Source organism: Phascolarctos cinereus, unplaced genomic scaffold (assembly GCF_003287225.1).
Source record: "Phascolarctos cinereus isolate Bilbo 61053 unplaced genomic scaffold, phaCin_HiC Scaffold_726;HRSCAF=1367, whole genome shotgun sequence".
NCBI lineage: Eukaryota > Metazoa > Chordata > Mammalia > Diprotodontia > Phascolarctidae > Phascolarctos > Phascolarctos cinereus.
In genome coordinates this window covers 43233273-43355168 of record NW_027556098.1, presented here as the reverse complement: position 1 = coordinate 43355168, position 121896 = coordinate 43233273, and the positions used below count along the sequence as shown (strand labels likewise).

General features: G+C 38.7%; 1 protein-coding gene and 1 pseudogene across 2 annotated transcripts; one reads left to right on the top strand and one right to left on the bottom strand.

Moving 5' to 3' along the window:
• The first annotated feature begins 3660 nt into the window (after positions 1–3660).
• Positions 3661–50910, top strand: CRYAA (crystallin alpha A). 2 transcript variants are annotated; one of them, XM_020973829.2, is made up of 4 exons: positions 3661–3726; positions 44013–44203; positions 45784–45906; positions 49936–50910. In XM_020973829.2, the coding sequence occupies exons 2-4, from the start codon at positions 44015–44017 to the stop codon at positions 50143–50145; spliced, it is 522 nt and encodes a 173-aa protein (XP_020829488.2). In that variant the 5' UTR covers positions 3661–3726; positions 44013–44014; the 3' UTR covers positions 50146–50910. The 2 variants fall into 2 exon arrangements, with proteins under 2 accessions (XP_020829488.2, XP_078002626.1); XM_078146500.1 differs by lacking the exon at positions 3661–3726 and adding an exon at positions 44655–44723 and having other exon boundaries at positions 43093–44203.
• A 1796-nt stretch (positions 50911–52706) lies between these two features.
• LOC110199126 (large ribosomal subunit protein eL21 pseudogene) lies at positions 52707–53189 on the bottom strand (annotated as a pseudogene).
• Positions 53190–121896: the final 68707 nt, after the last annotated feature.

The window sequence follows — 121896 nt, the reverse complement described above, 5'->3', positions numbered from 1 at the left end:
GCAGGTACACACTCAGGTATTTTATACTGTCTAGGTATTTTAAATGGTCTCTAAAACCATATTGAATAATATTGCTGACAGTGTAGTTTCTCCATTTTTCCTTTTGATTAAATCTATTTTAACTTTAACTGTGTCTGAGATCATGATTACTTATCCCTGCTTTTTTTTTACATACTAAATTCTACCTCTGCTTTTTATTTTATCTTTGTATCTCTCATTTTTACTTTTCCTGAAAGTGAATTCAAATTTTTAATCTGCTATCCATTTATATTTTATGGATTAATTCATCCCATTCACATTCTAAGCTATAATTAATTGCTTGTGTATTTTCCTCCTTCCTGTTTTACTTTGCTGTCCTTCACACCCTATTTACCCTATCCCTCCTCACTCACTCCTCTGCTTTACTTCTACCCTCTACCTTGCCCTCCTATTCCGTAACCACCAATTCCTCTATGAGTCCCTCCTTTATCCTTTCCCTCATCTTATCCCTTTGCCTTCTCACTTCTTTCTGATTTTAGAAGACTATTATACATGCCTACATATACATATACATACATACATTCACATACACACATACGTACACTTGTTCCCTCTTTAGCTCATTCCCAATGAGAGAAGGTTCCAGTACTATTTGCCTTCCCCCCATTAGCTTCTTCTGTATCATCTACCCAACAAAACTGAGCATAGTCCTTCAGGGGAAAAAAAATGGATATTCAGTGAAATAGGATTTTCAAGCATTCTTAATGAAAAGACCAGAGCTGAATAGAAAATTTGACTTTCAAATACAAGACTCAAGAGAAGCATGAAGAGGTGAACAGGAAAGAGAAATCATAAAGGACTTCTTAACATTGAACTGTTTACATTCCTACATGGAAAGTTAATATTTGTAACTCATGAGACCTTTCTCAGTATTAGGATAGTTGAAGGGAATACATATAGAGATAGAGGGCACAGGGTGAGTTAAATATGCAGGTATGATATCTAAAGTATAAAATTAAGGAGTAAGAGAGAGGATTGTACTGGGAGAAGAAAGGGAGAGGTAGCATGGGGTAAATTATCTTACACAAAAGAGGGAAGAAAAAGCTTTTAGTGTGGAGGTGAAGAGTGGGGAGGTAGGAGGAAATGAATGAATCTTACTCTCATTGGATTTGGCTAATGGAAGGAATAACATACACACTCAATTGGGTATGGAAATCCATCTTACCCTACAGGGAAATAGGGAGGAAGGGGATAAGAGAGATGGGGGGGGATGATAGAAGGGAGGGCAGATTGGGGAAGGGGGTAATCAGAAGCAAACACTTTTGAGGAGGAACAGGGTCAAAGGAAAGAATAGAACAAATTTGGGGTGGGATAGGAAGAAGGAAAATGTAGTTAGTTTTTCACAACATGACTACTATGGAAGTGTTTTGAATGACTACATATGTATAACCTGTATCAAGCTGCTTGCCTTCTCAATGAGGGTGGGTGAGGAGGGAGGAAGGGAGAGAATTTAGAACCCAAAGTTTTAAAAACAAATGTTAAAAATTGGTTTTTACATGCAAATGGGAAATAAGATATTCAGGCAATGCGTATAGAAATCTATCCTGCCCTACAAGAAAATAGAAGGGGAAAAGGATAAGAGAAGGAGAGGTCATAAAAGGGAGTGCAGATCAAGGGAAGGGGTATTCAGAATGTATGCTGTCTTGGGGTGGGGGGAGGGGAGAGATGGGAAAAAATTTGGAACTCAAAATCTTGTGAAAGTGAATGTTGAAAACTAAAAATAAATTAATTAATTAAAAATAAAAAATAAGAATAGTTAATTCCAATACTACATAAACTGAAAGAGTAGGAAAAGAAGAGGTTCTACTAAATTTCTTTTATAAGTATGATATTGATACCAAAACTAGGGAAAGTCAAATCACAGAATGAAAACTATTGACAAATATCCCTAATGAATATTGATAAAATAAATCTTAAAATATTAAAAGGAGACTATAGCAACATATCACAAAACTTGGACACTAGGACCAGACTAGATTTATAGCAAGAATACAGAGCTGGTTCAACATTAAGAAAATGATAAATGTAATTCCCCATATTAATAACAGAAATCATATAATTATGTCAATAAGTACAGAAAAAATACTTTGACAAAATGTAACAACCATTTCTGTTTAAAAAAGAAACACTAGGAGGCATAGGAATTAATGTATTTTTCTTTAATATGATATATAATATTTATCTAAAACCAAGAATCACTCTATCTGTAATGGTGATAGATTGGAGACATTTCCAATTAGATCAGGATATTGCTGCTTTTCTCCTGATTACAGAACACAAAATGCCCAATTTTGATCACGTAAAATTGAAAAGGTTTTGTACGAACAAAAGTAATGCAGCTAAAATTAAAAGAAAAGCAGGAAGCTAGGGAGAACAATCTTTGCTGCAAAGTTTTTTGATAAAGCCCTCATTTCTCAGTTATATAGAGAACTAATTAATATTTATAATAAGAAGAAAAACTCCCTAATTAATAAATAGTCAAAGGGCCAGTTAGGCAGTTTTTAGAGGATGAAATCCAAGCCATCAATAGTTATATGAAAAAATGCTCTAAACCACTAATAATTAGTGAAAAGCAAGTTAAAATAACTCTGAAGTTGCATCTCACATTTGTCAGATTGACAAAGTTTACAGCAAAGGGAAACAACATATGCTAGAGGGGCTGTGGGAAAGCAGCATATTAATGCACTGTTGGCAGAGCTATAACTAGTTCAGTTCGTGGCCCAAAAGCTACTAAACTGTGCACACTCTTTGACCCGATGATTACACTACTAGATCTGTACTCCAAAAAGAACAAATAAACAGGAAAAGAACAACAAAATTTGTTTTATACTTGCAAAACAATTGTAGCAGCTCTTTTTGTGATGGCAAATAATTGGAAATTCTGTGGGTGGGGTGCCCATAAATTTGAGAATGCCTGAAAAAGTTATGGCATATGTATGTGGTAGAATACTGTTGTGCTTTAAGAAATCATGAAGGTGATGGTTTCCAAGAAACCTTGTAAGACTTGTATGAACTGATGCAGATCAAAATGAGTAGTGTGAGGAGAACAATTTATATAATAATAAAAATGATTATAAAGACAATTTTTGAAGGACTTAGCAACTCTGATCAGAGAAATAACCAACCATAATTCCAGAGGACTCATGATGAAATGTGTTCCCCAGTCTTAGAGTTCAAGTTGATATCTATCTATCTACACAGGTGTGCATACACATACACATATATACATGCATATGTGTATGTTATACTTTTTGTGCATGCACATGTGTATATATGTATACATGCTAATGCATGAATTTACTTTGCTTTGATTTTACATGTGTGTAACAGGGGTTTTGCTTTGCTTTCTCAGTTAGTAGCTCTGTGTGTGTGTGTGTGTGTGTGTGTGTGTGTGTGTGTGTGTGTGTGTGTAGGGGATGTGGGAAAGAGAGAATGTGGATTTGAAAAGAAAATAAAATCCAAATAAAAAAATAAAATAAATAAGAATAGAAATTCTTCCAGCATGCCTCTTGGAGAAAGAAGATCATGCATGTGGTTCTTGGTCCTTGAAAAAGAACTGGTAGTGGCTAAAGCCACAATATGGATCAGTAAGGATGTGATCTTTTCTACTACCCTAGGTTCTTTGGTGTAGGTCCAATGGGAAGAAAAATTGCCTGTCCAGCACCCACAAATGTGTTTCCCATCTAGGTGAGTTAAATCCCTCTGAGGACCTCTACAGCATGATAAGACTCCCAGAATATTGTCTACTATCTGCAAGTACAGTTAGTTCTCTTTTGAAAGGAATTTAAACTATGGGTTAGCACTGAGTTTAGAGGACTTTAGGACCCTAGAGACAAGTGGGAATCATTGGAGGAGTAGAATGATATTAACTGTTTAAGGGCTATTCTAAGTTCATTATGTGTTTTCTGAATTGTTTGTGCACACTCGTTAGTCCTTTGACTTGTCTACTTCCTGTGGGGTGATCTTGTCCCTTCTACCTTCGCAGTATCTGTCACACCTGACCTCATCCCTCCACATGAACAGCATCACCTCAGTTTAGGTCCTAAGAGACTCTTGTCTAGATTATTGCAACAGCATTTAATTGATCTCTTTGACTCAAATCTCATCACTCCAGTCTACCCTACATGCTCTTGTCAATTTTCTGTAACTGAATATCTGATCATGTTACTCCCATGCTTAACTCCAAAGGCTTCTTACTGTGTTTAGGATAAATATAAACTTGGTTCTGATTTTAGAGGTCTGTACAACTTATTTTTCCCGCCTTATTGGACTAATTGGCTTTCTTTCTATTACTTACCTGTGATACTCCATCCCCCTTTTTGGGGGGAGAAGGGTCATCTTTGCTAATCTTATGAGTGATCTGCAATACCAGAATTGTTTTAATTTCTATATATCTCATTTTTAGTGGTTTAGAACATTTTTTGACATAACTATTGATAATTTTAATTTCTTCCACTGAGACCTGCCCATTTACATTCCTTTATAATTTAGATAGTAGAACTTTATTAAAAAAAATTGCTGCAAACTTTTTTCCCTTCTCCATTGAAAACACTAGAGGGAGTGTTTTACCTCTTTTTCAGATGATGAGAACTTGAACAACTTGTTTCAAACACACGATAAAACTAGTCCAAGGCTATATCTTCTCTGCGCACCTGCACACCTTTATGAGGGTTCTGTATGGTGGGAAACACTGAACTAAAGGATGTGACAAGCCCATGTGCCCCATGACACATGATGTATGAAGCAGAGGTTCTTCTTCAAAATTGATGGACATGAATGCTTTTGTAGTTCTTATGCTGCCCTATCCCCCAAAAGAAACCGAACGGAGACTAAGTCTACCTCTGTTTGTGAAAAAAGTATTACCCCCTCCTAATATACTGATTGGTAGAGCACCATTCAGACCATACTTTTAGACGTAGTCAATCATTAATTTTTTAAAATTTTTCATTAATTTATTTTGATTTATCAACAATCACTTTTATAAGCTTTTGAGTTTTAAATTTTTCTCCCCTCTATTCCGTCCTCCCTTCCCAAGATGGTGCACAATCTTATATAGGCTATGCATATATATATATATATATTCACATTAGTCATGTTATAAGGAAGAATTAGAACCAATAGAAGGAACTACAAGAAAGAGGAAACAAAACAAAACAGAAAAAACAATAGCAAATAGTATGTTTTGATCTGCATTCAAACTCTACAATTCTTTCTTTGGATGTGGATAACATTTTCCATCATGAGACTTTTGGAGATAGTCAATCATATGATTTGAGAAGCCCTGGTATGGATTCTGTGCCTTCTCACCTCAAATAATGTATGTCTTCTCATATCTCTTACTTTAAGCTATATATTATATTTCAATTGATTATTTATTTATTTTAAACTTTTTTTTATTTTTAAAGTTTTGAGTTCCAGATTCTCTTCCTTTCTCCAATTCCTCCCCCACCCATGAAGGCAAGCAATATGATATCAATTTTACATGCTAATATTTCCATATTAGCCATGTTGCAAAAAAAGCAAGAAAAATTAAGAAAGTAGAAAAAATTATATTCAATTTACACTCAGTGTTTATCAGCTCTTTCTCTGAAGGTAGATAGCATTTTTCATCATGGGTCCTTTGGAACTGCCTTGGGTCATTGTCTTGATGAAAGTAGCTAAGTCTTCCACAGTTATCATTGTTAAAATATTGCTGTAACAGTATACAATGTTCTCCTGGTTCTGCTCATTTCATTTGCATCAATTCATATAGGTCTTCCCAGGTTTATCTGAAACCATCTCCTTTATCATTTCTTACAGCACAATAGTATTCCATCACAAACATTTATCACAACTTGTTTTGCCATTCCCTAATTAATGGGTGTCTCCTCTTCCATTTTTTTTTTTTGCCACAACAGAAAGAGCTCTTCTAGATTTTTTTTTGTACATATAGATCCTTTTCCTTTTTCTTTGATCTCTTTGGGATACAGATCTAGTAGTGGTATTGCTGGCTCAAAGGGTATACACAGTTTTATATCCCTTTGGGCATAGTTGCAAATTGTTCTCTGGAATGGTTGACTAGTTCACAACTCCATCAATAGTACATTAGTGTCCCTATTTTTCCACATTCCACCTAGCATTTTTCATTTTCTTTTTCTGTCATATTAGCCAATCTGATAGGTGTGAGATGGTACCTCAGAGTTGTCTTAATTTGCATTTCTCTAATTAATTGTGATTTAGAACATTTTTTATATGACTATAGATAACTTTGATTTCTTTGTCTGAAAACTGCCTGTTCATATCTTTTGACCATTTACTAATTGAGGAATGGTTCTTATTTTTATAAATTTGACTTAGTTCTCTATATATTTGAGAAATGAGCTCTTTCTCAGAGAAACTTGCTGTAAAAAAGTTTTTCCCAATTCCCTGCCTTCCTTCTAATTTTGGCTGCATTGTTTTTGTTTGTGAAAAACCTTTTTAATTTCATGTAATCAAAATTATACTTCCAGTGATTTTCCCTATCTCTTGTTTGGTCATAGAATCTTCCTTTATACATAGTTCTGACAGGTAAAATTTTCCATGATTCTCTAATTTGCTATGATATCATACTTTATCTCTAAATCATGTACCCATTTTGACCTTATCTTGGTATACAGTGTGAGATGTTGGACTATGCCTAGTTTCTGCCAAACTTTTGTTTAGTTTTCTCAGAAAATTTTGTCAAATAGTGAGTTCTTATCCCCAAAGTTTGGATCTTTGGGTTTATCAAATTCTAGATTACTAAGGTCATTTACTATTGTGTACATGTTTAGTCGTTTTTCAGTCATGTCCAACTCTTTATGACTCCTTTGGGGTTTTCTTGGCATTTCCTTCTTCAGCTCATTTTATAGATGAGGTAACTGAGGCAAACAGGGTTAAGCGACTTGCCCAGAGTTGCACAGCTAGTAAATGTCTGAGACCAGATTTGAACTCAATTCTTCCTGAACCCAGGCACAGCACTCAATCCACTGTGCCACCCAACTGACCAAGAAAACCCTGCAGAGGGTGGTGAAAAGTCAAGCATGATTAAATGACTGCACAAATAGCTGTGTACCTAATCTATTCCAATGATCCACCATTCTATTTCTTATCCAGTTCCAGATTATTATGATGATTACTCCTTTGTAATTTAGTTTGAAATCTAGTACTATACCGCCTTCCTTTTTTTTTATTGATTCCCCTGATATTCTTGACCTTTTGTTCTTTCAGTTGAATTGTTATTATTTTTTCCTAGCTCTATAAAATAATTTTTGGCATTTTAATTGGCATGGCACTAAGTGAGTAAATTAATTTAGGTAGAATTGTCGTTTTTATTATACTGGCTAGGCCTACCCATAAGCAATTAATACTTCTCTAGTTGTTTAGATCTGCATTTGTGTGAAAAGCATTTTATAATCGTGTTAATATAGTTTCTGGGTTTGTCTTAGCAGCTAGACTCCCAAGTATTTTATATCATCTGCAGTTATTTTAAATGGAATTTCTCTTTCTATCTCTTCCTGCTGTGTTTTGTTGGGAGTATACAGACATGCTGATGATTTGTGTGGGTTCATTTTATATCCTGACACTTTGCTAAGTTGATTCTCTAGGATTTTTTAAGTATGCCATCACATCTTCTGCAAAGAGTGATAGTTTTATTTCCTCATTGCTATGCCTATCACTTCCATTTCTTTTTCTTGTTGTATTCCTATAGCTAGTATTTCTAGTATAATATTGAATAATAATGGTGATAATGGATATCCTTGCTTTACTTTTAATCTTATTGAGCTGGCTTCTAGTTAATTCCCATTGCAGATAATGCTTATTCTTTGTTTTACATAGATACTACTTAGCATTTTAAGAAAAGCTCCATTTACTCCTATACTTTCTGCTGTTTTTAATAGGAATGGGTGTTGTATTTTGTCAAATGGTTTTTCTGCATCTATTGTGATAATCATATGGTTTTTGTTGTTTTTTTTACTAACATGGTCAATTATCCCAATAGTTTTTCTAATATTGAACCAGCCCTGCGTTCCTGGTTTAAATCTGACCTGGTCATAATATATGATCATTATGATATGTTACTGTAATCTCTTGGCTAGTAATTTATTTAAAATTTTTGCATCAATATTCATTAGAGAATTTTGCTTACAGTTTTCTTTCTCTGTTGTTGCTCTCTCTGATTTAGGTATTGAAACCATATTTGTGTCATAGAAGGAATTTGGTAGTACTCCTTTACCTATTCTTTCAAATAGTTTACATAGTATTGGAACTAATTGTTCTTTAAATGTTTAGTAGAATTCACTTGTTAATCCATCTGGTCCTGGGGATTTTTTCCTAGGGAGTCCATATTTGATGTTTCCAATTTCCTTTTCCAAGATAGGGTTTTACTTAGGGCATATATCCATTTGCAACTAATTAAAGGTATAAGATATTGGAATAAACCTAATTTATGTCGTGCTGCTTTCCAGTTATTGTAAGTTTGTGTCAAATGGGAATACTTACCTTAGTAGTTGGTAGCCTTGTGTTATTTTATTTTTTTTATCACTAGTTACTTCTGGGTCTTGTTTGCCTATTGGTATAGCATTAAATCTATAAATTAATTTGGAGAGTATTTTTTTTTATTATATTGGTAGCTTAACCAGTTATTCATCTAAATTTTTTTGTCTTTCTTTTTGAAAAGAGAGTCTTGTAGTTGTATTCCTTCCTTCCTTCCTGTTTCACTCTTTTTCCATCTCTTTTGCTGGATCATAATCCATCTTGTGTGGCACAGTGCTGTATTTATAGCCAAAGTACCTAGGTTTGAACTGCAGTTCTCCCACTTACTATCGATGTGACTTTGCACGTCACAACCTTTCTGTGTCTTAGTTTCCTCATCTATAAAATGCAGAAGTTTGACTAGCTGACCTTTAAGGTCCCTTCCAGCTCTAAATCTGTGATTCTTTGGCATGTGTACGCTCCAGAGTTCTGTTAGGTGGCATCTGAATTGAGTCTTCTCTTTTTCTGCACTCTTTCTATTAGTTATCTCATCTCCCATGAGTTCAATTATCATCTTTACTCAGACGTCTCTCAAATTAATATATCTAGCCTCTAGTCTTCTTTCTGAACTCTAGTACTGCATTATCAGCTGCCTGCTTCTCATCTTTTCCTGGCTGTCCCAGACGCATCTCAAACTGAATGTATTCAAAATAGAATCCCTTCCTAATCCTGCCCCTCCTCCAAGCATCTCTCTCTGACCAGGCTTTGCAACCTAGAAGTAGTCATCTTTGACTCTTCTGTCTCCTTCTCTCACCCTGTATAGTGAGTTGCCAAAATCTGCCTATACCTCTAACATATCTTTCATCTTTCTCTTTTTCTTTCTAGTCTCCACCTATGGTTGGTTGCCATCCTAGTACATCAGAGTGCCTTGTGGCTTCAGCTAGGCTGGCTTGCCTGCTTTGTGTTTAGCAGGTGGGGAAGATGATCCTCTTCTCACAAGTTGTTTCCCCTGATGATGATTCTGAGAGCTGGACTGGAAATAGGTCTGGTGTTCAGAGGGCACTGTTATTCCCACGGCTCTTGAGCTCAGGGGCCAAGGTGGTGGTAGTATTTCCTGCCTCCTGTAACTCCTTCAGGGTACCTTGCTGCTTCAATTAGGTTGGTTCGCCTGCCCTTTGTATGATAGTTGGTTGACAATTGGTGGGGATAGCTGGCCTTTTCTCTGCAGGAGTTGTATCTCAGATGGTATCTGTGAGGTCTGGGCTAGAAGCAGGACTGATGGTGTGAGGGATGCTACCACTTGCAGGGTTCCTGTGCCTATCTGTTATGTTATTATGGAAATTATGATAATAGTCTCCTTATTAATCTGCCTACTTCCTCTCTTTCCCTTCTCTAACCTGTACTTCCCATAGCTGTCAAGAGAATTTTTCTAAAGTACAGGCCTCCCCATGACACCTTCCTCTCACAGTCATTCAAGTTCTCTTTATTATGTATAGGATGAAATATAAATTCTTTAGCCTAGCACTTAAGGCTTTCTACACTCAGTCTCCAATCTACCTTTCTAGTATTATTTTATACTATCCTTTCTCAAGAATAGCCAAACTTACTACCCAAATTTGACAGACACTCTATATCTTCATTCCATGAATTCACCCAAGCTGTCCCTCACGCCTAGAATGTACTCTCACCACAATGCTACTTCTGAGAATCTTTGTCTTCTTTTAAATCCCAGATCAGGTGCCATCTCTTCCATGAAATCTTCGCTAATCCATGCTGTTGTTAGTGATCTTTCCCTCATCAAATTTCTGTTGTACCATTCCTATAAAGGAATATGGAAGTGCACTCTCTATATTCCTCCCCTACTCTGGACCCTCACCCCCAGTACCTCTTTTAGAAACATTAAGAAAGATTTTTTTGCTCAGAATCTTAGTCTAAAGCCTTTAGACTACTCTGGTTTTGAAACCTTATCAATCATTAACTATCAGTTCTGAAACAATGTCCTCTATTGAAATCGTTTAGCTTCATTCTTTTCAAAAGACCAATTTCTAACCCACCCTAGGCCCCTCTTTCCCGATCATTCCCAATGAGGACTTCTCCTTGAAGTAATTAGGTTAATAGTAACTGAAAGAGAAAGAAGAAGCCTTTGATAACTTTAGTTAAATTTAGTTGATCTTTTGAGTTTTCTTTTGGCCAGGTAGAAACGAGTATCCTTACAGGTTGTTGCCAAAGAGGGATTGAATGGTTTTAGGGAAATGATTCAACAGGGTGTGCTGACCTTTTAAGCTGAGTCTGTTACCTAATGGCCGAATTTTTCTTAGTTTTAACTAGAATTTTCACTATTGTTTTAAAATGTTATAAATTGTAACTCCAAATTCTCTTAGTGAGATTTTCAGTCATAAATTAATTCTTTCTATCTTTTGTCCTCTCTATATTTCTAAGCAGAAATGTTTAGAATCAGTTTAATTTAATTTAATAAAAATTGTTTCTGGTAGGCTTGGGCCCAAAAGAACAGAGAACAGAATACTGTTTTATACTTAATCCGTATACATACTGTAATCACCAAGTAGAATTCAGGTTAGTGATTGTTTCGTCTTTATATTCCAGCACCTAGTACACAGAATTCAACTGAACATCAAAGACTATTTTCAATTTTTCAGTTTCTTTAAGAGATAATCTATTTCCAATTCCAACTTGTTACAGGAATCCCTTCTACAACATTCCTGAGAAGATTATACACTCTCTGAACACTTCTAGTGATCATAGCTCATCATTCGTTCCAACATCTTGTTCTAGTCTCAACTAAACATTTTCATTGCACCATTTTATCCCTATTCATATTGGATAACTGTAACTAGGTAACTGCAGAAAACAGACCAATTGGGGTTACACTGTCAGCCCTCTATAAGCTAACTGGACAGAATTTTATAATATGCTGACATAAAATCCTGACATCAGCAGTGTCAACCTACTCTTGCTTTCACAATGTTCAATTCACTTAAATTTGACAAGCATTCATTAAACATATATGCTTGGACCTGGGGATAGAAAAATAAAATGTCAACAAAAAAAAAGGGGTATATCATGGCCTTCCTATTTAGGGAAAACAACACATCCACAGATAAATATAAGATAATTTGAGGAAGAGAACACTTGAATCTAGAAGCCTGAGGTAAGACTTTGCACAGGAGGTAGCAGTAGCCTTGAAGGAAGCTAAGCTACTATGAGATGGACCATTCCAGGCAAGGGCAAAGTAAGGCTACAGAAGGTAGAATGCTGAGTTCAGGGAACAGCTTTCCCAGTGAGACAGCTGGGGCAACTGTAAGTGAGAGAAGCAAAAACTTCTCAATATTATATTTATCACCTTCTACAATCCAGCAATCTACAACCTAATTTTCTAACCGTATTTCCCTTTACTGCCCTATACAAGCTCAGTCTTATCACTGTCCTTTAAATGCCATTTCTTTCCCACCTCTGTACCTTTGTTTACACCATTTCCATCACCTGAAATGCCCTCTTTTCCCCTCCCTCCTATTTGTCCTCCAAAGACCAGCTTAAGTCTCATCTTATCCATGAAACCTTTTCACACTAACCATACCCATGAGATCTCTCCTTCCTTTGAATTCTGTCATGCTTATTATCTATACCGCTCACTTGGTGCTATAATTTACAGTCTGGCATTATCAGTTATATGATTATATTTGTGTGCCTTGTCTCCCTAACCAGACTGTAAACTTTTTTTAAAAAAAATTAATTTGTTTTAATTTATCAACAATCACTTCCATAAGATTTTGAGTTTTAATTTTTTCTCCCCTCTCTCTCTGCTTCCCTCCCCAAGACAGCATGCACTCTGATTTATGCTATATCTATATATACGATTCTTATTAAACATATTTTTGGGACAGCAAAGTGGCACAATGGATAGAGCATTGGCCCTGGAATCAGGAGGACCTGAGTTCAAATGCGACCTCAAACACATGATACTCACTAGCTGTGTGACCCTGGGCAAGTCACTTAATACTGATTGCCTCTCCCTGCCCCTCAAAAAATTAAACATATTTTCACATTAGTCCTGTTATAAGGAAGAAGTAGAACCAATAGGAGGAAACATCAGAAAGAGGAAACAAAATGAAACAGAAGAAAAAAAATAGCAAATAGTATGCTTCAATCTGCATTCAAACTCTATAGTTCTTTCTTTGAATGTGGATAGCATTTTCCATCATGAGACCTTTGGAGACATAGATTGTAAACTTCTTGGGGAATCTGTCCTTCATACCACCAGACATTTCAATTCAATTCAGCTACAAGGAAATCACTGTGTTAAATGCTAGAGATAAAACATAAAAGAAGATGCAGTTCTTAACTTTTGATTAGCTTATAATCCAGTGAGAACATAACACACATACATAATGTTTTCCATTAATTCTAACAGCTGCTTTCTTGTTCTTCATAAATTGTCTTGATTAGAATCACATCTTTGGGGGCAGCTAGGTGGTACAGTGGATAGAGCAGTGGCCCTGGGGTCAGGAAGACCTGTTCAAATCTGGCCTCAGACTAGACACTTGACATTTACTAGCTGTGTGACCCTGGGCAAGTCACTTAACCCCAATTGCCTCACAAAAAAAAAAGGCTGTAGAATCACATCTATGACAGAGAAGTATTAAATTGGGGCATTCTTTTCTGAAAGATTTCTGGCTTTGCCTTTGCAAGCTGGAGTGTTGAAAGAGACAGATGCCTTCTTCACCTGCGCATTGAGAAGAATGGGTTGATTTCCAAATATCTAAGCTTTTTGGCAGGCTGCTCTCTTTAATGGGTTATCACAAGTCAGACTGTGATCAGTGCATAACAGAGATTAGATAAAGTGAGTTCAGATAGGGTGGGGAGAAATAATTTCTAGCTGAAAGTATCAGGGTAAGTTTCCTATGTGAATTGTTAAAGAAAGAGAAGGAACGTGATTAGTTGCTAATACATTTGTTCTTTTCCCCTATTGATTTTTCCTTTGGTAAAATTTTCTGCTCACTCTGAAATTCACCTGGCTTAGGATTCAGTTTTTGGAGATATTTTCAATTATATAATTTACCTCAGTTGATATATTTCATGTCTTGGCTCGCTGTACCCATCCAGTTCTATTGGAAAATTCTAAAATTAACTAAGTGAACTTTTCTCCATGCTAACAGACCAGGAAAGGAATGTGCATTGGAATAGTAATACATTTAACTGAAACTGAAACACATAGTAAAATAATAGAGAAACAACTTATGCTCATTTCTAAGTGATTTTTTTCCTCCTCCTTTCCTCTCTAAAGTATTTGGAAAACTATTTTCCAAAAATCATGCTCCAGTGGAGTGAGAAGACTTTTGTCCTTCAATACAGAGAGCTTTACCATTGAGGCTTGAAAATTTCAACTCTTTGTCTTTTCCTATTCTTAAGTTCCACATTTCCACAAAGTTTTTTAACTTAGATGGTTCCAAGCATTTCTGGGTCTACTCACAGTCATTGTGGCCATTTCTAGTTATCTCAATCTGTATCTGGCCACTGGACCCACATGGCTTCAGAGGAGAGAGTGAGGCTGGTGACTTTGCAAAAGGCCTCCTTCACTTAAATCCAATTCACTTGCAAGTCATGGTACCATCTTCCTGATGTCATGGTCCTCTTTGAGAACGCAGGACAAACCAAAACCACACATACACAGTCATCACAGGGCTATCCAGATCAATGACTTTCCCTTGTAGTGATGGACCCTAGTAACAGTTACCATGCTTTCTCATCTCCAGCTGTTGCATGTTCAGTGACAAAATCATGCTGTACCTAGGTATAGAGAATAAAAAAAAATTGAAGACTTGAGAATTTTTCAAAAAATCAGTCATATTCTAGGCCTAGATGTTCTGAGAAATATAGGCTTTTTTCCTATATATTTCCTTTTAAATGTACCTGTTTTAATACACAAATTGGTTGTAATAAAATATTGCTATTTCATTTGGTTTGTTAAATCCCAGGTAGACTGCATTGCAGCTTAGGTGGAGAGACACCTAAGTATGAGTAATTTTTTTTGAGCCAAAACTACTTCTGGGTGGGTTAAAATATGAAATGGAAGACCAGAATGTTCCTATCTCAACTCATGAACAACAGATTGGCAATTGAGTTTCTGGATAAGAAAAGAGTTAAGATTCAAATGACACTCTATGCTTATTGTCAAATGGACTTAAAAGCCATTTTACACTGTTATCAAACAGAACAATTGGACAGTCGAATGATGAATTTATTGCATTGCTAGCATTTGGTTTGTACTACAATGGGAACTTTAGACATTATTATAATGTATTTTCTCAATGATGAGAAGCAATGTGGTATAGTGGATAAAAAGCTATCCTTGGTGTCAGGAAGACAAATTCAAGTTCTGCTTCTAGCACATATTGGCTATGTGACCCTGGGCAAGTGAATTAACCTCTCAGTGGCCTAGGCAGCTAAGACTATGAGTTGCAGGGAAGGTGCTGAACTGTGCTGGTAAAGGAAATTCCTTACCTGAAAGTTTCCCATGCCAATAAAATCGAAGATCTAGATGTTTGCAAAAGAATGTAGTTCTAGAAAACTATATAAACAGAAAGTTTTATGTGGAATTAGTGACTTCAGTAAAGATTTAATAATGTCACTTTATAATTAGAAAACTGTTATCTTAGAGGGAAAGCATTAAAATAAAGTTGACTCTATAGTCAGGCTTCAGCTTGGGTGTAGATTGTATTTCTAAATCATCTGTTTATACTTGGAACATTTTTTCCCATATTTACAGTACTGCATAGGCCAACACATGACACTATGAAAACCACAATGTAATTGAAATGTATACTAATAGATTATAGAACCAAACCACCATGTATGACAGTGGTTCAAGGGGAAAATAAATTGGCGTTTTAGTCTGAGATTCCAGGAAGATACTTTATGTTAGTTGTACTCCCTGCCAAAAATACTGCAGGCCAGGGCTGACCTGGCCAGTTTCCTGATAGTTTAGATCTAAGATTGGAATGAAACGGCATATTCATAGTCCATCCAACAATTAACAAAGGGAGATTTAATTAACCAGAGAAGGGGAAGGATATTCAGCCATTTTATGCCCTTAAGTGAACAGAAAGGCATAATAATATGGTCTGCGGGCACAAGGAACTGTAATCAACACGTAGATAATTTGAGCGTTAGCCCACTGGGCCAATTCTGGGGACAGTTTCATTGGTTTTTAGGATTAGTAGCCTGATCTACATGGTAGAGGATAGAGAGAGATGATAGAAGGGAGGAAAGCTAGCCAGTCACATTCTTAAAAGAAATCTTTGTTAGGCCTCACCCCGGCACACCAAAGAATTGTGGTGAGAGTATTCTAGGCATGAGGGACAGGTTGGATGAATTCATAGAGTCAAGATATAGAGTGTTTGCCAAATTTGGGTAGTAAATTTTGGCTATTCTTAAGAGAGGATACCATGAAATAATAGTAGAAAAATAGATTAGAGTCTGATTGTGGAGAACCTTAAATGCTAGGCTAAAGAATTTATATTTATTCTATATATAGTAAGAACCTGAAGGTTTGTGAGAGGAAGGTGGCACAGGAAGGCTTGTGCTTTAGAAAAATTCTTTTGACAGCTATGGGAAGTACAGGTTAGAGAAGGGAGGGAGAGGAAACAGAAAGACTAATAAGGAGGCTATTATCATAATTACCATAATAGCATAACAGATAGGCGCAGGAGGCTTGGGAGTAGTAGCATCCTTCATACCATCAGTCCTGCTTCTAGCCCAGACCTCACAGACAACTCCTGTGGAGAAAGGGCCAGCAACCTGCACTACTTTTTATAGACAAGAGTAAGCAACTTCTATATAAGGGCAAAAGCATTTTTTTTAATTATATATATACTTATGAGAAGATAGGATTAGTACAGTCTCAGCTCTCCCCCTATTATAGCATCATAGAGAGATGAGATTAGTGCTAAGGACCTACCCTCTCCTGCATGCTGGCTGCAGGTAGCCAAAGTCAAGCAAGGTTAAAACATGGGGTCACTACCAAATGGCTCTGCATTAGTGACTGATTTTGTACAACATCCTACTCCTTGAAGGCAAAGTCCTACAGGTCTTCTAGAGAACTTTTTGTAATGGTTTACAGTTGTTCATATAAACCCCTAATTTTGGAAAGAGGCAGCTAGGTGGCTCAGTGGATAGAGCACTGAGCCTGAAGTCAGGAAGACTTGAGTTCAAATATGGCCTCAGACACTTACTATCTATGTGACCTTGGGCAAGTCACTTGACCTCTATTTGCCTTAATCCACTGGAGAAGAATGACAAACTACTTCAATATCCTTGCCAAGAAAATCTCACGGACAGTATAGGTTAGCTATTATCCATACGGTCACAAAGAGTTGGATACAACTGAATAACAACAAAAATTCTGGAGATGTGAGAAGCCTGACATGGCCTGTTCAGGAAGAAAAAGAAGAGAAAGAGAAAAAAAAATAAATTTGAAAACAAGTGACCAAATGTAGAAGAGAACAAAGACCAGACATCCCTGATTTAGCTTCTGCACTCCATGTCCTGGTCTGAATGATCTGTGGTGGGTAATAGGTGATGACAAATCTTTGCAGTTCATAGTCAGTCTCCTGATATAAAGCAGTCCATTAACAGCATAAATAACACCAGATCTGCAGCACAGATGGTGACACTTCTCACACAATCAATTCTTCACCGTGGGTCAGGGCCATATGAAGTAAAATAGCTAACTGGTTACTTACCCTCTTGCATGCAGCCTGTCCTGGTGTCAATGTTGCTACCAACACTTGCCTTGCTCCTTATTAGCAGTATTCTTGGCCTACCAGACAGAATATCTTCTTCCCTAGAAGCCCCACTGGGAATGTAACAGAAAATTCTGCACCGTCAGAGGCCTCTGCAGGGGGCTGCCCCTTCTTTCACAGTTATTGGATAAAGATTCTTCGTTACTTTCATCAAGGAACTAAGGCTTACCACCCAGTTAGGTAGGGGATCTGCTTTCTTCTAGGTAAATATACATTCACCATAGTTTTATAGTGACAGTTTCATCTTTATCATGCCGTTAGAAAGGAAGTCAGCTCCCAACAATATTACTCTGTGGCCCCTGGTGCCCTTTCTGTAAAGTTGTCCAAACCGTCCAAGAGAAAAAGAGACCTGGCATTTGAGCTGTTTCCCAAGGATGTATGGACCTCTCTGAGGGGGCAGGGACCTCAAGGCTCAGCCAACTCCGTGCTGAGGTCAGCCAGAACTATTCTCAAAAGTGGGCCTTATTGGTAAGTCTTTCTGGACATTAGATGCAAGAAACTGCTAGACCAGAGAGCCTTCCTGCTTCCTAGGGTGCCATTGGTTCATCATAGATATAGCTACTGGGAAGTAGGATGCCCAACCTTGGCAGTTAGGGAAATGAGGATGAAATTGTTGATTATCAGAGGCAGTTCTCTTGCCCTAAGATATAGCAAGAGGGTCATTTTGCTAGTTAGGGACAGATTGAGAGCCACAGGGGGTTGGTAAGTGTGCTAATTGTCATAAGAAGCTCCGGTAGGCAGGATTAGCTTGTCCTTAGTTAGGGAGACCACATGGTTCTATGTTTTTGTTTGTTTGTTTGTTTTTTGGTTTGGCTAGGCACTGGGGTTAAGTGACCTGCCCAGGGTCACACAGCTAGTAAGAGTTATGTGTCTGAGGTCGGATTTGAACTCAGGTCCTCCTGAATCCAGGGCTGGTGCTCTGTCCACTGCGCCACCTAGCTTCCCCATGGTTCTGTGTTTTGAACAACAATGCTTCATGACCCCCATGCTGGCAATAGGCAGGTCGACCACTGTCCAACCCGTGTCATTTTTGTAATGGCTTCATCCTGAAAGCATAGAACCCATTTTTCATCTTTCTTTGTATCTCCAGTGCTTAGTTCAGGGCCTGGCAAGCAGTAAGTATTTGATAAATGCTTATTTACTGACTGACTAGGTCACTGGATCCTTGCTGAGTATTCTTTTTATGTACTGCTTAAGCACAAGTCTGACAATGTCACTCACCTACTTAATAAACTCCAGTGGCTCGCTATTGCCTGTAAGATAAAACATCAACTTTGTCTCTTTATGCCCTTCACAACCTAGTTTCTACCTACCTCTCTAGTCATATTAAATATTACTACTTTCTTTCCTGTATTCTACAGTTAAAACAAGTTGATGTTTTGTTGGGTTTTTTTCTATTTCTCATACATGGCACTCTCTCTCTCTCTCTCTCTCTCTGTCTCTGGTCTCTGTTCCTTTGCATGGTTTATTCCCCATTTTTGGAATGGATTTATTCCTCACCCTTGCTTTATAGAATCCCTTACTTCCTTTGACTCTGGTCAAGCACTGCCTTCTCTTCACAAAGACTTCCTGTCTCATCAGTTTTAAGCGCCCTCTCTCAACCAACCAACCAAACAACTAACCATCCAGCCCAGTATTTCCCTAGACTGCCTTAAATCTAATGCTAGTGGCAGGCTGATCTGCTGGTTGTGTGTGTTGGGGGCTGGGGAGGGCTGGGGAATGGAGGGTAGGGGAACCCCTTCCTTAATTTAGGTATAACTTTCTTTAATTTCTTTTCTCTTATGGGAGAGGGATCTTTCTTTTGAACCCAGCCTCACAACATGGTGGCCACCGGTTTGAAAATGAAAGTAAACTTTCCTACCCTTTATACCTTATAAGGTTTCTGGGCAAATGCAGCTTTTATGAGTAGGCAGCAGGTTCTACACGGAATAGAGAATGATCTGCCAGATTCTCTCTAAGAGAGGAAATAAACTCTTTCCTAAGTGTAGGTAGGACTTTCTTTGAGCTCTCTTCTCTCACAGGGAAAGGAACTTTCCTTCTGAATCTGGCGCATCAACAATGGCAACTTCCAGTTTGAATATAAAAGTACTTTTTTCCATGCTTCCCTGCCCTCAGCCTGCCACGCTCACTAATTTGTGATTTATTTTGGGGGATATCAGAATCTTGAGTTCATATCCTAGACCCTTATGGTCTAGAAACATCTTCCTCCTTTGTTCTAATAATTCCAAGTCACCAGATCAGCTCCGGTTGACCAAACCTTTCATGTCTGTAGAGTAAAATGCTTTCTTCCTTATCCTATCCTTAATTTGTAAGTTTTCAGTAGCACACACACACCTCAACATTTCTTCTGTCCAAGGAGATTTCACAGTAGGGAAATATGATATTAATTGAAAGTAATAGACTTAGAACAAAAGCTAACACAGCGGGACAACTGGAAGAGGGAAAAGTGACTTTGCTAGGTAGTAGGTCTGGTCCGCTGGAGCAACTCTCACTGCCTTGTATCTCACTGCCTTCAAATCCCAGGTGATACCATTCTTCATTCCACCTTATCATAGCACAAGGTTTAAGTCCTTATTTTTGGATAGACTCACTCATAGTTTATTTCTCAGTATTTCCTTGGGAGTCAAAGTCATTCTTTCCCCAGATGTTCTACCCGCAATGGCAGCATGCATTTATTTCACATTATTTATTCTATATATGCCCATATACATTGTCTTCACCAATAGAACATAAGCTACTTGAGAGCAGAGACTGTCTCATTTTTGCCTTTATATTCCCAATACCTAGAACATTGCCTGAAATGTAAAAGGCACTTAATAAATACATATTGATTGATCAATTAGTATGAACTACTATACAGGCATACCTTGGAGATATTGTGGGTTTAGTTCTAGGCCACTGCAATAAAGCAAATATCACAGTAAAGCAAGTCACACACATTTTATGGTTTCCTAGTACGTATAAAAGTTATATTTATACTATATTGTAGTCTATTAAGTATTATGTCTAAAAATGTACATACCTTAATTTAAAAATATTTATTGATAATAATGTTTTTTTTAAAAAATGCATCTGAGCCTCCAGAAAGTGGTAATATTTTTGCTGGTGGAAGATCTTGCCTTGATATTAATGGTTGCTGACCTATCAGGGTGGTAGTTACTGAAGGTTGGGATGGCTGGAGCAATTTCTTAAAATAAGACAAGAATGAAGTTTGCCATATGGATTGACTCTTCTTTTTACTTGAATATTTAGAGGCCATTGTAGTGTTGTTAATGGGCCTAATTTCAATATTGTTGTGTCTCAGAGAATAGGGAAGCCTGAGGAGAGGGAGAGAGAGTTGAAGGAACACACAACATTTATTGATTAAGTTCATTGTCTTATACGGGTGCAGTTTATGATGCCCCCAAACAATTACAACAGTAGCATCAAAGATCACTGATCACAGATCACCATAACAGATGTAATGATAATGAAAAAGTTTAAAATATTATGAGCATTACCAAAATGAGACAGAGACAAAATATGAACACACGCTGTTGGAAAAATGGAGCAGATATGCTTGCTCAAAACAGGGTTGCCACAAACCTTCCATTTGTAAGAAGCACAGTATCTGTGAAGCACAAAAAAAATGAGGTATGCCTGTACATATGAAGATCTTCTTTGAGTATCCAGAGAGAGAGATTCAATATTGGCTGGTTCCCTTTTGTTCTTCCCTATTGTGTGGCCTGCTTCTTTATAGAAAACACACATAATGCAGTAAATATTTTATCTTTATCTGGAGATAAAATTTATTGTAAAAGCATACATGAACCAAATTCCTACAGGTCACAATTTGTATTTAGTTTGTGTTAGCAAAGTCATTTGTGTAGGATGTGTGGTAGGCTGGGTGCTGTTTTGTCCACGTAGGTTATGTGTGTCCACATGTGTCTATCTAGATGTGTCTGGAAGGGAGGGAAGAATAGATATCCATAGTATCTCCTCCCCCTCAGCCCATTTTCCAAGTATTCCTGCTAGGAGGGGAAGCAGTTTGGGGCCAGAGCTTTCCTGCTGTGCTCTTCAGAGAGAGAGAGTACCAGACTGGAATTATATTTCTATTGCCTTAGATGTTGTTAGTCAGGAAATACTTTTTACATTCAAGCTGTGTTCCTGACCACTATCTTTAATAGAGGAGTGTCCCAAGGCTTGACTCCCTTCCACCAAATGCCACAATGAACACTCATAATGAATGAAGAATAAACTCATTTATCCAAGTGGTTGATAGCAAAACAAAAATCAAAGAAGGTATACACATGAGAATATGCCAGACAATATGGAATAAATGAGCTCTCCCAGAGCAAGACAATTCAGCTCAACCAAGAAAGAGAATCTCAGATCTCATCAAAGGGATGAATTATAGCAAGGCGGGGATAGGGACATGACTAAGGGGCTGGCTCTCTATATTCTTCCCAGTCTTTCTCTCCCTGCAGGGATCTGAAGAAAGCATGTAAACTCATTTTTTCTTTTTGGAAGTAGAATCCAAAAACCCGGCATCTCTCTTCTGTCAAGCTTTCACCAACTCTGCCCCTCACTTAGGAGGGGAGCACTGAGTAATCAATCTCTACCAATGAGGAGAGTCTTATGCAAATGGACCACTGACTGGTCACCGGCTCCACAATGCTCCAAATGTCCTGGGCTTCTCTGTACCATGCAGCTTTCACTTCCTGTGATCTTTCAGTACCTCTCTCTAGCTAGGAAAAATTATACTTCTCGTAAGCCCTATTGCTGGCAAGAAGTTATTATACATATGTAACTTGGGGAGGGGGATGCTTTCATCTGCCAGAGAACCTGCTTTACTTTGTCACAAAGAAGGATAAAGGAAACTATATAAAGGGCAGAGAAACCACGTGTACCCACATACGGGGGCAACAAATGCATGGTATGCTTCCTAGGTGAGGGGGGAGCTGAAATAACTTCTCAGGGTAGTAGGTAAGACATCAGATGATGCCCTAAGGTTAACATCTTCTGGTTTCCTCCCATGCAAAGATATGAGCAGGACCTCTGTTCAGTGTTCAAGGCCATTCCTAAAATGTTCCACCCACCTCTCTAGTCTTCTTACACTTTATACCACTCCCACCCCCATACGCTTTGATTCAGTGACATTGGATCTTCCTCAGTCAAGACATTCATCTCTCAGCTCTAGGCATTTTCATTGGCTGTCCTCCATGCATGTAACATTCTCCCTCCTCCATCCTGGCTTCCTTAAAGTTCCAGCTAAAATCTTACTTTCTACAGGAAGCCTTTCCCATTCCTCCTTAATTCTAGTGCCTTCACTCTGTTGATTATTTCTTATTTATCTTATACGTGGGGTATAGGGTATGTTTAGGAAAGGCTAGTACCAGGGCAGGTAGATGGTGCTAGATAGAGCACTGTCCTTGAAGTCAGGAGGACCTGAGTTCAGATCTGGCCTCAGACCAAACGCTTGACACTTATTAGCTGTGTGACCCTGGGCAAGTCACTTAACCCCAATTGCTTTAAAAAAAACCCCAAAAAACAAACTAGTACCTCTGGTGTGAGCAAAAATTTAGAGAACCCACCCCAAATTTTCACGTGGACTATTTGTGCCTGACTTATGGTAGAACATTCTGAGCTCGTATTGGTCTGATCAGCCACACTGTAACTTGACTCTAGCATAGTGATGTCATTTTGGCCCTCTTCAAGAACAAAGGACAACAACCTATCAATTGATCTTATTTATCTAGTTATCTCCTGGGAGTCCAGGAAATTTTTCTTAAAACTTAGGTTAGGTTCATGTCTAGGGTCTGCCCACAAAGGGAGCAGGGAGTAGAAAGGTGCTCAATGTACAATGTAGATCAGGTGTAGGACAGCTATTTTATTTCCTCTAGATAAGGAGGTGTTAATTTGTTTGGCAGTTTGGTGAATCCTATATAGCCCTTCTGTAAAAGGACCAGGATTTCTTATTTCTCTGAAATAGGACAGAAATTAGTTTTCCCTAAAAGGCAACAAAGCTATACCAGAGATTTGCTTGGCCCTGGTCTCCTTTGATGAAGTTTCCTGGTCACCTAAGGGACTAAAAAGGTCCACCAATGTGGAGTTAGAAGGCTTCTCTGAATTGGCAGATTTTTGAAGCCCATGAGTCACTATATACTGCTGTGCTGACCAGAAGGATTTCTACATGGAAGAGAAAGGGAGCATATCCAGAGAATCTATGTGTCATTATATCCTTGCTGTATAAGAGCAAAGTAAATTTCTTTTTTTTTAAGTGTTGAATTTATTTATTGACTTCTTAGTGCCTTATTTTATTCCAACATTGAATCTGAACTGAGTGTTGGTTTAGGCCTGCCTTTAACATTTGTTTGGGATAAGATGAGATGGCCTTGTAGCTCACAACATAGATGAGAAACGTTGTAAGAACACTGTAAATATCAAGGATGGAGTGATTGGATGGTGGGACGTTACATGGCTCCCAGTCTTAAGAGTCTTCCAGATGGTGTATAGGGAGTCCTCTCTATCGGACCAGGAGCAGGCTTCTGCTCAGGCTGTGACTTGTTGGACCTAACCTAGCAGCAGATTTATGCCTGCAGCTGAGATATCGTGTCCTGCAAGAAACCAGTTTAGCTAAGCAGTTTCACCAACTCCATGCCCCATTGTGAATGTTTGTAAGGTCCCAAGAAGAATGAACACTGAGGTTCAGCTGCATTTTCAGAGTAGTGAGTTGCTTTGATCATATGTAGTCCTCACAAGTGTTCCTCATTATCATTGTGTTTATCTTTGTAGACTCTCTGTGACTGGAGTAGACTCAGACAGTAGTTCTCCCTGTGTCCGGGGGGACAAATGCTTTATAACTATGGTTCTTACTATGCCACTTCAGTAAATCTCTTTGCTAAGAACTGGGTCTACTGGCTGATCAAGGGGAAGCACATTCGTGGGGAGCTCCTGAGCTCCTGAGCATAGTACCAGCCTCAGCACCCCCAGGTCGTAGAAGCCAGCATGAGTGCGGGCTGGGAAGTGAACTCAGAAAAGGTGCAGTGTTTTGCTTGAAAAAGAAAAGAGATGGGGCAGCTAGGTGGCACAGTAGATAGAGCTCTGGCCTTGGAGTCAGGAGGACCTGAATTCAAATCTGGCTGTGGACAGATGACACTAGCTGTGTGACCCTGGGCAAGTCACTTAACCTCCATTGCCTTACCAAAAAAAAAAAGAGAAAAAGAAAAGAGTTACAGGATTGGTAGCCTTGTGAAACCTGAGAGCTGGAGAATTGCCACCCAAACTTAACTGTTGTAAGATCTCAGACTGACTGCCTGCAAAATGCTTCTCTTCTGTCACATCTTGCCTCTTCTTACTTGTGCTGGGGCAGCAGAGATGTGAAGAGCATGGTATTCTCTTTGGCAGGACAGTGATGAAAATACAGCGAGTAGAGACAGACTTGCTGACTGTCTGAGAACAGGTCCCAGAGCTTGACCCCAGGGACATTTCACCACTGATTCCATTACAATGATTCTGTCCATAGAAAGTACAGACAGGGTTTGTTCAGTGAACAGTGAAGTGGAAAAAGAGAATTGTTATTCATTCTTAAGCCTTCCTGGCTGTACCAGGGCAGACAGCTGACATTATATAATTCTTTAGACAACACAAATATCTGTCTTTGTGTGAAAAGAGTTGGGGTTTAGTTGGTATACAACTGAATTGTAAATCTATGAAAGTAGGCTTATGATGAGCAGTGGGAGAGAAAATCGAGCAAGGGCTGATTAGGTCCACATAAGCTAAGATACTGTTTCCCATTAGCCACGGTGATTTTCAGCTCACTTCCTTCAGGCCCTAATTGGTTCAAAGGATGGAGGAATAACAAATACAGGGAATCTTCTTCTCCACACTTCACATTTAATTCCTTTCCAAGCCACAGGAACCATGCATATTTTTTATTTCTGTGATTTTTCCTGACTTGTACTGCCATGTTTCTGCCTCACTGTGATGAGCCTTCCTGGGCTGGAGAACTATTTTCTCTATTTTCTGTTTTTAGTCTCATAAGAATCCACAGACAGATTCTTGCCCATATTCAGGTGTATTCTGTTGGGGAAGAGGAGAGTTTAATTCCAAACAAGTGCTGTAGGTACTTAACCCAAAGGAGTCAATAGATTAAATTTGTCTTCCTCTGTATATGTATGTGCCTTATGTATTTGAGTAGTGTAGATAGTGGACTTGGAATCACGAAAACCTGGGTTTAAATCGTGCTCCCAAACACTATTAGCTGTGCGACCCTGGCCAATGCATATGACCTTTCTCTGCCTCAGTTTCCTCATTTGTAAATGTATGTAAATAACTTATTGTTGTTATCCAGTCATTTTTAGTTCTGTCTGACTCTTCATGCCACATTTGGGGTTTTCCTGGGAAAGAAACTATAGTGGTTTGCAATTTCCTTCTCCAGCTTACTTTGTAGATTAAGAAACTGAGGCAAACAGGGTTAAGTGACTTGTCCAGGGTCACACATGTAGTAAGTATCTGAGGCCAGATTTTAACTCAGGAAGCTGAGTCTTCCAGACTCCACCTAGCTGCCCATACAAATACTAGTACCTGCTATCATAAATGGGTGGCTAGGTGGCAGATAACAATGCAAAATTCCATAAAGGGAATTTGAAGAGAGCATGCAAATTTAATGGGGACTAAATACTTTAGCCATAAAGAATTAGTATGTAAAAAAAAATGCCCCAAACAGTACAGTTATCTCTTCCACATCATGGGGGGCCAGGGGTGCAGTAACCCACTCTCCTCCCGTGCCCCATGATCTGGAAAATTCCTGTAATATTTTTTGGCTCTCTCTTTGTACCAGAGAAGAAGTCTGAATTATTACAGTATTAAAATATAAAATATGTTGATATTATATAATACTATACATATATTTTAAGCATTTCTGAGTTTCTAAACTTCTTCTTTGTCATCTGCTGGCCTTTCCTGTTGTCTGCAGCTACTGCAAAACTCCCAAAAAATTCCCATTTAATGTCTTATGCCAACCAGTGATATATGGAAATCATGATGGAGAAACCCATGATGCAAAAGGGACAACTGTACTTTCACTATAGAAAATTGCAACAAACAAGTCAACATACCAAACTTTTGGGGATGAAATTAAAGCAGTCCTTAGGGGATTTTTTTTTTTGGCAAGGCAATTGGGGTTAAGTGACTTGCCCAGGATTACACAGCTAGTGAGTGTTAAGTGTCTGAGGCCAGATCTGAGCTCAAGTCCTTCTGACTCCAGGGCTGGTTCTCTATTCACTGTGCCATCTAACTGCCCAAAGAGTGACTTTTTTTGGGGGGGGAGCAATCAGGGTTAAGTGACTTGCCTACAGTCACACAGCTAGCAAGTGTCTGAGACCAGATTTGAACTTCCTCACTCCAGGGCTGGTGTTCAATCTACTTCACCACCTAGCTGCCATTAGGGAAAATTTTTATATCTCTGAATACTTTCATCAACAAAGGAGAGGAAGAATCAATCAATGAATCTGACATGCCATTAAAAAGAAAACAACAGAGAAACAATAAATAAAAAATGCCAATCACATACAAAAATACATACTCTAAAAAATATATACTCTGAAAATATATATTAAAAATATATATCCTGAAAATTCTAGGATAAATAATATTGAAAGTAAAAATGAAATTTTTAAAAATACTAGTCTACTGATAAATAGGAGCTGTATTTTGGGGAGACTAAAAAACCAATTGGTAATTAGTAACACAAAACAAAGGAAGACCAACGTGCCAATATAAAAAATGTAAGATATGAATTCACAACAAATGAAGAAGAACTGTAGGAAATTACTAGAAACTATTTCAATCAATTACATGCCAATAAAACTGATAACCTAAATGAAATATATGAATATTTGTAAAAACAAAAAATACTCAGATGAACAGAACAAGAAATAGAGAATTTACATAATCTAATCTCAGAAAAATTAATTGAACAAGCCTTAAGAAACTCCTCAAAGTGGGGGAGGGACACCTCAGAACTAGATAGATTTACAAGTGAATTTTATTAAATATTCACAAAATGATAATTTTAACTTACAAATTTTTTTTAAATGGAGAAAAGGATACCTGCCAAATTCCTATAAAACAACTATAACTCTGAAGGCTAAACTAAGGAAAGAAAAGGCAGAGAAAGAAAACTATATACCAATATCAATGCAAGCAGATTGAATAAAATATTAGCAAGAGGATCACAGAAATATATTAAAAAGACTACATTGTAATCGAGTTAAATTTGTATCAGTAATGCAGAGTTGGTTCAATACTAGGAAAACTGTAAACATAATAGAACATTTTAGTAACAAGCAATAAAAATCATGTTGCATGACATATGTAGAAAAAGCTTTTGATTTAAAAAATTTTAAAGCATAAGAATAAATGGATCATTCCTTAATATGAAAAAATAGTATCAATCTAAAACCAAGAGTCAGCATAATCTGCAAAGGAGAAGTTAGAGTCCTTTCCAATAAGATGAGTGGCAAAGACAGCTAGGTAGCCCAGTGGATAGAGTGCTAGGTTTAGAGTCAAGGGGACCTGAGTTCAGATTTGGGTCTCAGATATTTATTAGTGAGCAGGTCACTTACCTATGTCTGCCTCAGTTTCTTCATCTATAGATGGGGATAATAATAATAATAATAATAATATATATATGATTATATATAAATATAACAATATAAATGGGGATAATAATAGCACCTACCCTTCAGGGTGGTTTTGAGGATCAAATGAAATAATATTTTAGCATAGTGCCTGGCACCTAACAGGTGCTTGATAAATGCTTCTCTCCTTCCCTTCCCCCTGGTAAAACAAAAGTGTCCATTTTCACCACTACTTCTTGACAGTATTCTAGATATGCTATCCATAGCAATAAGGCAAGTAAAAGAAATTGGAGCAATAATCATAGGCAAACAGGAAACAAAATTATAATTGTTTTTTTCCAGATGATATGATGGCTTACTTGGAGAAGCCTATAGAATCAAATAAAAACAATTAGTGGAAATAACCAGTACAACATGATATAAAATAAACCCACAAAAATCATCAACCCTTCTGTATATCAAGCCCCCCAAAATAACAAGAAAAGATATGAAAGGAAATTCCATTCAATATAATTTAATGAACATATAAAAATATATGGAAATCCATCTAGTAAGACATGCATAAGAATTATGTGAATGTAACTAGAAAACACTTTCTAGAAATAGACAATGAATTGAAGATCTATTATTTTTTCATGGTTTTTTATGGTTAGACTGTGCCAATATAATAAAAAAATGAAACCATCTAAATTAGTCTACAGATAAAATGTCATACAAAACTACAGTTAGAAAAAAATAAAAGGTAAGGAATCTTAAGGGAAATCATGAAAAAAAGTTGGAAGGGAGGGGGCAAAACAAGCAATATTAGTTCTCAAACTATGTAACAAAGCAATAATCATCAAAAAAATATCTATTACTGGTTAAAAAGTAGAAAAGTTAATCAGTGGGACAAATTAGGTAGGCAACCCAGAGGCAAATGAGCATAATAGCATAGAGCTCAATAAACCCCAAACCCCAAGCTACTGGGGTAAGTACTCATGATTCAACAAAAACTTTTGGGATACACCCAACAAATTGTCAAAGATGACAAAATATGGTAATCGTCATTGTTGGAAGAGTTGTGGGAAGATAGGCATGCTCATTCATTGTTGGAGCTATGAATCAGTACAATCATTTTGGACTTTAGAATTATGCAAATAAAATTCATACTCTTTGAGAGATTTCACTACTAGGCTTGTACCCCAAAAAAGACATTGATGAGGAGGAATTCCCCATATACCTCTCTCCCTCTCTCTCTATATATGTATATATGTATATATACACACATATATATGTATACACACATACATACAAGCACTTTTTTGTGATAGCAAAAACTTAGAAACAAAGTAGATGCCCATCAAGTGGGGAACTATTCAACTAAGTGGTACATGAATATAATAGAATATTATTAAGTTGTAAGAAATGACAAATGTGATGAATATAGAAAAGCACAGAAGGTTCTTCATGAATAAATGCAGAATGAAGTAAGCAAAGCCAAGAAAACAATATGTTCAATAACTATAATATAAATGGAAACAACCACCACCAAAAAATATCAAAAGTGAATACTGCAAAATTATGAAGATCAAGCATGGATTGAAGGGACACATCCTAACCAATCTCTTGGCAGGGGTGGGAGGTCCGCAAGTTTTGTACGTCACAAAATATTTTCAGACTTTTTCAATGTATTGATCGATTATACTGATTTTTCCTTTTCTTTATCTTTCTTTTTATCTTTAAAAAGATACTATTTATAGAGCACCCGGCTCTGAAGTCAGGGGGACCTGAGTTCAAACCAGCCTTAGACCAAACACTTGACACTAGCTGTGTGACCCTGGGCAAATCACTTAACCCCAACTGCCTAAAAAAAAATTAATTAATTAAAAGATACTATTATAATATATAATAGCTCTCTGAGAGAGAGAGGGAGGAATTTTGTGGGAAATTATGATGATATAAAAAAGAGATATTAATAAAAACATGTTTTTAAAAACAAACTTCTGGGAAAGCTAGACAGAAGTCTGACAAAATAGGTTTAGCCCTCATAGCACAGGGCGTTAAATCTAAATGGATACATGATTTTAATATTAAAAAGTCACATCATAAATAAATTAGAAGAGCTTCCGTTCAGGACTATGGATAGAAAAAGAATTTTTGATTAAAGGGATCAAGAGGATTATGAGAGATTAAATGGGCAATATCAATTACATAAAAATTTAAGTTTTTGCACAAACAAAATTCATGTAGTTAGAATTAAGATGAAACTGTTTACTAGGGAAAATCTCTGCAGCTAGTTTCTCTGCTAAAAGTACCCATATATCCATAATTATGTATATAGCCCAAACCTGTGAGGTGTTCGAGCTGCCCCAGTGAGGACCCAGCTGGCCAGTGCCAGTTAGCCAACTCAGCCTGATCCCTCCCATCCCCTCTTCTCCCCTCCCTCTCCTCTTCCATCCCCACATGGGGTATCATGCCCTTAGCTGAGGGTCTTCTGCCCAAAGGAAGGTAAATGGCTGAAACCCACCTAACTTATCTTGGTTATCTTGAGGTGTACTGGCTAGATTTCTTTCTTAAAGATCTTGCCTTAAACCCAATTCACTTGAGCTCTCATTGATTAATAGGTGATGGACAGGAATAGGTCCCTGCCCAAGCACCACTTAATGATTACTTTTGGGGCCCTCCTGGCTCAGAATAAGTGTCAATAGAAATTATTTCTCTTTTGGCCAGGAACCCTGAGGGTCTTCCCCACCCAATTTGATTTTTTTTTTAATTACAGGGGCCACCCCTTGAATCAATTCTTAAACAGGCCTGTTCATTGAGTGGGTGTTGCCTCACTTAAAGTGAGACCTCAGAAAGATCTTAGCTTAAAAAGGCCAAGTTCTCTTAATGCACCCTGGGCTAACTCCAGTTGTCCTGATCTATATATGGCCACTGGACCCAGATGGCTCTGGAAGAGAAAGTGAGGCTGGTGACTTTGTGCAGCCCTCCCTCACTTAAATCCAATTCATTTGCAAGTCATGTCATCATCTTTCCAATGTCATGGTCCTCTTTGAGAAGGAAAGACAAACCACATAGCCCAAATATATGTACGTCTATGTATACATATAGGCACACAATATACATATATGATGTATGTACACATGTGTATGTTATATATGTGTACAATATGACCTATATATTTATACATATGTAGCCCCCAAATACAATTAGTCAAGCAGGTAGCTTTATTACAGTCCAGGACCACTTAGCCTGAACAATTTTCTCAACCCAGAAATAAGCCACAAATTTGCTGGATCTAAATAAGATAGAATATTTGAGGATACATGAGGATACATGATTAAGCTCAGCAAAAAAGTTTCCATATTAACCAAACGAGGGACTATCCTTATGTACATAGAGTATAGTAAAACGTACAATCTATCTGATTAATAGGTCAGTGAAGAAGCCCAGCCTCACTTAATCAAGGAGGAAGCTTGTGGTTGCATATAAAACCAGACCTGAGCTTGCCAGTGAGTCCAGAGACCTATTAAACTTCTCTGGGAGGCTGAACAGACACAAAAAACTTGCAGCAAACTTGTATCCATCCTAAATCTTTTTCCTTTCCCACCCCCTCCATCTTCTGGCTGTCACTGAGAAAAGCTCCCTCCTAATGGCACAGCCTTCCTGACCACCTTTTGAAGCACTGGCAATACTTTCATTCCTCTCAGTTCACTGGTCAAGGAAATAGGAATACTCCTTTCTCCCCATCGCCACTTCCAGGCTGTCCCCCTACCACTATCACTCAGTAACTTCTCCTCCTTTACCATTCAATCTCGGTGGCTGTTGTGTACAGACCTCTAGGATATTCCCTTTCTTTCCTCAATGGGTTTAAAACCTGACTCACAATCTTTATTTCCTCCCCAACTCCTCCCTCACATTAGGGGACTTCAACATGCACGTGAATAATACCTCAAACACCTCTCAGTTCCTCAATTTTTACTAATTTCTCATGGCCTACCATTCTATCCCACCTCAGCCACATACAAAGACGGTCGTACCTTTGATCTTGCCATTACCTACAAATGTACCACCTCCATGTTCAGAAACTCTGAAATTTCCTTAACTGATCACAATTTTTTGACTTACCACCTTTCCTTCTGCCTTCTAGTATCAAACCATGATCTTTTTCTACACTATGATCTCCAGTCCCTCAACCCCTCAATTCTCTCCCAAGCCATCACCCCTGCACTATCTACACTCTCCTTCTTTCTCTGTCTTGACTCCTTGGCAAACCAGTTTGAATCTACATTGTCTTCTTTTTAGCTGTCTGGCTCTCTTATCATATCATCACACAGTCTGCCGCCTTCACTGCTACATACTTGCTGCTGAATGAAGATGGAAAAGATCACCCAACTGTTCCGACTGGGTCCACTACAAATTTATGTTACATAACCTAAACCAGTCCCTCTCTTCTGCTAAGCAATCTGTCTACACCACCCTAATTAACTCACTGTCTCACTCACCATAGCTGCTCTTCCAAACCTTTTTCATCCCTCTTCAAATCCCCCTTCTCCTACCCTCACATTTTGGTGAACCTTTCCTGACATTTTACTAAAAAAATTGAGAACATTTGCTGTGAGGTCCCTCTTTTCCCTTCTTCCTCCTCTTATATCACTTGGATGCCTATCTCCTCCTTTACTCCTGTCTCACATGAAGAAGTAGCCTTGCTCCTTAACAAAGCAAACCCCTCTACCTGCACGAGTGATCCCATTCCATCCTGTCTCCTCTCACAGATTATTCCCTGTCATCCCCATTCTCACTTATCTTTAATCTCTCCCTATCTACTGGCTCCTTCCCTACAGCCTACAAACATGCCCCTGTCTCCCCCATTATCAAAAACTCTTGATTCTTAAATCCCCACTATCTTCCTATATCTCTTCTGCTTTTTGTGGTTGAACTCCTTGAGAAGGCTATATACAATAGATGCTTCCATTTTCTCTCTTCTCAAAATCTTCTTAACTCCTTAAAATCAGACTTCTGACCTCATCATTCTACCAAAACTGTTCTCTCCAAAGTTACCAGTGATATCTTAATTGCCAAATCTAATGATCCCTTCTCAATCCTCATTTTTCTTGACCTCTCTGCAGTCTTTGACATTGTTGATAACCCTTTTCTCCTTAGTACACTCTTCTCCCTAGGTTTTCAGTACACCACTCCCTCCTGTTTCTTCTCCTATCTATTAGACTGCTCCCTCTGAGTCTCTTTTTGCTGGATTCTCATCCAGCAAAGAGATAATTCTCATCTTCATGCCTTTGAACCACAGGCATCCCTCAGTGTTCTGTCCTGTGCCCCCTCTTCTCCCTCTATACTATTTTACTTGGTGATCTCGTCTGTTTCTTTGCATTTAATTGTCATCTCTATGCTGATGATTCTCAAATCTACTTAACCAGGCCTAACCTCTGCTGACCTCCAGTCTCATATATCCAACTGCCTTTCAGATATCTCAAACTGAATATCCAGGAGAAATCTTAAACTCAATATGACCAAAACCCAACTCATCATCTTTTCCCCTAAATCCTCTCCTCTTCCAAATTCCCTGTTATTATTGTCTAGGGTGCCACTATCCTTTCAGTCTCTCAGGTTTACACCTAGATGTCATCCTCAATTTCCCACTATCTCTCAATCCCCATATCCAATCTGTTGTCAAGGTCTATTGATTTCACCTTTGAAGCATCTCTCAGCTATGTCCCCTTCTCTTCTCTGATACTGTCATCGCCCTGGTAAAGGCTCTCATCCCCTCATGATGGAACTATTGCAATAGCCTGCTGGTGAGTCTGCCTGCCTCAAGTTTCTCCCCAATCCTGTCCATCCTCCATTCATCTGCCAAAGTGATTTTCCCAAAGCATAGGTTTGATGATGTCAGCTTTTTAACTCAATAAACTCCAGTGGCTCCTTATCATCTCCAGGATCAAATACAGATCCTCTGCTTGATGTTCAAATCTCCTCACATCTTATTCTCCACACCACCTCTCACCCTCCTCCTTCCATATCCCTTGTTCCCATCCTGCACATAGTCTTTGATTTAGAGACACTGACCTCTTCGCTGTTCCACAAACATCTATCTCTTGTCTCTGGGCATTTTCACTGGTGGTTGAGTCCTGGAAAAGAGGGCAATGTTTGGTCTAGAAGGGATAACATTCAGGCTGTAGAAGAAGGTAGCAGTGGTAGTGCTCAGGCCTGGCAAAAGGGGCAGTATCTGGGCCTCAGAATAAAGAACAATAGCTAAGGCACCAGGATGGGCAGGTCTATTGTAACTCTTTGTTTATTCTAATCTGAAACTAATAGGACTCTGCCATACTGCTGCCAGTATGACACCCAGTGATCAGTGAACAACTTCTCCTCAAGAAGGCGTTAGTGGACCAAGTAATGCAATTGTTGTCTAAAGACAAGGGAGAGGTGAAACTGTCTCTGTGTCTGCCCAGGCTTCATGGAAGAAGGGAGAAATCCTTCAATAGAAGTTTAAAGGGGTAAAGATTTGGTGTTTCCCAACCTTCTTCTCCATGGAGTTCCCAGAGAAGGGAAGTTCACTGAATAGTGATAATATGATTACGGGGAAATTCTCATCATCATCTCTGGCACTAGGAAAGGCTGAAGACAAGATGTTATTAACCTCTTAACTAGCTTACTAAAGATGATGCTGATCCATGATAAGGATTGCTGACTACGCTAGGTAGCACAGTAGATAGAACACTGGTCTTGGAGTCAGGAAGACCTGAGTTCAAATCTGGCCTCAGACACTTGATACTTACTAGCTGTGGGACCCTGGGCAGGTCACTTAATCTCATTGCCACACCAAAAAGCAAAAAAAAAAAAAAAAGAAGAAGAAGAAAAAAAAAAGAAAATAGAATGATGGATTGGATTGGTTTAATTAGTAAGTAAAACTGAATGTATATAAGATAAAATATAAAATATAGGGGGCAGCTAGGTGGTGCAGTGGATAGAACACTGGTCTTGGAGTTAGGAGGACCTGAGTTCAAATCTGGCCTCAGACACTTGATGCTTACTAGCTGTGTGACTATGGGCAAGTCACTTAACCCTGATTACTTCACCACAAAAAAAAAAGTGTCGTAATCTGTGATATGACCCCTAGTGTTCCTGGTGTCGTTCTTGCCGTTCATCACTTTATATTGTTTTATCTACTTTGTAGTAGTAGTAGTAGTAGTAGTAGTAGTAGTAGTAGTAGTAGTAGTAGTATTAATAATAGTAGTAGCAGCAGCAGCAGTAGTAGTAAATGACTTGCCCAGGGTCACTCAGCTATTGTCTGAGGCTAGATTTGAACTCAGGTCTTCCTGACTCCAGGATGGTACTCTTCTCACTTCACTCACGTTTTCTGAAACCATCCCTTTCACTATTTCTTGCAGCACATTATTCTATCACTTTTATATACCATAACTTTTTCAGCCATTCCCTGTTTGATTGTCATCCCCTCTGTTTCCAATTCTTTGCCACCAGAAAAAGAACTGCTATAAATATTATTTTTCATATGGGTCCTTTTCCTTTCTTTGAACTCTTTAGGGGTATAAACTTAGCAGTGGCATTGCTGGGCCAATGTGTATGTACAATTTAAGATTATTTGGGCATAGTTCCAAATTGCTTTCCAGAATGGTTAGACTACTTTACAGGTCCACCACTAGTATATTAGTACAGCAGTGTACCTACTTTTCCACATCCACTCCAGTATTTGTCATTTTCCTGATGGATATGAGGTGGTATCTCAGATTTGTTTTAATTTCTGTTTCTCTAATTAGGGGTTTAGAACCTCATTTTCTATTTCTGTTTCTATATCCTGTTTATTGATAGCTTTGATGTTTATTGATATTCTGTTTATTGATAGCTTCTTCTTCTGAAAACTGACTCTTTATATCTTTTGTCTATTTGTCAATTGGGGAAATTTGACTTCATTCCCTATATATTTTTAAAATGAGATTTTTAATCAGAGAAACTTGCTGCAAAGATTTTTCCCCCAGTTTCCTGCTTTTCTAATTTTAGCTGCTTTGATTTTGTTTATGAAAAAAATTAACTTTATGCAATCGAAATTGTATATTTCATCTCCCATGAACATCTCAGTCTCTTGTTTGGTCATGAACTCTTCCCTACCAATAGATATGAGATATAATTTCTTTCGTGCTCCACTAATTTGCTTATATCAGCTTTGCAATATTGTTTGAAACCTGGTATTGCTAGGTCCTTTCCTTCACATTTTTCCCCATTGATTCCCTTGCTTTTCTTGCCCTTTTCTTCCTCCAGATGAGTTTTGTTATTATTTTTTCTAATTATGGGCAAAGCACTGAATAAGTACATTAATTTAGGTAGTATTGCCATTTTTGTTATATTGACTTAGCCTACCCATTTCTCCAGTTATTTAGATCTGTCTTTATTTGTGTGAAGAGTGTTTTGTAACTGTGTTCATGTAGTTCCTGTGTGGGTCTTGACAGGTAGACTCCCAAGTATTTTATATTATCTGTATATTTTAAATGGAATTCCTCTTTCTATCTCTTCCTGATGGGTTTTGTTGGTAATATACAGAAATGCTGATGGTTTGATTTTATGTACTGCAACTTTTCTGAAGTTGTTAATTGTTTGATTAGTTTGGGTTTTTTTAAGTTTAGTTTGGGGTTTTCTAAGTAAACCCTCATATCTTCAAAAAGTGATAGTTTTGTTTCTTCTTTGACCATGCTTATTCCTTCAATTTCTTTTTCTTTTCTTATGCTATTGCTAGCATTTCTAGTGCAATACTGAATAATAGAGGTAATAATGGGAATCTTTGCTTCACCCCTGAGCTTCATGAAAAGGCTTCTAGTTTATCTTTATTACAAATAATGTTCACTGTTTGTTTTAGATTGATATTACTTATGATTTTAAGGAAAGTTCTGTTTATTCCTGTGCTTTATAGTATTGTCAGTAGGAATAGGTATTGTACTTTGATTATTAAAATAATTTTTTTCTCTTTTTTTGTATCTTTCTTTAGCTCTTCTATGAATTTTTGTTGGGTTTATGTCCAATCTGCTTTTTCCTTTGAGGCTTTGCTTGTGGATGTTTTCATGTCAATGTCTTCTCCTGAGTTTGTGTCTTGAGCTTCTCTGTCACCAAGGAAGCTTTTTATGGTCAGGTTCTTTCTTTGTTTTTTACTCATTTTTCCAGCCTATTTCTTGACTTTGGACTTTATTTTAGTTGGACTCTGCTCACTTCTGTGGGAGATGGCTAGCCTGAGGTTCTATGACTAGATCTGGCAGCCTGTAGGGTTTCAATGTGGTGTGATCCCAGAAAAGTTCTAGTCACTATGGGTTATGGTCTGTTAGTGGTTACAGTGTGTGCTCACAAGGGAGGAGAGGCCATACCTGGGTAAGGAGCAGAGCTGCTCCTCATTGCCTTGGAACTATGACTTGGACTGGGTAAGGGACAGTGGAATTGCCAGGTTGTGTGTGGTCCTGTGCCTAGTGCTAGAACAGGGGTAATATCTGTAATGTCTTTCTGACAAGATGTTTAGTCTCCTTACCACCCTAAGGCCCCAAGTGCCTCTGGTGCCACCACTACTGCCACTGCTGCTGTTGCCACTGTCTCCAGGCCCCACATGATGCTGCTTCCACTGTGCTGTACTCCTGGCCAGCCCACACTCCAGCATCCACAGACCTTAGGGTGGTAAGGAGACCTCTCTTTCTATTCTCTTAAACTGTCCTGGGCTGGAAAAACAAGTCACTATGTTTTTTTTTTTTGTTATCCTACTCAGAATTTGATTTGACACATTTTTAAAAAGTTTTTTAGAGGGTTGGTTTAGGAGAGCTTAGAATACATGCTCAATTCATTCTCCCATCTTTGTTCTCTACCTGTTATAGTAATTTTTTTTTTGATGTCTCATGGAATCATTGACTTCTATTTGGTCCATTCTAATTTTCAGGGAGTTTATTGCTTGGCAAGGTTTTGTAACTTTTGAGCCAACTTGTCAATTTGTTTTCCAATTTTTTTCTTTCATAACTCTCATTTCTCTCCATTTTTTCCCTCAAACTCTCTCATTTCACTTGTTAAAACATTTTAAGCTCTTTAAAAAAAAACCTTTAACATCATTTTGTGTTTGAGTTTATGCCCAAAGCTGTTATTTTCCTGTGATGCATTGCTTGTAGATATTTTGTAGTCATTCTGTTTTGCATTTTGTGTTTTAAATTTCCCTGCCACCATAATACGGTAGTGCTCATTGTAGCAGTGTTTGGTTGTTCATTTGTTTTTTTTTTATTTGCCCATTCTTCTAGCCTACTTTTTTTTACTTCAGGCTTGATATTATGGCTGGCTTCTGTGGCACTTCAGGAAGGAAGGTCTGGGCTAATCCTGTTGCTGCTTTCTTGGGGTACTGAATGTTGTGTTATTCCAGGTCTCAGGACAGGCTGAGGACTTCAAAGATTGCAGTGCTCTCAAAGTGGTCTGATTCAGGGTAAAGTCTGTTGCTCCCTGGCCTGAGCTGATCTTGGTTTCGGTCTGAGTTACAGTAGAATGCTATTGAACTCAGTCCCTATCAGCCAGCTGGAAAATTCTGTTGTTTCAGAGTGACAGCATTTTACTGTCCTCTTTGGTCTGAGATTCTTTCCCTAGTTGTTCTTCTAAGGACTGAGCCAAGTGCGGGTAGTGAAACCTTGCTCTTAGCTTCAGGTCTGAGCCACATTGCAGTTGCTTGATTATGAACTTTCTCCTTTTTAGGTACACTGCCTAGTCAGATTCATTCTCAGAATGCCCCCCCAAATGGGGATTGGGCAATAAACCTGCTAGTTGGCATCTGTGGCCATCACAGTGCCTTTGTATGAATCTGGGTATACCCCAGATCCAGTATGGGTCTGAGACTATCCTCTGTCCCTGGTGCACAACCTCTCCCTGGGCACTGAAGGGCTCAGAATGCTCCTGACCTGACTCCCCAGGGTCCACAGATCTTCCTATCTGTTTCCTGATGATAAGCTAGGCGGACAAATGGTTCTGTTACTTGTATTTTCTATATCTGTTTGGAAAAGTGTTATGAATAGGGACTTGACTGTACTGCTTCCTACTGTTCCACTATCTTGACTCCGTCTTCTCCTTTAGACATCTTAAACTCAACATGAACAAAACTAAACTAGTTATCTTTTTCCCTAAATGCTTCCCCCTTCCAAACTTCTCTATTACAAGCAAAGATACCACCGTCCCCCCAGTCCCCCGGGATCATACCTAGGTGTCATCCTCACCTCCTCATTATCTCTCACCCCTCACCCCAATATTCAAGCTGTTGCCAAGGTCTACTGATTTCACCTTTGCAACATCTCTCAGATATACCCCTTCTCTTCTCTGATACTGTCACTACCCTGGTACAGGCCCTCATCACCTCATGCTGGGACTATTGCAATAACCTACTGGTGAATCTACCTGCCTCAAGTCTCTTCCCATTCCAATCCATCCTCCATTTAGCTGCCAAAATAATTTTTCTAAGGCACAGGTCTCACCATGGCACTCTCCTACTCAATAAATACTATTCTATTACCTTCAGGATCAAATATAAAATTCCTTCATATCTTTCCCCACACAAACATACATTTCTAGCTTCTTCTACTCTATGTCCCTTCCACCATCACCATGTACTATTCGATCCATTGACACAGGCCCTCCTTGGCGTTCCTTGAATAAGACATTCCCAACTCCTGACTCTGGATATTTTCTCTGGCTGTCCACCATGCTTGGAATGCTCTCCCTCCTTATCTCTGTCTCCTGACTTCCTGATTTCCATTCAAGTCCCAATTAAAATCCCACCTTCTACAGGAAGCCTCTCTCAATCTTTCTTAATTCCAGTGCCTTCTCTCTGTTGATTATTTCCTATTTATCCTTTCTATAGCTAGTTTGTACATATTTGTTTGCATGGTGTCTCCCCATTAAGTGTCAGCTTCTCAAGGTCAGTGACTCTTTTTTGCTTTTCTTTGTATCTCAAGCATTTTAGTACAGTATAGTGTATAGTAGGTGCTTAATAAATGTTAATTGACTAACTGACAAAATCAGTGTCAGAGTTGTAGGGCACTAAAGGAGTGGAAAGTTTAATAAGACAAGAAACCACAGGACTGAAGACCTGAGAAGAGGCTAGAAAAGTTTTTGTACAAATAAAACAGACATAGCCAAGATCAGAGGGAAAGTGGAAAACAGGAGTGGAGGTAGGGGCATGAATTTTATAGACAGCTTCTCAGATAAAGGTCTCATATCTCAAATAAATAAAGAACTTTGTCAAATACATAAGAATATGAGTAATTTCCCAATTGATAAATGGTTAAAGGATACAAACAGGCAGCTTTTAGATAAATCAAAACAATTTATAGTCATATGGAAAAATGCTCTAAATCAGGTGTGGCCTTTTGACTGAGTCCAAGGGTTTTTGGGGTTTGTTTGTTTGTTTGTTTTTGTGAGGCAATTGGGGTTAAGTGACTTGCCTAGAGTCACACAGCTAGTGAGTGTTATGTAGCTGAGGTGTAATTTGAACTCAGGTCAAGGTGACTCCAAGGCCAGTGCTCTATCCACTGTACCACCTAGCTGCCCCTGAGTCCAAGTTTTACAAAACAAATCCTTTTATTAAGGGGATTTGTTCTGTGAAGTTTGGATTCAGTCAAAGTGCTGCACTTGAGGACCTAGAGGGCCACATGTGGCTCAAACCTGCAGGTTCCCCACGCCAGCAATATGGATTAGAGAAATTCAAATGAAAACAACCTTGAGATATCACTTTATACCTGTCAAAATGGCTAAAATGATTGAAGGGGGAAAGCGACAAGTGTTGGAAGGGATGTGGAAAAATTAGGACACTGATTCATTGTTGGTGGAATTGTGAACTGATCCAACCATTTTGGAGAGCAATTTGGAATTATACCCAAAGAGTTATTAAACTACCTATTCTCTTTGACCCAGTAATACCACTACAAGGTCTATTTCCAAAGATGAATAGAGAAAAAGGAAAAGAATCTATATGTTCTATATTTATAGCAGCTCTTTTTGTGGTGATATAGAACTGGAAATTGCAGGGATGCCCATCAATTGGGGAATGGTTGGGCTAGTTGTGGTATATAATTGTGAGGAAATACTACTGTGCTATAAGAAATGATGAGCTCAATAATCTAAGAAAAGCATGGACAGATGCATGAAATTATGAAGCATGAAATTATGAAGCATGAAATTATGAAGAATGAAATGAGCAGAGCAAGAGAATGTTGTATACAGTAACAGCAATAGTGTTTTAAGAACAACTTTGAGCAAACAAGTAATATGAAGGAAGACACTATCTGCATTCAGAAAAAGAACTGATGAATAGAAATATGTATAGAATAATTTTACATACATACTTATTTGTGTCTAATGGTAGTCATTGCTAGGGTGAAGGGTGAGGGGAAATAAAGGAAAAAAGAAGTTTACATGATAATATTTGCAAAGAATAGCAAGTTGTGCCTAGTAGACTTGCAGTTTCATGTGCAATCATCTTTTTGATTTTACTATATTATGGAAATGCTTGTTTTATTCCATAAATTAAAAATAAAATAAAGAAAAATTTAAAAAGGAAAAAAAAGAAAGAAAGAAAGAAAGGGCAATAAGGTAGAGAGATTCATACTGAAGAAGATGATAATCTGGACTTTGGCCTTTATTGGTGCAATGAGTCATATGGCCCATGCTGGTCTAATAGTAGGTAAAGTTTGACTGTCTAGTGAAAACAAGCCACATATTACTATAAGTTAAGTGGAAGATTAAGTAGGTTCTTTTTTGGGGGGGGCAATTGGGGTTAAGTGACTTGCTCGGGGCCACACAGCTAGTAAGATGTGTAGGTCTGAGGCAGGATTTGAACTCAGGTCCTCCTGACTTCAGGGCCAGCACTCTATCCACTGTGCCACCTAGCTGCCCCAGATTAAGTAAGTTCTTGTGGAAAGAAAAGGGAATCTTAATGATTGTTTATGGGTTCAGGTATATGTCCTTACATTTTTTCCTTTATACAAATGAAACATTTGTAATGTTTGAAGCTATTCATTTAAGTGCTTGCAGGTTAGGTGAGAATCATTCTTGGAAAACAAAATGAGCCTGACATTGAAATTCTCTGGATTCCTCTGGGTGAGTAGTTGAGCCAAGGAGATTTGAAAGTGAGAATTATATCTGAGTCCTTGCATCTGGAGGAAATACTTCAATGACTCCCTATTACTTCTAGGATATGATTCTTTGTCATTTTAAAGACCTTCAAAATCTAGTTACAATTTATCTTTCCTGACAGATCACATAACTGTTCTCTCTAACAGTGTTTGCTCCAGCCAAAGTGGTCTCCTTGTGTTTCCTCCTTCCATCTCCTTTTTTATGACTTTGGTTTTTTTTGGGGGGGTTTTGTTGTATTTTTTTTTTGGTGAGGCAGTTGGGGTTAAGTGACTTGCCCAGAGTCACACAGCTAGTAAGTGTTATGTGTCTGAGACCGGATTTGAACTCAGGTCCTCCTGACTCCAGGGCCAGTGCTCTATCCACTGTGTCACCTAGCTGTCCCTATGACTTTGAACCTACAATGCTCTTCTTCGCCTCTTTGAACCCCTTGAAGTTTCCTTGAATATGTAGTTCGAAAGTCATCTCCGACAAGAAGGCTTTCTTGATTCTTCCGGTTGTCAGCTCTACCAATTACTTTGTATCCCTTTTTATATAGTTTATATTTGCTTATCTGTACATAAATTGTTATTATTATTATTCTTAATAGATTATTAACTTGAGGACAGGAACTCTTTTCTCCCCCTCTTCGTATCCCTAGCACCTAATGACATTCATTAAGGTTTGAGTAAATGCTTGTTGAAGTGAATGATTCAAAGCCAAGATCTCCTACAGAAGCACCGAAAGAGAGCAGAAATACCTGGGAGAGCAGGTGTGAATTATGGAAAGCCGCACAGAAGAGCTGACACCTGTGCTAAGCCTGGAACGAAATGAAGAATTCTGAAAGATGAAGATAAGGAGAAGAGTAAATTGGAGTTGCTGGGGACAGATTGGGAAGGCAGGAGGTTGAATGTTGAGGTTAGAGACTTCCCAGCAGCCCAGTTTGCCTGCAATGTGAAGTTCTTAAAAACGAATAATTTGAAATAAAGCTATAAAGGTAGACTGAAGTCAAATGGGGGAGGTGGGGGGGGGGAGAGCACTGCAATTGCCAGGCTGAGAAGTTGGCATTTTATTCTAGAAATAAAAGGAAATCAATAAAGATTTTTTGATTAGGGAAGGGACATGGTCAGGCCAGTAACTTAAGATTATTTTGGCAGCTGGGTGAAGAAGGGATTGAAGAGGGCAGAGACTGGAGGCAGGGAGAATATTAGAATGCTAATATTTTCTCAGAGAAGTTGATAATGTACTAACCCCTATATTAGTGGCCTTGATATAAAGGGAATGGATATGAGAGATTTTGTGAAGATAGAATTGTTAAGTCTTGGCAACTAAGTGGGTATAGGGGTAACGGTATGAAAAAGAAGAAAAGTCAAGGAAGACTCCAAGGTTAGATACCTGAATGACTGAGAGAATGGTGGTATTCTTAACAGAACTAGAGTTAGATGGATGAGGTAATTTCTTGAGTCGCCTCCATCATATGATTCTATGAAGAATTTATAAATATCAATGAGATCTTATGAGCATGCACTAAAAATGTTACCCTGAAAAACATGAATATGGTACATGAAAAGATACTCAAGTAGTAATTCCTCTCAGGTGAGTTTCTTGGGGGGAAAAAACTGAAAAGAAAGCAAGACTATGACTTATAAAACTGATTTCCTGGCTGGAAAGAGGCAAACCAAGAAAATAAAAAGCAGCCACCATTCAGGGCAACCTGAATCCTGCCCAGCTTGTCACTCTCAGGTTTTCCTGTGCATTTCTGCTGACTGGAATGCCTTCACTATGAGCTCATGTCTTTCCAGAAAAAATCCCACTTAATGCCTTCATTCAGTCAAAGGGGTATATATAGGGGAGTTTTGCAGCTCAGTGCTATGCAGCCCAGGGAACACCACCACTCTCCCTAAAGTGCTTGCATTGTCTTCTCAACTCTCCACCTTTTTGCCAACAGACATGGACATAACTATCCAGCACCCCTGGTTCAAACGGGCTCTTGGATCCTTATATCCAAGCCGCTTGTTTGACCAGTTTTTTGGAGAAGGCCTTTTTGAATATGACCTCCTGCCTTTCCTCTCCTCCACCATCAGCCCTTATTACCGGCAGTCACTCTTCCGAACTGTATTGGAATCAGGCATTTCTGAGGTAAGAATTTGTTTATTCCCCACGGTAGCCACCCTTTTTCTTTGTCAGTTTTCTTATAGATAGTCAGAGGTGATGATGACCCAGAGACCTTTTATAGGAGGAAACTGTGATTTGACTATGTGTCTGCTCCAGCAGCTTAACTGTATTTAGGCTGATGTCCTCAGGCTCTGTTATTTGTGTTGCATGTGGCAGGGGCATGAGGTTCACTGACCAGCCTTATTCCTGTCTCCCAAATCCCCACCTGAATTCTCAGATGTCTCCATTTGGTCAAGCAAAAACAGAACTGGTGCTTGGTGCTTGCCAGTTGTTACTTCTAGCTGCATGATTGCACCTCTAATGGAGAAATAGTGCAGCGGCAGAACTGTACTATAGTCTACTCCATGTCCCTGGGAAGGGGGGAGCTGAAGATAAATCCAAACTGAGCACGACCGTTCTCTTTTCCTCCCATCAGCTCATGACCCATGTGTGGTTTGAAATGCACAAACCACATGCTGGAAACCCCAAGAACAACCCTACCAAGGCAAGTTGTTTGTGTTCAGCTGCTTCCCCAACCGTCTGCTCTGGGCTGTGAAAGCCAGGCTGGGGGTGGGTGCTTCCTTGTACCCTGCAAGTCAGTCTATCTAGGGTTTCCTCTCCAGCAGATTGCAGAAAAGTTAGAATCTCTTCCCTGTTGGGTTAGTGGAATCTCCCAGTGCCTGCTCTAAAAAAAAAAAAATGCACCAAAAGTAACCCTACAAAAATCTAGGAAACTGATAAAAGTGCTGGTTAAGTAGAGGATGCATGATAATAAAACTGATATTTATAGAGCATTTATTTGAAAGCTGGTGAGGTGCTGACACAGGTTATATATTATTTGATCCTCACAAAAACCCTGTGAGGTAAGTACTCTAAAGATTATTATCCTCCTTTTACAAATGAGAAAAGTGACGCTCAGAGAGGGTAAATGACTTGTCCATGGTCACTCAGCTAGTAAGGCTCAAAAGGATGATTTGAACTCAGGTCTTCTTGACTCTAATCTCTAAATGTGCAATCCAGTATGCCACAATGATTCTGTTAGTGTGAGTGCTTAATAAGTAATATCCAAATGCTCAAAGGAAAGATGGGTTATGTGAAAATATGCCACAACAATAATCTTATTCACCCATCACTTGAAGCAGAAAGCTTCTTAAGAGTGTTAAAATGAATCAGGGATACAGTTATTTAACACTCCAGACAAGATAGAGATGGTAGCACTGCCTATACATGCAAACTGAATTGCAGAGTGGAGACAATTATGCCAAACCCTTAGGCAAAATAAACAAAGAAATTAAAAACCTATCATTGAAAAAACAGAATTTTTTTTTTGGAACTTAAAGCCTGAGTTTGTCTATGGATTCACCAAATAACTCAACCCACCTCATTTTGCTTTTAGAGACTTACTCTACATCCCCTATCTTAAAAATGGAAGGAGCCACAGATCTACTCTAATTCCTTTAGCTTTCTACAATCCATCTCAGGGAACATGGAAGGAATTGTTTCCTTGTCCACCAACAGGCTCTGCCAGGTGGTTGGTAAATCTGCATGTGACGTTTTAATTTCAGGTGAGATCTGACCGAGACAAGTTTGTTATCTTCCTGGATGTCAAACACTTCTCTCCTGAAGACTTGACTGTGAAGGTATTGGATGACTTTGTGGAAATTCACGGGAAGCACAGTGAAAGACAGGTAAGACAAAAAGTCATTAGCATCCATCATTAGCAAACCATTTGTGGTTTATTTTGTTATCTTTTTGAAGTTCTTTAGCTGGATGGAGAAAGAAGAAGAATTCAGTCAGGGAGAATAGGACAGTGAATGAATTATTTAAATTAAATCAGTTTCTTCTGAGGGTCACGATGCATCCTCAATAACCTTTTAGAAGATAAAACAAAGGAATGTGATTATCAGCAGGACAGTCTGATGGAACACCAACCTACAAGTGGCAGTATTGGACTTCAAATATGCCTCCACTGCCAATTTTGCTTTGTGAAAACTGCCCAACTTTATTTTAGTTGCTCCATCAGCCTCTTTCGACTGCCAGGAAAATACTTCAAATATATAAAGGACCTATGATTTCCTCATGTGGAAACTCCTTCTACCTAAAGGCAGATAACAACCTGTTCATAATTTATAGTCTTAGAAAGGTATCTGAGATTTATGCAGATTGTGATGTGACTGAGTCATACATAAATATGAGTATCAGAGAGGGGATCTATACTCACGTCTTTAGATCTCCGAGTCTTATGCTCTATCAAAGGTGTCTCTTTTGCTAGGAGAATGGTTTAATTAAATGAGCTAAGATTTGTGCTAAGCTCCTTAAGTAGAGATGGCTTTGTTTTGGTCTGTATATTCCCAGAACCTAGATCGTTTCCTTGCTTAATAAATAGGTGCTTAAGAAATATTTGAATTGAACAGAGTTGCCTTTAAGGTATATGATTGAAAGGTCATGAGCAAATACTGAGAGTCATTATTAAAACTAGTGTTCCAAAGTGTATCATCTGTATGACTTTACCATGTCATCCACAGGATTCAGTCTTAAATTAAACTTAAACAGGAATACCATGGCATTATTCAGCCACATCTTGGTTCATCACAATCAAACACTGAACTGTGTTTTGATTCAGGGAAAGCTAAAGCAAGTATGCTGTCTAAAGCAGACACAGGACTTCTGACTTTTCACACAGCAGGATGCCTAGCATAAATGAGAAGAACAAATAAAACAGTCTTAGGTTTGGAAATTTTCCACACATGAGATGCAAAATTGGAATAAGACCATGTAGTATATAAATGTTCATTGAGTCGAATTGAAATGAAATAGAATGTTAGCAGAAGTCTTAATGTCCTTCTCAAAGTTATAGCCTTTCCTGAAATATAAGGAACTTAAGAACAAACCCCTAGCTTTCCTACCTGTAGTAAAATCATGCCACCTTGTTTCTTATTTCTGCTACCTCTCTGTATTCTTGGGATATTTTAATTTAATTTAATTCCTGGGACCACTTTAATTTCATCTAGCCAATGAGATGTTTCTCCATCTTATCTTATTTAATTGACATCTTTAGCTTACAGAAAAGAGAATGTTGTTGGATCTACAAAATTTGAGGCTATCTAAGAGATTTGAAACTAATTTTCCCTTAGATGGGACTTTTTGTTCCCATGTTACTTTATTGCTATAACTCCTAACCATGTGTGTTCACATATATATACATATACATATATATACATATACATATACATATATATACATATACATATATATACACATACATATGTTGTTGTTCAAGTTGTTTCAGTCACGTCTGACTTGTGACCCCACTTGGGGTTTTCTGAGCAAAGATGTTGGTGTGGTTTGCCATTTCCTTCTCTAGCTGAGGAAACTGAGGCAAACAGAATTAAGTGACTTGCCCAGGGTCATGCAACACCTGTCTGAGGTCAGATTTGAACTCATGAAGATAGTCTTCCTAATTCCAAATCCAGTGTTCTGTGCACTGTGTTATCCACCCAATTGCCCCATGTGTGTGTACAAAAATGTTTAAAAATACAGTGGGACTATTTTTTAATGAAGCATTACTTTAATTCAAGAATTAAATTGATGTAATTAGAAGAACCAATATCCTGGTCATCGAATGACCATATGAAAAAGACCTAGGAAACCTACTGTAAAGATTCCATTTTTACAATTCCTTGTTTTGAAATAGAGGTGTGGCTGGCAACAGTTTTTAAAGAAAGAAACTAATGTAATCCACGGCCCCAAACTCTGAGCTCTGGTTTGCTTGAACTGGGTTCAATATCAGGAGACTTCTAAAGAATTCTCTCTCTGACTCATGTTGTTCCTTCTCAAACATATCTCTGGGAAATTTTGGAATATATCTTGTTTCTAGGTCTCCAGAGTTATAGATAAAGCTCTTTTCCAAGGACTCTTCCAAGCTATGAATATAACAACAAACATTATCTAGAGTAGTCTTTTACCTCTACAAAAATTTAGAAAACACATTAAGAAATCACAGTATTCCATAAACAATGGAAATTCTCTCCACATTTTTGGTGACTATGATCTTCACCAACCTTTTACCCTTACCCTGGTACCTATAAAGGTCCCCAGGGACATAATACCATAATCAGTAGTTTGTATCAGTGGTATTAAACTCAAAAAGAAATAGATACCCATATATAATACAAGTTATATATAGAATATATATATTATAATACCACAAGTTAACATTGTCTATATTGTATTATATTTTTATTTATTTTGTTAAACATTTCCCAATTACATTGTGATCTGATTCTGGTGGCACTCAAGAGTTTTATAGGCCGGCATACACCTACATCATGAGTTTGATATTTCTTGATTGAATTATGCTTGGAAGGGAAATGTATTTGAGGTTGCTAAACATGCAACAATCTCTTCTGTTCAACACTCTAGTGAGTCCCACTTTCACTCTGGGGCACTCTGACCTAATGGTACTACTTTAAGTATATAGTAGGAAAGTTCCCTTAGCTCAGGAAGGGAAATACATTTGGACTTTGTGGAGAGGAAACCCGTTTTCCATTGGCCCTGCATTTTTTCAGATAATTTTTGGTAGTAGTAGAGAGCCAATTTTAAGTCTTTTGCTCTCCCATTTTGTGGCTCAATCCCTTAATCGTCATCCAGCTATAGAGCCATGCACACAATCTTTTTTTCTGCTTAAATGGCTGGCAGCGTCCAATAACTCTCTCTTCTCTTTAGAATTCTAGATTTCAAAATTTCCAGGAAATATCCCCTCCTCTATTCAGGAAGCTAGAACTCAAGATTTTTTGCTGCTCCTTCAAAAGGTTGAGGTTCAGGAACTCCCACTACTGAGCCACAAGGTTCCCCTCTCTCCACAACTGTCATCTCTGGGGCTGAGGTTACACTTTTCATATTTAGGGGCAGGAATCTAGGGTCCAGGACCATTCCTGGGGCCACATAGTTAACAGGATTCACCCCTGCCCCTCAAAGACCTCTTTCAGGCTGTATGGATAAGAGTATATGTAGTTACATTGTACTTCTGCCCTAAGGCTGCCATTAACAGCTCCCAACTGAGGAAGTCTGTATGCATTTGTTCTAGCTCTGCTGCTCTCTAGTCTCATTTGTGAGTGCTTTAGAAATTGTATCTCCTTTGATCCTCACAACAACCCTGAGAGGTAGGTGCTAACCTACTGTTTTACAATCAAGGAAACTGAGGCTGAAGTCAAGTGATTTTTTCCAGAGTCACACAAGTAGTAAATGTCTGAGGCCAAATTTGAACTCAGCTCTTCCTGACGCCAGGCCCAGTGTTCTATCCACTGCATCACCTAGCCCAGCCCAATCAACTTATTTCAATCAATGAAACTTAAGAAGAATCTCTAATTCTCAATGAGGTGTAGTTGTATCCCAGTTGATCAATGATACCATCTTCATGGTAAGATACAAAGTCCTGAAGAAAGGTTTAGTACCCTGTAAGCTCATCGTGTTTATCCCTTCATCTAAAGCTACATAATAGCTTTTTGTTTAGGATGTGTGAATTCTTTGCACATTAGAGAACTGTGGTAGTTTCATGCCTACTCCACATATTAGTATGTGTTACATATAGCCAGAAGGACTTCCAAATTCATTATAGAATGAGAATTCTGAGGCACGAAATACCTACAATCACAGGAGACAGTGGGTAGCTCTCTGCCTTTAAATAATCATTCTTTCCTACCTTTGCCTTCTACCAGGATGACCACGGCTATATCTCCCGTGAATTCCATCGTCGCTACCGCCTGCCTTCCAATGTGGATCAGGCCTCCATTTCCTGCTCCCTGTCTGCTGATGGCATGCTGACCTTCTCTGGTCCCAAGATCCACACTAACATGGATTCAAGCCACAGTGATCGATCCATCCCTGTATCTCGTGAGGAGAAGCCCACCTTGGCTCCCTCTTCCTAAGCTGAGGCAATGTGAGTCACATAGGCTGCTACAACCTGCAGTCTTTACTCACAAAGCCATTGCATAGATACCAGGGGAAAATGTAGAAAAGTCAGAGTTGTTTTTTTCCTCTGCTCTATCCCCTCTTTTTTTGTTGTTATTTTCATTTTCTTAGATGGGATAAAGGTCTGAGAGAGTCTGAGACATTGGGCCTTGAGGCCTAAAACCTAAAGAGCTGTGATGTTAGTGATGACCTAAAATCTAAATGTTAAAAACCCAAATCCCATCACCTGGCTGATTTGCAGAAATGGCCATTGTCCTAAGCTGTTTTTAATAACATCTTCAAGTGACTGAGAGCTTCCTGGTGTTAACCTCCAATAAACCAAATGAAGAAGAATCAACAACTGAGCTGATCAATGTGAAGATAAATTGAAGTGGAGGGAGTAGGGAGTAATAGATATTTAATAAAGAACCTCCATGTAATTCAAAAGTTCCTCGCATATGACACATCCTAATATATGCAGGTCACAGCTGGATTTTTAGACAGGTGTATCCCAATAGCAAGGATGTTAGTTTCTGTTAGCGATGCTTCCTATGACAGCAAGGAGTAGGTGTTTCACAGCTTTGGAGATTCTGTGAGAGAGTTACATCATAATATTAAGGCTTCAAATCCCCGCTGGGATCTCATAGGGCTGTATGTCTCAGACGATCTTTCTCAAAATTTCTAACATAGGTTCACCACAATGTAAGAATACCACCACTGGCCACCAATAAAGTAAATGTGACATGAGCAAACCATGGCTTTGTGTCAGTTTCTTTCTTTTGGTGAGGCGATTGGGATTAAGTGACTTGCCTAGGGTCACGCAGCTAGTGTCAAGTGTCTGAGGCCAGATTTGAACTCAGGTCCTCCTGACTCCAGGGCTGGTGCTCTATCTATTGTGCCACCTAGCTTTCTTTTCTTGGGGTTTGGAATGGAAAAGATAAATGTGTCGACTTGGTTCGAAAGAAGGTTCAAACATGAATATTATATTATTATATATTATAAAAGGTTGAGGTTTGGGGACAAAGAATTGAAATTCTTCCCCTTCTTTGCCAAGGTGTTAGTTTTCTGTGTCCTACAATAATCAGACCACATCTGGAGAATTGTATTCAATTTAGTACATTGAAATTTGAGGATGACATTGATAAGTTGGAGTGCATGCAAAGAAAAGTGACCAAGATAATGAAAGGATTCAAAGTCATGCCACATGAGGATGGGAAAAAGGAACTAGGAATGTTTAACTAGGAGAAGAGGCACATTTAAGGAGACATCTATGGGATAATAGAGGGCTAAAGGGTAGAAGTAAAGCAGCTAGGTGGTATAATGGTTAGAGTGCTGGCCCTGAAATCAGGAAGACCTGAGTTCAAATGTGACTTCAGACACTTACTAGCTGTGTGACCCTGGGTCAGTCACTGTTTGCCTCAGTTTCTTCACTGTAAAATGGGATAATAATAGCACCTCTCAGGGTTTTTATGAGACCAAAAAAGATAGTATCTTAAAGCATTTAGCACAATAGGTGCTATATAAATACTTATTCCCTTCTCAAGTAACCATGAAAGAAATTGTAAAATTTGAAATTCAATAAAAAGAATTTAACAATTAGAGATGTCCAAAAATGGAAGATTAGGGTGATGAAGTTATGGTCAGGAGCTTATGGTGATGATAACAATAATAACAATTGCATTTATACGGTGCTATAAAATTTGCAAAGAGCTTCACAAATATGACCTCATTTTCTCCTCACAACAATCCTGGGAGGTAGGTGCTATTATTACTTCCATTTTGCAGGTGAGAAAACAGATAGATAAAGGTGAAATGACTTGTCCAAGGTAATGCAGCTAAGTGTCTGAGAACAAATTTTAACCTAGGTCTTCCTGATTCCAGGCTCAGGGCTCTCAGTGCTCTAGCCACCATCTACTTTGATTCCTTCTCCCAGCAGCCCCTGAATGGGCATTGCCTTAGGCAAAGTAAGAATTTGGAAAGACCTTCGCTTAAAAAGCCCAAAGTCCCTCACTGCTACCTGGGCCATCTCCAGTTGTCCTGATCCATATCTGGCCACTGGACCCAGATGGCTCTAGAAAAGATAGTGAGGCTGGTGACTTTGCACAGCTCTCTCTCACTTAAAATCCAATTCAATTGCAAGTCACAGCATCATCTTCCTGATGTCAACTCTTCAAGAATGAAGGACAAAAACCACAGCTTTCTCATAACTGAGAGTTTTGAAGCAGTGATGAGATGACTACCTGTTGAGAATATTGTAGAGGGAATTCATGTGTTAAGTAATGGTTGGACTGGATGACTTTACTTGGATGTCTTAGAAATTTAATTTCAAAATGTTCGGAACCCAACTCTTATTTTTCAGTAAGCCAGCTCTTCCTTCTAACTTTTCTGTTCATATTAATACTACCACTATTCTTTCAGTCACCCTGGCTTGGAGTCATCTTTGATTCTTCCTCATACCCGTATTCAATTAGGTGCCAGGTCCTATTGATTCTTTTTTTTTAAACCCAAGAATATTTTATTGTTTTTATTTTACAGCCATTTATGCCATGGATACATAGGGGATCGGTTCCGGCAGCTCAGGTTCCTTGCCATTGGTTCTCACAAAGTGTTCTTCTCTGAATGGAGCAGGCTGGCATTTTGGTTGAACCCCAGTGTCTTTTTCTTTGGCTTCCTCCTTCTTCTGATCATTTTCCTTTACCCACTTCAGGAAGCTATCTCTGCTCTTGGAATGCTTAATATGCTCAATACGCACATTAATTCTCTTGGGTAGAATCTTGCCTTTAACCTCTTTGTTTACAACAATGCCTACAGCATGTTGAGTAACATTATAGACCCATCCAGTCTTGCCATGGTAACATTTGAGGGGCATTCCTTGCTGAACTGTGCCCATACCCTTGATATCTACAATATCACCTTTCTTGTATACTTGCATATATGTAGCCAGAGGGACAACACCATGATTTCGAAAGGGCCTAGAAAACATCTGTCGTGTCCCTCTCCTTTTTCCTTTTGTGTTTGTCATTTTGGCGACTCACTGGAATATGGTGGAGCTGGCAGAAAGGCCCTATTGATTCTTCTTCACGATGTTACTCACATCTACCTTTTTTCTCCTCCTCTCCATTACTACCACCCTACTTCCAGGCATTATAACCTATATTCATGACCACAACTTCTTTTTGCCTCCTTCCAGTCAATTTTACAAATCGCTTCCAGATATAGCTTCCCAGAGCTCAGTGTTGATCCAATAACCCCCTTACTGTTTCATTAAGACCATGATTTTTATCAATATGAGTATTCTCTTCATTGGTGAAACATGCAACCTATCTGTGCCTCCTTATCCTATGAAGTCTTCATCCATGTTTTCTCACGTGTCCTCCATGGGGGATCTATCCAGCAGCTTACTTGCTGACATTCATGTAGTGTTTTAAGGTTTGCAAATTCTTTTAAGTATATTACCTCTTTTGAGTCTCACAACCATCTGATGAGGTAGATACTATAATTATTATTATCCCCATTTCATAGATAAACAAATGGAGGCTCAGAGCAAGATATTAAATGATTTGCCTGTGTCCACACAACTATAAACAGGTGGATTTAAACCTAGGTCTTCATGACTCTAGGTTCAACCTTCTATCCATGACAGTGTGCTATCTCAATGTTACACTTAAACTGTCCACCTCTTATCTTTCCTTCCTGTTATACAAGTGGCTTACCTCCATTTAAAAATATTTCTTGGATTACACTCTTTTTGCTACTTTTTTGCTGAGTAGCTCATCATTAGAAATACATTGCTGTCTACTTATCAACCATTCATTTCTTCGTTGCATTTTTGGGACACACAACTTTTAATCTTCGAAGATTGCAACCATATGGCTTCAACGAGAGAATATTTATGAGTTTTTATGACAGGGAGCAACTTGGAATAGTTGGAAGCATTGTGCATCTTCCCAAATATAATATATAGCCCAATCTCCTCTTTTCACTTACTTCATGCCCAGCCAATTTTCCATCAATAGTGCTTCTCCAAGACATATGTTATCAATGGACATCTCATCAACTAAATACTATATACTAGATATGCTAACCATATGCTTTTTCCTGCATGGATTGTTGGGCCAATCCCTTTTGCAGCCTCTTATACCTATCTCATTGAGGAGGCTCTGTAATATTCTGTGATTTATAGAGTGGGCACAATGTCATCCACAAAAAGGAGTGCTTTAAAGGCAGACTTCATTATCAGTGGAGAGTTTCTCTTCCATTAGGACTCTGTACTGTCCATATGACAGAAGTAAACAAACCTCTTTGGTGAATCTACAGCTACTTCTTTTATGCACTGATCAACAATAACCAAAGGATGATTTAACACAATTATCTCTGTGGTTGCATTTGTCAAGGAATCTTATTTGATTTTTACATATACGTGAGAGACTGCTTCTTCAGAGAAGGGCCTTTTGCATGTTACTTTGATCTATTGTGTCAAATATGTCTTTATAACCAATAAACAATATGTGCAATAAGATAATATAGTCTATGCACCTTTCAGGCAATTGTGTGACTTTAAAGACGTGGTCTGTGGTAGAAAACAGTATGTGAGAGTTTGTCTATTCCTTTCTGATATTTTCATCAAGTATACCCTTGATCATTCTCATAAAGATTTTATAAAGAAGTAGGCATATAAAAAAGTAGGCATGAATGCCTTTTTTGGAATAGTAATATCATCTATGAATATTTTCATTCTTTTGATATCTTCACCTCCAAGAGATATCTTGTAAAATGAAGCCTAAATATGTTCAAAAGTATTTTGCTTCCAATACAGCACTCTGCTAGCCTGGCAAGACATTAAGGACAGATGCTTATCGTCAGTAGGTTGACCACAAGGTAATAATTTTTTGTGGTTGTTATTGTAGCCCATGATGCAAACAAACAAACAAAATACTCCAACTATTTTTAAATGACCTGAAGTCCTCTGTAGCTTTCCTCTGTTATGATGAACAGTAAGATTCATCTAGTTCTTAGACCTTTTGTTAATTTAATTGTAGTTTAAATGGGAGATCTTTGTCCTGAGATCAATTAGTGTAATCCATCAGCAACCATTTACAAGCCAGATGTATGCTAGACACTAAGGATGCAAACACAAAGAAAATAATAATAATAAAAAAAAACTCTTTTAGGAGTTTATATTCCAACAGGGAAGACAAACTACTATATGATTAGATATAGAATAAATGGTAAAAAAATATATAAGTTAATGCAAGATGGTAAGAAAGGAAGGGCAGGAGCATTTGTAGGGATTAGGAAAGGCTTTGAATAATCGACACTTCTGCTGGGCTTGAAGTAAGTAAGGGATTCTAGGCAGGTGGTGATGCAGTACATAGAGCACTGAGACTGGAGTTGGAAGGCCTGAGTTCAAATCCAACCTCAGGTGCTTACTAGCTGTGTGATCCTTTTAACCTGTCTGCCTCAGCTTCCTCAGTTGTAAAATGGGGATAGTACCTACCTCCCAGTATTGTTGTAAGGATCAAATGAGACATCTGTAAAGTGCTGGCACACTGTCTGGCACATAGTAGGCACTTCATAAATGCTTGTACCCATCCCCAACCTCCTCCCCTTCTTTAAGGCGGGAGTGAAGAGGGAGTGCATTCAAGGCTTTAGGGCTGTCCAGCATAAATGCTCAAAGATGAGAAATGTTGTGATGTGTATGAGAAAGAGAGAGAAGATCAAATTGACTAGATGATAGAGTAGGAATAATGTATAATGAGGCTGGAAAGATAGTTTGGGCTTTAATTGCTAAATAAATATATTTTATATAAATATATTTTAATATATAAAATGAATACATTTTATCCTGGTGTCAATTGGGAGCCACTGAAGTTAACTGAGTAGGGGGTTGAAATTGTCAGATCTACACTTAAGGAAAATAACTGAAAGCTGTAGGGATGATAGACTAGAACGGGGAGAGACTTTAGGAAACAGTTAGGAAGCCATTGCAATAATCTAGGGGAGAAGTGATGAGAGCTTGAATTAAGGTGGTGGAAGAAAAGGATTGAATGTAAGAGACGTGAGAAAGTAGAAATGGCAATATTTGACAATGGACATGCAGATTGTCATGATGTGGGCCTCACCCTAATAGTGCTAGAGTGGAAATGGAACAAAATGAGACACTTGTAGCTAACAAATCCAGTATGTAGACGTCAACAAAAGGAAGGGATAACATAGCAGGGAAAGGTCACTCAGAACAAGGAAGGGACATTCCTCTATGACATACCCTTCATTTTCAGCTGAGCTCTCTCCTATGGGACTCCTTAGTCAGACCTGTGGGAGGAGCTTCAGCCCCTCTTATCCTGGCTGCTTTGTACCAAAGTGATCAGGAAATGACGTCAGCTGCTGCTGAGCCTTAGTCTTCTGAGCTAGTTAAATCTTAAGGAAAGAACTAGCCTAATTTTCATTGAGGGAAGAGGTGGTGAGGAAGCTTAGGTTATTGCTCCCATACTTTTTAAATATTCCTACTGTTAGCTTTACCATGAATTCCACAAAGCCATTGTTTGAACCAGGAAGAAACTTTATTGACGACCTGGAAAGGCCAGGCATCCCACATGTGAGAGCACATGTGTCGACAGATACACACCTTTTTTATTCCCTATTCCCGATTCGTATTTCCCTCCCCTATTTCCCCATTGGCTGGGTACTATAGAGGTTACAGCCTACCCGAAGAGCCTAACTTCCCCATGTAAATCTCCGCCCCTAATTACATCTCCCATTCTCCACAGTTTGGGGATTTAGGCTCTTATTTGGGAATACCCATTTTGATGTTAATCTATATCTAACCTCAAAACTAGTTTTTCACTGGTTAGTCTATTCACCAACGACAGTGTTTTCTTATTCTAATTTATGGCTTCCTTTGTTCAACTTCCACCTAGCCCCTAGATTGCATTTTTGTGGAAATGAAAACTAGCTATTTCTCACATTCCCTCACAGTTTAAACTGACTCCAATGCTCTCACATAGGCGTCCACCCCCAAATGAGTGATGTGCAGAAGCAACATTCCCAATCACATTTTCCACACCTACATCCTGGGTAATTCTCTCCTGTTTCCGTAGGAGTTGGGAGGGATGGAGTGGCAGAAAAGGGCATAGCTAGGAGTCAAGGATAACATCTACAAATCTGAGAGACTGGAAGAAAAAAAGGTAGTGACTTTGACAGGAATAAGGGGATGTGTTTATGGTGAAAGATTTAGTTTTGGACATGTTGAATCTGAGATGCCTTCAGGAAATGTCTGTAACCTGGGTTGCACCCGAGCTTGGGGTGCTTTATGTGCTTCTGTCTCTGTGGAGGGAGATGTGACTAAATCATTGAAGAGGAGGATGGATGTAGTTCTGTGTATCTGTGTAAGGGATTTGCTGAGTTGGTGTAAGACTCTTGGGGAGAGACATATGGACAGAGGACTCCCCAGGGTTGAGAGAGAGAAAGGTTTTGGAATGACAGATATGCATGGAAAGCTGACTTCATCATGTCTCTGGGATTGCTTGAAATTCTAGAGAATGCTAAAACAGATTTATTTTGCATGAGCGTGGTCTTGGTTTGAGCTGGGTTCTTATCTTGCTCTCAGGTGAAGAGCTTATTCACTCTTTTATGTTATTTAGTATGGTCTAATCTGTATAACTTCTCCAACTTCTGTGTGCTTGGTTAAATGGTTAACTCCCTATTCACTATTTGTAATGGGATTGGGTTTTTTGGGGGGCATGGTGTGGGTAACTACAGTTTGGTGAGAAGGAACTAAATTGGCAAGTTGTAAGAAAAAGGGGCACACCATTCCTTAAAAGCAACCAGGGATAGTATGTATGCCTTTTGTCCTGAACTGGCCTGTGCTTTCATATCCCTTGTCTTTCCACTGCTCATCTTTTGCCAAACCTTAGCCCTAGATTATTGGTACCATCTGTCTCCTCTGCTCTCTGTTCATGAGCTGCTAAAGTCCCACAATTGTGCTGACTGCATTAGCTATTTAAATTCTGCATTATCCTCTGGTCTCTGAGGATATCTGCTCTCAAATCCCTTGTCTTCTTATCCTATCGCAGCTCATCTCTGCTAGATGGGTCGATATGTTGCTAGACTAGCTCCTCATAGAACCTGGCATTTCTGCTGGATACTTCAATCCATGAAACATCCGTGGGCTCTGCTCTTAGATGGCCCACTGCAGCCTCTATCACCTTCAGCATCAAGTGTGCCAGCTGAGAGCTCTTTTAGCTAGGTCACTACTGTGTTTTGAGAAAGGACACAAAACTTTAGCCTAGGTTTGGTAGAGAAGCATTCCTGATAACTCTCCCTCAGATTCTTAGGTATGAAGTTTGTCACCTTGCAGGAAGGATGTGAGAGAAGTTGAGCCTCTATCTTTAACTACCCTTTCTGCTTCAGAGTGAGGTACCTCACTGTAACTTATGGTGACTATTCAGAGCACTTACAAAACCTTTCTCTCTGCTATGAAAATGAGCAGCTGGGGACAAGGTAATGTGATCATTAAAAAGTGTTGAGAGACAGTTTCTGGATAATTTAATCATTTTGTTAACAAGGCCAGCACATCATTCATAAAAGGATAGTTATTTGGCCATCTCTCTTACACCAAAAAACCCATCATGGCAGCAGGCTCAGAGCTTATATGTTTGACAATCAACTCGGACTGGTTAACACAACAGGAGATGGGCTATATCAAAATAAGTGAGATGAGAATGATAACAGGTCACCTTTGCACAGAGAAATTATCTCTACATCCAGGCCAATCCCAGCCTTGGGCCATCTATTCAAGGAATATATACACTACCCAAGCCCAAGCAGAGCACAATGGTTATCCGTCAGGGTGGGATCTTAATCCAATCTCATTATCAGCAATTTCCTTCTAGAGACTGGATTTTTAAAATCAGGGTTTTAAAGGAAGAAGGGGAGCATTCTGGATCTCCCCAAATTATTGGTTATTAATAATCATTTCTCTCAGCAATGAAACAGTACTTGCTCAGTTTATTGTCTCCGTTGGCTTTTTCATATGCAACTGAGCTGCCCCAAACCATACATTCCCTAACTAACATCTGAAAGGCACTCACCCTTCCATCTCTTTGTCTCTGCCTTTGTCCTTAGGACTTTCTGCTGAAAGGGGCACACTCTTATCTATTTAGTACCTGTTGGTTACGTTTGTTCCTTATTCTAGAAGAGGGCTATGACATTAGGGAGGTGATGATGCGACTTGCAGTTGACTTTGATTTGAGGGAGGGAGGGCTGTGCAAGGTCACCAGCCTCACTTTTGCCTCTGGAGCTATCTGGGTTCAGTGGCCAGATATTCATCAGGACTCCTGGAGATGGCCCAGGATGCAATGAGAGACCCTGGCCTTCTTAAGCTAAGGTCTTTTCAGGTTCTCACGTTGAGTGAGGTAACGCCCACTCAGTGAATAGGCCTCTTTAAGAAGTGAGTCAAGGGATGGCCCCTTTAATTAAAAAAAAAAAACACAAACTGGGAGGGGAAGACCCTCAGGTTTGCCGGTCAAAAGAGAAAGTTACTATTTACATTCACTCAGAGCCAAGAGGGCCCCAAAAGTAATCATTTTGTGGTGCATGGGCAGAGACCTTTTGTTGTCCAGCCTATGAGCTCCTGAGTGAATTGGGTTTAAGGTTTGGGCTTTGAGAAAAAAAATACAGCCAATAAACCCCAGAGAGGAGAAGGAGTATTAGAAACTGGGTTTGTGGAGGGAACTGTGGCAAAAGTTTCTCCAAAAAATGATTGTGGATTGAAGATATTCTAGAGTGGAGAAGAGGTATAGATAGATGTGAGCAAAGGTGAACATGGACTCTTAATTATTTTAATTATTCATAGTACAATAGTGACCACTCTTGCCTTCACTGCCTGAAGTCCAGGTTTGTTATATGTTACCCCAGCCCCATTCTAACATTAGCTTAAGCCCCCACCAATCCCATTCCCTCAATTTTAGGGGGTTGCCAGCATCCCAGTTCTATTTAACCACTTAACAGTTAGATTGGTTTTACAAAGAAATATTAACTTCAGTAGTATAATAAGAGCAAAAATACAAATATTTCTCCTCCCCAAGTTTAGAAGGAAACCAAGAAGCTGGGAAAAAATTTTTTTTACAGCAAGTGTCTCTAATAATAAAGGCCTCGTTTCTCAAATATATAGAGAACTGACTCCAATTTAAAAGAATACAAGTCATAATGATGGGGCTGGGATCTGAATCCCTAAAAGGAAAAGACAATGTCTTTGGGATCTAGACCCCAAAAAGGAAAAGCCCCGGACTTTCCTACATGGTCAAGTTTCTGGTGTTCTCCTGAGGCTGTAATCCACTCAACTGGCCTTTCATTGTGGCTATGCCCAATGTCCCGATTCTGTTCTGTTACTTCCCAATAGCCCCTGGCCACTTCCCACCCTCAATCGTATCTAGACTTCATTCTCCTTTGGCCATGTGGTTCAAGTCCTGGGCATTCAGTTCACCCCAGTTTACTGGCCAATCCCATTGAGATCCTACCCAGACCCCTCCTCACAGTCACCTCAGACTACTTGGCTACTCCTAGATCCCTCCCACAGTCTTTCTGTATATAAGATCCATCTTGGCTGCCATTAAGGTGCTCATATTCTTAAAATCTGGCCAGTAGCTTGAGATTCAATCTAGCTTGCTGGTCAATACGAGCATCACAAATGTTTAGATTCCTTAAGAGTCTGGTCGATCTTTAATAAACCTTGTCTTGGGCTGAAAGAAGGTTTGGGTTGAATTCATTTGGGCAGGACCTGAATGTCACTATTTCAGGACCCCAGCACCCCTAAACCTCAACAATTCCCTAATTGATAAATGGTCAAAGGATATGAACAGGCAGTTTACAGCCACAGAAATCAAAGCTATCTATAATCATACTGAAAAATGCTCTAAATCACTATTGAGTAGAGAAATGCAAATTAAAACAATTCTGAGGTACCATCTTACACCTATCAGATTGGCTAATATGACAGAAAAGAAAAATTATAAATATTGGAGGTGGTATAGGAAAACTGGGACACTAATTCGGGTGGAGTTGTGAACTGATCCAACCATTCTGGGGGGCAATGTGGAACTATGCGCAAAGGGCTATCAAACCGTGTCTGTACCTTTTGATCTAGCAATACCAATACTAGATCCATATACATATATATCACAGAGATTTTTTTGAAAAAGGGAAAAGGATCTATTTGTATAAAATATTTATAGTAGCTCTTTCTGTGGTGGCAAAGAATTGGAAATTATGCAATGGGTGAACAAGTTGTGGTATATGATTATAATGGAATACTATTGTGCTATAAGAAATGACAAGCAGGATAATTCTAGAAAGACTTACATGAATGGATGCAGAATGAAGTGAACAAAACCAGAAGAATATTGTAACAGCAATATTATAAGATGATCAATTCTGAATGATTTAGCTATTCTCAGAATACAACAATACAGAGAAAGAACTGATGGAGTCTGAATACAGATCAAAGCATACTTTTTCATTTTCTTTATTTTTTCACATTTGGGGGTTTTTTTGTCTGCATTTTCTTTCACCACCTGACTGATATAGAACTATATTTTGCATCACTGCACATGTATAAGCTATATAAAATTGCTTACCCTCTCAGGCAGAGGGGAAGGGAAGAAAGGAAAGAGAGAATTTAAAACTTGAAATTTCAAAAAATAAATGTTAAAAATTGTTTTTACATGCAATTGGGAAAAATAAAATATTAAAAATTAAGTAGCCAACAAATAAACCAACCTAAAATGGTCATGAAAAAGGAATATTAAAAAGTAGAGGAGAAATAGAAAAACAGGAAACCAAAAAAGGAAATCCCCATAGAAATGATAAAACTAAAAGCTAGTTCTTTAGCTAATAAAATTGATAAATCTTTAGCTAAACTGATTAAAAAGAAGAGGGCAGAAAATCAAGTCAATAAGAAATCATCCACTCCACAGAAAGACAGAAGGTGAGGAGAATAAGAGAAGGGGGGCAGGTGATAGAATGGACAGCAGATTGGGGGAAGAAGTATGCAGAATGTATGCTATCTTGGGATGGAGGAAGGGAGAGATGGGGAGAAAAACTGGAACTCAAAATGTTGTGAAAGTGAATATTGAAAACTAAAAATTAAGTAATTAAATTTTAAAAAGGAAATCATTCATCATGACCAAGTTAGATAAATAAGTTGGATACCAGTGATGTAAGGATGGTTCAACATTAGAAAAATAATCTAACATCCAAAACACGTAATTGTCTCAATGGATGCAGAAAAAAACCTTTAAGAAAGGACAGCATTTATTTATGCTAAAAAGTCTACAAAGTATAGGCATTTTAAAAATACCATTAAAATATGTTTCTAAAACCAAAAGTAGGCAACATATGCAATGAAGATACCCTAGAACCTTTTCCAATAAATACAGAGTAAAGCAAGGATGTCTCTTTCACCACTATTATTTGATATATTTCTGGAAATGCTTGCAACAGCAGTAAGACAAGAGAAAGAAGTTAAAGGCATAAAGATAGGTAAAGAGCTGATGAAATTATCCTTATTTGCCGATAATAGGATGGTATACTTGTTAAATCCTAGTTAATCAGTGAAGATAGAAATTGAGACAATAGCTTCAGAAAATTTGCAGGCTATAAAATAAACCTTCAAAAATCAACTATATTTCTATCTAATAATAATAAATTTCAAGAAGCAATAATATAAAGTGAACTCCCATTCCAAATAGCTACAAAATGCAAAGTATCTAGGGATTTCTCTATCAAAGCACAGGAAAAACTTGTAAGGAAGTATAAATTACTTCCTTAAAGAAATAAAGAAATAATTAAACAGGTGGAAGGTATCCAGTGCTTATATTGAGACTATGCCAATATAATAAAAATTACAATACTACTGAAATTAATTTACATTTTTAATGTTATATCAAACAAATTACCAAAGGGATACTTTATAGAACATAATAAAATAATAATTTGGCAAAGCAAAAGATCTAGAACAGCAAGGGAAATAATGAAAGGAATTAAGGCTGAAAGGCCTTACATGAACAAATATGCATGATGGGGCCATTCCTCAATAAATAAATGGTCAAGACCTATGAAAAAACAATTTTCAAAAGAATAATTGCAAAGTATTAACAGCCACATGAAAGGATGCCCTAATCACTAATAATAAAACAAATGCACATCAAAACAACCCTGAGGTTTCATGACACACCTTGTAAATTGGCAAAGATTTGACAAAATTTAACAAATTGACAATAAAATGGCAATAGTCAATATTAGATAGGCAGACTAATAATGTGAAGCTGTGAATTGGTACAACCATTTTGGAAAGCAATTTGGAACGATGCAAATAAAGTGACTAAAATATCCATACTCTTTGACCCAGAGATTCTACTACTAGGCTTATACCCCAAGGAAGCCAATGATAAGAAAAAAGTCTCCCCGTGCAGCAAAATATTTATAGTAGCACTTTTTGTGATAGCAAAGAATTGGAAACAAAGTAGACGTGCAATGATTAGGGATGGCTAAACAAATCATGGCACATGAATATAAATGGAATTTCATGTGGTATAAGAAACGATGTATGTGAAGAATGCAGACGAGCATCTATATGAACTGATGCAGAGTAAAGTAGATAGAGCCAAGAAAACAATATACACAATGACTACAGCGATGTAAATGCAAAGAACAGCCATACACACACGCACACACACACACACACACACAAAATTAAAAGTCAGCACGACATTAAAAGACAAGCATGATTTGAAAGAACAGATATGAGAGGATACTCCCAACAGATATGAGAGGTAGGAGGTTCACAGGTGTTATACATGTTTTTAGAATTTTTCTCCTCTTTTTCTTTCCTTTTATCTCTTTTAAAAATATTATTTGTTATATGGAATGGCTCTGTGGGGGGACACAGGGAAGAAATATTGGGGAAAACTATGATGATGTAAAAAAACAAGACATAAAAAAACTTGCTTTTAGAAAGGAGAGATCATTAGCAACCTTGAAGAGAGCAGTTTCAGTTGAGTGATGAAGTCAGAAGTCAGATTGGAACAGATTGAAAAGTGAGTCAGCTTGGAAGAAGTGGGGGCAATAAATGTAGAGCGCTATTTGGATGATTTTGGCTACAAAAGGGAGGAGAAGTATGGGACTATAGATAAGTCAATGTCAGGGCCAAGTAATGGCTTAAGGTTCAGGAATGTTTGTTGGTAGGGAAGGAGATAACAACAACAATAATAATAAGTACATATCTATTAGAGAAAGGAAGACTAAAAATTAGATATGGGGGATGATTTGGGGAGCAAGCTATCAGTGGCAGGGGAGGATTCTGTTAAAACAATACCTATCTCTTCTCAGTTTTGCCTAATTTCTTTTTAATCCGATAGTATTTATTCAAATCCTTTGGGCTTCCTTATTATTGTTTTCTCATTTTTCCAGTCTCTGTGGCCTTTTGTATGAGATTTTCTACTGTACCTCTTACCTTTCTTCTTTTCTGAGGGGAAAGGGGAGGACTTTTTCTAATCTATTTGTTTCATTTCTTGCTGTATGAGGTGATGAAGTCCAGTACAATCTCTTGGGCATGATCTCTTCCAATCTTTCCAGAAGCTAGATAGTTCTCTTTACATGCTGCTTCCTTATCTCTCTTTCTGGTATTATTTGGGACTGTTAAATCAGAATTTCTAGTTACCCTTCCCAGATTGGCATAATCTATTCTACTCCTGCCATAATGAGGTCCGGCTTAGATGGTAGGTTTACTTGTTGACTCAGCATCTTTATTTGCCCCACCCCCTAGCCCCTAACCTTTACACTGGAATTCTCTTGCTCCCTTTGCGTGTGTCCACTTTCCTGCAGTCCTCAGAATTCTGTGGCCCCTTCACTTTCCACGTTCTGGCCTGCAGAAACTCCTACTCAGCAATTGCCCCTCAGGACCACAGACAGGCAAGATCAACCACTTTGAGGCTGCACAGAAATTTATCTGAAATGTAACCTGTGATACAATGTCTCTAATCAGTTCACATAGAGTTCATATTTTGGGATCCCTCTGTGATAACCAGCTACATGACCTAGCATCCACTCAGGGCAACACTAGAACATAAAAATTTGTCTCTTTTCTATCTGGGGTCCTATTTCCCTGTTCTTCCTGCTAGCAATAAGAATAACAAAACCATTTAAGGAAGAATAGATTTGTTATCACTCAGAAATAACAAAGGAAAAAGTCAATAAAATAGTTCTCTCCTTTTCAGTGAACTTCAGCACCCCATAAACTAAAGTTAGCTTTTATCACAGTCTACCATTAGCTATAGCACACTTGAGGGGCTCAAAGATATTCTGTTTTTTCTGGATCTCCTGGCTCTTCTTTGAGATAAACATTCCACCTCTTTTTCTCAGAAGTCTGTAGTTTCTGAATTGTGAACATTATCTAGTGGGCAGCAGATTGCCCTTGAGGCCAGCGGCTGTAAGGTCTTGGGGTCTGCCAGGCCTCCTGCTGGGTACTGCTCTGCATTCTTTTAGACTGAGTCCTTCCTTTCTCTGGAGTACTCTTAACAGAGCTCATGCTCATGCTCTGTCCTTTTCCTTCCTGGCAGCCTGTAGTGCTTCCCGATCTTCATATTTACTCAGCTACTCAGTTTCTGTCTATTTTAGTGAGCACTGTCATTGCTCCAGGTCAATTCACTTAACTCCCTAAGCTGGGTGGGAAACTCCCCTTCCACTGTTGTTTCATCTTGTGGGAGGAGGGGGAATGACTTCTTTTTTTTTAATCAGACAGCTGACAGCTGTTTCCTCTTCATAAAAAGGGAGAAGAGACCCTGTTCCATAGGAAACTCTGTTCCTGTCTATCCCTCACGGATATGCAAAGAATCTCTCTGCCTTCCAAATAAAGACTGAGCAAAAGTGTTCACAGGCCAGTCCCGTACTTCTACGACCCACTAGCTACTTTCATGGGATCATACATCTAGAGTTGGAAAGATGTGAAGATGCCATCTGGTCCAATCTGCTCATTTTGTAGATGAGGAAACTGAGGTCCAGAGAGGATGTGTGAGATTTGAACCCAAGTCCACAATCAATGTTCTTTGCACAGTAGCAGGCTGCCTACTCATTCATTTAGAACTCCTCATGCCTCTTAAACTATATTTCCATCTGGGACTTTTGGAGATCATGCCATACTTATTCCATTTTAGGGTCTCAAATCCTACCCAATGCTGGTGTAATAAAAAGATCAATGCTCTATCAGAAGTGGCACCCTTAGCTACTTCAGGATGGCTTTACCATCATAGACTGTGCAAAACTGAAAACTGACTGGTGCTAATGGAGTGATACTAAGCAGAGGCCCAGCACAAGGTGCTCATCAGGGAGAGGAGAATGCTGAAAACCACATGACTTTTATGGCTACATTCCTAGAGGTTGGCATCCTGGGGAAAACACACACTAAAACATTCACTGCAAAGATCTCCGTGGAAACCCACAACATGATGATGTTCTTCCCACACAAAACCCCTAGATTTACCAGGGTCTGTGATGCTTTTCTATGACAAATAAAAGGGCAGCAAGACTCCACTCTTGCAGCTGGCTTCAAAGTTCTGCTCTGTTTCCTCCCTGCTGAATGTCTCACTGTTACATTTCATGATGATGATGACGGAAATGGAGCTCAGCTCCAGACACTTTCATATAAAGGCTGACAGAGCTAGAATCCTCCTGCTGCTTCTGCCTCCAGTAGTAGCAGCTGTCTTTTCTCTGAATGTTTTAAAGTCTGTCTTCCTAAAGTCTGAAGTATATGTCTAACTATTCCCATACTTCCTTTTCTTTAAAAAAAAAATTGACATCTTGTTTTTATTTCATCTACACTTCTCAGTGTACCCCTTTTCTCTTACCCTCCCAGAGAATCATCCTTTGTAACAAAGCACTTAAAAGAGGGAAAAAAAGCACTTCAGCAAAATTAGCAAGCACATTGAGAAATTCTGACATTATATGCGCTTTCCCATACTTGTAAGTCCTCTCCCTCGAAGTTCTTAATCAACTTGAGAGGAGGGCCTGTCATTGCATGGAGGCAATGCTGCTGTTCAGTCACGTCCGACTCTTTGTGACCTCATTTGGGGGTTTTCTTGACAAAGATACTGGAGTGATTTGCCACTTCCCTTCTCCAGCTCATTATTACAGATAAGGAAACTGAGGTGAACAAGGTTACATGACTTGCCCAAGGTTACTCAGCTAGTAAGTGTCTGAGGACAGATTTGAACCCATGAAGATGAGTCTTCCTGATTCCAAGCCCAGTACTCTATCCACTGCCCCATGGCAACTGCTACAACAAAGGAAATTATTTAGTGACTGACTAAAAGAATCAGTCATGCCCCCGAGGCCTATTTTTTTTTAGGTTTTTTTAAAAAATAATTTATTTTTTGTTTTCAACATTCACTTCCATGAGATTTTGAGTTCCAAATTTTCTTCCCATCTCTCCCCTCTCTCCACCCCAAGATGCTCCACATATACATTCATATTGAACCTATTTTCACATTCATCATGTTGTAAAGAAGAATTAGAATCAATGGGAGAAACCATGAGAAAGAAGAAACAAACAAAAAAAGAGATCAAATAGCGTGCTTCGATCTGCATTCAGACTCCATAGTTCTATCTCTGGATATGGACAGCATTTTCCATCCATCATGAGTCCTTTGGAGCTGTCTTGGATCCTTGCATTGGGGAGAGGAGATGAGTCTATCAAAGTCAGTCACCGCACATGGTGTCTGTTACTGTGTACAATGTTCTCCTGGTTCTTGCTCACTTCACTCAGCATCAGTTCATGTTAAGTCTTTCCAGGTTTTTTGGAAGTCTGTTGAGGCCTATATTTTAAAAAACAAACCATCCAGCAGTTCCAAAGTTTGTCAGTTCCAGCTAAAAGGAGGAGAAACCTTGCCTCTGAGAAGGAATTGCTCTTGGGGAGGGGAGCAAGACTTTTTTTCTTCTTCCCCTGTTCCCCCACTCCTCACTGGCTATGTATTTTTGAAGGGTGGTAGAGTGCAGGGGAAGAGACGAACATTCCAGGCAGACACAAATACACAGAGTCAGTCACTTAAGAAAGGAACGGGAGGGACCTCCAGCAGCAAAGAGGAGCAAAGCTCAAGAGAGATTTGGGACTAGAAATTCAAAGTTGGCAAAAACCAGAACTGAAAGCAAAGAGGAGGAAATTCTAGGCTCTGCAGTTCTAGAGTTGTGTGCCTCACCACCACTGAATTCTCAGTTTGGGTCCAGTCTTTCTGCAAACACTACGAATATTATGGGAGAATGAACCCAGGTTTAACTGGGAAGAGGAATATATTGATGTTAGTAAATGTTTTTTGCTGAGTAAATGCCTTCTTAGGAAATGTCGTTGCTAAGACACAATTGTGCTGATTATATGTGCTGTATTGCTTGATTGTTCAAGAGAAATATGTTGTGGGGGCTTGTGAGCCACAGTGTTAGGAGTGCAGACCCACAGGGCTACTCCTGGGATGCAATAGTAGAAGCCACCCTTTGAGAAGGCAACCCAGAGGATCAACGCTGATCATACTCATTATTTCTTTAAATTCTGTAGTATTTCTTTCTTCATTGTCTCCAAATCCAGGTTCCTACTGAGCCACAAATATTCCTGAAAGTTGCCAGAAGACCTTGGCACGTGATCAATGGTCTGTACATACATGTGTTATTTCCCCTCCTAGAATGGAAGCTCTTTGAAGGCAATAATTTTGATTTTTGATTGTTCTTCTCCTCCTCACCCTTCCACCCCACTCCCCAGGTCAGAGTCTGACACATAATACGCGCTTAATAAACACTTACTGATTAATAGGCTATGGTGGTCAAGGAAAACTCCAAGAAGCAGGAGATAATTACAGGATGGGGAATGAAGTGGGGAAAATCACAAATATGGGAAAAGGTTCATTTAGAAGACCGTGTATACTATCAGCTCTGTTAATAATATATACATGAGATTCACAAAAGAAGCCACTGAAAATTTTTGAAGAGAATGATGTAAGAGAACAGAAACTTTCTTAACAATGAGAGAGTTAGTATAGCTCAAAATAGGCTACAAGAGAGGGGCTTTGTGAAATCTCTTTTATATGCAGGATGTGAGATCAGTGAAGGAAGGGAATATTAAGAATGAACATAAAAGCTGGGGGGTGGGGGAAGGGAGACAGAGAGAGAGAGAGAGAGAGAGAGAGAGAGAGAGAGAGAGAGAGAGAGAGAGAGAGAGAGAGAGAGAGAGAGAGAGAGAGAGAGAGAGAGCGCCTGACCAAATCCTCACCTGCTGTTTTCAATACCAGGATCATGTAGAAAAATTTATTGTTCTTGAGTCACATCTGACTTTTCATGACCCATTTGGCATTTTCTTGGCAAAGATACTGGAGTAGTTTGCCATTTCCTCAGCCACTTCATTTTACAGATGAGGAAACTGAGGCAAACAAGGTTAAGTGATTTGCCCAGGGTCAAACAACTAGTAAATATCTAAGACTGGATATGAACTCATGAAGATGAGTCTTCTTGATTCCAAGCCCAGCACTCTATCCACTATGCCACCTAGTTGCCCATGTAGAAATATACTCAACTTATATTTGTGGCTATTGTAACACCACTAAAAAGTTATTATTGTGTGCATTTCTCTTTTCTAGCATTTGTATTTTTCATCCTGGTTCTTTAAGGATTCCTTTTATCCCACTGAAATCCCTTATTTTCAAATAGGTTAATGCTCTTGCCAATCTCTCCCAATTAAGGGCTTGTTAGTCACATTGTTGCAAACTCATCTATTCAGAGAAGTATGCCTCAGGTGAACATAATTGCTGCTTCTATACTTTTCTCTTTGCCCCTGGAAACCTGCTTTTGGCCACACTGAGCATGAGTTGCCTGGCTCAATTTGGTGACTGCAGTTTAGCTTAGCAGACTTCGCATTTGATTCTTAGCTGACTGGCTTTCAGCTCTGCTATGCTGAGGTCCCAAGAGAATTCTGATCTCATTGTGACATCACATTCCTGCCAGACATCTCCTGTTAAAAGCAGCCTCCTGCTGGGCTCTGTTGCAAATTGATGCAAATGAAAGAGTTCCCAGACTCCTCTACTTGTAACCCTTAATTCTCCTGAAGGCAGAGGAGTGGGGCAGGGAAGCTGGCTGCCTCTTAACTGTTGCTTCCAGAATGGTCTGACATTTAAAATCATCAGCCTACTCTTTAAATTGCAGCCAACATGTATGTGTAGCCCAAATGGAAGTCAAGGAGAAAGAGGTGTTTTTCATAATCTCCTGGGAAAATAAATATCTCACTTATTTTAACAGCTTATAGTTCCCAAAGCTCTATTCTCTTTCAATCATCTATGGTCTCACTATATTTATGTAGGATGAGTAATTCATGCATTGAGTTAGGTTAGGTCATTTGATTCTAATCATGGGACTCAATATGGATGAAGAATTAGTACCAGGCAGATTCAAAGGCAGAGAAATCAGTGACATTTCTGCCTCACTGGGCTAGGTAAGCATGTGTATGAGCTTGACGCTAGTATGTATAAAAGAAAACATTAAGTGAACATCTCCTTCCTTTAGAGAAGTAAGGCTTTGAGAAGGGAATGACTCTGACTCCCAGGTTTGGCCTGCCCCTCCTTTTGAAAAAGTTGTAAGAGGCAAAAACAAGAAAAAGGAAGAAGAAACGTAAAAGAGCTGGAATAGGAAGAAGGCAGCATTCTGAGATAAAGGCAACAGCAACCAGAAGAATGGGGCAGCTGGGAACTGCTAGTAGTGTTGGGGCTGGAGTCAGGAAGACTCAGCTTCTGGACTTCAAACCTGAGTTTCAGACACTTAAGTCACTTAACCTTGTCTCCATTTCCTCATCTATAAAATGAGCTGGAGAAGGGAACTGGCAAACCATTCTAGTATCTTTGCCAAGAAAATTCCACATGAGGTCACAGAGTCAGACACAACTGAAAAATGACTGAATAACTGTCCAGAAGAATAGCTATAGGGTGGGGAGGAGATATTGACTCTCAGCGAGCTCACTCTCAAAAGGCTCAATCACTAAGCCAAACTAGGGCTGAACAGCATATGTCCCGGGTGGGTTTGATTTCCTGTGTCTGCCATGAATGAGTGAGTAAGCATTAAGGAGGACTGCAAAAAAGTAAAAATAAATTCTATCTATCTATCATCTATCTATCTATCTATCTATCTATCTATCTGTCTGTCTGTCTGTCTGTCTGTCTGTCTGTCTGTCTGTCTTTGTCTGTCTATGAACCTGAAATGGGAGATATAATTCTGAATCTAAGAGCACGAACAGTTTTTTAAAAGATATTTGTTTATTTTTAGTTTTCAACAGTCACTTCCATAAGATTCTGAGTTCCCAAATTTCTCCCCATTTCTCCCCTCCCTCCACCCCAAGACAGCATGTAAATATATATAAGCTCAACATATACATTCCTACTAAACCTATTTTGAAATTAGTCAGAGCATGAACTTTTTAGGAGGGTCTGAGGAAAGCCCAAAGGAAGCCGATGAAAGTGTCTCATATAAGAGTTTCCTTCTAGATTGGCTTCTTCAGCATGAGAATGTGGAAGAGGACTCTTTCTGACTCAGATACCACAGAATCCTCAGAGAGCAGTGAGACAGAGGTCAATAATACCCAAACTCACTGAGATACCAGGCCCCAAAGTAAAAGAAATCCCCTTCTCCTCTGTCCTTTCACTTCTTCATTTTCAGTTTCCTCTATAAGCCTCTAGGTGCTTCCCCCATCCCACATTCTCCTGTTCCCTCTGACTGCCTTGGACTACGGCAGCCAGAGCCCAGGTCCTCAAGACCCAATCAGGAGGAATGGCCCTACCTGCCTCAAAAATTCAAGAGTGTCCAGTGGGGGATTCACTGATCTTCTCAGGCTGGGAAGCTGGTAGTGTTAGGGTCTTATAAGCAGTCCCCATATACCCTCCTGATCACTTTCAACATATATTCAATGATGCAGGGAGTAGAGATGAGGTGATAATGACCTTGTGATTGACACCCTTGAGTACCTATCCTACTCCCTTCTTTCCCACTAGTTGCCAGGTTACCATGGTAGCAGAAGCAAAGCCAAAGAACCCTATGTGGTTTTGGAGACATTTATTGATATCCAGTCTTAACAATCTATAAGCACTGACAATCAGAAGAGGTGACAAGGCAGCCTCTGAGAAAAGTTGAGGAGGCAGCCCTTAGTGCAGGCACAGGCTGCATTTGGATTGTCACCAGTGCCCAGAGAAGGCAGGTAGTCTCTAGGGGCCAGGGCAGGGCTTCTTTGAGCCCTGCTGCCACACCCTTTGCTTTCTTTTCAGTCCTTGGATGTAGCCAAAAGAAAAGAGGACCTTTGTCTCCTCTCCTTGAAAGCAAAGATCTCTGCACCAACTAGTACTTTAGAAGGTCAACTAGATGGGTTAGTTTGCTGTTTTTGTTGTTTTTACCTTGAACTTTCATTAAATGGATCCTTGGTGGGTTTTTTCCCTGAAATTTCCTCCTTTCTTAATTTCTTCCCCAATCTGGCTTACTCCTGATGCAATCACTTTTGCTCGGGAAGCTTGGAGAGATGGAACAGATCTAATTGTAAGGAGGAAGAGGGGAAAAAAAACAAAAACAAACCTCTCTCCCCTTGGAAAACAGAAAATAAAGGCAATGACAGCCAATCAGAACACATAGACTAGGACACAGTAAAAGTAAATCCAAGGCAAGGATCTGTAGCTCTGAGGGGACAAGAGCACCAGGGACCTTTTGGATCCTAGAAAAGCCACTTTTGCCTCTCTGATTAGCTGGCTGTGCAAATTTGTCCATTCTTTATCCGTTGCTTTTAATTTAGAACTCAATTACCTACTACAAAGCCCCATTGCCCAGCAGAAAAGCTAAGTTGTATTTAGGGCTTATAAATAGAAAGAGAACACAGAAGAGTGTTCCTTATTCTACAGACACGAAAGGTTTGATGAGTGGGAACTGATCTGGAAGCTAGAGCTATTAGGACAAAGTAGGAGAGCAATATTAAACTGCTAAAACCTGGCATATGAATTTGGGGTTTAGCTCTTCCTAGAAATGAGTTGGTGAAAGAGTACTCAGAGAAGAGCTGTGTGGGTAAGTGTGCTTCCATTTTTTAACACCAGTAGCCATTCTTGGTGGGGTTGAGTTTGAAAGGAATTCCCTTGAGGAATGAGGGAATGAAAGTCACTGCCCACCTTTCCAAGCACAGACAGCTCACCTCTGGGCTCAATGAAGTTTTGAAGATAGGGCTATTTTCTAGCCATAGGCCAAGTGTGCCTATCATTTTTGTTGTTGTTGTTTTTCTTAATTTTCTTTATTTGTTTTATTCCTCACTGGGCACCTTGGCTAAGTCACTGATCATGGAATTATTCTATAATAAACCCTGGCTTAAAGCTAAGGAAATTATAACCATAACAACTGTTATTTAGCACATAGTGGGAAGAGAGCATTTTCTTCTTCATTTCTGTTTTGCCCCCATGCCTTACAACCAGATTGTGATGGTAAATGTTTAAACAACCAGTTCTCTCCCCGACTGCCACCCTGCAAATGTACACACAACACACTTTTAAGTTTAATCTGTATTAACATTTCTCTATCACTTTAAGTCTAGACATCAACAAAACTATAAATCAAACCCTGATTTGTGGCATTCATTCATTTCTAAAGTGTAAATGCTCACATTGAAAATAATTGGTTCTCATGAGCTAAGTCAAGTAGGTTCCAGCATATTCTTGTTTGTGACCCCCTTACTCTGTTCTTCATCTTCATAGTCATGTTCAATTCCTTTATCCTTTAGTTCTTTCCCAAGTCATCACCCCTTCACTTGCTAACCTTTTCTCCCTTCCCTTGCTTGACCCATTGATGAATCAGTTCAACTTTACACTATCCTTTGGGGTATATGGGGTGTTCAGGGAGAACTAGCACTTCTGGTGAACACTTTTCAGGGCTGTTCATCCACCATTGGTGTCCACCTAGTGTTCAACTCTCACCTGTAGCTCCAAGAAACTGTAGCCTGCACAGTGGTCACACCCCAGTAAACCATCTTTGCAGACAGGCTAAACCAAGTTGAGGGTAACTGACAGGCCTCAGACCTGTTGGTGAGTTAAGGGATGTCAACTCCATTCTGAGGAATTAATTTTTCACTAGCCTCAGTCCCTATCCCAAGTTGTTGTTGTTGTCAAGTAACGTCCATGAGGATAGATTGGACCCAACTGGAAGCCAGTTCACTTTCCTTAAGAGTTGATGGGGCCCCAAATCATGTTAGTATCCTTCCCTGGTTCATTTTGGTTTTTACTTCTCTTACTGAGCACTACTGTTGTATACCCCATCAGTCAACTAGCATTTTATTAGGCACCTACTATGTGCTGGGGCAGGAGATAAAGGAAGAAAAAAACAGTTGCTGCTCTCAAGGAACTCACAATCTAAAGAGGAAGACAACATATAAACAACTGTGTGCAAAAAAGATATACACAGGATAAATTAGAGATGGGAGGAGGAGTAATCTCAGAAGAAAGGCACTAACATTAAGGAGGAAAAGCTTCTTGAAGAAGATGGAATTTTAGATGAGACTTCAAAGAAGCCAGGGGATCTAGGAGGTAAAGATGAGGAAGGAGAGCATTCCAGGCATGAGAAAAGTTAGTGAAAATATCCAGAGTTGGGAAACGGGGTGTCTTGTTTAAGAAACAAGAACTCAAGTTTGCTTTGTTGGCCTTAAGGAGTCCAGTGTCACTGGATCTGAGATATGAAAGGGAATAAAGTATAAGAATAGAAACACAGAATGGGGCTAGGTGATGAAGAGCTTTGAATGGTCAACAGGGATTTTATATTTGATTCTGAAGGTAATAGTGAGCTACTGGAGTTTATTGAATAGGAGAGTGATATGCTCAGACCTATGATTTAGAAAGATCAATTTGACAGCTGAATGGAGAATGGATTGTAATGAAGATAGATCTGAAGCAGGGAGACCAACCAGGAAGCCATTCCAACAATCCGGGTGTGGGTTGATAAGGGCCTACACTAGGGTGACTACAGTGTAAGAGGAGAGAAGGGGGCATATAGGAGAGACATTACCAAGATGTTAATTACAAGACTTGACCATTGATTGGATGTGCCAGATAAGCAAGAACAAAGAGTGAAACCTTGGTTTTAAGCCTGGATAAATGGATATTCAATGAGGTTGGAAGCCAGATGGAAAAGAAAAGAAAGAGAAAGAGAGAAGTTGAGGCACTTGATGTAGATAGCGTTGTCAAGGAGTTAGCCACAAAAAGGAGGAAACATACAGGACAATAGGGAGTGGGAATGGATAGGACCAACAACAATAAGAAAATCCCAGGCCTGCTTCTCTTTTCCACTATGTGACACCTTCCCAAAGAGGGACTGATATCCTGCCCAAGAAAGAAGTGGGTCGAGCCCTGTTAAGAGCCATCTCCAAGCTTCAAAGCCAAAGCTCTAGACTTGTTAGCCAAAACTAGGTCTATTTCCTTGCAGTTTCCATTTGTATTCCTACAGTCAAAAAAATAAAAATAAAAAATCATGTTCTTTAGAAACGCTGAAAAAGGAGAAGCAGCTTGAAATAGGTCAATAGCTTGATTTGCTTCAGGCAGAACCTGCTCCTTCTGCATCATCCAAATAGGTGTCACTCAGGTTGAACAGGGTCCCTTGCTCCATTAGCTTGGAGCAATAAGCAGGTGTGCTTCTTCCTCAAATCAGTTAGTTGGGACCCAAAGAAAGACATCAGTGCTGGAAGCAATGTCAGAGAACATTTCAGGAAAGCTGTCCGATTCCTGGTCCATCTGTGTGCAGGAAAGCTGTCCTATCCACAGGAGGGCCTTCAGTCTGTTGTGACACCATGCTATAATGTTGGTTTGATTTTCTTTAATTATACCTCTAAAGAACACATAACTTACTAAATCCAAATTGCTCTTTTCCAACTCCCCAGTGCTTTTGTGTTATCTCAGGAAATTCCAGAGACAAAAGTTAATATGGAAAGGCTATTTGCATCAATTCTGATTTTAAATATCAATTGCACATCACTTTCAATTTCTTTCCTAGTCTCATGTATTCTCTTTGTCAGTATCAACACTTGAACTTTGAGGCCAAATGTGAAAGAACTTAGTGTTTGGATTTTGCAGTTTGACCAGAGACAGAAACCAAAGTAAAGTATTTCTGCTGATGGGTATAGTAAAACTCATTCAGCTAGTTTCTTCCAAATTCCACTAAGAAGTCCCTAAAATTAGATGAAAACACTTCCATCAACAGTTTAGAGTAGAAAATTACAGATCGTTGTACCCTCCTAAACCTTATAATGAGCTCATAGGAGACATCAGGGAGAGAGTGATGCTTTTAGAAGTCAGTGTGGTATAATGGAAAGAGTGATGTATTTGGAGTGTGAGGACTCAGCTTCAAATTATGGCTCTGCCATTTACTGCCTAAGTGAGCAGGGCAGATTATTTATTGTTTCTGGAATCTGGTCTCATTCCCTAAATCCCAAGGTTGAAGATCTATAAAAAGAGGGGTTTGGACTAGAATCAGGGGTGGGAAACCTGTGGCCTGGAGGCTACATGTGGCCCTCTGGGTCCCCAAATGCAGCCCTTTGAATCCAAACTTCACAGAATAAATCCTTTTACTAAGGGAATTTGTTCTATGAAGTTCGAATTCAGGACCTAGAGGGTCACATGTGGCCTCAAGGCCACAGGTTCCTCACTGCTAGTCACTAGACAGTCTATGAGTTTCCTTCCAGGTCAAAAATCTGTACTCTTAGGACTTTCAGGAAGGAGTCTGAACTTTCAGCCAGCCTTTATTAAAAGCCTACTTCGTAGAGAACCATGCTAAGTGTTGGGGGAGCTACAAAATTTAGCTAAGACAGATGCCCCATCTTCATGAAGTAGCCTAGTTTGGTAGGATCATAGTTAGAGAAGGGCCTTTGGGGGACACCTATTCCAACTACGTCATTTTACAGATTTGGAAACTAAGGTTCAGTTTCCCAAGCGATTTCCCTAAGTGATTTGTCCAAGGTCACACAAATAGGACATCGCAGTGCTGGGAATCAAATTCAGGACCTCTGATACAAAATGCAAAGTTCTTTGCACTGTTCTATGCCATAGGATAAAAAGGCAAGACTCAAATAGAAACATTACAAAATATTAAATGGTTTTTCTAACTATACATGCGTGGTCTCAGTCCCAAATTCCCACATTATGGACAACATCTTTGGTAACTCAAGGCTTGATTGCTCTTCTCCTCCCAAAAGGCCCCTCAATCTGTCCAGTGCATTTCCTGCCAGCAAACATTGTAATGAAAAGGATAAGAGGTTATTTATCTGCCCTGTAAGCTCAGTGGCATGTCTTCTGTCAAATGTCATGTTTAGCTCCAGGGACAAGAAAGGTAAAGGCATGACAAGAGCTACCATATTTCACACTTATGAGCCTCTAAATCTGGAGCCAGTCTAATGTCAGGGAAAGAAGTGTGTGTGTGTGTGTGTGTGTGTGTGTGTGTGTGTGTGTGTGTGTGTGTGTAACAAAACTTTGTAAAAGGAATATTCATTAGTAGACCATTTCTGATTTCTGGTTTAAGAAATATGATTACCAAATCCATGCTTCATAAACGTATCTCATACCAATATATATACACAACTTGCCAAAATTGTGAGGATTCTATACATTAATATAGGATTAGCTAGGATTTTGTGCTTCCTAAGTATCCTTTCTTCAAAGGAAAATAAGACCTAAAACCTGCCTTATTTAGGATTGACTAAAAATGTATATTACCCATAAGTTCAGGTTTCTCCTTTGATCTCTCTCTAAGCACTATCTGCTTGACCCCAACCAAGAAGGCTCATGTTGGATCTCCCAATGTGACACCAAACAGTTACAGAATTGCAGAAGATTAGAGCTAGAAGAGCCTTCACAGATTACCCAGAACAACATCATTTTATGCAAGAGGACATTTAGTCTTTAAAAACAGCAGTGACTTACCCAAGTTCAGACAGCTAGTTAGTATCCAAGCTAAAACTAGAACCCAAGTCTCCTTACTGGACCCAAGCCCAATTCTTTACACTAGTACTGACTGCAGCCTCAATCACAACCAACCAATTAAATAATCACTTATTAAACACTCTGAGCCAGGTACTTTGCTAGACAATGGGGTTACAAGACAGAAATGAAACAGTTTCTACCCTCAAGAAGTTTATATTCTATTGGGGAAAAAAAGTGCACACATATAAATTAAAAATATGTACAAATTAAATACCAAGTAATTTCAGGTGCAGGAGTCACTAATAGCTAGATAGATTATAAAAGACCTTTTATAGTGGCCTTGAGTTGACCTTTGAAGGAAATTAGGGATTCTAAGAAGTGAGAATGGAATGTATTTCTAATAGGGACAAGCTATAAAAAGACAGACATGAGATGGCGTGTCATGTGTGAGAATAAGTCACTGTGTGACTGGATGATAGCATATGTAAAGGGGAGTAATGTGTATAAGTCTGAGGTTATCACAGAGTGACAGAAGTTCAGAGCTGCAAGGGACCTCAGCACCAGGCAGGGATGGGGACCTGGAAGCCTCCAGGCCACATGTGGCCTTCTAGGTCCTTGGATGTGGCTTTTTGACTGAGTCCAAGTTTTACAGAACAAATCCTTTTATTCAGGGCATTTGTTCTGTGAAGTTTAGATTCAGTCAAAGGGCCACACGTTAGGCCTGTGGCTATACCCTAAAAAAGCCTAACCGTGAATAATAAATATTTGTCTAATTATTTTAAATCTTCCTTTATTTCTATGAAGAATGTTTTTGTAGTTGTAATTATATAAGTCCAGAGTTTCTCTTGTTAGATGTACTCTTAGGTGCTTTACATAGTTTGTAGTTATTTTAACTGGTCTTTCTTTTCCATCTCCTCCTGCTGGGTTTGACACCATATGCTGTAATAAACTCCAAATGGATACATGGCCTATATATACAAGGTCGTAGCATAAAAACAAATATCTTTCACAACTATGGACAGAAAAAGAGCTGTTTTTTTAAAAAATTCTTACCTAAATAAGATGGTCATAAAAGATAAAGTAGACAATTTCAATTACTTGGAATTAAATTTTTTCCTTAATACAAGAAAGATAAATACAACTACAAGGAAACAATTGGGGGAAATCTTCATAGCTAATTTCTCTGACAAAGGTTTAATATGCAAGATAAAGGATTGATACAAATATATAAGAAGTCTTCCCCATAAATAACTAGCCAAAGGATGTGAATAGTCACTTCCTAAAGGAAGACATACATGCTATTAACAACCACTTGATAAAAGTTCACAATCATTATTAAATAAGAGAATCGCATCTTGAAACAACTCTGAGGTTCCACCATGCATCCATCAAATTGAGACAGATGATGAAAGAGAAAAAGAGAAATTATTTGGAGAAGTTGTGGGAGAACAGGCATACTGTTGGTGGAGGTGTGAATTGGAAAATAATTTGGAGTTATATCAAAACAGTCACCAAACCATTCATGCCCTTTGATACACCAATGCTACTAGCAAGCATATATACCTAGGAGCTCAAGGATAGAAGGAAAGTATTCATATATACAAAGATATTTAAAGCAGCCTTTTTTTGTTGTAGCAAAGGGCAGTAAATACAATATGTGCCAGTCAATTGGGGAATGGCTGAATAAGTTATGGTATGTGAATGTCATGGAATATTATTACTTCAGAAGAAATAGTAGAGATGATGAAATCAGAGAAACAAGAAGACATATGAAATAATGCAGAGTGAAAAAACAGGGCTAGAAGAACAATTACACTCTGACAATAATAATAATATGAAGAAAAAACTTTGAAAGACTTTGGAATTCTGATCAAAGAAGCAAACAATAATGATTTCAAAAGACTGATGATGAAATCTATTTTCCACCTCATGAAACAGAGTCAGCGGTCTTGAGATGCAGGATGAGATATGCATTTTCCAACATGGCCAATATATTGATATGTTTTTCTGGACTATACATATTTCTTATAAGGGAGGTCTTCTGTTTGGGGAGAAGTAAGGGTGATAGGTGGGTAGTGATAAATATGCAAAAAAGTGCATCAATAAACTTTTCAAACTCACAAAAGAAAAAATACAAATGGGAAAACAAATAAGTTAGAAGAGCTTTGCTAGTACCCTATTAAATTATTCATGTGTAATTTACCTCATCAGAAACAAGTCAAGCCCAAAATTCCATTCCTTGGTTTTCCAAGCCTTTTCTGGGAAGGAATTGTCAAACCTATTTTAAAGAAAAGGAATCTGGGGGCAGCTAGGTGGTGCAGTGGACAGAGTTCTGGCCTTGGAGTCAGGAGGACCTGAGTTCAAATCTGTCCTCAAACACTTGACACTAGCTGTGTAACCCTGGGCAAGTCACTTAACCCCAATTGCCTCACCAAAAAGGAAAAAAAAAAGGCAATCTGACAGCTGAGGCAAGGATTAGAAGACTCTGCCCTGAGGACAGAATAAGGAAGAGCACAGAGGGTCAACCAGAACTATGACCAAAATCACTACATTTTTCTTAGTATGTCTGTCTAGAGGCCAGATTCCCCTTCTTCAACTGGTACTGATCCTCATGAGCAGAGCTTCTGGGTGCAAGGATAATGGCTTGGGAGAGAACTGAGAGATTAAAGTGCTGGAGATCATGGCGTGGACAAAGAGAAGTGTTTGGTATTTGAAGGCAAAGAGAGAGGTAGAATGCAGATAGATTGTGATCAGAAAAGGGAATTTCAGATCTCATATAACAGTGGTACATTTGTAGGCAGTGGTAAGGTCAAAGTTATGACAATCTTTGTGGGTAGCTGAGGTGGGGTAGAAAATAGGAAATGATGAAATTGAGGAATTAAGAGGTCAAGGTGTTTGAGGGAGTATAAATATGTATGTTGAAGCCCCTGACTATGAGGGCAGGAGTTGGAGAAGAAAAGGAGATTGTGAGCCAGATACTGAATTCATTGAGGAAGGAAGGAAAATGTCTTGGAGGTCTGTAGACAATAGCTACCAAGATTTTGAGTGGGTTGTAGATGTGAGTTGCAAGAACCTGAAGGAGGTTGCTGAGTGATGGAAGTAGGGAGAGAATCTGGAAGTGATAATAAAGCAAAGAGTATTCCAGCTCTCCCACCTCAACTATCTCTTCATTTTGTAGATGAGGCAGCTGGGACCCAGAGAGATGAAGTGACTTATCAAAGGTCACACAGGTAATGATGGACTCTGACTTCAAACCTGACATTTTTCTCCATTGCATTACAATCTTTCAGAATTACAAAATGTTATTTATTCTTCTTCCAAATAGCACTTCTCAACCCCACTTAGATGGCCCACCTGCTACAAAGTAACAAGTCTATTACTTTTTAAAAAATACTTTGTGAAACAATAGATATCAATAATAAATGTCTTCTCTCTTGCTTGCAGGATATAGCTTCACAACAACTATATTTAAGAGAGTACACAAGAAGGAGCAAAATAAAAGTTTAAAATCTAGAAAAAGAGCAGAGACAAAAGAACTCTGGGCAATAGCAGGAAAATAGAATAAGGCTCAGGCTGAGTGCTAAAGGGAAAATTGTAAAACTATTTCTCTTTATTAGAAACAGGGCGCCAATATTTATCTATTCCCTCATGAAATCAGAGTGTTCCAAGATTTATGCAACTGAATTAAACAATCAAAAAATCATTTATTAAATAAAACCTCTTATGGGCAGACACTATTTTAGGTGTTGGGAATACCAAAATGAAAATGAAACCATATAACGATATGTACACATGTAAATAGGTGATTTTTGTGTGTGTGTGTGTGTGTGTGTGTGCGTGCGTGTAACCTATTTCCTTTGTGCGTATGCATAAGTGTATACACACACACACACACACACACACACAGAGGAAATAAGTTAATATCAAGGCAGGGGAACCCAGGTGACTAGAAGGGTTAACAAATGGGGAAGGTAGGAAATATGGTGGGCTTTGGGGAAAAGATAATGAATTCTGTTGTATTTGAGATGCCTATAGGATATCCATTTGGAAATGTCCAACAAACACAGAATTTGAACTGAGAAGAGAGACTAGGGCTGGGAGTTATCTACATAGAAATATGGAGTTGATGTGGTCACTTAGGGAGAATATAGAAGAGGGGAAGAGGGTCTAGGACATAGCCTCGAGATCACATCTGCGGTAAAGTGGTAAACTGTGATTGATGACCCAGCAAAGGAGACTAAGAAGTGTAATTAGATTCTAAATATAGAGCATAGTCCTACGTATAAACCTTTGGCTTTTAAATTGCTTCTGGCCTACAAAATAGAGTATGAAGAGCACTGGGATCTCTATCTCTTCCCATCCCCCATCACAATGTAGTATCATGTGAGGTCTCCATCCTACCTCAGCTGGATTGTCCTAGTTATTTCAACTGTTAGTTCTAGCTCTGACATCATGATTCCCATTTACCTCTGAAGTCATAGCCCCAAAGTATGGGGTAAAAGCTCCATTACTCATTGGTTATTAGAACAAAATACTAGAGGGATTCTGGTTTATACAAGCAGATAGTTGGAGAGACTGTTTAATTCTATTCTGCTTGTGTTGACAATACCTTGTAGTAGCTGCATGATTCCAGAGAAGAAAACATCCTTTTTCTCTCTTTTTTTTTTTGGTTAGGCAATGGGGTTAAGTGACTTGCCCAGGGTCATACAGCTAGTAAGTGTTATGTGTCTGAGGCTGGATTTGAACTCAGGTCCTCCTGAATCCAGGGCTGGTGCTCCATCCACTGTACCACCTAGCTGCCCAAGCATCCTTTGCTATGCCATCATATTCATGAGCAAAATCTACTGAGCAAAATCCATCTTTAGAGTAGATAGCCAACTATACAGTGATTTCAGGGACAATAGAAAGGCCCTCCTACCCTCCAAATTCAGTGTCAGTATTCCAGAAAAGGTAACTCTTATACTTTAGTGTCTAAGTGAATTAGTGTATGATGAATTTACTAGATCCTTTTGTTGAAAGCAGGTTTGGTAGGGGAAAAGGTAGAGAAAGGTGAACATAAGACAAACTTTGCATAATTCCAAAACTGTGTGCATGGATTTTGTATTAACAAAAACCCACAGGGGGCAGCTGTTGGGGATCTGTAAGGATGTAGAGGGCCATAGGCTGTTCATGAGGTCTCACTGATGGGCGGAGGCCCCCTCTCGGGTGATTGATCTATGAGCAAAGGTCGCCTGGTTAGGTGCTCCATTCTATGCATCTCTAACTTTCTTAGTTACTCATTAGTCATTAACAGTGTATTTGTGATTGGTGGTAGGTCAGTGCACAGACTGTGCATGCACTGTCCTTGAGCACAGCATGGGCTATACATCATTGTAACTTGAGAAAGAGTTCCTGTTATTTTACTATATAAGTAAGTGCTTTGCTAAAAATAAACGGAGTTGCTGCCATCTTTTCTCCCGCCTCATCAATGTGTGCTTGGAGTGAAAGATCAAGCTGGTCTTGATTCTTCAGGTGATTGGGAAATCCTAGGTCCTAGGTAGGCTCTGTAGCCGAGTGAACTAGTTGTACACAACAAACTGGAGCCCAATGTGGGGCTGCACTGCTGCCATGAAGCTGCACCGAAGCTGCACTGAAGATACGGAGAGTAAGACAGCTGCGTGAAACAGTCGGGAAATGTCTGGACCAAGAAGACGTGACACCCACATCAAGAGACCGAGGTCTGTTGGAGCCAGGCAGCCTCCTAGTGAGACGTACCCGAATCGCATCCCATTGCAAGATACGGAGTGGTAAGAGAATTTCTTACCATGAGGCAAAATCTAAGTAAACCCTCAGATAAGGAACAAAATGTTAGAGTAATATATCAAGTGATCAAGGAACAGGGGTGCTCAGTAACTCCCAAGAAAATAAGACAGTTTCTAGACATTATTGCTATAACATCTCCATGGCTTCCAAGGGAAGGGAGTTTAGATTTAGAACCATGGAAGATAGCGGGGGAACAATTGACAGAATTTTATAATACCAAAGGCCCAAAATCAGTTCCTCTGGGCACTTTCACTATATATAATATTATAAAAATGGGCTCGCAAGCTGACATACAGGGTGAGAAGAGAAAATTCCCTGCCTGTACTCAAACTTCTTCGTTGTGCTCACCTAACAATAGTAGAGCAGGCTCTCCTGAGAGAGAGAATAGACCTAAGATTTATAGGTTATATCTTGACTTAGCTGAAGCTTCAAAACCCCCTCCACACTCTCCATACCCTGAGCTGTTAGATAGACTCAAGCAGCATTACGAGAGGTCCCTATACAACTACAGATTGTTTTGCTTTTTATAAAAACCAAAACCTTAAGAAAGATTTTGCCTGGTTTTAGAATACCATGGAAAAAAAAGATAAAATAAAATTAAAATAGTATTATTTCATTTGTGTAGGGAATTTCTGACAAGTTTCTCGCTTTTGGATTCTCCCTGTCATTTTGTTCTATGTTTGTCTGTGTCTGTGTGAATGATGGTCTGTGATTAATGTTTATAATTTATTTGATCTTTCACTGCCAGGCAGCCAAGGGCTGCAACTGGATTCTGAAATGCTGATAGTGACTTTCTCCCCTTCCCCCTCCCTAATACCAGCCCATTCCGGAGCGGTGGATGGGGGAGAGGGAGAAAAAGTACTTCATTATTTAGGTTATATAATTTGACAAAAGGCAAGAAAGTTTAAGCATACGGGAATAAAGAAAAGTATGGATAGAAAGAATAATATAATCTGTTTGCATGAATAGCAGGAATAGATGATTTGAGAGTAAAAGATTTGGAAACTTTTGGAGAAAAAATTCTCTTTCTTTTTTGCATTCTAAGGCTCTGGCCAAAGCTTTGGGTGTAAGATTGAAAGATTATGTTGAAAAATATTCTCTTCCTTTCTCTCGAATTCCAACCCTGGCCAGGTTGGGGTGGGGGAAAAGAGGGAGAAGATAAGGAGGACGAGTTTCCTCTTCAATCAAAAAGAAAAGTTTTAAGTATTGGAACACAATCTAAAGATAATTTAGTTCATTCACATTAGCAATATGCATGTTTCAAGTTTTAAAAAATCTAGTCTCATTACAAATTGGTACACTTTTATGTGTTATGTCAAGCAATTTTTAATAATTTAGATGTTATTAAAATGTGAACTAAAAGAAACTGAAAGGTAGTGAGATAACTGTGTAAATTCAGCTAAATTATTTTATCAAGTCCGGTTAATCTTGTTCTATGATTTTTTATAACTGTCATTTAGAAAATCAGGTATTTCTGTCTTTACCTATGATTAAAGAACAGCTTAGAGCTAAAACAATTTAACTATCACTCAGGAAAATTACCAAATTGTTAACTAAGTTATTTGAAGTTACTGTTTTAAAGTTAAGACCTAGAATTTTTAATTACTTCTGAGAGAAAAGGAGGGGCACAAGGCAATTCCCTTAACTTTGTAAGCTTGCCAAAAGCTCCTACCAGCTGTGTGCCAAGGTCGTCTGCTCTGAGAAAAGAATTTGTTTATGTTATTGAGTTCCTAAACAATTCATTTAGCTTACTGAGAAATTGCAACTTTATATAAATAATTTCTAATAATTGGCTTTCTCACCAAGACAAGTTTAAATGTGGGAAAGAAAGGATGTTAAGTAAAATTTCTTATATATGTGAGACCTAGTAAATCTTTATTGCTTATTGCATTTCTATGAAAATAATTAACTGTATCTGGCTTTAAGCCATAATCAGTGAAACTTACTGCTTGAGGTAAAAGACTCTTAGAACTATAATTAATTTTGTTTTGAGTTTGAATTTGGGTATGTTGTCTCATTAAATCAGTATTTCCCATTTTTCCTATTGTGATCCTTTAAGGAGGAATGTTTCTTACCATGTGCACAAATTTTGTTCATAACACTATTAAACTTGTTAGTCAGAAATATTCCCAGACAAAAATAATTTATTATATGGATGATAAACTTTGCAGTTGTCCTACTACTACCAAACTCTCCTTATTAATGCCCAAGTTTTAACAAGCCTTTCAGTCTCATAGATTTATAATTACCCCTGACAAGGTACAAAAGGTATCACCCTTTGCTTACTTTAGGTATATTGTTCTACAGTCTACAAGCATACCACCAAAATGTTACAAATTAATCAAGATTCCTTGATAATTTTTAATAAGTTTCATATAATTTTTACAGATATTAATTACTTTTAGCTTGTCTAATAAATCACCACTAATCAATTATTTTAAGATGAATTTAAACTACTAGGATAACAGATAGCTAAAACTCAATTCATTTCCCCTTAATTTGTGGGCGATATTTTACATTTACTGAGAGCTGTTATTTCCTCCCGCCCACTGTTTGTGCTTTTTCTATCCATAAAACTGACAAAATACAAAATGAAATCTAATGAACTTGTTTGGGTTCCTTAAAATTCATCTGTTTTTATTATTGCAAAGTAGTCAGGAAAATTAACGATGCTTTATGACTTCCCAGCCTTTGATAGTTATTGATTTAAAAGATTGCTTTTTTACTATTCCATTACAAAAAGCTAAAAATGATACATTACATGGATGACATTTTATGTGCTCATCCTAATCCTGAAGTGTTAGAAGAAATTTTACAAAAAACACAAGAATTGTTGCAAAGTCATGGGCTTCAAATAGCCCCAGAAAAGATTCAAAAACATCCACCATTTCAATATTTAGGCCATCAAATACTTCAAGAGAAAATAGTTTTACATTCACCAACAATAGACCTACAAAAATTGAAAACACTTAATGATTTTCAGAAAATTATAGGAGGTATACAGTGGCTTCGTCACAGGTTGGCATTCCAAATTATAAATTGATACCCTTGTATGATTGCCTTAAAGGTGATCCTCAATTAGATTCACCCCGGATACTGACCCCTGAGGCAAAGCAAACATTGTTGTATATTCAGGAACAAGTAGTTGGAGCACACACAAACAGGATTGATAGGCATGAAAGCGTGGAAGCTTCTATATTTAACACCCCAAATTCTCCAACAGCAGTAATACATCAGAAACAAAGGCTTTTAGAATGGGTATATTTACCATCTCAGTCAAAAAACACTTTAAGTAATTATATGGTCCTGATAGGGGACTTAATACATAAAATTGATAACAGATGTTTAAAATTATGTGGCACGCATCCGGAAGTCATATACCTTCCATTTTCTCAACAAATAATTGAAATGGCAATACAAACAATGCCCAACTGGCAAGTGAATATCAATTTGAAGCTTGTGTATGGAAAACCCCTTAAATATCATGTAATCTTTGAGAATTGGCCTTGGATACAACCCACACATACATCAGGTGAACCTGTATACGGAATTAATGTCTTTACTGATGCCACAAAGATGAATAAGGCTTCTATCTGGTGCCCTAAAAGAAAGGAATTACAGGTGATTAATACACCTTTTACCTCCACACAAGAATGAATTATATGCTGTCTATTGTGCCTTTCACAAATATAAGGAGCCAATGAATATCATCACAGATAGTAAATATGTAAAAGGAATCCTAAAACACCTAGAGACTGCAATAATAAAAAATACTGGTAATAATATCTGTCAGTTGCTTCATGATATACAACATTATATACAGAATAGGACAGAAAAATTTTATGTTTTGCATGTTCGGTCCCATACTCTTGCTCCAGGACCAATTTTTGAAGGTAATGATTTTGTTGATAAATCTTTAACAATGAATGTGGAAATAGCAAGGAATAGTCATAATCAATTACATTTATCTGCTAGGTCTTTAAGAACTTTATATGGCATAACAAAATCACAAGCACGTGAAATTGTTAAGCGCTGTGCTACTTGTGTGCCTTTTCAGCCCCTTTTCATGTTGATGTACACAACCCCAAGGGACTTACACCTAACGCCTTATGGCAAATGGATGTTACTCATTATTCTCCCTTTGGAAGACAAAAGTATGTTCATGTTTCTATTGATACTTATTCAGGCTTTATTTTTGCTACTGCTCAAGCGGGTGAGGCTGTCCGCTATGTTATTAATCATTTGCTTCATTGTTTTTCTTTCGCTGGCCCACCTCAATGCTTAAAGACTGATAATGGTCCTGCATATATTTCAGGGTTTTAAAAAGTTTCGTACTGAGTTCTCTATTAGTCATACTACTGGCCTTCCTTATAATCCTCGTGGTCAGGCCATAGTTGAACACGCCAATCGTACATTAAAGATGGTGCTCCAAAAACAAAAAGGGGGAGCTAAGGGATCCCTGGCATCAATTAAACACTGCACTCTATACTATAAATTATTTAAAATTCGACAGTTGTAACCTCTCTCCTGCAATGAAATATCTGGCAGGAAATGACAACAGTACTAGTGACACCACTAAATCAAACAAATTCCTTTTTCCTAAACACAATATGAAAGTCATGTGGAGAGACGTTGATGGTGTCTGGCAGGGCCCAGGGCAAGTGCTAACCTGGGGGCAAGGGTTTGTTCTTATTTTCACAGGTGATGGAGAACTTTGGGTCAGAATGAAGGATGTCCGCATTATCCATTCAGAAGGGACAAGGCAAGCAGAAAAGAAAACACAGACCGCCAGGAATCGAAGGAGTCAAAGAATAAGAAGAAGGCACTACACGAACTTGTAACCAAGCTGTGACTCTTGTTATTGTCGCAGTGGTACAGAACACAGCAGCAGAGACAGGAAATACAACAAGATGGACTTTTGTGACAAAATCACCATGGCCAAGACTGGCTACATGGGGAGAGACAATACCTGAGGTTATTTTACAAGAGAATGCATCTGCAGGATTGGGGAAGGAATTTAATTTTACACCTCAAAAGAATGGGTCAATTACAGTAAAATTTAATTTTCAAAGATTGGTATGAGTCATGTTCTGATCATATTTTTGGAATAATAGACCAAAAAATCAATTAGCAATTGTTAGGAAGAAGAGATGTATTTCATGTGTAGTATTAGGAATTGTATCGCTTATAGCTATTATAACTGCTTCTGTATCTTTATCTCAATCTATATCTATTGCAAGAAATGAAATGGTTCAAGCTGATTTTATGAATCAATTAGCTCGCAATGTATCCAAGGGTTTTCAAGCACAAAAAAGGATAGACAATGAATTTTACCATATACTTGAGGGAATGAAGGAAACCATTATTGAAATAGGTGATGAATTGGATATTTTAGAATATAGAACACATTTGAAATGTGATTATAGGTATGAATTCATTTGCCTTACCAATGTTAAATACAATGACTCCCAATGGGAGTGGCAGAGAATACGTAGACATCTGAATGGGCTATTTGGGAATTCTACTGTTGCATTGGATATTGATGATTTATATAAAATTGCTGATGATATTGCGAGGGCGGCTGATGAAGATTTGATGCCAGATAAGACTGCCCAACATATACTTGATTGGCTAGATGAACTCCGTAACCCTTTTGATAACCTTGGACATTGGCTTATGCCTTTATTATCTTCTTTATTGCCATTATGTTTGCTATTGCTGGCCATGCTGTGTTTTGGACTGTGTTTGCTCAGGTGCATTGCTAATCAGATAAAGGACTTTGGGACTGAGCTTCATATGCTCCGTCTCCAACAAAAACAAAAAGGGGGAGTTGTTGGGGATCTGTAAGGATGTAGAGGGCCACAGGCTGTTCATGAGGTCTCACTGATGGGTGGAGGCCCCTCTTGGGTGATTGATCTATGAGCAAAGGTTGCCTGGTTCGGTGCTCCATTCTATGCATCTCTAACTTCCCTAGTTATTCATTAGTCATTAACAGTGTATTTGTCATTGGTGGTAGGTCAGTGCACGGACTGTGCATGCACTGTCCTTGAGCACAGCATGGGCTATACGTCATTGTAACTTGAGAAAGAATTTCTGTTATTTTACTATATAAGTAAGTGCTTTGCTAAAAAATAAACGGAGTTGCTGCCATCTTTTCTCCCGCCTCATCAATGTGTGCTTGGAGTGAAAGATCAAGCTGGTCTTGATTCTTCAGGTGATTGGGGAATCCTAGGTCCTAGGTAGGCTCTGTAGCCGAGTGAACTAGTTGTGCACGACAGGCAGCTAGCTGGCACAGTGGATAGAGCACCGGCCCTGGATTCAGGAAGACCTGTTCAAATCCAGCCTCAGACACATAACACTTACTAGCTGTGTGACCCTGGGCAAGTCACTTAACCCCATTGCCTAAAATAACAACAACAACAAAAAAACCCACAAATAGCTTGGGTTGTTTCATAAGTAGCTGAAATAAAGAACTGCCTGACTAGGTGTCCTTAAATAGAATGTTGCCCCCAGATACAGTCAATTAATCTCTCTGAAGAAAAGGCTTTGGGGATAACACTGAATAGAAATTTATTGCTATTTTAAAAGCAGTAATCTGAGTGCACTAAGCATCATTTGAGTATTCTTCATATACATTTAAAGTTTCAGAATATTGAAAATTGTTGTGCATTACTGATATCACACATGCTAGTATTGGTAATCATTAATGTAGCATTGCCCTCTCACTCTCCCTAGCATAATTGCTTCAAGTTAAGAGACTCTTTGGGTTCATATTCACTCAAAACCATAGCTCCTAAGCCTCCACCAGTTTCTACCTTTTCTGTAAGAAACAGGAGAGCACAATTAGTTCAAAGCAAAGGTATTTAATGAAATAATATGGAAAAAAGATATACAACAGAATATTGCCCCAATATTCCTAGGACATACTCTCCCAAAAATATATCCATCACCACTGAGAAAGTAGGCAACAACAGGTGTTGCTCATGAAAGAACTATACTTGGGAAATATATGTGGAGGGGGTAATTTATGCCTTCAATGTTGCCAAGTCTTTAATGTGTTCTGGTGATGTCCCTGTCTTGCTCCTTATTAGGCATGGCTTCTCTGCTGGACTTCTCTGGGTTCACTGGGCCTGCTGTACACTGAAAATGACATCTCTGCTAGTCACTGCAGGGCTTTATTGCTATAATATATGTTACAAAAATGGGAATTTATTGCAATGCAATTGATATTTTAGAGAACATTTTGAGCATAATGAGAATGTAGAGTTTATTTCTGCAAGATTTCTTCCATGAGAAAGAGCAAGAATGAAGAAAGCTGCACCACTTCACAATGGTTCACAAGCTGACTCCCACTTCCACTGGCAAAGTTCAGGTCTTTTTCAAGGTAAAGTGCCACATTCATTGTATATCTTCTGGTGCAGTAGGAGCTGTGAATTGAAAAGGGCTGGTTTGCACCAGCACTCCCTCACCCTTTTCTGCCACAGCCTTGGGCCTCAGGCCAGCCTGCCCAACTTGTTTGTGCACCCACCACAAGCTTAGCAGCAGCCAGAGGTAAGGTACAAGGCCACTTTTTATTGTAGTACTTATGCATTTATGCATGTAGTATTTATGCAATATTTAATATGGATAAACTATGTGGCTATTTTTCTTAGGGTCCCATCTTTTTTTTTTTTTAATGTGTCGCTAATTAAGTTTCAGTGTTATATTCCAACTCCATTTTCTCTATATGCTTTTGTGTTTTTTATTGCTTAATTTTGCCTAGTCCTCTTTGGGAATGTGTCTATCCCATTATATCAAATTGACTATACTCTACTCCCTCCAGCTTCTGGTCCAATGAGGAACATTTCCCTAGGACCAAGAGAAAAGCAGAAAGCTTCTCCAGTGCTATTCCCTCATCTCCAGAGCAGCAGATTCAAAGGCTCAGGTAGCAAATGCAGCCCTTAAGTTTAGGCTTTCTCTTGATATTCCTTCCTGGTACTGGACTGTTGTTCTTCAGTCATATCCCACTATGCATGAGCCCATTTGGGATTTTCTTGGCAAAGATACTGGAATGATTTGCCATTTCCTGCTCCAGGTCATTTTATAGATGAAGAACTGAGGCAAACAGTGAAATGACTTGCCCAGAGACACACAGCTAATAAGTGTCGGGGGCCAGATTTGAACTCAGGAAATGAGTCTTTGTGACTTCAGGCCTGGCACTTTAACCACTGCACCACCTAGCACTCCAGTACTACATACACTAAGTTCCCTCAGTCAGAGACCTCATCCTAGCTTATGATGACTTCCTAAATGTTTACTTCCCAATTGTTAACCTCTGAATAATAGGCCATACACCAGATAATGTTTATTTGCCTAATGATTATAAAACAACTCTGATTTTTCATTCTCTAGTTGTTTTTTTAAATCTCTCTTGTTTGCCAATTTAAGAAAGTGGGCAGGGAAAACAGACAGATTCAACCTATCTACAGGGGTAAATTAATCATCTCTGAAATTGCTTAGTCCTTATTCCTGAACTTTTCATATACAAATGTTGCAATTCTTTCAAAACATGAAGGCAATGACATCATTTTTTTCCTCCATCACCTTTCTAGAATCAGCAGAATGTGCAGCATCTTTGTATGAAACAGGGGACTGATCACTTGACCCAGCCCTTATGAGCTGGCAGAGTGCCACTGATGCAATTCTTCACAAGAAAAAGGCTGGAGAACCTCCTTCTAAGGAAGTCATGATGACATATAAGAGCTCTGAAGAAACTTTGGAGCGTGCTTAACATCCTGTAACTGGTTATGGCCTACTAAGGATGTGGTGAGGAGGAGCCTCTTGATTGGCTCTGGCCAAATAGCAGAATGGGAGAGGGCAACATTCACAAGAGTGACAAAAATCAGCCTAATCTCTCCTTCTCTGGTTTGACTTTTTCTCTTCAGCTGATATCCTATCTTATGGCATCTGGTGAGAGACATTGCTGTAGAAGGAGAGGACCTGGGCCCTCCTCCTATAAGTCTGGAAATTTGGCTCTGTGAATATAAGTTTTGTCCCTTATAATAAATACCTCAGTGTTTGTTCTATCATTTTAGACAAAGGAAGGTGGAGTCTAAAGCCTTGTGAGTTTGAAAAGGTCAAGAAAGTGAGTCACCAAAGTCTGGGAATCAAGGTCATGCTAGGTTTTGCTAACAGCCTTGGTGGGACCAGTGTTATATAGGAACAGCAGCATTAGTAGTTAGCATATAGGTGATGCTCTAAAGTTTGCAAAAACACGGTATCTTATTTGGTCCTTGCAAGAACCTGGTGAGGTAGGTGCCATTATTATCCCCATTTTGCAAATAAAGAAAATAAGACTGAAAGAGGGTAAATGACTTGCTCAGCATCATATAGCTAGTATATAAGACTGGATTTGAACTCAGGTCTTCCCAACTCCAAGTCCTTTACTCTTGCCCATTGTGTCGTCTATCAGCATTAAGCCCAAACCCACTCTCCCCAGAGATCAAGGTGGTATAGAGGAGAGTTGGAGGGGGGGGAATGTTTGTATTTCATGCCATATCTTCAAAATAAATATCCCTTTGTAAAAACCAATTGATGAAATTAGTTAAACAGAAAAAGAATGCTAAACTATTCACAATTAAAGAGTAATATGTTTTGAATGCATGGAGAACCACTAGAGAGTAGATTCCATATAACAACAGGGCCTTCAGAGGTGAAGCCAAGATGGCAGAGAAGAAGAAATCAGTGCCATGAGTATCCCCCCACACACACACGCCCCAAAAACAAAACCAAAAACCTCCTTTAAAAGAGACTTAGAAGCACCAGACCAAATCTTGATAGAGAAATCTAAGAAAAAAAAATCAGAGTCATTTTTTTTCAGGCCAGGTAAGCACAGAGAGACAGACTGAGAGATGTTTGGACACCATAGTCAAGGTCAGGCTAAGAGCATTCCACCAACAGGGCATTCAACACACAGGGAGAGGCTATGTACCATGGCAGGGTGAGGTCCTAGAACCAAATCAGGACACATACCAGGGCACCAAGAAAGAACAGGTTCTGACTAGCAGCTTTGTTGCATAATACTCTGTTCCAGGTCACGATCCAGAGTTCCATGGTAGGGAGGAGTAGTAGGTGCTGGGTAGTATACTGAGAAGGAGCAAGTTCAGAAGCAAGTGTATGTGGTATGGCTTGGACCAAAGGAGCAGAATGAGGTCTCAGTCATAACTTCTAGCTCTTCCTGATGTCTGCAGAGAAATAACATAACCAGCTCTGAACCAGCAGAGCTTCCCACATAGATGATAGCACCTGAGTACAACTGCAGCCTATGATTACTCAGACACAAACTCAGGTCAAGAACTTGTAGAGCTCAGACCAAAGGAGCAGCTAGCAAACTTTGACCCGGCTCATACCATTTTATGAGCAAACACTTCTAGGTTCTCAGCCTGAGCTGCTCCTGAGAGCCTGGAACAGGGGTGGGGAAACTGTGTGACCTCAGGGTTCCCCACCCCTGGCCTAGAATAACCCAACTCAATGCCCCAAGAAAACAACAGCAGGACCAGCCCAGAACTTCCCTCCAGAAGTGCACAAAATCTAGCCCTGTAATTCAAGTCTTAAGTGAAAAAGTCAGCTGGAAGAATGAGCACACAAACAAGCCAAAAAAAAAATCCCACCACCATGTAAAGTTGTTACGGTGACAGATACAAACTTAGAAAAAGAAGAGAATGATTCCAAAACATTTACAAACAAATCCTCAAAACAAACAAACATATTTTGGATATAAATTCAAGTAGAATTCCTGGAAGAAATGTTTTGTTTTTTGCCATTGTTCCTAATGAGGGACCATCTATTAAAGTGGTAGAGGGATTATTTCCACTGATGAAATTACAGGCCTTCTGAAATATTGAAGAAACACCAAGGCGTGAGTGAGAAAGAGTGGTGACTCTCTGGTAGATGTTACAAACCTCATTGATGTTTATAATGCATTACCCAGCAGGTACAAACGTTCACAATGACTTTAATAAGAAACTACCACCTATAGATCCAAGCCCATCTCCGCACAAAAATACACCCTGGAAATAACTGATGCCTAGAGATGTGTGTTTATTTTTGTTTATAATTTTAACATTTCTCAGCCCCAAACTGGAAAATACAGCATTTTGATTTTATGCTAAATACTTTCTTTCAACATGCTGCCTTTTTTGCAATTCTAGTTAAAACAAGGAACTGGAATCTACATAATTTAAACTTTTATTCTACCATAGGCCCACAGCTGCTCCAATCTTTCATCTCTAAGTGATGCCTTCAATTTTGCATTCCTAATAACCCTTCTCTATCAGATCCGGGATCAATTCTGGACCTTTGAAATTGCATATCTTTTCTCAGCATAATGTCATTTAAAGTGGAGATAAGGAGAATGTCCAATCCAGACTTTCTTTCCTATCTTCCAGATTTTTCACCTTCCCACTTTAAATGCGCTCTAAATTCCAAACGTCTACAGCATGCAAAGCCAAAGAGATTAGTTAAGCATGGCATGACTCAGACAGGCAAGCATTATTGGGTCTGTCATTACTATTTCAGGGAAATTAAGTATATACCAGGAGGAACCTTATCCAGTAAAGTCCTTAATTGTTCCTGCCTGGAATCCTACAAATAGAGCCTGTTTGAAATGTGGGCAAGAAGTGACTAGGAGCAGAGAGAGGAAGACACATAGAGACAAAAGAGCAATGGTGACCAGGATAGGCTCAAAGTCAATAGACCTCACTTCCCGAGGAGGAAACCCTCCTGACTAGCTGATGATACCATAGAAATCAGCCTTATAGATCTCCTTTCTATTCCTCTCTGCTGGGTGACCAATTCCCATTATCTATTCTTAACAGATGTTAAAAAGGCTCATCAGAAGGTAATAAATTGCCAGCATGGAGCCCTAAATAGCCAGTTCAGGTGAGATGTCATAGTATTTGAGGCAGTTCTGCTTTTTCTCAGAATTATTGTTACTAAGCTCGTTTTTTCAGACCACCCATCACACTGAGGGACTATATATTCATATAGATTGTAAGACATTTGGAATTTAGAGTACATTTCAAGTGGAAGAGAGAAAAATCTGGAAGATAGGAAAGAAAGTCTTGACTGGGCATTCTCTTTATGAATATATATATATATATATATATATATATATATATATACACACACCACACACACACACACACACACACATATTCACAAAATTGGACATTCTCAATACATACACACACACTCGCCTCTGTGTGTGTGTGTGTGTGTGTGTGTGTGTGTGTGTGTGTGTGTGTAGAGTAAAAGTATCTCAAGGGCAGTGGGCATAGTAAGAATTTGCTATCATGGGAACAGGAAAACAAGTCTGAAGAGGGAAAATATAGAAGAAACAAATTTATAAAATAGGATAATGGGTAAAAATCTTTGCAACAAGTTACTCAGACAAAATTCTCATTTGTAAAATATAGAGGGAAGTGAACCAAATTTACAAGAATAAGGGCCATTCCTCAATTGATAAATAGTCAAAGGATATGACTAGGCAGTTTTCAAAGGAAGAAATCCAAGCTATCAATAACCATATGAAAAAAATGCCCTAAATTATTAATAATGATAGAAATGCGCATTAAAACAACCTCACACCCATCATATTGGCTAAGATGATTAAAAAAAAAGGAAATTGACAAATGCTGGAGGGGCTGTGGGAAAATAGGTACACTAATGCACTGTTGGTGGAGCTATGACATAGTTCAAACATTCTCAAAAGCAATGTGAAACTATGCCCCAAAAGCTATTAAACTGTACATTCTCTTTATCTCAGCAATACCACTACTAGGTCTATAGTAGTGAGATCAAAGAAAGGAAAAGGATTCATGTATACAAAAATAGTCATAGCAGTTCTTTTGTGGTGGCAAAGAATGAGAAAATGAGCAGATGCCCCACAATTGGGGGATATCTAGACAAGTCATGGTCTATGTGATAGAATACTATTGTGCTGTAAGAAATGATGAAAAGGATGACTTGAGAAAAACTGATGCAGATTGAAGTGAGCAGAACCTGGAGAACAATTTATGCAATAATAGTTATAAAGAAAATAAAATTTGAAAGACTAAGTAACTCGGATCAACACAATAACCACCCATAATTCCAAAGGATTCATGATAATACATGCTATCTACCTCCAGATAGAGAACTGATGGACTTAGAGTGCAGACTGAAGTATATTTTGTTCTTTTCCTTCCTTTTCTCCTTTCTTTTTTCTTTCCTTCCTTCCTTATTTTCTCTCTCTTTTTTTTTTTTGGACATGGATAATGTGGAAATTTGTTTTACCTGACTATACATATTTTTAATGGGTCTGGGGCTTTTTGCTTTCTCAATGGGTAGGAGATGAGAGGAGGAAGGGAGAGAATTTAGAACTGAAAACAATTGAATTAAAAAAAAGAAAATCTCAAATTGTATATCTCATAGGCATCTCGAAACAAAACTAATTTCCCTTCACCCAAAACTCTCCCCTCTTTCCAATTTTTCTATCATTTTCAAGAATACCACTATCTTGGGGCAGCTAGGTGGGGCAGTGGATAGAACACTGGCCCTGGATTCAGGAGGACCGGAGTTCAAATCCAGCCTCATAACACTTACTAGCTGTGTGACCCTGGGCAAGTCATTTAACCCCATTGCCTAGCCAAAAAAAAAATACCACCATCTTTCCAGTCACCCAGGCTTGCAAGTTTGGTGTTATCTTCAACTCCTCATTTGCCCTTATCCCAGATATCATAATTTCTGTCTTCACAACATATTTTTTACACATCCCTTCTCTCTATTCACGATGCTACAGCTCTACATCAAAGTCTTCATCAGCTGACCCCTGAGCTATTACAATAGCCACTGACCAGTCTCCCTGCCTCAAGTGTCACCTTACTCCAAGCTATCCTTCAATTAACTGCCAAGGGGATTTTTCAAAAGTATAAGCCTATGGTCAGCTAGGTGGCGCAGTGGATAGAGCATGGGCCCTGGATTCAGGAGGACCGGAGTTCAAATCCAGCCTCATAACACTTACTAGCTGTGTGACCCTGGGCAAGTCACTTAACCCCACTGCCTAACAACAACAAAAAAAGAGTATAAGCCTGCTCAAGGAGCACCAGTTGCTCGCTAACACCTCCAAGAATATAAACTTCTTTGTTCGGCATTTAAAACTTTTCATAACTTGGCTCCTTCCTGTCTTCCCAAGTCTTCTTAGATTTCACCCTCCCCCACAACACTGGCCTACTGGCAGTTTCTTGAACATGACACTCCATTTCCAATCTCTGTGCCCTTGTACTAGCTCTCCCTTATGACTACAATGCTTCCCCTCCCCCCACCCCCATTACCCCTGTATCTTAGGTTTGTCTGACTTCCTGAGTCTTGAGACTCAGCTCAAACTCCATCTACTCCAGGAAGCACCACCCCACCCCAGCTGATAATGCCTTCCTTCTCTTCTCAAAGTGCTTTTCATCTATTATTTATATATCTCAAACCTATCTGGTTGTTAAATGCTATTTCATCCATTAGAATGTGAGCTTCTTGAGGGCAACGGTGAGAAGTCAAGCTCTGTTGAAGTACTAACATGTGTCCTGCCCTGGACCTTTCCCTCTGCTCTCAGGGAGAAATCTATTACAGCACAGAGTACTGGCACATTGTTAATGCAGCCTGAGCAAATTCCTAACATTTAGGTCTCTGTGGCACTGGGCAGGGAGAATGTGGTTCAGAGTTGAGGTCTGGTGGGGGTGCTTATGTGGTCCTGCTGCCAGGCTCATGCTAGGGCAGTGGGTAAGTGGGTACTCAGTGAGCACATTAAGGGTTAGGGATTATTGTTGTTCTCTGCTACTCATCACGCAGTTTTTACCTTGTTTAGGTTCTTGGTGTCCTAGGTCATGGAAATGGCTAGAATGGCTTTATCTGTGGTACATAATTTTAGAGAGGTTTGACAGGTCATGAGGATCAGAGAAAATATCTAGTCTTCCATCTTACTGGACACATGAGTGGGAAATTTATCAAGTCACCAAAGAGCAATTCACTAAATGACTAAACAATTTGGCCAAGCTTCAACTAAAGCAATGGCATTTACTAGTGCATCGACAGGAAAATTACACAATAGTGTTCACTTTAACATCTAGGAATAAGCACTAATATTTATACACAGTATAGAAGAGCCTTGCTTCAGAGAAATGGAACCTGATACACAGATAAAAATAGAAAAGCCATTAAATTTAAAAGAAAAATCAAAGAAATCTATAAAAATAAAGTATAATTAAAGCAAAAGAAAATTCAAATGATAACTTCAATGAGACAAATAAAAAATAAAACATTACAGGAAATAAAAATGTATTTCAAAAGGAAATTGTATATTGATATTGAAGGAAAGAAATCTAGCAGATTAAAAAATTAAAATTAAAAGAAACTTCAATATCCAATAATTGTTTTTAAGAGTAGATAATATTGGGTTAAATTCAATTTTAAACTTAAGATGTAAAATTAAAAATCAATATAAAATGTTAAAAATGAAAATTCAAAAAATTTTCAAATGAAAATTCTTGTAGTATAGGCATACTAAATACAAGTAACAGTAATAAAGAAAATTCTGCTTTTAAGGAAGCAAAGGAAAGAAATGGAACAGTATCTAAACTCCCAAACTCTCCTACCTCCCTGCTTCCCAAAAAAAGATCCCAAGACAAGATTTTCACCTATAACCAGCAGATGTCACTGTGAAACAAAGTTGGCTGGTAGGGCAATCCCATCATTTTTTTTGTTCTTCCTCCCTCCCTCCTGGAAAGGGAAGGAGCTGATTCCTCCCAGCTGACACTTTCTCTTCCCACTGGGCCACCTGAGGGGTATTATCTTCTTTTAGGTTACTAAAATTTTCCTCTCCTTTTACCTGTGAAGTCAGGAGTCTCACCCAAGGCTCCTTCATCTGTTCAGCTACAACTTGTTAAAATAATTAGTTCACATTAGTCTAGAGGCACAATTCTCAGTCCATATGAGCCTGCTGTTTCAGGGGGCTTATCAAACAAAGCCTAAAAATACAAGTAATAAAATCATAACTATAAAAATTAAAAGCATAAACTATAAGGTATTTTGAATATCACAGCCTTCAAGTCAAAATGAGACTTGGACATTTGCATGACTATGCATATTTTTAATGGGTCTGGGACTTTTTGCTTTCTCAGTGGGTAGGTGATGAGAGGAGGAAGGGAGAGAATTTGGAACTGAAAAAAACAGTCCTACGTCTAGTTAATTTCTATGTATAACAAGCTGATATCTGATGTCTCCTTATTTATACTGTACTCAGACATGCTTAACTTTATCTAGAGAAAGCCCCCTTTAAAGTACTATTCAAAAAGCAAATAATCTTAAAATAACTGTATTTAAATACCTGATTTTTTGCATCTAAAATAGGGGAAGAAAAGGAGAGGGAAAAAAGATAACATTCTACCAGCCATCTGGATTCTTGACCAGAGGAAAGTTTACACTGCTCTATTTCCAGCTGTCTCATCTACCCCTTGTGATCATGTTGGTGGAGGCCAGGTGCTCTGAACACCCTTCTCCTGCCTTTACCAGCCACCTGTCTGTGCAGCTGTGCTGGACAGCTTTCTCCCTTCCTATCTTTGTTGCCGAGTGTTTTAAAATTCCACTCTGGCAGAAACTCTACCCTCCAGATCACAGTCCCCAGTAGAAATCACTGGTATCTCCCGAGTCTGTGCAGACTTCAGTTCTCAAGATCCTTAGATGCACTTTGGACACCTCCTTGACTACTTGCAGCAGAGTCAATGCCTGTTATGATTTTCTCCGTTTTCCAAGAGATACTTGGGTTACAGAAGCAGTAATTTCAAAGAACCAGCATGCTTCATCAAACACATATCATGTTTGACTAACCTCATAACTTTTTTGGAAAACACCTTCAGCTAAATTGTATTTTTTTTCCTCTTTAGATAGACTTCTTCAATGTTCAAATGAAAATAAAAACTATGTATAGATTTTATTACTATTACATTTATTTAACACATTTAAAATCTCCTGTGTGTTTCCAACAAAATGATCTGTTTGTGTATAAAGTGTGTGTGGTGTGTTCTACCCATGTAGGTTATGTGTATTCACATGGTCTGTTTAGATGTAACTCCATAAAAACAGATATTTCCAGAGTATCCTCCTTTTATCCCTCTTTAAGGGAGACTTTGATTTCTGCCAGGAAGGGAAACAGGAGGTTGGAGGCAAGGGCTGGCCACTCAGCTCTCTTTGGAAAAAGGGAGCATGGAGCTAAAATTATATCTGCTTCCTTACATGTTGTTAATCTAGGGAAAATAATTTTTAGGGTCAATCTCTGTTTTTGATCATTGGATAGATATAGACAGACAGACAGACAGACAGACACACACACACACACACACACACACACACACACACACGGAGAGAGCTTACCTCCTTTCCCACCAAATGCCAGCTCCACAATGATCACATCTAATGAATAGCAAGTAAACCCATTTATCCAAACTGAGAACAAACGGAAATCAGAGCAAGCATATATAGGAGAACATATATCAGACAATATACAGAAGAACTGAACTCTCCCATTGGGAGCAATTATTCATTCAGACGGGAGAGTAGAACAGAGGAGAGGAGAGGAGAAAAGAGGAGCTTGAGTTGCCCAACTGAAACTGGCCAGTTGGGTGCCCAGTGGGCAGCTCAGGCTACTCACAGGTTGTGCTTTGTCCTTCGTTCTCAAAGAGGACCATATCATTAGAAAAATGATGCCATGACTTGCAAATGAATTGGATTTAAGCGAGGGAGGGCTGTGTAAAGTCATCAGCCTCACTTTATTCTCTGGAGCCAGTGGCCAGATACAGTTCAGGAGAACTGGAGATGGTCCAGCCTTTTTAAGCTAAGTTCCTTCAAGCTACATTCTCACTTTGACTAAGGCAATGCCCATTCAGTGATTAGGGCTCTTTAAGAAGTGAGCCAAGGGAAGGCCACTTTAATCCAAAAAAAAAAAAATTAGACTGGGAGGGGAATGACCACTATTGGCCAACAATAGGTCCCTGCCCAAGCACCACTTAATGGTTGTTATTTGGGCTCTGATAGCTCAGGATGAATGTAATTGTTTCTCTTTTGGCCAGAAATCCTGAGAGTTTTCCCCTCTCAATTTTTTTTTTTAATTAAAGGTGCTATCCCTTGGCTCATTTCTTAAACAGCCCTAATCACTGAATGGGCTTTGCCTCAGTCAAAGTGAGAACTTGGAAAGACCTTAGCTTAAAAAGGCCAAGGTCTCCCAGTGCATTGTGGGCCATCTCCAGTTATCCTGACCTGTATCTGGCCATTGGACTCAGATGGCTCCAGAGGAGAAAGTGACGCTGGGGACTTTGCACAGCCCACCCTAACTTAAATCCAATTCACTTGCAAGTCATGGCATCATCTTCCGGATGTTATGATTCTCTTCGAGAATGAAGGACAAACCACAATTCACAGTTCACCTGCACCAGTCTCTGTCTCAGCTGACTTTTGAGTGCTCAGAACTGGCCCCATCTGGGTGCTGTGCTCTTTCCCTCAGGCTTGGTGGAGTGCGGCATAGCTCCCCACATGCAAGATATCCTGTCCTGGTCACCTGTTCCTGTCCTTCTCTATTCCTTAGTTCTCTGGCTTAGCACCAGCAGTTCAGAGCCTGCTTTCCCTGGCACTGGCAGTTCAGAGCTTTGTAGCACTGGTGCTTCTGCACTGGCAAGCTTTTGCTCCTGAAGGGCTATGGCCAAGCTACCTATTGAAGCCCAAGTATGCTTCTGCAACCTGGAGCCAGGGTCTCTACAGTTCTGGTTAAGGGGAGGAGGGAAAGAGCATACTGGGAGGAGTTTTGATGTAAGCTTATGTTGCGTTCTTGGATTTTGCTAGTACAGCCTTGCTGCAGTTAGTGTGGGAAGTTGGGGAAAGGTACTGAGTGAACATCAGTTCTTAGGTTTGAGTTTTATTTTTTATCTTCTTTAAGATTCTGCATTTCCTAGGCCATAGAAGGGTGAACATTGATTTATTTTTTGGCACCTAATTTTTGTTCTGAAGAGATTTGAGAAGTATCAGATTGATGAGGATTGGAGAAAATGTCTAGTCCACCATCTTGTTGCTCATGTGACCCAGAAGACTGCTCTCATTGTTAATGAAATTGATTGTTTCTATGATTTGTTATTTGACCTACCCATTCTTTTGGATTACATTTAATTTCCAATGAACTTTTAATTGTTTCATCAGTGGGACATTCAATGTTCTCAAAGGGGGATGATCTGAGGCAAAGTCTGATTTCCTGGTCTGAGTTTAGCAAGTTCTTGACCTGGGTTTGGGTATGAGCAACATTCCTGTGGAATTGACACACATTGAGAGTTCCAGTAAACTTTTGCTGGACTCAGCTACTGTCAGTCACACAGAGGAAAACTTTGCAGTTTCAGAATGACAGAATTGCAGCCTCCCCTTTGGTCTGGGATTCCTTCCACTATTATTCCAATGAAGGCTTCAAACTAGAATGGTGGCTAGAGTTGAGACTCTGCTAAGCTTCTGGGTTCAAAGCCACCTAGCTATTGTTTACTTCTGAACTTGTTTCTAGCTCAGAACATAGCTTAGAGAGTCAGTCAATAGACATTGATTAAGTGATTCCTATGAATCAGGTACTGTGTTAAGTGCTGAGGGTACAAAGAAAAACAAAAGATAATTCCTACTCTCTAAGAGCTCACTGTTTAATGGGGGAGCTTACATTCTAATGGGGGAAGGCAACACACAAAAGAAAGCTGAAAAGAGGGGAGAGAGAGGAGGTATCTGGCATGTGGGCATGGTGAGGAAGTAAAAAATGTCCAAAATGAGTGCAGTCAGGTGATAAATGAAGAGATGTCTGAGGTAGTGAATGACTGAGCTACCAACTGGCACCTGTTATCACAACCTGCACAAAATCAGAGTCTTTCTGTATGGGTCTGAGACCTCTGCTTTTCCTGGTGCACAGCTTTGGTTATTTCAGTTCCTGCATGCTGGAAAGTTCTGTGCCCATGCATCCCTGGCCAGACACCATCCCCAATATCCATGGACTTCTCTGCCTGTCTCCCTATATTTACCTGGGCTAGAAAAATGACTCACTGAAGTTTTTTTTTCCCCAATCAGTACTCAGTTTGTTGCATTTTCTAGGTCTTTGTGGAGGAATTGTGTTACAGAGCTAAGCTGTACCTCTTCCTGCTACTCTGCCATCTTGGTTTCACTTCAAGAATAGTGTAGAGCTAAACTGGTTCACCAAGGGGTCAAGATGGGGAAAGAAGTGAAGTGTATCCAGTAAAGGGGTAATGATCTGGGAAAGAACTGAGGGGTGGAAGAGTCAGTGTGGATAAATAATAGGGTTAGGGGTTAGAAAGCCAAGGGTAAGATTGAATGATTGAAAAATTATGATCAGATAAAGGAAATTCAGGGTTTATAAACATGGAATGAGAACACCTCTGGGTGATGGCAAGATTAAGGGTATGACCATCTCTGTGTATAGCTGAAGTGGGATGAAGGGTTCATGGAAAATAAAGTTTTACTCATTTCTCATAAATTACTCTTCAATTCCCAAATCTGTGCTTAGTTTTTCTTTGACTGTTGCCATGCTGTAGTAGATAGGAAATCAACTGCAGAGCCAGAAAGATATATATGGGGTTTTTTTGAGACAACACGAAATCAGGAAGGATAACTAACATATTGGATAATAGCCTACAAATCCAAAGAATATCTCAATAGGCTAGAACTTTGAGCCAAATCTATAAGATGAAATTTAATAGGGAAATGTGAAGTCTAATATTTGGATTTTTTTAAAAAATCAGCTTTATGAGTACAAGATGAGGGAAGTGTAGCTAGATAGCAGTTCACAAGGATAAAACATCAGTGGCTTTTAGTGAGCTAACAATGTGATAGGATAAGCAAAAAAAAGAAATGTTTTCTGAGGCTGCATATGTCCAGATCCTAGGGAAGTGTTCATTCAGTTATACATAGTACATTTTAGGAAAAACATTCATAAATTGAAAACATTCAAAGGAAGGAAATCAGCCTTGAGACTATGCCACATGAAGGACTAGTGAAGTCACTAGGATGTTTTACCTGGAGAAGAAAAGATTTAGAGTGGAGGATGGAGGGGGGGGCACTATCTTCAAGTTGCATTGCATGCCATTGGAAAGGAAGCATAGTATAGTGGAATAAACTTTCACTTTAAATTTAGATGACCTGTTTTTTACTCCCAGCACAGCTATTTACTACCTAGGTGACTTTTTGTAAATTGCTAAACCTCATTGACATTGTTTTCTCATCTGTAAAATGCAGGGGGTTGGACTAGATGACCTCTAAGGTTCCTCCCATCTTTTAATTTTATGATGCCATAAAGGGCTTTCACGTGGAAGAAGATTTAGACTTGTTTTAATTGGTCATCTAAGGCAAAATTATGAGCAAGAAGCTGCAGAATTTGAGTTAAAGGAGGTTAAGTGTGACGTCTGGGTGTTACTGTTGAGAGCAGCTGTCAGGGCATTCTTCATTCCCCTCCTCAACCAAAAAGGGATGAAACCAGCAGCTCCCAGCCCATACTTACCTCTACCTACAAGGCCAGCTGAGAAAAGAGACTTTCACTTCTAATCTTATCTAGCTCCCTCCTCCCTTTTGGTAAAAGGAGAAGAGTTTGGCCTTTGGAACTATTACTTGTGTTCTTAGCAGGACCATTAATCCAACCAGCACATTCTTATAGAGGAAATTTAAGTGAATTTGAGCTCAAGTTTTAAAGTTCTAATCTTTAGATATTATGGAACAATTCATAAGACTAAACTGTAGCTCAGTAGAGCCTGGGAATACTGTTTCATACCCAACAGCACCAAGCCTGAATTGTAGAATATGAATACCTTTAGGTGAGCAACAGTGAAAGATAATGACATTAATAAGATTTCACAATATATAATATTGTGAAATATCTTTAAAAAAAACCCAACCCCAGGGCCATTCCCCATCCCTATCTTACCCAGGATACTCTGATTGGAAGTAAGGCCAATAGACCCACAGACAATGGGAACACAGTAATTTATAAAAGGGGAACCAGGTTTATAAACTACCATCAGCAGTGGGAAGATGGGGGAGGGTCAGAAAAATAGGAAACAATGAAGTTCTTGTTTAGCTCCAGCTAAATAGAGGAGAGGGGAAAGTAGGAGGAAGTAGAGCAGAGTAAGAGAGCATTCTACCCCAGATATCGATTCCTAGGCCAACAAACATTTACTGAGCTTGGGACTTTCCTACCAGTCTAATCACTGATGTTGCTGCTTCACCTCTGATGGGTGAAACTTCTGGTCATGAATCTTGTTGATCACCATTGCCAATCTGTCACCATCCTCTCCAAAGAGCTGCTTTGGACTTTCTTCTGCTCAAGAGCCCTTCCCAGGAGATGAGAGTACACACTCCCAGCTCCATATACTGCAAAGTGTCACATCCTAATCTCTAACATAATATTTCATCCATCTTCTCTTGGGCTAAGAAGAAAGGGACAAAGCTTTGCTGTCATTTACAATATTTGGTCAGAGAAGTCTTTAGTACCATTTCCCACTCACCTATTCCCTTAAGAAATTGGGGCTAAGTGACTTGCCCAGGGTCACACAGCTAGTAAGTGTTAAGTGTTTGGTCTGAGGCTGGATTTGAACACAGGTCCTCCTGACTTCAGGGCCAGTGCTTCATCCACTATGCCACTTAGCTGCCCCAAGAAAAAACTTCCTAAAAGTACTAACTCAAAATGGAATAGACTCCCTCAGGAGGAAGTGGTTCCAACTTACTACGTGTCTTAAATCATGGGCCAGAGGACCACATTAGAGTCTTTTCAATCATGGTTGAGTTAATGTAGCTAGTGTCTGAACTCCTTTACAAGTCTGAAATTCTCAGGACTTGGGTTAAAATTATATCTCTGCAACTTACTAGCTGCCCGATCTTGGGCAAATCCCAATCTCTCTAGTATTCTGTTTTCTCTTCTGTAAAATGAGAAATGACATGACTTATAAGGTCCATTCAGCTCTAAATCTATGATTCTACTACTCTGCAATCCTAAAAATTAAATTTAGAGCACTCCTTCACAAAAATATATGCTGTCGACTAGGACAAACTCAGTTTGCCACTGGGGTTAATTTAGGTTCAAAATTAAAAGAAAAAAAAAGACACTGAGGGGCCATCAAACAGTTAACTAAGGAAGCCAGAGCAGGGGAAGGACATTCAGAGCAGGAAAAGGATGACACAGTCCTCCTGTGTCAGCGTTGGTCATCCTTCTAATTTGAAGTCAGAGGTCTGAGAGAGGACTCCTAGCTTCTCATGTCCTGGAAGTTTGGTTGCAAGTGACCAGGAAGCCATGTCAATGGCCTCAGCCTTCATCCAATGAACCCATTAAATCTCTAAGCTAGTTTTTCAAGGGGAGAGAAAATTAGGATATTGCTCCTATCACACTCTATGCTTTGGTGATAAGGTCTTAAACATCTGATCCTCTGCCATTTAAATGACGTTAGGGCTGTTACTACACAGCCCTGACATAGGGATTACAAGATACTTGACATAAGCAGCCCTGAAGGAAGAAAAGAAAAACTAAAACAGAAAGAGAGAAGAAACAAAACAAAATAACTGTTCCAAGAAGGAGTGACCAACTATGAGGGAACAAAGACCAGAATTCACATGCTTCAACTTTTCCCTCTTAGTCCCAGACCTAAATGACTAGTTGGTAGTGACAAATCTCAATCCATGGGTTGTTTGTTTTGGGGTTTGTTTTTTTTTTTTTGGTGTGGCAATCGGGGTTAAGTGACTTGCCCAGAGTCACACAGCTAGTAAGTATTAAGTGTCTGAGGCTGGATTTGAACTCACATCCTCCTGACTCCAAAGCCAGAGCTCTATTCACTGTGCCATCTAGCTGCCCCAATCCATGAGTTTTTTGATGTAAAGAAGTGACAATGAGCTGTAGCCAGAGCAGCAGCACCAGAATCAGGGCTTCAGTGAAGATGATGGCACTTCCTATACAGTCACTGACCCTCACCACGGGTTAGGACAACCTTGCACGCACCCTGTTTTAGCGCCAGAATCCATATGGATAGCTGCTCTGTACCACCACATACTTAATGTTCCCTGGCCCACAAGCGAAGACATACTCTTCCCTGAGAACCTCACAGAGGAAAGGATACTAAATCTTCCTATCATTGGAGGCCTCAGACAGAATGCCCCTTCTGTGACGCCCTTTACCTCCCCCTTGTGTCCAGAAAGCAAGCCACCTCACATCATGTGAGTCTATGTTCCTCAAAAATCTTCCCTATAGTTATATAAAGACTTTTGGGCACACTAAACGTAGAGGAGCACCATCAATTCTGTATTACAGTGAGTAAATGGCTATATTGCCACGTTTCACAATAGTGCCCAGTCTTCTGAGGTCTGTGTTTCTTCTCATTACAGTGCCCACAGCCACTGTCATTGGGGTTCTGACTGTGGCCAATGCCAAGCGTTACCCTCTGTGCCAGGGCCTAAGTTCAGCACTGATGCTGTCACTGCCTCTCTTGTGCTCAGCAGTGCCAATACTGGGCCCTGACCATCTTCCCACATGCCCCAAACAGGAATTGTCATGGGTCTGGGCACTGCTGTACTGCAACAGCACCCTATGCCAGGTCAGAAGTATTTCTGCAGGTGCTGTCACTCTTCCCCTCTCCTTCAGCATTGGCACAGTCATTAAAGTGGCTGTATTGTCACTGACCCCTTTATCAGGTCAGGAATGCTGCCACAGGTGCTAATAACAAGGCCTGACTCCATTCCACCATTCCAGGACCTTAGTGACACCCCTAGAGCTTAGATTCCTTCCCTGCTCAGAAGATTGCTCACACCACAACATGATAAGTGATGAATCAAATATGGAATGGTCTTTCTAGTTTAAAACAAAACAAACATAAATGATAAAGTAATCATTTGGTGAAAACAACAGTAACTAAGAGTTATAAGTAACTAATATTTACAAGAGTTACTATGCATTTAAATGATGCATGTTGGAAATTCAAGACATAGGACAAGTGGAAACTCATGGAGGTTACCTTGGCTAATGTTTCTGAGAGGATATTTGTGCAAATATCTTGTCATTATCTTTTTAAATATTCAATTTTGTTTTATTTTCAGCTCTGAATTCTCTCCCTCTCTCTTCGTCCTCCTTACCATTGAGAAGGCAAGAAAAACAAAACCTTTTACAAACATGTATAGCCAAGCAAAAAAAAAAAATTCCCACATTAGCCACGTCCAAAAAAATATACCTTGGTCTGTACTTAGAGTCCATCACTTCTCTCTCTCCAGAAGTGGGTAGCATGTTTCATCATCAGTCCTCTGGAATCATGGTTGGTCATTGTGTTGATCAGAATTTCTAAGTCTTTCAAAGTCTTTACAATAATGTTATTATATAATTTGTTCCCCTAGTTCTCACTTCACTTTGCATTAGTTCATACTAGTCTTCCCAGGTTTCTTACATTTCTTACAGTACAATAGTATTCCATCACATTCATATACCATAACTTACTCAGCCATTCCCCAATTGATGGACATTCCCTTAGTTTCTAATTATTTTCCACCAGAAAAAAAAGTTGCTATAAATATTTTGGTACATATGGTCCTTTTACTTTGATCTCTTTGAGTGATAGCCCTATTTGTGGCATTTCTGGGTCAGAAAGTTTGCATAGTTTGATCGTTTTTAGAGAATAGTTCCAAATTGCTTTCCAGTTCACAGTTCCACCAACAGTGCATTAGTGCAACTGTTTTCCCACAGACTCTTCAGCATCTGTCTTTTTCCCTTTTTGTCAACTTTGCCTATCTGTTGGGTGTGTGTTGTTACCTCAGAGTTGTTTTAATTTACATTTTCTTATTTAGTGATTTTGAGCATTTTAAAAAATACAACTATTGATAGTTTTGATTTCTTCTTCTGAAAACTGCCTGTTCATATCCTTTGGCCATTTATCAATTGGGGAATGGCTTTTATTTTTATGAACTTGGCTTAGCTACCTATTTAAGAAATGAGGCTTTTATCAGAGAAATTTACTGTAAAAATTCTTTCTGTTTCCTGTTTTTCTTCTTATTTTGGCTGCATTGGTTTTGTTTGTGAAAACCCTTTTTAATTTGACATAATAAAAATCATCCATGTTATCTCCATAATTTTCTCTGTCTCTTGTTTAGTTATAAACCAAATCTTTATGCATAGATCTGACAGGTAAATTTTTCCATGCTTCCCTAATTTGCTTATGAAATCACCCTTTATGTCTAAATCATGTGCCTATTTTGAACTTATCTGGGTATATAGTGAGAGATGTTGGTCTATGCCTAGTTTCTGCCATACTGCTTTCAAGTTTTCCCAGCAATTTTTGTCAAATAGTACATTCTTATCCCCAAATCTTGGATCTTTGAGTCTATCAAACACTAGATTACTATGGTAATTTACTACTAGATGTTGTGTACCTAATCTCTTCCACTGATCCACCACTATATTTCTTTTTTTTTTCCAGGACTAGTTCTTTTTTTTAAATTATTTTTAAAATTAATTTATTTATTTTGAGTTTTCAACATTTACTTCCATAAGATTTTGAGTTCGAAAATTTTCCCCATCTCTTCCCCCCCAACCCCAAGACAGCCATACATTCTGAATACTCCTTCCCCCAATCAGCCCTCCTTTCTATCACCCTCCTCCCTACCTTCTTTTATCCTCTTCCTCTTCTATTTTCCTAGAGGGTAAGATAGATTTCTACACCCCATTGCCTGTGTATCTTAATTCCCAGTTGCATGCAAAAACAGTTTTTAACACTTTTTAAAACTTTGAGTTCCAAATTCTTTCCCTTCCTCCCTCCCCACCCACCCTCACTGAGAAAGCAAGCAATGCAATATAGGTTATACATGTGCAGTCATGCATAACATTTCCAGAATAGTCGTCTTGTGAAAGACTAACTGTATTTCCCTCCAACCTATTCTGCTCCCCATTTATTCTATTCTCTCCTTTGGCCCTGTACCTCCTCAAAAGTGTTTGCTTCTGATCACACCCTCCCAATCTGCCCTCCTTTCTGTCATCGTCCCCCCACCTCTCTTATCCCCTTCCCCCCCCAGTCTGTGCTGGTGAGCTTCTCTCCCAGCCTGGCACAATCAACGTTTCCCATTGACCATCCAGGTTGTCCTGGGCTGGAGATTTGTTTCACTCTGTCTTTTTGTGGGTTCTGCTGCTCTAGAATTTTTTTAGAGTCATTTTTTTAAAGACGTATTTGGAAGGGTTTGGGGGAGAACTCAAGTGAGTCCCTGTCTTTACTCTGCCATCTTGGCTCCACCACCACCACCACTGTATCTCTTAGCCAGTCCTGGATTGTTTTGATGATTGCTCCTTTGTAATATAGTTTGCAATCTGGTACTGCTAGGCTACCTTCCTTCACATTTTTTTTCATTGATTCCATTGACATTCTTGATCTTTTGTTCCTCCAGATTAATTTTGTTATTATTTTTTCTAGCTCTATAAAATAATTCTTTGGTAGCATTAATGGCACTGAATGAGTAAATTAGATAGAATTGTCATTTTTATTGTATTTGCTCTGTCTACCTATAAGCAATTAATATTTCTCCAATTTTTTAGATCTGTCCTCATTTATGTGAAAACTGTTTTGTAACTGTTTTCATATTGTTCTTGGGTTTGTCTTGATAGATAGATTTGTCTTGACAGGTAAACTCTCAAATATTTTATATTATCTGCAGTTATTTTAAATGGATTTCCTCTTTTTATCTCTTTCTGCTGGACTTAATATATATTATTATATCATATATAATATTAATATATTATATATTCATTTGCTCCATTCTAATTTTCTTTTTGTTATTATTATATATATTATATTATATATTTATATATATAGTAATAAATAGAAATACTGGTGATTTATATGGGTTTATTTTATATCCTGCAATTTTGCTAAAGTTACTCATTGTTTCAACTAATTTTTTAATTGATTCTCTAGGGCTCTCTAAGTATACAATTATATCCTCTGTAAAAGTAATAATTTTGCTTCCTCATTTCATATTCTTACTCCTTTAATTCCTTTTTATTGTCTTACTGTTATAGCTAGCATTTCTAATACAATATTGAATAATAGTGGTGATAATGAACATCCTTGCTTCACCCCTAGTTTTATTGGGAAGGCTTCTAGTTTATCCACATTACTGATAATACTTGTTCTTGATTTTAGATAGATGCTACTTATCATTTTAAGGGAAGCTTCATTTATTCCTATGTTTTCTAGTGGTTTTAATGGGAATAGATGTTACATTTTGTCAAAAGTTTTTTTTCCTGCATCTATTAATGTAATCATATGAATTTGTTATTTTTATTATTATAGGGTCAATTAAACTTATGGTTGTCCTAATGTTGAACCAGCCCTGAATATAAGTATCACCTGGTTATAATGCATAATCTTTGTGATATATTGCTATAATCTTCTTCCTAGTATTTTATTAAATTTTTTTGCTTTAATAGTCATTAGGGACATTTGTCTATAGCTTTTTTTTCCTCTATTGTTACTCTTTTTGGTTTAGATATCAAAATCATATTTATGTCACAGAAGAAATTTGGTAGAACTCCTTATTTAGCTATTTCTTTTTAGGCCATATTAGAATTAATTATTCTTTAAGTATTTGGTAGCATTCCTTCTGGTCCTGGGGATATTTTCTTAGGGAACTTCCATTTCTTTTTCTGAGATAGTTATTTAAGTATCCTATTTCCTCTTCTGTTAATCTGAAAAACTTATATTTTTATAAATATTAATCTATTTCATTTAGATAATTGGGCAAAATTTTCCCTAATGATTGCTTTTAATTTACTCTTCATTGGTGATGCACTCACCATGTAGGAATGAGGCTCTCACATATAGAATTGTTTTAACTGAGTTGTCAAAAAGCTTCTAAATATTATTTTTTCTCTTTGCAGTCTCTCTCTGATAATATCAAGAGACAAATAGACTTATTTTACAAGGTTGGGTCCTGGGTGATTTTTTTAAAGGATTCTTCCCTTAGCCTTAGATAGCACCATTCATATCTTGTACAGGATTCTAGTAAAGATAGAAAAAAACAAGTGGCGTATGAAGACTGAAACTTTCTAGACTTCCAAATGAGTTATAGGTGATATTATGTGATATTGTTCCTATAGCTCTGATAGTCATACAGTTAACTCCAGAAGATTTCCACTGGCTTTTACCACATGAACAAATTGTTGTTTTATCATTTCAGTCATGTCTAACTCTTTGTGTCCCATTTGGGGTATTCTTGGCAAAGATACTAGAGTAGCTTGCCATTTCCTTCTCCAGCTTATTTTACGAATGAGGAACTGAGGCAAACAGAGTTAAGTTGACTTGCCCAAGGTCACAGAGCTAGTAAACGTCTGAGGCCAGATTTGAACTCAGAAAGATGAGTCTTTCTCACTCCAAGCCTGGCATTCTATCCACTGTGCCATCTAGCTGCCTATATGAACTAATTATTGGAAGACTAATGTGATTAGGTTTTGTCAGGTCCTACTAAATTATACTGTCTTATCATTAGTAGATTTAATCAACATTATCTATAAAACTTCTCAGAGAGGCTTGGAACCTGGGAAGCCAATCTACTGGAAGAAATACCTTCCCAGAACTGCTCTAGAAACAAGGCCCATTTCAGAAACTAGGATGTTGATTCAAGGATACATGTCTCTGAGTATAAGTGGGCCAAACTGTACAATTTTTAAATAGTGGTCCAAGATAGACTCCGTTGACACAATTTCTAAGGGAAAAACAGATGATTTCATGAAATAGCTAAATCATAAATGACAGAATAAGAGACCTGTCATTTAAATGGACATTAACTGAGTGTTGCACATATGTGTTTGACCAAATTCTTAATATTACCCAGCACCTGAATTGCATTGGAGGAGATTAAACATGAAGGGATGTCTAACTGGGATATGTGAGGGCTGGTTATTAGGAATGTGTTGAATCAAGGAAATTAATTTTTAAAATATTATATAATACTAATAGTTATCATTATTTTGCTTTTGCTTTATTTTTGTGTTCAATGCTTCCCAATATTGTATATGCCTGTTGAAATACCTGACAGAAAATTTATATTAAGGTTTCCAGAGAGGAGAGTGATAGGATATGATCAATATGTATACATTATGTGACCTACAACCAAAGGTGGGGAGAGGGAGAGACCATCATAAGAGAATTTCTGACTGAACTTTCTCACTCCATTTACTCAAAATGAGTAGGTCCTGGAACTAGCTATACTCTACAAAATCAAGCTGAGACATTAACTCTAGCCCTAGTGTCACCTGGGTAGTTCCTGCTCTTCCTGTTTGCAAATTCAAGCTTAAGATACCAGCTATAGCTCTAGTGTTAGTTTCCTGTTTTACTCGATATGGTAATCATATCAGGTCAACCCCTTCTGCCATCTGTTCCTTTGACGTGTAAATCATTACCTTTCCCTTCTGCTCTGTAAAATTCCCTTGTACGCCCATCTTTCTTATATAATCAAAACCTATATAAGGCTGCTAAAACTAATGTTTGGGGCTGACTAATTTTTAATTTGGTGATGCCTATACTCTGAGCATAATAAATGACAGATTTTCACAATCTGCATTGTTGATTATATGATTGACAGCAGTATCTATGAATGAATCGTCAGACAATTTTTGTCACATGCATTCATAAAATTAGAACCCTAGATCTTCTTTGATTAGAATGAAGTGATTGATTTATGGATCTTAACTATTTCATGGTAGACTTGTCTAGTCAGAGTGATTTTCCTCAGATTAATGAATATATTAAGTATTCAAACATACAAAGTCTGATTTATCGAAGAGTTCGTTTGAAATTGATAAACAGTGCAGCAGACTTCAGGAAGTGGGAAATGCTATCAGAAAACATAGTTTAAAAATAATAATGTTCTTTTCTGGTTAAATCCAATAGCTGCCTAGTACAAGCTCCAATGGGAAAACCTAAGCTATGACTCTCCTGAATTTGCATGTTAGTGATTCAGTTTATCTCCTCACTACCTCAACTTGGTCTCTACTGGTTCATAATCCTTTGGTCTGTTAGGGTATGTGACCATCTGTAGGAGCACTTGCTGGACATGTTGGAGTGGGGATTCTTTTAGTGTATGGTTAGACAAGATGGCCATTGACATCCCTTCTGAGTGAGATATAGGCTCTGTGAAGACTTCTCAGGGTGGTGATTAAGACACTGTCTCGAAACTAGACAGGCTCTGAAAGACCGAACAGGCCTAAGTTTTGATTTCCTAGGAATTACCTAACTCAGGGGAATTTGGCCCTAAACCCCGCCTTGATTGCCACCACTGCCATATCAGCATTAAGTTTTGCTAAATAAGGACATGTGTGTTTGGATTGGCTATACCCTGTCTCCTTGTTTTTTGTTTTAGGGGAAGATTTTTGAGCCTAGAATGTAAGCCTGCCTCCCAGCTAATGGGAATAATGGATAGTGGTGGGTGGAGGTTTGTTTGCATTAGAGTATATAATCTCATTTTGCTTTCTGTGCCTTGCCTCTCTCCTGCTGGTAGTGTGTGGAAGGAGCAGGCGCCCCTTCTCACGAGATTGTAATAAAAAGTAAATTTTGCTTCCACCTTGAGAAGTCTCTGAGTTTAATTGATTTAGAGTCACTGTCCCACATGCTTCCAACTTTCACATTCTGTGATTTTAGTAAGTCTTGAAGTATCACCATGTCAAAGTCCTGTCCTTTCTCTTGCTTCTGCCTCCTTCAGATAGTATGCTTATAATACTACACTCCTTAAATAAAACTACCAGACCATATGTGTGTGTGTGTGTGTGTATGTGTATGTAGAATCAGGAAAACTCCTCTTCCCAAGTTCAAATCCTGCCTCAGACACTTAATAGCTATGTGGCTCTGGACAAGTCATTTAACCCTGTTTGCCTCAGTTTCCTTATCTGTAAAATGAGCTGGAGAAGGAAATGACAAACTACTCCAATATATTTGCCAAGAAGACCCCAAATAGGGTCATGAAGAGTTGGACACAACTGAAATGACTGAACAACAACAACATAATAAAGGAGTAATGTGCAATTAAAAAAAACATATCAAAATGTGGACACCAAAAATGTGGAATCAAGACTCTAAGCCTGATGCAGTTTAAAGGTTCAGGGGTGCTGGGACCCCAATATCACAATAAGTGGGTCCTGCCTGCAAGAATTTGACCCAAGCCTTCTTTCATCCAAAGACAAGGTTTATTAGAATATCCATCATATTGGACAGACTCTTAAGGGGTCTGAACATGAGTAAGCAGTGGCTGGATTATAAGAATCCCAGCCATGGCTAGATTTTAGGAATCTGAGCAGTGGCTAGATTATAAGAATCCATCATATTGGGCAGAGTCTTAAGGAGTCTGAACATTGGTAAACTATTGGCTAGATTATAAGAATCTGAGCATTTTAATGGAGACAAGATGGACCTTATATACAGAAAGACTGTGGGAGGGACCTAGGAGTGGCCAGTAATCTGGGGTGAACAGAACTCCTGGGACCTGGACAATGGAGCCAAGCTAGGATTAAATATGGGAAATGGCCAGGGGGCCATAGGAAGGTAAGACAATGGAGGAGAGATTGGGTGTAGCCACAATGAAAGGCCAGTTGATGGTTATAGCCTTAGGTATGTGGGAAAGTCTAGGGTTTTTCCTTTCTGGGGCCCAGATCCTAACCCCTTCAAGCCTTCCTTATTTTGTTGTACCTTTAGGAAGCAAGAGGCTTGGGGGGTAGAGTAGGAATACTAAACTGAAGAAACTAAGGATAGGATAAATTTCTTTCCATTGCCTTGCTGTCTTCTAGGCAAAACAATGGCTAAGTACCTATTCAATTTGCTATAATTAATTATCCCTTAATATTTTACCTTTCTTAGAATTAAAAAAAAACCCACCTGGCAAGCTTAAAAAAAAAATTAGTAATGTTCCTTAAGAACTAGAAATAGACTGTCTATGTCATGAATGATAAACTTGGTGATTTGTAAGGATCCAAACCCTACTATTGTTACCTATTCAAATGACTTTCATCTTATCTTTGGCCTTGCTAAACTTGTATCAATTGGTGTTTGTTAAAGGCTAGCATATCCCCAGGCAATTGCTTACAGACCCTTTTTCATTGATGTAAGACATTTCAGTAGTGGAAGTATTGAATAATAATAGCACCTACTTCACAGGATTTTGTGAGGATGAAGAATATGTATTTTGCAAACCTTAATGTTAGACATGAATGCTAGCTATTAAGATAAAGAGAGTTGAGAGAACAACAGCTTCAGGAGGAATCTTTTTCTTTTGTTATTACATAAAATGATTTTATACAAATAATTAAATAGTATAATAATTAATTTATTCTTATTATATGTGTGTGTGTGTGTGTGTTCTTTAAGGAGCATTTTGTAATTGAATCTATATGAGTCTTTTGTGTGCTTTGGGAGGGCAATTCCCAACTATTTTATGTATTTTGTAGTTTTTTGGAATGGGATTTCCCTTTCTATTGTTTTCTTATTTTTACAAAGAAATGTTTATTTTTGAGGATTTATTTGGTAGCCTGCAATTTTCCTGAAGCTATTATTTCAATTATTATCTTTACTGATTCACTAGAATTTTCCAAGTAAACCATAATATCGGCAAACAAGGATAATTTTATCTTCTCTCAACTTATCTTTACGCCTTTAATTTCTTTCTCATGGCTTATTGCTGTTTCTAACATTTCCAGAACTATATCAAAAAATAACAGTGGGGAGAGTGAATCCTTACTTCATTCCACTATTTATTAGAAAAGGTTTTAGTATATCCCCATTGCATATGATGCTTACTTTTCGTTTTAGAGAGATGCTTTTTATGATATTAAAAAAGTTCCCTCTATGCCTATACTTTGAGGGTTTTTCAGCTTAAAAGAATGTTGGACTTAACACTTAAGTGCTGAATACAACACTCAAAGGCTTTTCCTTCATCTACTTAGAAGATCATGTGGTTTTGGATGTTTTGGCTTTTAATATGATTATATTGATTTTTTTCCTAATGTTGAACCATCCTTGCACCCTTGGTATAAATCCCACTTGGTAATAATGAATGATTTTGTGTGGGGTACGAAGACCCTTACCAATTAATTGGAAACTGAGAGATATTAGCAAAAAGAATAGTTCGTTTATTGGCTTTCTCGAGAAAGGGCTCCCTCACAGCACCCAAAAGATAGCACTGACCAAAGACAGCAGAAGTGTGCTTAGCTCAGCAGATTATATAGATCCTAACCTCAATCTCCCCGTCCACCCATTGGCTCTTCTTGCCATTGGCTGGGCTTCAGAGCTCACAGTCTAAGCATGGAAACTTCTCCCCAGCACCAAGAACAAAAAGGGCTCAAAACAGGGAATAGTTTGCTTCAACAACTAAGGAGGGGGCCTGAGGAGGGATAGAATCCGGCTGAACAGGATGTGGCTCTGTCACCTGATCTACTTGTGACACTCCACTTTCTCAATGAGGCAGCTTTTGAGAAATGTGTGTGTGGCGGGGAGTCAGCTTTTATCCTTCACTGAGGGGGCTTCACTATTTCAGCATTCCATTCAATTTCTTCGACAAATTACTTATACCCTATGTAATAGGATTTAGTTTAAAATTTTAAAGTCTATGTTCATTAATGATATTGGCCTATGGCTTTATTTCTGTGTTTTATCTTTCCCTGGTTTAAGTGTTAGAACTATACTTGTCTCATAAAATTATTCTAGTAAGTTGCTTTTTCTGTTTTTGAGAATAATTTGAATATTTTGAATGAAGTATGAGCACTGCTTTTTAAAATTTCAATAGAATTCTCCTGTGAATCCATCATGACCAGTAGTTTTCTCTAACTCCCCACCCTTTAGGTAGTTTTTTCATTTTTAGCTACTAGATTTATTTCCTTATCTGAGATTGAATAATTGAGACTCTTTATCTGGTCTTCTGATAAGTATATATAAGATATAAGTATATTATATTTTTGAAGATATTCCTCTATTTCCTTTGTGTTCTCAGTTTTGTCAGCACATAATTATGCATAATATGCTCTCATTACTCTTTGTATTTATTTTGGTTTTGTTGTAATTTCACCTTGCCCATTTGCTATTTATTGATTCAATTTTCTGCTCCCTTCTTTTTAATCAGATTAGCTAAAGATTTATTAATCTTGTCTTTTCAAAGAACCATTTTTTGTTTTATTTAATATTTCTGGAGGAGCTATTTCCAATTTATCTATTTCCCCTCTAATTTAATATCTCTTTTGTACTTATTTTAGGTTTATTTGTTGGCTTTTTCATTCTTCTGAAAAACCTATGATCCTTAGGTTGCCTCTATGCATCCTATCTTTGAGATCAGTACATATTACTTGTATAGTGAGAATATTTTCTTTGAATGTTATTATTATTTTGTTTCTCTTCTTCTAGATTGTCCTTCACTTCTGTATATTCGCATTACCCATCTATTATTCTCTTTCTTTTTTTTAATAATTTATTTATTTTTCATTTTCAACAGTCACTTTCATAAGATTTTGAGTTTTAAATTTTGTGCCCCTCCCTCTCCTCCCCCCTCCCCAAGACAGCACGTAATCTGATATAGGCTCTACTTATATATCCATATTAAGCATATTTTCACATTAGTCATGCAGTATAGAAGAATTAGAACGAATACAAGAAAGAAGAAACAAAACAACAAAAGAAAAGGAGAGCAAATGGTATGCTTCCATCTGCATTCAGACTCCATGGTTCTTTTTCTGAATGTGGATAGTATTTTCTATCATGAGGCTTTCGGAGTTGTCTTAGATCTTTGCATTGCTGAGAAAAGCTAAGTTTATCAAAGTTAGTCATCACACAATGTGGCTGTTACTGTGTACTATGTTCTCTTAGCTCTGCACATTTCACTCACCATCAGGTCATATATGTCTTTCCAGGCTTTTCTGAAGTCCTCCCACTCATTTCTTTTTTTTTTTTATTAATTTCTTTTGATTTATCAACAATCACTTCCATATGCTTTTGAGTTGAAAATTTTTCTCCCCCTTCCTCCCCCCCACCCTCCCCAAGACGGTGCACAATCTGATATAGGCTTTACATTTACATACCCATTGAACATATTTTCACATTAGTGAAGTTGTAAGTAAAAATTAAAACCAATAGGAGGAACCATCAGAAAGATGAAACAAAACTCAACAGAAGGTAAAAATAAGTGATAGCTATTTGACTTCCATAGTTCTTTCTTTGGATGTGGACAGCATATTCCATCCCGAGGCCTCTGAAGATGTCTTAGATCCTCGTAATGCTGAGAAGGGTTCAGTTTAACAAACTTAGTCATTGCATAATGTGGCTGTTATCGTGTACAAAGTCCTCTTGGTTCTGCTCACTTCACTTAGCATCAGACCATATAAGTCTTTCCAGGTTTTTCTGAAGTCAGCCTGTTCATTCCAGCTCATTTCTTATAGCATTTCTCTTTTGTTTCTTTGGCAAGGCTTGCCACTGCAGATTCCAGTTTTTCTACTCTGCCCATTATTTTTGCTGCCCAGGCCATAAATTCTGTTCTTCTAATTCTCATTTCTCTTTTGAACCACTCAGGAATAGTGTGTTGTGGTTCTGTGTTCTCTTCAAATTCCATAGGGTCCTCTGTCTCATCAAGAGTTAAATCATTCTCCTTTGGTTTGCGTTATTTATTCATAGATGCCTGAACTCATTTACTAGATTTAGAGGCAATATTTCCTTCTGTTGTTACTGTTTTCCTTATTGATTTATCTGCTTATGTTCAAAGTCTTTGAGTTTTCTTCTTCCTGAAACCATTAGTAATTTGTTTCTCTGCCCTCCCTCAACCTATTTTCACCTGTTGCTCACTTTCTGACTCCCTCCACTCTGATTGTGGTTTCCTTGGGGGCTAGATTTCAAAATTTCTCAGCCTCGATACAGCACTGGCCCTGGAGTCAGAAGGACCTGAGTTCGAATCTGTCCTCATATACATGATACTAGCTGTGTGACCCTGGGCAAGTCACTTAACCCCAATTGCCTCACCAAAAAAAAAAGGGAGAGACAAAAAAAAAAGTCTCAGCCTCCTCCCACATTGGACAATTCACAGTTGAATCAGCCTAGGTTTCTGCCTAGGTCTCTGTCCCAAATGACTTTTAGGTGGTCAAAATTGGCCTGAGCTAGGTAATGTGCTCTTTTCCCTCAATCATAGTAGAGTGGTGCATTATCACCTCTTACATATGCCCTGTCCCATTCTCTCTGATCCTTAGTTCTTTCACTCAGCACTGGCAATTTGGAGCTTTGCAGCACTGGTGCTACATTCTTGTTCACCCCAGCAACCAGCTGGTGCTGCAGAGCTTTGCAGTGCTATTGTTATAGGCTTATGGCCCCTGTAGCAGGCTTTTGCTACTGAAAGGTTGCAGCAATCCTGACTGACTGTCATGGCCAAACTTCCACAGTTTTGGAGTTGGGGGTGCAGGGGTCCCCATGGTACTGGGAAGAGGAAGGGAAAACCTCTACACTTAGGTTGGGGCAGGTTTTGTTGTAAGCCTTTGTCATGTCCTTCACTGCTGTTAGTGTGGCAGGAGGGGGAAGGGTGCTGAGTCAGCTCAGGGTTAGTGAGCTTCAGGGCTTCAGTTAAGGGTTTGTTTTTTAACTTTTTTTTTTTATTCTAGGTGTCCTAGACCATGGAGATGGCTTAAGTTGCTTTATCTCTGATGCATAATTTCTATTTTGAAGAGGTTTTAGAGGTTGTAGGGAATCAGAAAAAATGTCTAGATCACCATCTTCTTGCTCATGTGACCTAGAAGTCAAACTGGCCCATACTAATTCTTTTCAGTGATTAAATGACTCATCTCATATCTCAATCCTCATTCTCCTTCTCTTTTCTGTAGCCTTTCACATG

What these genes read in the sequence shown, in the direction of transcription:
- CRYAA (XM_078146500.1), top strand. Translation starts at nt 44,015, where the DNA reads ATGGACATAACTATCCAGCACCCCTGGTTCAAACGGGCTCTTGGATCC. An exon ending in TGGAATCAGGCATTTCTGAG is followed by an intron (nt 44,204 to 44,654) that starts GTAAGAATTTGT and finishes TCCTCCCATCAG; the next exon opens with CTCATGACCCATGTGTGGTT. An exon ending in CCAAGAACAACCCTACCAAG is followed by an intron (nt 44,724 to 45,783) that starts GCAAGTTGTTTG and finishes TTTTAATTTCAG; the next exon opens with GTGAGATCTGACCGAGACAA.